This window comes from Cetorhinus maximus, chromosome 13 (genome assembly GCF_964194155.1).
Source record: "Cetorhinus maximus chromosome 13, sCetMax3.hap1.1, whole genome shotgun sequence".
Lineage (NCBI taxonomy): Eukaryota > Metazoa > Chordata > Chondrichthyes > Lamniformes > Cetorhinidae > Cetorhinus > Cetorhinus maximus.
In genome coordinates this window covers 18,896,570-19,040,748 of record NC_135891.1, presented here as the reverse complement: position 1 = coordinate 19,040,748, position 144,179 = coordinate 18,896,570, and the positions used below count along the sequence as shown (strand labels likewise).

General features: G+C 43.7%; 2 long non-coding RNA genes across 3 annotated transcripts; one reads left to right on the top strand and one right to left on the bottom strand.

Annotated features, from left to right (window-relative positions):
* Positions 1-51,607: 51,607 nt before the first annotated feature.
* Positions 51,608-66,376, bottom strand: LOC144688468 (uncharacterized). 2 transcript variants are annotated; one of them, XR_013578421.1, is made up of 3 exons: positions 66,242-66,376; positions 64,526-64,901; positions 51,608-52,415 (listed from the first exon to the last, which is right to left on the bottom strand). It is a non-coding gene; the product is annotated as an uncharacterized LOC144688468 (long non-coding RNA). The 2 variants fall into 2 exon arrangements; XR_013578422.1 differs by lacking the exon at positions 64,526-64,901.
* A 664-nt stretch (positions 66,377-67,040) lies between these two features.
* LOC144688470 (uncharacterized) lies at positions 67,041-92,895 on the top strand. The gene is made up of 3 exons (XR_013578423.1): positions 67,041-67,130; positions 68,424-68,521; positions 91,626-92,895. It is a non-coding gene; the product is annotated as an uncharacterized LOC144688470 (long non-coding RNA).
* The last annotated feature ends 51,284 nt before the right edge of the window (positions 92,896-144,179 follow it).

The window sequence follows — 144,179 nt, the reverse complement described above, 5'->3', positions numbered from 1 at the left end:
ACCCCATGGCCCCAATTATGGCAGGGGCGGATTACGTAAAATGGGGAGGAGGAGTTTTGGTTGGGCACTATGTGTTGTGGAGTCTTTTCTTTTCAATAGGTTCCCCACCCGGAAGCTAGCCTTGTCGACCGGCTTGACTCCCTGTCAGGTGGGGAAATACTATGGTGGAGGCCACAGCTGGAACAGCTGCAGGAGCAGATAAGGAACCTGCTGCTGCATTAATGAGAGCATGGGGGAAGGGCAGATGCGGTAGGGAAGGGAGTCTGGATTTGATGTGTCCAATCCCCAATCCTAGAGTGGGGAAGGGGCCAATCCAGGTCATGGAGGGGCTGGAGCCCCAATCCAGGGCAGGATCTTTAGATTATGTACAGGGTGTCCAATCGCGAGGAAGAAAGTAACTTGGCGTTCTGGGAGAAAGAACTGCTGCTCCTCCTGGCCCACAAGCCCTGTGGTATGGGCAATTGTCTTTTCCGCAAAGCAGTTCTCACCCCCCCTTGAGCTGCTGGGTTTCAAGAAGCCTAAGGAACCCAGACAGCCGCCAGCGTTAAACCTATAAAACAGGTTAAATATGATGCAATGACCCTCATTATAATATTCAAATAGCCAAACAGCCTTTTGCAAGTGATTTGGCAGCCGGCCTCTGTTAAAGTTGGAAGTGTGTGGGTTGGAGGTGGGTTTGAGATTTCAAAACTGTTTACATCTCACCTGACCCCAACCCACTTGTCTTTGAGGGTTGAAATTACCTCACATCCCCATCACAGAACTGCATAAAGAGGGATGAATTGGTACCAGGCAGAGAGTGAAAGCACATTATTTTTTTATTTTTTTTGTAAAAATATACTTTATTCATAAAATATCTTCAATCACATTCCAAACCATTTCGAAAACAACATTACAAGGGTACAATCCAGGTTAAACTTTTACAAAATGTATCACCAGGTGCATCAGTACAAACAATATTACAATCATTTACAGCCTTTCATTTTGATCTGTACAGCCCGAGGGGCTCTAAACAGTTCCCAGTCTCTCGGTGCGCTGTGGTAGAAAGGTCTTAGACAGCGACCCTTCCCCATTGCGCCTTTGCGGCAGCTGCCCCAAGCTTTAGTGCGTCCCTCAGCACGTAGTCCTGGACTTTGGATTGTGCCAGTCCGCAACAATCGGTCGGGGACAACTCTTTGTGCTGGAAGACCAACAAGTTTCGGGCAGACCAAAGCGCGTCTTTCACCGAGTTGATGATCCTCCAGCTGCAGTTGATGTTTGTCTCGGTGTGTGTCCCTGGGAACAGCCCGTAGAGCACAGAGTCCTGTGTCACAGAACTGCTCGGGATGAACCTCGACAGCAACCACTGCATCTCTCTCCAGACTTTCTTTGCAAAGGCACAATCCACAAGGAGGTGAACAACGGTCTCTTCCCCACCACAGCCACCTCGAGGGCAACGTGCAGAGGGGGTGAGCCTCCTGGCGTGTAGGAAGGATCTGACGGGGAGGGCCTTTCTCACCACCAGCCAAGCTACGTCTTGGTGCTTGTTGGAAAGTTCTGGCGATGAGGCATTCTGCCAAATGACTTTGACAGTCTGCTCGGGGAACCATCCCACAGGGTCCACCCTCTCCTTTTCCCTCAGGGCCTCTAGGACGTTACGTGCTGACCACTGCCTGATGGACTTGTGGTCAAAGGTGTTTTTCTGCATAAATTTTTCCACCAGGGACAGGTGGTACGGCACGGTCCAACTACTTGGAGCGTTCCGCGGCAGCGTGGCCAGACCCATCCTTCGCAACACCGGGGACAGGTAGAACCTCAGCACGTAGTGACACTTGGTGTTTGCGTACTGAGGGTCTACGCACCGCTTGATGCAGCCGCACACAAAGGTGGCCATCAGTATGAGGGCGATGTTGGGCACGTTTTTTCCCCCTTTATCTAGAGGCTTGTACATCACGTCCCTGCGGACACGATCCATTTTCGACCTCCAGATAAAGCGGAAGATGGCTCGAGTGATCGCCATCGCGCAGGAGTCTGGAATGGGCCAGACCTGCGCCACGTACAGCAACAGCGAGAGTACCTCACACCTGATGACCAGGTTCTTACCCGCAATGGAGAGGGAGCGTCGCTCCCACATGCCCAGTTTCCTTTTCACCATAGCCACTCGCTCCTTCCAGTTTCTAACGCATGCCCCGGTCCCTCCGAACCATATCCCCAGCACCCTCAGGCCGTCAGCCCTGACAGTGAAGGGGACAAAGGATCGGTCAGCCCAGTTCCCAAAGAACATGGCCTCGCTCTTCCCACGATTTACCTTGGCTCCCGAGGCCAGTTCGAACTGGTCGCAGATGTGCATCAGTCTGCGCACCGACAGCGGATCCGAGCAGAAGACGGCGACGTCGTCCATGTACAGGGAGGCTTTTACCTGAGTGCCTCCATTGCCTGGGATCGTCACTCCTCTTATGCCCGGATCCTTCCTGATGGACTCGGCAAAGGGTTCTATGCAGCACACGAAAAGGACAGGCGAGAGAGGACAGCCCTGCCTGACTCCAGATTTAATCGGAAAGCTATCTGTTTCCCACCCATTGATTGAGACTGCGCTACTGATGTTAGTGTAGAGCAGTTGGATCCAATTTCGAATTCCCTCCCCAAACCCCATTTTGGAGAGCACATCCACCATGTAGGTGTGCGATATTCTGTCAAAGGCCTTCTCCTGATCCAAGCTGATGAGGCAGGTATCCACACCCCTGTCCTGTACATAGGCAATCGTATCCCTGAGCAGCGCCAGGCTGTCAGAGATCTTCCTGCCTGGCACAGAGCAGGTCTGGTCAGGGTGAATCACCAATTCCAGAGCGGATTTGACCCGGTTGGCGATGACCTTGGACAGAATCTTATAGTCCACATTCAACAGTGAAGTGAAAGCACATTATTACCTCTCAGGTGCAAAGAACAGAGATTCAACCTTGCTTTGCAGAGCAGTCTTTGTGCACCCGCATGAGACTACCTAATCACCTTTATGGTTGTCCTGACCCTGAATCATGTAAGGCCACCTCTGCACGTTAATGCTGTTGGTGTATCCTGTTAATACGGTGTTAAGAAAATGATTTACAATTTCACTACCATGCAAACTAAAGTATTATTATCCCCTTTAAAGTATTTTCGATGATTTGTGCTGGTATCTCGACTGCTAATTGATAAATGTTAATCCGTTTTTCTTTTAGGACTTAAAGTGATTACCAAGCTGAAGTAAAATGTTTATCTTCATGAATAAATGTTTAAAGCAAAAAAGGTCCAATCTCTTTCATTCATTGCAGAGGGATGACTATCAGCTAGTTTTTAACATTCAGAACTGCAAGTAATGAATATAAGTGGTAAAGACAACAAATAATTAAATAAATGTAAATGGAGTTCACAGCACAAACCTATCACAAATTTAGTATTAATGGGCTCTAAATTGGTTAATCAGAGACCAAAGGACGGTTGTAAGAAGGCAAGGCTCTTACTTGTATAGCCCTTATGATCTCCCAGGAACACCTAACAGTCATCTTAAAGTGCTCATGTACAATGCATTACACTGAAGTGCCATGACTCTTGTTTTATAGGCAAAGGTGGCACTACTTGTGCACAGCAAGATCCCATCATTGGCAATGTGATGGGTATAGTTAACCTGTATTTGGTGATGAAGGTAGATGGAAGCATGTTGCCTAGGATACCAAACAAACTCCTGTTATACTCTAATTAGTACTATGGAATCATTGCTTTTTAATTGAACTATTCCCAACAGGCAGATGAAGTCTCATTTTAACCAACTTATCCTTTGGATGAAGTTGGTGTGGTAACTAGAAGAATGTCACATTGTTGGATTTTGAGATATTCTTCTGAAGTTGGAACTGTGGCATGTTATTGGGCCAGGTTAAAGGGAGCTTGGCTCTTTGTACCTAATCCAACTGCAGCAGGCATGGGAGTATATGAAACAAAAACAGGATTACCTGGAAAAACTCAGCAGGTCTGGCAGCATTGGTGGAGAAGAAAAGAGTCGACGTTTCGAGTCCTCATGACCCTTCAACAGAACTGATGCTGTTATAGTGAAGGAGACATTTATGCCCATTATGTCCATTTATTGTGCAAACTATCAGTGTTAGGAGCACCAATTTACAGGCACAATCTTGCATGCCCTATCTGCCCTGCAAAAAAGCAGCCAGAAGCTTTCAAGTGCGTGTCTCCCACTTGATCAGCCCAAAACTCACACCATATGCCGGTGACTCTCCACACTGAGTTCTGAATCTCATCATGGCAACATCACCCTGTTTCCTCTCTATGAGGAAGGAAGAGAAAATGAGAGGGAGAGTCATTCTTATGCACTGTTTCATTGTTGCTTTTAGAGCTCCATAGAAATGAAGGGCCTCTTTACCTGAGATGGGATATGGAACAAAGGTACTCAAGCTAGGGGAAAGAGAAAAAAGAAATATTAAAATGTATCTCACTCTTAAAATGCAACACAAATACAGTAATTTTTCTGCACCCTTTGAAATCTACTTTCAATTATCATCATCTAATTGTGCAATTAAAGGGCACTGCTAGTCAATTCCAGGAAGATTATCAAAATTGCTACGGAAACAATGGGCCTATTGCAGTGAGCATGTTGTCCCCTTTGTTTTTCTTGGTATATATGTATGGTATACCTCAGAAAAGCCACGCTGACCTTTGCACACTTTAAATATTATTTGTGCCGAGTTAAGAACATACAAAATGTAATTTTAACAATATCCAATGTTTGTGTTGGTTAATTGAAGGGGGCAATTGAATACAAAGCCCTAGTTGTGCCTTTCTTGCCAATGAATGAAATAGGTCTGGATGCGGAGCATCTTCTTCTCATGCAACACTCAAAGCCAAAAGCTCAGTGTAAATGAACTCATTGACAGCGATGTTATCTTCTGTCAAAAAAAGGAAGAAGTCATTTGCTGGCAGAGTAGAGATTTTTTAACTGCTCACTTTAGGAAAAATTACAACAGAAAGGAAATATGACAAAAAGAGTTAGAGAGAGCAAGTGATAAAATAGAGATGTAAGAGAAAACCTAGTATTGAACTGTCATTGCTTCAATTTGTTTTATTTTCAGCCTATCCTCAGATCAATGCAGAATTTCTGCGTTTGGAATGGTTAGGTGATGTGGCTATTTACCTGCGATGTTTTAAAACCCACATCATAGAAAATGGTTATGTGAATAATTTGCAAAATAATTAGGACTCCAAATAGTGATAAAATTAAACATGACTAGTAATATGTTTTTTATTTTTAAAGGAAAGGGTTAAATAAATTTACTGTAAGGTATAAGCATTACATGGTACACTCTAGATGTAATTTGTGTGCCAAGGGACTGGCTGTATGAAAATTTCAATAGCCTGATACTACACAGTTAAAAATGCATAGAAGAAGGTGTTGTCAGGATGTTGGATGAAAGGACATCCAAGGACTGGGGGAGGGGAGGAATGGCTAATGCACTGCTTCTGCACAGCACTACATATAGAATAGTGAGTGATATGAACCTAGCCCAAGCCCGTTTTGCACTGACATTCACAAGAGTGGCTGAAAACCAAAATATATGAAAAGTTCCCATGCTGCAGTCTAAATCGCAACAATTCACCATTTGACTAAGACTGTATGCTAACTGCATATCCACTTTCTAATTAAAAAGCTGTGGGCACCATATTACGAGGAATTGATCTTGGGTGGATGGTGATCAAATGGATGTTTAATACGGGAGCGGTGAAGCCAGGAAACAATGATAGTGCAAAGGAATAATTAGAGGACATAGCTTACAAATCTTATTGGAATAAAATAGGCTCGGGTTCCCAAATTGCAGCCTGTGGGACACCCACCCTTGGCAATACCTCCGTGGAGTCTGGACAGTTCCATTTTATCTGGAAATGTACATCTTGTTCACTGGATTTGCATTACACGGGCCTGATGTTTTTGCATGAACTGTTCACAATACCTTTTACCTGCTGGTGAATAAATCCTAAACCTGAACACTAATGGGTGTCCATTATTGTCAGCTTTAGATATATGAAAATTCATGAGGACATTGATTTGAATTTTGTAAGTGGTACGTAGGGTTATGTGTTATGTGCTTGAATGGGCCATCAAGATAAATGCTTGGATTCTGCTGATAGAGGGATTTCATAGAAAATGAAATGGAGTGATCAGTCTAAATAACATGTTAAAAAGGTATCATGGCCATTAATTAACTCAGTAATGAGCTCAAACCAAAGCAATATACTACAAAGCAATCACCCAGCCTGCATTTAATCTTTAATGTAGAGGAGACCACATCATGAGTAGTGAATACAATATATCTCATTGGAAGAAGTACTGGTAAATCCTTATTTCACCTGGAAGGGCTGTATGGGGTCCTGGATTGTGAATGAGGACGCTTGCATGGGAAGGTGCTGGGGTATGGGGAGTAGGTGTTGGTTGTGATAGAATGGACCATGGTGTTTGTGGAGGAAGCATTCTCTTTAGAATACACCAAAAGGGGAAGGGAAGCAATCTTCTAGTTTGAATGAAAGGTCATCCATCTGAAATATTAACTCTTTTTTTTAACATATGGTGCCTGACCTGTTGAGTGTTTTCCAGCATCTTGTGTTTTTATTTCAGAAATTAGCTCAAATCTCATTACTTTTAATATTTTATCAAACTGGCCTCAAAGTGTACTACTGACAGGATATAGCAACTAACCAAAGCATCTTTGACAGCATCTCTCAAACCCATGATCTAGATTAGAAGGACGGGAACAGCAGTATATGGGAACACCGTGACCTCTAAGTATCCCTCCAAGTCATGCACCATTCTGACATGGATGGAAATCATCATTCATTCATTGTCTCTGGGTCAAAATCCTGGAACTTCCTGCCTACATGCACTGTGGGAGTACTTACGCCATATGTTCTGGAGCATTTAAAGAAGAAGGCCTAGCACCACCTTCTCAACGGCACATAGGGATGGGCATTAAATACTAGCCTTGCTAACAATGCTCGTATCCTGAGACTGAATGAAGAAAAAATGTGGGTAAATTTTCTGCTGTGTAGTTCCAAACGAGGAAAATGGCCACTGACTGCACATATTGGAACATCAAAGGATACCCATTCATTACTTGCCAATGCACTCCAGGCAGACATGGCCTCATGCTGGGAACCTAGAAGGAAAAGTTTGACACTGTACTGCATGCACTGGGGGGTCAGTTAGCTCAGTTGGCTAGATAGCTGGCATGTGGTTCAGATTAATGCACGAGGTTAGACTCCTGTTCCAGTTGAGGTAGACTCAGGGCTGTCTCCTTGTCCTAGCTATAGTAAAAATCACAGCACTAAGCCATAGTTCAGCGAATAATCACCAAGGACCTGCCGTCGTGCAGGAAACTCAAGGAGAAGGTGTGTATGCATTATGAAGCAGAGCACTTACTCAGCTTTAGCTTTACTTTTGGCCTGTTGATGGTCATTGGTACAGACATCAACCACTAGAACGTCTCATAGCACTTATGTATAATGATATTCATACTGAAGCATTGATGAATGTAGCATCATTAGTTTATTGAGAAACAATTTACGGGCTGGATAACCTGTATGATTCATCTAAAACTCTGCTGCCGCATCTTAACTCGCACAGAGTCCATCTCACCCATCACCCCTGTGCATGCTGTTCCTCATTTTCTCCTGGTCTAGCAATGCTTCATCAACAATTATAGAAAAGGGGGGTTCCCTGGTCTTCAAGCAACCAATAATACAGTTCTCTGGCTGAATAATTCTGGGTCATCTTTCTGATGGTTTAGTAACCAAATGGTATCAATCTCTCCGCCTCCTTCTGTCACCAAACAGCTATGCCAAAGCTATTGACATGTGGCTGCAGGTTGTATATTTATGGAAATGCTAACTGGAAAGATTTTGTTTGCTGGTATTCATGAGCTGGAACAGATGCAGTTGATTCTGAAAACATGTTTTAGAATTATCATCCTTTCTTTTTAAAATCCCTCCACCATGGCTTCACTCTTCCTACTTCTCTAACCTCCTCCCACCCCTACAAGCCTCCGATATCTCTGTTCACCTCCAAATCTGGCCTCTTGCTCATCACAAATTTTCATTGCTCCACCATTGGCAGCCATGCCTCCAGCTGCCTGTGCCCTAAGTTGCTATATTTTATTGTTCTTCACTGAATAACGGGTTCCTGGGAGTGCATTATATCCTTAAACACATCCCACTCACTCTTCTCAGATTAACACATTTCTATTGTATTTCAATATTAGCGTCTTACTGTACCACGTCAATTTCTTCCTTCAACTGTTAACTTCCATTTATCACTAGCAGGTCTGAGCAGGTCTGGAGGCTCTGCATCCTGTGGTCAGCTGGGGAAATACCAGGTTATGATGCTAATTTAGGGTTGTAATTGCACCATCACAGTAAAACAGAGTGATTTACTGAAGAATAATAAGAAAGTAAGAACATAAGGAATAGGAGCAGGAGTAGGCCATTTGGCCCCTCAAGCCTGCCCCGCCATTCAATAAGGTCATGGCTGATCTGCCCCAGGCCTCAACTCCTCTTTCGTGCCAGCTCCTCATAGCCCTCAACTCCCCAATATTTCAAAAATCTATCTACCTCCTCCTTAAATACGTTCAGTGATCTAGCCTCCACAACTCTCTGAGGCAGAGAATTCCAGACATTCACCACCCTCCGAGAGAAGAAACTCCTTCGCATCTCCGTTTTAAATGAGTGTCCCCTTATTCTGTAACTATGTTCCTTAATTCGAGATTCCCCCACTAGTGGAAACATCTTCTCACCATCTACCCTGTCAAGCCCCCTCAGAATCTTGTACGTTTCAATCAGATCGCCCCTCATTCTTCTAAACTCTAACGAATAAAGGCCTAACCTGTTTAGCCGTTCTTGATAACTCAACCCCTTCATCCCAGGAACAAAAACAGAAAATGTTGGAAAAACTCAGCAGGTCTAGATCTGAAGATGCTGTTAGACCTGCTGAGTTTTTCCAGCATTTCCTGTTTTTCTTTCAGATTTCCAGCATCCGCAGTATTTTGCTTTTACCTTCATCCCAGGAATCAGCCTAGTAAATCTCTTTTGAACTGCCCCCAATGCCAGTTTTTCCTTTCTTAAATATGGGGACCAAAACTGTCCACAGTACTCCAGGTGCAGCCTCACCAACACCCTGTACAGTTGTAACAAGACTTCCCTATTTTTAAACTCCAACTCTCTAGCAATACAGGCCAAAATTCCATTTGCTTTCTTAATTACTTGCTGCACCTGCTTGCTAACTTTTTGTGCTTCATGTACAAGAACGCCCAGACCTGCACTTCATTGGAGTCTCTCTCCATTTAAATAATAGTCTGCCTTTTGATTTTTCCTACCAAAGTGCATGACCTCACACTTTCCTACATTAAACTCCATCTGTCAAGTTTTTGCCCACTCACTCAACCTGTCTATATCCCCTTGCAGATTCCTTATGTCCTCATCACAACATGCCCTCTCACCTATTTTTGTATCGTCAGCAAATTTGGATACATTACACTCTGCCCCCTCCTCCAAGTCATTAATATAGATAGTAACTAATTGAGGCTCTAGGACTAATCCTTGTGGCACTACAATAGTTACGTCTTTCAAACCTGAGAAGGATCCATTAATCCTGACTCTCTGTCTTCTGTGTGTTAACCAATCCTCAATCCATGCTAATACATTAACCCCTCCCCAATACCATGAGCTCTTATCTTATGCAATAACCTTTTATGTGGCACCTTATTGAATGCCTTCTGGAAATCCAAATACACTACATCTACTGGTTCCCCTTCATCAACTCTGCTTGCTATATCCTCAAAGAACTCAAAGAACAAAAAATTTGCCAAACATGATTTCCCTTTCACAAAACCACGTTGACTCTGTTTGATTGTGTTATGCTTTTCTAAATGGCCTGCTGTTTCTTCCTTAATCATGGACTCTAGCATTTTCCCAATGACAAATGTTAGGCTGACTGGCCTATAGTTTCCTGCTTTTTGTCTCCTTCCCTTCTTTAACAGGGGTGTCACATTAGCTGTTTTCCAATCTGCTGGGATCCTCCCAGAATCCAGCAAATTCTGGAATATTTTGACCAATGCCTGCACTATCTTTGCAGCCACTTCCTTTAAAACCCTTGGATGCAGGCCATCAGGTCCCGGGGACTTGTCTGTCTTTAGTCCCATTAGTTTCTCAAATACTTTGTCCCTCATGATAGAGACTGTTACAAGATCTTTCTCCCATTAGCTCCTTGCTTATCTGATATCTTTGGAATGTTTATAGTGTCTCCACCGTGAAGACCGATGCAAAATATTGATTTAAATTATCTGCCATTTCCCTGTTCCCCCTGATCAATTCTCCAGTCACATCCTCCAAGGGCCCCATACTCACTTTAGCTACCCTTTTTTCTTTTTATATACCCATAGAAGCTCTTGCTGTTTGATTTTATATTTCTTGCCAATTTACTTTCATAATCAATTTTCTTCCTCTTTATTAGCTTTTTAGTCATTCGCTGCTGGTTCCTAAAAAATTCCCAAATCCCTGGCTTACCACTAGTTTTCACTGCTTTGTATGCCTTAGTTTTTGAATGGATACTCTGCTTGACCACCTTTGTTAACCATGGGCAGTTCATCCTTCCCATCGAGTCCTTCTTTTTGACCGGGATAAAGTTTTGCTGAGCTTTATGAAGTTTCTGCTTAAATGTCTGCCATTGCTAATTCACTGACCTTCCCCTTCATAGGCGGGATTCAACCTCCTTCCCCGAGACCCCGGGTTGATCTGGCTTTCGCATGGGGCAGCTGCCCTCTTAACTACGGCTCAGACCAGGTCTCAGGTCAGGACAAATAATCAGGACGTCCGTTGTTTGGATTCTCGAACAAGACGGTTTATTCAAGCTTGTATAAGCAAATGCAAGGAGAGCAGCCTCTTAGTCCACCAAGGGGCTGTCTGCCATAATTACAAAGTCTTGTAACTTTTATACTTTTCCTTATCACAATACATTTGAGTACATTTGAATATATCCACTCGTTAACCGACACACAGGTGCCATGTTGAAACTATCCTATTGAGTACATAAACATGCGATTCTGCTAACCAATTATTCTAAAGGGTGTATACATAATTATATTATCCAATCAAAATTAAAACACGTACGCAAGACCTCATCGTCCAAGAGCCCAAACACTCCTTTCAAGTGAAGCAGCATTTCACTTGCACTTCCCTCAATTTAGTCTACTGCATTCGCTGCTCCTAATGTGGTTTCCTCTACATCGGGAGACCAAACACAGACTGGGTGACTGCTTTGCGGAACACCTTCGGTCTGTACGCAAGCATGACCCAGACCTCCCTGTCGCTTGCCATTTCAACACTCCACCCTGCTCTCATGCCCACATGTCCGTCCTTGGCCTGCTGCATTGTTCCAGTGAAGCTCAACGCAAACTGGAGGAACAGCACCTCATCTTCCGACTAAGCACTTTACAGCCTTTGGGACTGAATATTGAGTTCAACAATTTTATATCATGAACTCTCTCCTCCATCCCCACCCCCTTTCTGATCCCCATTTTTTCCAATAATTTATATAGATTTTTCTTTTCCCATCGATTTCTATTATTTTTAAATGTATTTCCATCCATTGTTTTATCTCTACCTTTTAGCCTATTTTGATCCCTTCCCCCCACCCCACCCCCCACTAGGGGCTATCTGTACCTTGCTCGTCCTGCTTTCTACCCTTAATGTCACCTATTATCACATTCCTTAGATAATATCACCACCTTCAACACCTCTTTGTCTTTTTGTCTTTGACATCTTTTGGTTATCTCCACCTATCACTGGCCCTCTATCCAGCTCTAACTGTCCCACCTCTCCCCCCTTAAACCAGCTTATACTTCACCTCTTTTCCACTTTCCTTAGTTCTGTTGAAGAATCATATGGGCTCGAAACGTTAACTGTGTTCCTCTCCGCAGATGCTGTCAGACCTGCTGAGTTGTTCCAGGGTAAGTTCTGCAAAGTATTGCTCTAAGAAACAATCCCTGATGTACTCTACAAATTCGTCTTCCATGTTACCCCTGCCAATCTGATTTGTCCAGTCAATATGCAGATTAAAATCACCCGTGACAATTATAGCGCCCTTCTTACATGCCTCCATTACTTTCCAATTTATACTTTGTCCTACAGTGAGGCAACTCTTCGGGGGCCTATAAATGACTCCCACCTGTGACTTCTTCCCCTTGCTGTTCCTTATTTCCACCCGAACTGATTCCACATCATGATCTATTGCACCTATATCACTACTCACCACCGCACTGATACCTTCCTTTAATAACAAAGTTACCCCACCTCCTTTTCCTTTCCGCCTATTTTTCCAGAATGTTGAATATCCTTGAATATTGAGTTCCCAGTCTTGGTCACACTGCAACCATGTCTCTGTAATAGCTATCAAGTCTATCCATTTATTTCTATTTGTGCCATCAACTCATCTATTTTGTTACAAACACTGTGTGCATTCAGATAAAGAGCATTAAGCTTTGACTTTTACCATTATTACTCATTCTGGTTCTAATTTCTGCTGCCCTCTTCTGCTTATATTCTCTGCCCCTTCCTGTCACACTTTGATTATCGTTCACCTCTTCACTACCCTGTACCGCTGCTCTCTCAATTATTTTTGATTTTCTAAACTTCCCTTCAATTGAACCCTCCCCCCCCCATCCACTAATTAGTTTAAAGCCCTATCTACAGCCCTAGTTATATGATTCACCAGGACACTGGTCCCAGCATGGTTCAAATGAAGCCCATCCCAATGGAGCAGCTCTCTCCTTCTGGTGCCAGTGCCTCATGAATTGGAACCCATTTCTCCTGCACAAATCTTTGAGCCACACATTTACCTCTCTAATCTTATTTACCCTATGCCAATTTACACGTGACTCAGGTAGTAGTCCAGACATTATTACCTTTGTGGTTCTGCTTTTTAATTTAGCATTGAGCTGCTCGTAGTCCCTCAGCAAGATCTCTTTCCTAGTCCTACATATGTCGTTGGTACCTACGTGGACCACGACAACTGGATCCTTCCCCTCCCACTCCAAGTTCCTCTCCAGCCCAGAAGACATGTCCTTAACTTTGGCACCAGGTAGGCAACATAGCTTTCGGGACTCGCTGTCTTTGGTGCATAGAACAGTATCTATTCTCCTAACTATGCTATCCCCTATTACTACTACATTTCTCTTTTCTCCCCGCATTTGAATGGCGCTCTGTACTATGGCACTGTGGTCAGCTCGCTCATCCTCCCTGCAGTCTGTGTCTTCATCCACATCGGGAACAAGAACCTCGCACCTATTGGACAAGGGCACTGGCTGAGGCTCCTCCAAAACTAAATGCTGGATCCCCATACAGGAGGGTGTCACCCGCAGTGACACCCTCCTGTCCCTGACCATGGACCAAATTTGATGTAATTAATCTAAGGGGCGTGACTGCCTCCTGAAACACAGTGTCCAGGTAACTCTCCCCCTCCTTGATGTGTTGCTGTGTCCTCAGCTTGGACTCCAGCTCATCAACTCAGGGCCGAAGTTCCTTGAGCAGCCAACACTTGCTGCAGATGTGGTCACCGTGGATCACACCGGAGCCCACCAGCTCCCACATACTACAGCTGCAACACATCGCCTGCCCAGCCATCTCTATTCTATTTAATTAATTAACTTAGATGTTAAATATTTTAAAAGTGAAATTCTTAACTGTACTCTTCAGCTGTAATCACATCTCCTGATTTAAACCACTTAGCCAATCAAAAGAGACAAGGAAGAGTTACCCACCAATCACCCACCTGTTTTCCTGTGACTTCATACTTTGGCCCTTACAAGTAGAAACAGGTTGAAGGGTCTCTCTGCCGTGAGTTTGTATCTTGTGCCACTGCTGCCCTTCTCACACAGTCCACTCTTTGTGTGCTCCCGGCTCTCCTCTCGCTGTTTTAAACTGTGAAACTTCCGGCTGTCTCTCACTGTATTAAACTGTAAAAATCCCGCTCTCCTCTCACTGTTTTAAACTGTACAACTGCTCTTTTATTGCATGCTACTGATAATGAACAGTCTGGAGTAAATGGCAGACACATATGTGATCAGAACTTGGTCTGTGGCTGCCTCATGCATCAGCAGTGCCATTCTAAGCAAAGTTTCATAGCCAAAAGTAAAGACAGCTCATAGATACTTTTAATTGATCCTGACTGTATTGCTTGCTCAATTGCCTAAAGCAAGCACCCCATGTCCATGAGCTTACTGCAAGTCAACAGGCCAATGTTGATGAGGAAAATTTGCAAGAAGTGTCATAGGCATAACAGAACAATGGTTGTCCAGGGTCAATGGTAAAATAATAACAGGATTACGATTTTCACTTTGCTATAAAGGGTGTGTTCTGTTTATTGTACTACAGTGCTCCGAAAATACATGACATTCAGGTATCATGTGTACTTTGGATGGAAATCCCTCCTTGAACAAAAGATGGGATAATGACTGCTTTTCTCTATAATTAAGAATCCAGTTATTAAATCACAGAAACTTGCTGCTTTGAAATGTGCAATGTCAGAAAATGTGGTTTAATTAATCAGTTATTAACTATGGAGCCAGTCATTCGTTGTGCTTTTCTTTCTTAAGGAAGAATTTTACCCCTTGTTTTCAACTGCTATGGGAAACATACCACATTGGTTACATACACTAATCTCACTGTACAACACATCACTTTGCCATGGTCTCTGATATACGGCAGTCTCTATGTTAGTGTTTTGACTGACCATAGTCGGTGTATTGTGATCAGCAATAAAAGGCAGTTGTAGCATACATTAATCATAATAGCGCAAATTTCAGCACAGAAGAAGCCAATTTCACCCCTTATGTTCATGCTCTCTCCACATATCCTTACATATTTTCTATTTTTTAAATGACAATAAATATCTTTTATAAAGCATTCTATATCCTAATAGACTTTAATATATTTTTAAAAATCCCCACAGCTTCCCTTTATGATTCCGGTACAAATACTTAACTGATATCTCTCCGAGGTTAGTCATGAAATGAATAGTTGTTTCCGGACTCATAGGGCAGGATTTTCTGGCGGGCCAAGATGGGGATCCCAAACCCATCCATGTCCTCAGTACGCGGCCGGCATAACCTTCCAGCAGATGGCCTCCTAATTGGTTGCCTCTGCACTTGCCATTACGTGCTCCCGATGTTGCCTCTGCAACATTCAAAAGGCCTGCAGCGATGTCAGACCAGCAGCCCCAATGGGAGAAGTGGCTGTTGCCAAGGCAGGCAGATGAGTGCAAGGACATCTCAATGCGGTGGGGGGGGGGCGCCCTCCACTGCCTGCATTGAAGTGATCAAATAAAAAGACCCAATGCCAGTAGCACCACCAGGCTGGAGGGAAAACTCCTCTGCAGGACTGTAAATGGACCTTTCAGCCCTGTGGCCCCATTACCAAGGCAAGGAGCCTCCAGCTCCGATGGCCGTCTGGCTTGCCTCTGGGAGGCTGCCCCGATTGACCATCGAGCATATGGGAGGCTGCTCCTAGAACAGTAATATGGCCCCTAAGTGGGCCTTTAATCGCATTAATTGGCTGCCTGCCACTGTGAAACTGACAGCAAACCCAATTCCCAGCTCACCCTTTGGAAAGTTCCCCCAGAGGCAGAAATATGTCAGGGAGTCCTCCTGATGTGGCCACCCCCTCTTTTCCTGACCCCCCCACCCCTCCACAACTGCCTACAACCCTGTCTCAACAGGGCTGGGAAATCCAACCCATAATTTTACTCCCTAACAGCCAACAAATAATTAATCAATGGTTTTCTCTCAAATCAATACTAATTACAGGCGCTTAGCTTCACGTGTTGTTCAAATTAGTCTGTATAACTGCCACTGCAAAGTTTACTGTGTAATCAGCTTAATTAACTATATTTAATGGGCTAATGGGCTGGGGTACTTAACCATATTATGCTGTTACACTGATAACAGTTTTACCATGCACTCAGTAAAAAAGTTTGCAAGTTTCTCTGAAAAGCAGTTATCGAATATTTGATTTACTGCAATTTATTGCTTTCTAGTTTATCCTAAACTCCTATAATATTTTATTTAAAATTTATTGTGGGAATAACATTTCAGACATGAACATGGATTATAGCCCTTCTGCTGAACTCTTCTAATCAGATCTGATGAAATGTTAACCGATCTTTCTTTATAAAGAAAAACTGCAAACCTGTGAATCAAGTAGCAACAGAAATCTGTTAGAAATTCACAACAGGTCACTTATCATGTGAAAGAAAGGTTAATATTTTGAGTGGGACCCAAACCTGATACAGACTTTTTGTACCTTTATCTCAGAGACAAAGCTACGACAAAATCATAAGATAGATACAGCTGACGAAAGCACCGTCCATCTAGACCATTCTACAATTCCCTCTAACCTTCCCATTATTCAGCTGCTTGTTCATTTATACAATGTTCGTCTCTCTTTTTCTGAGGATGATCGTCCTGGACATAATCTATTATGATTTGAATTTGTGTCTTCCTATGAGTCTTTTTTCATTGCAGGTTTGCTTTTCTTATGCTATATTAAATATTCCTTCTCAACTTCAAGGCTTAGAAGACCAAGGTTTTCCATCCTTTCCACATAAATCTGACATAAGAGTCTCATGATTCTTCTCAGCACTGTCTCCAATGCCTGATTTTCCTTATGTCTTAGTGTTAGAACTGGTGATCTTACACTAGGCATAGTCTGGTCAAAACACTGCTATTTTTCTTCCAGCCTGTATTCTACTGCTTTCACCAGAAATATTATGCCTGATGTTAGTTGATCATTGCTTGATGAATGGTCAGACTAAAAACATTATATTATTTTTCTCTTTCTACATGGGGATAGATTTAAGAACCAAAGAACATAAGGAAGAGGTGCATACAGCCCATCGAACCTGCTCCTTCATTCAGTGTGCTCACGACTGATCTTTGGCTTCAACTCCACTTTCTTGCCTGCTCTCCATATCCCTTGATTCCCTGAGAGACCAAAAATCTGTATATCTCAACCCTGAATACATTCAATGATAGAGCATCCACAACCCTCTGGGGTAGGGAGTTTTAAAGATTCATAAAGTAAAGAATCGTCTCCTCATCTCAGTCAATTTCTCCTCATCTCAACAACTCACCAAAGCTCCTTCGACAGCACCTATCAAATCCGCAACCTCTCCCACCCAGAAGGACAAGGGTAGCAGGTCCATAGGAACACCACCACCCGCAGGTTCCCCTCCAAATCACACATCATTCTGACCTGGAAATATATCACTGATCCTTCACTGTTGCCGGGTCAAAACCCTAGAACTCCCTCCCTAACAGCACAGTGGAAGTACCTACACCACATGGACTGCAGCGATTCAAGAATGCGGCTCACCACCACCTTCTCAAGGGCAATTAGGGATGGGCAGCAAATGCTGGCCTAGCCAGCGACCCCCACATCCAGTGATCAGCCCTTATCCTGAGACTGTGCCCATGTGTTCTAGATTCCCCAGCCAGGGGAAACAACCTCTTAGTGTCTACTCTGTCAAGCTCTCTCTGAATCTCCTTATTGTTCATTTCCTCCATTGAATGAAGGAGCAGGTATGACGGGCTGTATGCACCTCTTCCTTATGTTCTTTAGTTCTTAAATCTATCTGCATGTAGAAAGAAAAAAATAATATTATGTTTTTAGTTTGACCATTCATCATTTTTCATTTGACCATTAAAATGAACATTTTAATGAAAGCAAGCATCAACAATAGCAATAACTTTCATTTATATAGCACCTTATAAAACATTCCAAGGAACTTCACAGGAGTGGAGGTTTGGCATTGAGGTACATAAAGCGATATTAGGACATGTGACCAAAAGCTTGGTTAAAGAGGTAGGTTTTAAGGAGTGTCTTAAAAGTGAAAAGATGTTGTTGGGGGCCCGGATTCTTTTCTCTATTGTCTGTTTCTTAAACCGTCTTCTTAAACCCCTCTTTCCTATGTCTTCCACCCTCACCTCCAATAATAAGTGCAAGAAATTAGTGGACTTTTTGTCACTAAGATCAAGACCATCCAGTTAGCTGCCTCTGCCTGTGTTCCTCCCTTCCAGTAGCCCAGCAGGCCAAATTTCCTCTAATGTTCCCTCCTGCCCTAACCCTGAATTCACATTTTTCTCCAGTTTCTCTCTGACCTTCCCATATGTCTTTTCCGAGCCCATCATGACAATGAAACCCACCTCCTGTTTCCTTGACCCTATTCCCACCAAACTGCTGACCACCCAACTTCCCCTCCCATGTTAGCTGATATCATAAATGGTTTTTTCAGGTGTTGTCCCTCTCCCTTTTAAATCTGCTGTCATCACCCCTCTTCTCAAATAAAACACCCTTGACCCCACCGTCTTTGCAAACTGCCACCCCATCTCCGACCCCTTTCACTCTAAAGTCCTTGAATGTGTTGTCACCTCCCAAATCCAGATCAGAGCCATTTCAGTACTTTGGCAGGGGTGGAAACCTGATTGGAGTGTTTGAAACCTGGAGTTCCAGGATGATTTTGGTCATCTGACTTACTATCTCCTTAAGTAGTTTGGTGTCAGATTTTGTTTTATAATGCTCTTGTGAAGTGCCTTGGGCTGTTTTATAATGTTAAAGGTGCTGTACAAATAGAAGTTATCATTGTTATAACCTTTGCTGTATCCAATATGCTCAGTTGTTTCTTGATGTTATGTACAGCAAATCGAATTTGTTGAGGAGTGATTTCCATAGTGCTGAAGACTTGAGCTGTAGAACCAGCACAGCTGGTAGCAAAGCTGTTCCAGTACAGCTACACCGCTACACAAATCAAATATTATCTAGGTATACCCTGTCCACAGAAAGCAGGACTAACCTAATCTGATCAATTATCGCCCCCATCAGTCTATTCTCAATCATCAATAAAGTACTGGAAGGTGATGTCAACTGTGATATCAAACAGCACTTACTCAGCAACAACTGCTCACCAATACTTAATTTACATTTGGCGAGGGCCACTCAGCTCCAGGCTTCATTACAGCTTTGGTCCAAACATAAACAAGGAGCTCAATTCTCAAGGTAAGCTGGGAACGATTACCCTCGCCATCAAGGCAGCATCTGCCTGATTGTGACACCAAGAAGCCCTTGTAAAATTGAAATGAATGGAAATCAAGGAAAAAGTATCCACTGGCGGGAGGCTTACCTAGCACAAAGAAAGATGGTTGTGGTTGTTGGAATCCAATCATTGCAGCCTCAGGATGCCGCAGCAGGAGGTTCCTCAGGGCAGTGTCCTAGGTGCAACCATCTTCAGCCACTTCAGCAATGACCTTCTCTCCCTCAATTGGGAAATTTGTTAATTATTGCAGCAAGTTCAGTTCCATTTGCAATTCTTCAGATACTGCTGTCCCTGCCTGGACAGCATTCAGGCTTGGGCTGATAGGTGGCAAGTAACATTTGCACCATGCAAGTGCCAGGCAATGACCATCTCCAAGAAGAGAGAGTCTCACTGCTTCTCCTTGAAATTCAAAGGCATTATAAACATTGTATCTCCTATTAATATCCTGCAGGTAACCATTGAAAAGAAACTTAACTGGACTAGGCATATAAACATTGTAGCTACAAGGGCAGATCAGAGGCTGGGTTTTTTGCAGTGGTTGACTCACCTCCACACACCAAATCCTTTCCACTACCCATAAGGCACATGTTAGGAGTCTGATGGATACTTTCCATTTGCTGCAGGAGAGCAGCTCCAGCATCACTCAAGAAGCTTGATACCATCCAGGACAAAGCATCCCACTAGATTGGCACCCCATTCACCACCTTAATCATTTGCTCCCTCCACCACTGGTGCATGCAGTGGTAGCAGTGCATACCAGCTACAAGATGCTCTATAAACAGCAGCTCACCAAGGCTTCTACAACAACATCTAACAAGCACATGACCTCTATTACCTAGAAGGACAAGGGCAGCAGGCACAAGGGAACACCACCACCTGCAGGTTCCCATTCAAGTCACTCACCATCCTGATTTGAAAATATGTTTCTGTTCCTTCATCGATACTGGGGACAAAATCCTGGAACTCCCTAACTAACGTGGACTGCAGCGGTTTAAGAAGGTGGCTCACCTTCTCAAAGACAATTAGGGATGGGCAATTACCAGCGACTGTTAGGTCTCATGAATGAGTAGAAAAAAGGAGAGTGTGTTGGGGAAGCAGAGAGGTACAGGGCGGGAATTCCAGAGCTTAGGGCCTAGGCAGCTAAAGGAACAGTAGCCAATGTTGGAGTGATTAAAATCAGTGATATGAATAAGGCCAGAATTGGAGCAGTGCTAAGATTTCGAAGGATAACCGGTTACGGAGGTAGGGAGGGTCAAGACCATGGACGGACTTGAAAACAAGCATGAGAATTTTAAAATCGAGGTATTGCCTGACAAGGGGTCAGCGAGCAGAGGGGTGATGAGTGAACAGGATATTGTGTGAGATAGGATACGGGCAGTAGGGTTTGAATGAACTCAAATTTATGGAGGGTGCAAGGTGGGACTGGCCTGGAGAGCATCAGAGTAATTTAGTCCGGAGGCAGCAAAGGCATTTCATAAAAGTTCCATTTTACTGGTCCATTGAATTACTAATTAAAGACTTCACTGCACGGATGAAGTGAATGAATAAAAAAATTAAACTTCAGGTGATGATGCATTTTCAATTTCCACAGTATAATGCTACAGCCTTTGGAATATTTGTCTTATAGTTCCCCTGATTACTTTTGCATCAAGAAGTTGCTTAAGATAAGGCCCCTTTGTCAACAACGTTCCAGTCAGAACTTGGCTGGGTAATGATCGATTAGTGCCAGGCATGTGTGGAATTTGTTTCTGGAATAAAGATCAGTGTCAGATTTGAGGAGCTAATTTGCCCCATTGGTTAATTATGCTCAGAAATCGATTAGAAAGTAGTCCAAGGTCAGATAAAAGAATTCTTCCTTTCAGTGTTGTCTGAGCACAAATGCTTCTGCAGAGAAAACAAACAGCATCATTCCTGCTTTTAAATTCAGTTTCATTGATTTTGTTGCATGTGGATTGACAGAAGCAGACGCTGGACTAGCTGAAACTAGACTAATACTAGCAATTTCCAATTTATAGCAGTATGTGGCTATAACTGACCTCTAAATGTTGATTATATGTAGGTACTATACTAACTTCTTTCATATAAGTGAAAAGCCACGCTATGGAACTCTAATTCAATTTATATAATTTGTGTGACACATTTCCTGTTCATGTGTGACATACAAATTATTCAGTAAAAAAAATTCTAATTATTCTAATCCAAGGTGATTAAATATAGCCTCTGAGAAAGCCTGTGCTGCAGACAGTAGCTGCTGGAAAGTACAGAATATTTTATGAGTTATTTTAATGTTTAATACCCTCTGCCGAAACTGTCTGTTTTATTCAATATGACATCCATCATTGGTGAATAAAGGGCCATCAGTGACCTCAGCATGTCAATTAATTTTACTGGGCAGTAGTATCAATTTTAAACATTGGATGGAGCCAGGCTATTGGTAAAAGGTGGAAAACACATTGCCCCTGGTCTCCCAAGGAACGGCAATCATTATTAGGTTGCCGCTCCACTCAAACTTTTCCCCAACTTGACACTGCTCCGCATTTCTTGCCTGGTCTTCCAAATCCGGTTTTACCAGAAAAGTGGAGAGCAGCTTCCCTCGGGGAACTCTGTCAAAGCGCAGCAGAGTCAGGGGAAAACAGGACACGCCACCTTTTAACAGCACTAGCTGCTGTATGGTAAGTTTAAAGGTCTAGTTTGAACGTTAATGAATGGGTGAATGTTAGTGAATGGGTGAGTGGATGAATGAGTGAATGGGTAAGGTGGTTGGGTGGGCAAGCACTTGAGGTAAGTGGGTAGGATGGGTGAGGTGGTAAGGTGGGTGAGGTGGTAGGTAGGTGAGGTGGTATGTGGATAGGGTGGCAGGTGGGTACGATGCTGGGTGAGTGAGGTGGCAGGTGGGTGAGGTGGTAGGTGGGTGAGGTGGTAGGTGGGTGAGGTGGTGGGTGGGTGATGTGGTAGGTGGGTGAGGTGGAAGGTGGGTGAGGTGGTAGGTGGGTGAGGTGGCTAGTGTGTGACATGACAGGTATGTGAAGTGACAGGTGTGTGAGGTGGTAGTTGTGTGAGGTGGTAGGTCAGAACGGGGGGTAGTCAGATGGTCAGGGATGTAGTCAGGTTGGGCTGGGTTGGGAGTTTATTGGGGATTCATGGGGTAGTTCGGGGGTTAGGGAGGATAGTCAGGGGTCACTGGGACAGGAGGAATAGCTGGGGGATCATGGGTTACTCTGGGGGTCAGGGGGTAGTCAGTGTGTTGGGGGAGTAATTAGGAAATCAGCATGAGTGATTAGGGGGTCAGTTCTGGAGTCACCCAGGAGCTAGGGGGCAGGATTTTTCAGTCAGCGTGCGGGGGAGGGCCTGACACACCGACACATAAAATGACGTGTGATGATGTTGGGCGTGTATCCCAATGTCATCGCGCTGTCTCGCAATGTTTTGTTTGGCGGGCGCGCGCCGGAGTCAGCTGCGCACCCGCCGATATGTAAACGGCCTATTAAGGCCATTAAGGGAGTAATTGATGTAATTGTTAACGTTGCCCGTCCAACCTTAAGGTTGGCGGTCGGGCAAAAAGGCCAAGCAGCCTTTACGTTTTTTAGGATATCTCACCCACAAGCTTTTATTAAATAAATAAAATTTTTCTCCAAGATCTAAAAACATGTCCCATCTCATATGACACAGTCACATGAGGGGACATGTTTCATTAAATTTTTTCGCCATTTATTAAATTATTTCAACATCGATTCAATCTATCTGAGACAGCTCCGTGCCTCAGGGAGATTGAAGTACTCTATCGCGCGCATGCACAAAAGAGCGCTGGCCGTGATTCTCCCTCCTCCCCTCACCCGCACAGGTACCACTCACGTCTTATGCTGGGCGGGCCTTAATTGGCCTGTGGAAAATGGCGGCGTGGAGCCGATCACGGGCGGCGGTCGGCTCCAAGACCTGCCAAGCCCGCCCGCCGCCTGAAAAATTCGGGCCTAGTGTTTTCTTCTGTCTAACATTTCCTGGGTATCTATTCAGGTAAGTATGTTGGAACTGTCCAAAGTCTCTAACTCTAGCTCAGAGTTGGAGACTTGCAGAAGATCCTGGGGACCAGGGGAATTTCCCATCGTAAGTTGAAACTTCCGGGAAATTCACATGTAGGTCAGCACATCAGGACTTCCACAGGGTCCCGACATGCATCTCTAGTCGTATGTCCCGGTCCCGACAGTCCAGAAACTGGAAGATTTGGGTTGTTGAAGTAATATTAGGATTGCTAACACCTGTGATTCTAGCAAGAATATGTTGATTTTGTACTATTAGTCTGCCAGGTGCAATGCACTGAGGTAAAGAGGAGGGCAATACATAGGGCAGGATTTTGCCGTCGGTGAGCAGGGGGCAGGTCCCTCTCACCGACGCGTAAATGATGCGGGATGACGTTGGGCGGAACCCCCGACATCATCCCGCCCCATTTAAATTTTCAGGAAGGCGGGGGCACAGCAAAATCAGCTGTGCACCCACCAACCTGTCAATGGCCCATTGAGGCCATTGACAGGATCATTGAAACAATTAAAGGACCGGCCCGTCCAACCTTAAGGTTGGCGAGCAGGCCAGGAGCCCTGGCGGGATCTAGAAAAAACATGAAACCACATCCAGCGGTGGGATGAGGTTTCATGTAGGGTTTTAAAAAGTTTAATAAACTTATTATGTAAATTATGAACATGTCCCATCTCATGTGACATTGTCTGATTAACGCCAGCCCACGTAAAATGGCGGTGCTGCTCGCTTCTCCAGCGGGGATCGGCTCCCCGCCCGCCGGAGATTGGGTCAGGCCTGCCCGCTCAGCAGGCAGAAAATTGTGCCCATAGTTCCTGGAGAGAGAGGACAGAGAAGATTTACAAGGATGATATCAGAAATGTGTGGGTATATATATCAGGAAAGAATTGATAGGCTGGGTCCCTTTCCTTTTGGAAAAAAAGATGGCTGAGACTAGTAGAAGTCTTTAAGATCACGAAGGGCTTGAACTTCCTCGGAGTGGCAATCCGTGTCGGACTGCCAATCCGTGCCCAGTTTCTTACCTGATTTTTTTTCCCAGCCTACCTCGCCTGACCTTCCAATTCCAGCTGGGCAAGATCCAGACAGTGAGCACGTTCCTGGTGGCCAGAGTTGAAGTGCAGCTGAATCAAAGGGAAGGAAGCCACGCCCCCCCTTTCTTTTACAAGTTCAAACTTCCTCTGGGCAATTGCCCTGCACTTGAAGCCATCCAAAAATGCAATTTAAATCATTAACTTTGGATGGTTCTGACTGGGTTACACCAATGGTTACCGAGAAATTGTTAGAAGGATTAAAACCACTTCCAACTTCTGGGTAACTATTGTACAGGCCCAGACTGACCCCCCCCATAGGATTCCCCCAGCCCCTCGACCCCCCCAGGGGTCTCCTCCCACCCCTTGACTACCACCCCATGGGATTCCCTCACCTCCCCCAAACCCCAGGGGGCTCCCCCCACTCCCCCCTCCCAGAAGACGACCCCCACCCCCTGACTACTCCCCCACACTGGACGCCCCCGCCCCTTGAGCTCCCAGGACTCCCCCCTCACCTTCCGACTACCCCACCATGGGATTCCCCCCAACTGCATGAGACTCACACCCTCCCCCCACTCCTGCAACTCTCACGTAGAACCTGCATCCCTAAGCCGGACTCAACCCAACTGGCCTGAAGCTCAAATTGCCACCCCCAAGGCTCCACACCCTCCAACCCCCAAGACCCGAAACCCACCTCGAGGCCCTCCCCCGCCTCGCCCCCCCGAAGCCCAACAACCTCCCCCCAAGGCCCGACATCTGCTGTAAACCATGTAAGTTTAAAGGTCTATTGAAATTTAAGGGTCCTTGACTGGCTAGGGAGAAAGTAAGTGTGTAAGGTAAGTGGATAGGATTTGAGGGGTGGGCGGAATCGGAGGTCAGGGAGGGTTAATTGAAGGTTGGGCGAGTTGCGGGGAGGTCATAGAGTCACACAGTCATAGTCATAGAGGTCTACAGCACAGAAGAAGGCCCTTCGGTCCATCGAGTCTGTACCGGTCAAACAAGTACCTAACTATTCCAATCCCATTTTCCAGCCCCAGGCCCATAGCCTTGTATGCCATGGCAATGCAAGTGCACATCCAAATACGTTGTAAATGTTATGAGGGTTACTGCCTCTACCACCCTTTCAGGCAGTGAGTTCCAGATTCCCACCACCCTCTGGGTGAAAAAATTCTTCCTCACATCCCTTCTAAACCTCCTGTCCCTTACCTTAGATCTATGCCCCCTGGTTATTGATCCCTCCACCAAGGGGAAAAGTTCCTTCTTGTCTACCCTATCTATGCCCTTCTTAATTTTATACACCTCAATCATGTCCCCAATCTCTTCTGCTCCAGGGAAAATAACCCCATTCTATCCAATCTTTCCTCATAACTAAAACTCTCCAGCCCAAGCAACATCCTGGTAAATCTCCTCTGCACTCTCTCTAGTGCAATCACATCCTTCCTATAATGCGGATTCCAGAACTGCAAGCAATACTCTAGCTGTGGCCTAACCAGCGTTTTATACAGTTCCAGCATAACCTCCCTGCTCTTATATTCTATGTCTCAGTTAATTAAGGCAAGTATCCCATTTGCCTTCTTAACCACCTTATCTACCTGTCCCGCTACATTAAAGGACCGGTGGGTTAAAACTAACTTGGCAGGGGGAATGGAATCCTGAGAGGAGTTTCAGCAGGGGGAGATGCACAGCCAAAATTAGAAGAGAGAGCAAGTGAGCCTGAAAGGCATAGAAATTATAGGCCAGTTAAGGCACAAGGGAGTTTGGCAAGGCTGGATGGCATTTATTTTAATGCAAGGAGTCTGATGAATAAGGCAGATGAGTTGAGGGCACAAATTAACACATGGAAGTATGATGTCATTGCTGTCACAGAGACATGGTTGAGAGAGGGGCAGGATTGGCAGCTCAATATTCCAGGATATAGGGTCTTCAGGCAAGACAGGGAAGGAAGTAAAAGAGAAGGGGGTATCGCAGTATTGATCAAGGAATCAATTACAGCAGCAAGGAGGGATGACATCTTAGAAGGCTCCTCAAATGAAGCCATATGGGTAGAACTGAAAAACAAAAAAGGAGCAATCACATTGCTGTGAGTGTACTATAGGCCTCCAAACAGTCAGAGAGAAATAGAAGAGCAGATATGTAGGCAAACTTCAGAGAAGTATAAAAATAATAGGATAGTAACAGTGGGGGATTTCAACTTCCCCAACATTAACTGGGTTAGTCATAGTGTGATAGGTTTAGAGGGAGCGGAATTCTTAAAATGCATCCAGGAGAGCTTTTTAAGCCAGGACGTAGAAGGCCCTACAAGAGAGGGGGCGGTCCTGGACTTAATTTTAAGGAATGAAGCCGGGCAAGTGGTAGAGGTATCAGTGGGGAGCATTTTGCAGATAGTGATCATAACTCTGTTAGATTCAAGGTTGTTATGGAAAAGGACAAGGATTGGCCAGAAATCAGAGTTCTAAATTGGGGGAAGGCTGATTTTAAATAAATCAGATATGACTTCACCGGAGTGGACTGGGAACAGTCACTTTTAAGTAAATCTGTGTCAGAGCAGTGGGATTCATTCAAGAAGGAAATAGAGAGTACAGGCCAACATATTCCAGTAAAGACAAAGGGTGGGACCAACAAATCCAGGGAACCCTGGATGTCGAGGGATATACAGGATTGGATAAAGAGAAAAAGGGAGGCTTATGGCAGATACCGAGGGCTCAAAACAGTGGAAGCCCTAGAGGAGTATAGAATGTGTAGTGGGGAACTTTAAAAAGGAAATTAGGAGAGCAAAAAGAGGGCATGAAAAAACATTGGCAGGTAAAATAAAGGAAAATCCAAAGTTATTTTACAAGTACATTAAGAGTAAGAGGATAACTAGGGAAAGAGAAGGGCCCATTAAGGACCATAGTGGTAATTTGTGTGTGGGGCCGGAAGACGTAGGCAGGGTTCTAAATGAATACTTTGTGTCAGTGTTCACAAGTGAGAGGGATGATGTGGGTATGGAAATCAGGCAGAAGGATTGTGATATAATTAAAGAAATTAGCATAGAAAGGGAGGTGGTTCTAAGTGGTCTGGCAGGCTTAAAAGTAGATAAATCTCCAGGCCCAGATATATCCCAAGCTGTTGAGTGAGGCAAGGGAGGAGATAACAAGGGTGCTGGCAATAATTTTCAATACCTTTCTGGTCACAGGAGAGGTGCCAGAGGACTGGACGACAGCCAATGTGGAACCGTTATTCAAGTGAACTACAGGCCAGTCAGTCTAACCTCAGTGGTGGGGAAACTATTGGAAGCAATTCTGAGGGACAGAATTAATCTACACTTGGAGAGGCAGGGATTAATCAAGGACAGTCAGCACGGTTTTGTTAAGAGGAGGTCATGTCTGATCAATTTGATTGACTTTTTTGAAGAGGTGACCAGGTGTGTAGATGAGGGCAATGCATTTGATGTAGTCTACTTGGACTTCAGCAAGGCTTTTGATAAGGTCCTCTATGGGAGACTGATAACGAAGGTAAGAGCCCATGGGATCCAAGGCAATTTGGCAAATTGGATCCAGAATTAGCTGAATGGCAGCAAGCAGAGGGTGACGATCGAGGGGTGTTTTGTGACTGGATGTCTGTGTCCATTGGGGTTCCACAGGGAGTGGTGTTGGGTTCCTTGCTGTTTGTGGTATATATAAACGATTTAGACTTGAATGTAGTGGGGTTGATCAGTAAGTTCGCGGATGACACGAAAATTGGTGGGGTGAAAAATAGTGAGGAGGATAGCCTTAGATTACAGGAGGATTTAGACGGGCTGGTCAGATGGGCTGATCAGTGGCAAATGGAATTTAATCCAGATAAGTATGAGGTGATGCACTTGGGCAGGACAAACAAGATACAGAAATACATGATGAATGGCAGGACCCTGGGAAGTATCAAGGAGCAGAGGGGCACTGGTGTGCATGTCGGGGAGGCTGGGGAGGTTAGGGAGTTCGTGCCTTGGGGCGTGGGGGGCTGGGTCTCTGGTGGGGGGCGTGGGTTGGTCCTCGGGGTGGGGGAGAATTGGGCCCTGGGGTTGTGGAGGATCAGGCCTCATGGGGTGGAGAATCAGGCCTCTTTTGGGCAAGGTGTCAAGCCTTAGGAGGAGGGTGTCGTGCCTTGGGGGTGTTGTTGGGCTTCAGGGGGCGAGGGGGGAGGGCCTCGATGGGTGTTTCGGGTCTCGGGTGTTGGAGGGTGTTGACCGTTGGAGGTGGCAATTCGAGCCTCAGAGGGGAGTCAAGCTTTAGGCCGGTTGGGTTGGGTCCAGCCTGGGGGTTCTATGTGAGAATTGCAGGAGTGGGAGGGGGGGTCGTGTGAGTCCCATGCAGTTGGGGGAATCCCATGCGGGGCGGTAGTTGTGGGGGGGTGCAGGAAGACTCCTGAGAGCTTGGGGGGTGGGGGCGTCCAGTGGGGGGAGTAGTCAGGGGGTGGGGGTTGTCCCCTGGGAGGGGGGGATGGGGGGAGTGGGGGGAGTCCCCTAGGGTTTGAGGGAGGTGGGGGAGTCCCATGGGGTGGTAGTCAAGGGGTGGGAGGAGACCCCTGGGGGGTTGAGGGGGGGTGAGGGAGTCCTATGGAGGGTTGGTCTGGACCTGTACAATAGTTACCCAGAAGTTGGAAGTGGTTTTAATCCTTCTAATAATTTCGGGGTAACTATTGGTGTAACCCAGTCATAACCATCCGAAGTTAATGATTTAAATTGCATTTTCGGATGGCTCCCAGTGCAGGGTAATTGCCCAGAGGAAGTTTGCACTTCTGGCAATTGCCGTGCAAATATGGGAACTGCCGAAGAGAATTGGGTACCCCTCAAATCCGACACTGGGGAGCTTGGAAGTTAAGGCTGGAGATGTTTTGATAAAATTGATACAGAGAGAATGTTTCCTCTTGTGTGGAAGAGCATAACCAATGGTCAACGTAATAAGCTAGTCACTAAGGAATCCAATAGGGAATTCAGAAGAAACTTTTTTTCCCAAGGAGTGACGAGAAATCGAACTCTTTAGCACATGGAGTGGTTGAAGTACATAGCATAGATGTATTTAAAGGGAAGCTAGATAAGCATTTGAGGGAGAAAAGAATAGATGGTTACGATGATAAATTTGGATGAGGAAAGATGGGAAAAGGCTAGCATGAAGCATAAACAGAAGCATGGACTGGTTGGGCCAAATGGCCTGTTTCTGCGCCTAAGTAATCCTCTTTCCTTTCCTCCTAGCCCGTTTTTCAGGACAGCAGATCGAGCAGATAAGCTAACCTTACGGAATGCACTACTGATGGAATGCAACGTTGTCAGTCGTGCTGTCTTCCAGTTGAGATGTTAAACCAAGGCATGGTAAAGTGGATGTAAAAGATCCCATGGCCCTATCTGAAGAATAGGCATTTTTCATTGTGGCCTAGGTAGCATTTCTCCATGAGCCAACATCAACAAAAATAGGTTAACTGGCCAATTATTACACTTGCTGTTTGCTGGACCTTGCCTATAGGGCTGACATTCTTGCCTATATAAAAATAGTGACAACACTTCAGAAAGTAATCTAATGTGAGGTGCTTAAGGACATCCTGAGATATGATAATAATGATAAGGTTATAAATAATGTGGTGTGGAGGGTGAAATGTTGACCAGGACCCTGAGATACTCCTTGGGTCTTCTTTCTTTCTTTATTCTCCATGAATCACATACATTAACACAATAGTGCAAGATCAATAAATTAACGGAATTGTGTGTGTTATCAAAGCTTTAGTGTTAAAATGTCAGAAATATATTCACAGAAGTTTCTGTGCAAATTAAAGAAAGCACTTTATACTTTATAATGTCATCCATTTTCATAATTAATGATCCTTAACTCTCTCTTAAATATCAATTAAACATGCCTACATAATTTATGTGTGACACATGCAATAACAGTTCCCAAATTTAAGGTTTCTTTGATATATTTTCATAGAGACAAAAATGTCAGAATGATTGCTTTTACTTCAGATTTCCAACATTTGCTATTTTTTTCTCTTCAAATCAGTCTTGCTTTTGTTCTACTTAACATAGCTTACAGTAAATGGACTTGCAACATTTTTGGTCTAAAGCAGTTAACAATGGCACAGTGACAGACCATGTTGGCATTTTGGCATAGTACATCACAGGAGCGTTCCAGACTCTGATCCTAATCTTGATCATGTGATTAAGTGACAAAGCTGAGGCCAGGCACTTCTCCACAGGGAGACAGAAAGACAGAGAAATAATATAAAGGGACCCAGTGGGTTCCCTATTACTAAAGGTTTTGACTGTTAAATATAATTAGCATTGCATACACTTCAGGCAAATTGATTGTGAAATTGTGCTTCATAGCATGCTGTACAAATCCGTATAAAATTGAAAATTTGTGCGTGATGTGTTGGGAAGTCACCATGGCTGACATATGACAACTTAAAATGTCTTAGTTGATCTCCTGCAACTTTGCTTATAGACAAAAGTGAAATTTGTGTTTCATTGTCTTTATTTAACTGCCTGCTCTTTGTCTCTTACACTCCAATTCTTCAATCTTTATACCCAAACTTTATCAAGCTCATTTTGTCTCTCTCTTATGGGTCTGAGTCACCTTCTCCTCATGTTGTCCCAGTATCTGATGCCTTCAGATGTTTTCTACACTTTGTGCCTGCCCCTTTTCTGTAGGTGTCCATTCTACCTCCTGTAAACTTGAGGTCATCCAAAACTCTGCTGCCCGTGTTGTAATTTGCACAAAATTTCATCAACCCATCACCCTGTGCTGGTTAAGCATTGTCTCAGTTTTAAAATTTCCATCCTTGTTTGCAAATTCCTTCAAAGCCTGGCCCCTTCCTCTTTGTAAACTCCACCAGCCTCACAATTCTCCAAGATATTTTTGCATGGTTCAGCACTAGCAGTTTTTTTTTTCTATTCTTTCATGGGATGTGGGTGTCGCTGGCAAGGTCAGCATGTGTTGCCCATCCCTAATTGCCCTTGAGAAGGTGTGAGAAGTTCCAGGAAGCCATAAGCGAGCAAACAAAGAAGGGAAATTGAGGTCAAAGGAGGATTCTCTGGGGGAAAAGCAGAGGTGAGAGGAACTTTGTTTCCAAAAATTGTAACTCACTGAGATTACACCAGTAAGTGGTAGTAATACTGGTAATACTCAGAGCCAATAATAATACCATAACTCACTAATAGTCTATATGCTATTGTTAGTAGAAGGTATAAAACACTAATATCTTGCTAGTAATAATCCTATTACTCGCTGATAGCCATGTTATAACTGCAGTCAGAATTCTCCTACTACACATGGTGTAGTCAGGCTCCCCAGTCAATGCCATGTCCCATCTACTTGGCATCTGGTTTGGACTAAGGTTCTATATGAAGCTGACAACTGTGAACTGGGAGCCTCAGCCAGAGCCAGTCAGTACTTGGCCTTCACACATCAGAAGTGACTGGCACAATCTGACCTGAACCAAACTGAGGGATCCCACAAAGGGCAGCATGCTTCCTGTTTGGGCTCTTCTCTGGCTACATTGTCCTAAACTCAGCTCAGTACCAACATTTTTGAAACACTCCCTGGGCTTAGAGTCAATGATAGGAGGAAGCCATTTTGCCCTTGGTGCTTGTGCCATTGCTGTCTGTAACTGCATTCCGCCAAGATCTTATTGTTTTATTTTCAAATACTTCTCCCATTTCCTTTTAAATGTTGTCCTAATTTTTCCCTCAATAACTGCTTGTGGTAAACATCCCATCATTCAATAGTCCGAAGTTCATGAACCTTCCTTCTCCCTTCTTCCTTGGTTTTCCTGTGAGAATTCCAAGCCTCTATCCCATTATTCTTTCACCAGTGGACTCAGCTTTTAACTATTTACCCACAGTAAAAGTCCCAGGTTTCCCTTGTCCTTTTACTGGCTGCTCTGTGTTCAGTTCCCACTCACCATGTTATTGCTGTCCCCAGTGGTGTAAAAAATCCTTCGATCCACATCCATGTCAGTCCCCAATCCCCCTCTCTCCGCGCCTACATGAACCCCAATCACCCAGTCCTCATTCACCAGTCTCCTGCTCTCCCTCCTGTCCGAGTCACAGTCCCCACTCGGCAGTCTCCCTCTCTCTTCATTTCACCTGATCCCTCTACGCCCATGCCAGTCACCAGTCCCCCTCTGTCCACCCCTTCATGAACCCCAATCACCCAGTCCTCATTCACCAGTCTCCTGCTCTCCCTCCTGTCCGAGTCACAGTCCCCAATCGGCAGTCTCCCTCTCTCTTCATTTCACCTGATCCTTCTACGCCCATGCCAGTCACCAGTCCCCCTCTGTCCACCCCTTCATGAACCCCAATCACCCAGTCCTCATTCACCAGTCTCCTGCTCTCCCTCCTGTCCGAGACACCGTCCCCACTCGGCAGTCTCCCTCTCTCTTCATCTCACCTAGTCCCTTCACTCTAATTGACCCTAAACCAATTTGAACACAATGCTAAATAATTGCAGGTGATTAAAAATATATAATTTCTCAAAGGAAACAAGAACCTCAAAAGAAAGCACATTTGACTTTGGTGGAGCAGCCTGTGTAAAAATCTATAAATAAGAGAAAAGCAAAAAAACTGCGGATGTTGGAAATCCAAAACAAACACAAAAATACCTGGAAAAACTCAGCAGGTCTGACAGCATCAGTGTTTCCAGGTATTTTTGTTTTTGTCTATAAATAAGAGAGGTGTTTCTGTCAGATGCCTAGCCTCTTTTCCTTTTAATGGCACACAAATGAAGACTTGCACACAAAAAGAAACTACATGCGGATGAGTAAAGGGGTGATTAAGGTTTATGATGTTCTTCTGAGTATGGAGTACTTTGAATGGTGTAAATATCAGAACCCTGATAATGCTGCTCATCTAAAGCAAGGAGGAATGTTCAATATTCCACTGGGAAAAGCTGCTCGGGGAAAGCTGAGAACAGATCACTTCTGTGATCAGCCCAATTATTGCAGTCAATGACAAATGTTCCCCTGTGTGCTATATCTCACAACTGAAGAAAGCCTCTGGCTTTCCCTGTAATTTTTTCAGCATTTATTTCAAAGAACTCATATGGCTCTTTAAGGAATGAGAGCATTAGGGGGGCTGTTAAAGAAGGCCAGTGGTCTGCGATTTTGGAAGTGGTGGATTGCGCTTCAAGGAAGGTTGCAGTAGGGCAATAACCTTTACTAGTTAATTTGTTGGGATGAGATATATTATGGCAACTTGTCAAGGACAGCATGCCATGATTAGTTGTATATTAAATGCTTCATATGGCAGCTTGTTATTTAGTAAGTTGTCATCACAATTCCATGTGATTGTGTAATAAACAGGTACCATGGGGATAATACAGATGCAAAAAGCTGCCTCAGAGTGTTCCCCGTTTGCGAAAGTGCCAACTCAATGATCAAATTACTATGCTCGTTGACCCAAGTTGTGCATCAGAACTTGGGACATCTACTTGTAAAATTTTCGTTCACTTCTTTTTGCAAGGCAAAAACCTCTCTGAGTAACTGCATACTTTGTACAATTCATTACTGTTTAATTAATTTTGCTGCAATTGTGGTTGCATTCCATTCTATGGGTTACATTTTTACTGAAACCCAATTGCGGGGGTGGGATTTTATGGAGCCTGCAAGAGCAGGAAATGTGGCGTGCAGGGTGACTGAATTAAGCAGGAGTCGATTTCGATTTCGTGACAGCAGAGATAAAATTAGTGGCATGTCGGGCCTTGCACCTCCCATGGCCTGATCCCCACTTGTAATACATTTGCATGCCATGAATACTCATTAACGTAAAACTTTTTCTTATTATGTCTTACCTTCTAGATAAAGTCAGTGATGCACGAGAATCTCATGGGCCCTGTTTCACGTCCGTTTAAAGAGGGGAGCAGAGAAAGAGGCTCCAAGCAGAAAAAGGGCTACAGTTGGCAAACTTTGAGTGGTGATGAAAGAGGGCTCAGGAGAAGCCTAGGTGATCAAAGAGGGCAGCAGAAGTTTGGTGACTCTGTGCTGCGGGACGTTGGGGTGAAGGTAACCCTTTGGAGCTTCTTTCTCTAATCCTCCTTTTTAACTGGGACCTCTCCCTGTCCCCTCTCCCTATCTCCTGCCTGGGACTCTTCTCTGAATATGGTGCCCCGCTCCTGGTCACATGACTGGGGTTTTCAAGCTGTTTCTTTTTTTTCCTCTCTTCACGCATCTGCCCTGAGAACTCCAAAATGCTGGGCTGCGCATACATAGCCCGCTCCCACTCTGTACATGCATGGATACTCCTGAGGCATGCTGGGAGTTGTAGTTCCCAGCCTCCCGACAATGAGGTTAGTCTGAATCTCACAGCAACAGTCAGTCAAGGTAAGAAAATAAGGGGCCTAAAGGGCAATGCCAGCACTGTCCACATGTTGGTCCATCTCAGAGTGTTGGCTCTCAGAATCCTTACAGGGCTCTGAGTTCACCTACAACATTATCCCCACTGAGACTGATCTCGGACAATGTTCCTTACAATGCATAGGAGGGAGGGCCACCTGAGCCTGTGGTTCAGCTATGGACACTAACACTAACATTCAATAAACAGTGAACAAAAAAACACATCATCGTCTCTTCCACAATAAAGGAAATGTCTCTAACTCCCCTGTAAGCATTGATGTGTGCAAACCATGAGGTGCGCCAGTACATTTAGCTCTCTAACTGACTTAGTCTCAACAAATAATGATGATGCACAGATGAATAAAGTGAAACCAATGTAACGTGAAATATTTACAAGTGAAGTTTAATTTTGGAAAACACCCCGCCATCTTTGTGCTCGCAAGTCTTATGTTAATGGCAATGCAGTTGGGCAGGAAAGCTGTGGGTGTGATGAAGAGCCTCCCTCTTTGACCAGGAGGCTCTTTTATAGCTTGCCTATACATGCTGCATTGTCAGCTGATGGCAGGTTTCACCACAGAAAAGCTTCCCCCGCCGCTGAGTTGGACCAGTCTCCCGTGCACACTGTTGGCACTTTAAATTTTAATCATCATGTAGGAACCAGCAAAATCCAAGAGCAGATGTGGTGCCCACTTTCCGTTCAGCCACAAATCAGGCACTTAACTGGGCAATGGTGGGCATACCCTGTGAGCAACACCCTGCCGAGGGGAGGGGGGGGAATATCCTGCTCCGCCCCTTCCCCCCGAGAGCTGCTGGCCAATCAGAGGCTGGTGTCTGTGCATTGCTTGCAGTGCCACTGGGAGGGTGGTGGCTGCTCTCAGTAATGCATCCATCAGAGGCTCAATTTCACTGAGGGATGCAGGCCATTGGGGAGTGACGGTGGGAGGGGGATTGCAGGGTTGGTGTTGAGGGGATAGGTGGGATGGGGGTCAGCAGCAAAGATAGGGGGTTGGCTTCCAGCGGGCCCCCACCTCACTTCCTGATGCTGGGTCCCTCGATCAGAACTAGGTGCCTAACAATGAGGAGCCCCACCACCACCCCCAGAAGCCTGCAAGCAACCCAAGCACTGCTTGCTTTTTGGGCTCCCTGCATGGTGATGCCCCCACCCGCTGCTGGGTGAATACCAGCAGCTGTGGGTTGAGGCTCTTAGTGGGCATTAATTGGCCATGGGGCATCAATTGATGGTGGGGTGGAAGGCCGTCCACAAGTGCTCTTACCTTGGATTGAATCAGGGCCAAGACAGGAAGGTGGCAGAGTTAATTAAATGCCCACCTACCTCTACCTCACCATGGAGAGCGGTATTAAATTCTGCCCCTTGTTTTCAATTGTAAATTCCTTTGTTGTTTCCCACACCGTTCCCTTATCACAGTCTGACTCTGTAATCTCCACCACTGTAACTACCATTTTCTGTGCTGTTTCTAGCTGGCGCAGTGGGAAAATAGGTTAATGAAACCGAAAGTGAGACAGAAAGTTAGTTCTCAGATTACCATTAAACATGGCTGTGAAGGCCACATAAATGGGGAGAGAGTGAGGGATTCATGCAACAAAGGACTGTTTTCACCTTCATTTCCAGTTGCACTCTCACATTCTTTTGGAAAAATGACATAGTGGGTTGGAAATGCTACTGATCCATTCCATTTTAAATCAACACAACCGTCTCCCAAACTCCACTGGTAGTTTCTTATCAAGATTGCTAGAGAGAACAGGTAAACTGGAAGTCTGCTGGTAACTTGATCTTACCTATTCAGTCACTCTCTATCCCTACTACCACCATCAGATCTATTACATACCACTTTATATCATAAATTGGGGGCAGACTTGTTTTTATTCCTCCAGTCTAAGGTTCATGCTCAGCCCAGTTGTTATGAGGTAACAAACTTTGAACTTTCATGCGTTAAGATTAGTCAGGAATTGAACTACCAATCTGAAACCTGCTGGGAGGCACAAAGCATTTTCCCACAACTATGTAAAAAAATGACATTGATGGGCATGGATACATGTTGCCTGCCTTTCCTCTGGGCTGGCACTGGTACAGTGCATAAGAAGAAAATGCAAAGACAGAGAAAGGACAGAAATTTCTGGTACATTCAGCTGGTAATTTATCATTACTTGTTTCATGCACTGGATAAGCACAAAGCAGACTGGAAAATGTATTATGAATATATAGGTTTGGACTGCCCACCCCAACCCCCATCGCAACCCACGCCAAGCGCCATTGTAACCCACCCCACCCCCACCCATGTTTGTGTAAAATATGTCACAATGACGTCAGGTCATCAATCCAAAGTCATCCCACCAGTGTCCGATAATACAAAAAAAGTCAAACTAGAAGCCCACCAGCTCTTTTGAAAAAAAAAAACAATCAACAAGCTATTGAGCTTGTTAAAAAGCCAATTGACTGCAATTTTTCATTGCCCGTTCCATTTTTCCGCAGTTGAAAGTGAGTTATGCCAGCACAAGGATCGATGGCCTGCAAACAGGACCATGGCTGTGTGTAGCTGCTGAAGGTGGCAGCATTTGGCTGTTGATAGACTTTACTTGTTCACTTTTTATACGCTGACTTAACAATTAGGGAGAGAGTGAGAGGGAAGATCTTTTAAATTGCTGGTCGGAACAGACTTCTGTGACTTCCGGTCCATGGCTTCTCCCACTGGATGTCCCATCCTAGACGGTCCACAGATGCGTGATTCAACATGCTGAAACAATGGGCGAGCGAGTGGACCACACGCTTCCCATTCCACCTCCCTTAACCTGCTGGAAACCATAAAACCCAGCCCATAGAGTTAGTCATAAAAATCTGAAAGCAACTTAGCTTTGTGTGAATTAAAAGCACCATCAGAATGCTTGACTTTCAAGACTAAGCAAGGAATTGTCATAAGTCATGAAACAGTTTGGAAAGTTTAATGTACAATCTTTGGGCCTACAGGTCTCAGGATCTGAAGCTGCAGTCAGTAAAATCCTATTTTTGATGATTTGGCAGAGTGTAATCCAAAGTTAGATAGTTAGAAAAACAGTGTTTGGCAGATTCCATTAAGGTAAGAGAAACAAAGTGGAAAGCACATCTTTAATTATAAATGCAATGCATGTTGTATCATGTATATATTGCAACTGAAACTGATCATATTTAATCAGCTTGTTGTAACTGCGACTTAAATTAAGATGGCATGGTACTTGCACTAACCATTTATGGAGATAATAAGATTATAGTCATTCTCATTAACTCATTAGTATCACATCAATGCTCATTACAGTTGAATTAGGATTATGTTTCACTTTTCTACCCAAAGACATATGGAGATACTTTCCTCATGTTGAGCATGCCTCTCACGAGCCCAACAGGCAAGCATCAACTCAGCAGTTCATGGACTGAAGCCTCTTTCACTGTTAGCAATGCTTCTTTTAATATAAATTGTTGCTAGCAAAATAAATTAGATTGATTACAAGATCACTTGAGCTTCATTCAAGGCACATTACCCAGGACATTCAGAAAATAGACTCTGTTCTCAAAGATTATACTGAGTGTTCTGCAGTCCTTGATTAAAACATCGCGTGAATAGGTTGAAAGCTGCCATAGAACTTGGATGCATACTGTGTAAGTGTCTACATTTCAAGCATCTCTTAGACAGTTGAGAGTAGCTTTGTTCGTGTGCCAAACTACATGCTGATACAAACATATTTAACAAGGAAAAATGCTGTTCCTGATTGATGAATTATGAAATAAACCTTTACTACATGAACTTTCATGTTTTTATTTGGCACAACTCAAACTCTAAAATTGTGATTTGTTTTTGTCTGAACCATCCAACTGCTGTCAATTTTTGTGTCGGTGCCAATTGTTTATATTTACCCTGTTGCCTCAATGTGCAAAGAGACCACTGGAGGAAGATTAAAAATTCTGTTTTTGAGCCCTTGCCAAACTTATAGACGACGTAATGGACGGATCAGTTAATGGTCCTAAAACTGATCTTTAATCAATGTATTGCCCCCGGAATTGAACTGAAAGGAAAATGGGCTGGCTAAAAATTTTGTAATGATATTGAAACATTTTGAAATGGCCAGAATAAATTTGTATCTTTGGAAGATTCTTCCACCCCAAAAGCACTGTATAAAATAAAATTTGTTGCTGCTGTCATTGCCATTTATGATATTTGCTAATAATTTCCCTCTATTTTTCCTCCTACTACTTCAACTCATATTTATATAAAGTTTTAACATAATGAAACATCCCAACGCACTTCAAAGGAGCATTGTAAGACAAAATATGATACTGAACGACATAAGGTGATAATACAAGGTGATTTAGCTCTGAAGAAGAGTCACATGGGCTCGAAACGTTAACTTTGTTTCTCTCTCCACAAATGCTGCCCAACCTGCTGAGCTTTTCCAGCACTTTCTGTTTTAATTTCAGATTTCCAGCATCTGAAATATTTTGCTTTTAAGTAAGGTGATATTAGGGCAGATGACCAAAATTTTGGTGAAGGAGATAGGTTTTAAGAAGTATCTTAAAGGAAGAGAAGGAGGTATAGAGATAGAGAGGTGTAGTGGCGGGCGAGGGGGGTGTGGTTTGTGGGCTGGGGGAGTTCCAGAGCTTAGGGCCTAGACAACTGAAGGCACAGCCACCAATGGTGGAGCAATTAAAATTGCGGATTCTCAAGAAGCCAGAATTAGATTAATGCAAATATTTCAGAAGGTGGTGGGGCTCAAGGAGCTAACAAAGATAGGGAGGGCTGAGACCATGGAGGTTTTGAAATTAAGGATCAGGATTTTGAAATCCAGATGTTGCTTGACCGGGAGCCAACATAGGACAGCGGGCACCAGGGTAATGGTTGAATGGGACCTGATGTGAGTTAAGACTTGGGCAACAAAGTTTTAGATGATCTCAAGTTTACAAAGGGTAGCATGTGGGGGACCAGCCAGGAGTGCTTTGGAATAGTCAAATCTAAAGGTAACAAAGGGATGAATGAGGGCTTCAGCAACATCTCAGCTGAAGCAGGGGTGAAGTTAGGACATTTTAGAGGTGTAATGCAGAGAAGATAGGGGGTCTAGTGATGGCATGAATATGTGGCTGGAAGCTTAACTCAGAGTCAAATTTGATACCAAGGTTGCAAACAGTCTGATTTAGCCTCAGGCAGTTGTCAGAGAGAGGGATGGAGTGGATAGCTAAGGAATGGAATTTGGAACAGCGTACCAAAAACAGTGGTTTCAGTCTCCCTAGTGTTTAATTAGAGGAAATTTCTGCTCAGTGCAGGATATCGGATAAGCAGTCTGATAATTTGGCAACAATGGAGGAGCCGAGAGAGGTGATGGTAAGTCTGTTAATAAGAACATAAGAAATAGGAACAGGAGTAGACCGTTCGGCCCCTTGAGCCTGCTCTGCCATTCAATAAGAGCATGGTTGATCTTCTTGTGTTTCGATCTCCACATTCCCATCTAACGCTGATAACTTTCCATTCCCTTGCCTAACAAGAATCTATTTACCTCTGCCTTAAAAATATTCAATGATCCACCGCCTTCTGAGGCAGAGAATTCCAAAGTCGCACAACTCTCTGAGAGAAAGAAATTCTCTTCATCTCTGTCCTTAATGGACAACCCCTAATTTTAAAACAGTGCCCCTTCATTCTGGACTGACCCACAAGAGGAAACATCCTTTCGACGTCCACCTTGTCAAGGCCGTTCAGGATCTTGTATACTTCAATCAAATCACCCCCTCACTCTTCTAAACTCCAGTGGAAACCAGCCCAGTCTGTCCAACCTTTCCTCATAAGACAACCCACTCATTCCAATTATCATGGTTTTATCTCAGGATAGATTAGCTTCTTACTCTAGAAGAGATCTTGCTGGAGGCAATGATACTTTGGTGAAAACACATTTATTTACATATTAACTATTTGCAAAGGTTAAGTAAGACCAGGATCTAGCTGGAGCTACTCTCTTAAGATGCTTCTCAGCCATATTCTCTCAGTGAGTGACACGGCACCTTATGCACATACTTAATAACTATCATTAGAGTTAACCCTTTATGCTTCAGTAAAGTAGAACTGAGTGTTGTCAACATACAACTGAAAACTAATGCTAAAAGCAAAAAACTGCGAATGCTGGAAATCCAAAACAAAAATAAAAATACCTGGAAAAACTCAGCAGGTCTGACAGCATCTGCGGAGAGGAACACAGTTAACGTTTCGAGTCTGTATGTTCTGTTGAAGAGTCATACGGACTCGAAACGTTAACTGTGTTCCTCTCCGCAGATGCTGTCAGACCTGCTGAGTTTTTCCAGGTATTTTTATTTTTGTTTTGAAAACTAATGCTGTCCTTCAGATGATATCACTGAGGGACATGTACATAAGAAATTGGAGGGGAGCAAGAAAAGATCCTTGTGAGACACCAGAATTATTGCAAGTAGGAGGAAAGGATGGGCTAGCTAGCTGCCATCCCTGTGAAATAGGTTCCTACTGCACCTTAGTTAACTACCTGGAAGGAAATGTGCTCAGAGTTTCATGCTTAAACCTGTTTAGATGTTCTCAGGTAAAATTGATGAACAGGAGTGAATTTAAGACCCTGAATTTCTAGCCAAAGTCCAAGGGTTAGAGTTTATAGGTCACTTAAAGGTTCTGCCATTTCTAATTCATTGTTTATAATAGACACCAAAAAGATAAAAAGTCACACCTGGGTGGTATATATGTGCAGAATGGCCTCTTTAGGAGTGTTATGTCTTCTGGTTCCCACAAGGTAGAAGTAATCACACTTTAGACTTAAAATGCTAGAACTTCCCTCGAATGTATTTCCTTCAGCTCTCCATGTGGCTAGTGAACTGATAGACTGATACATTGTTGCTCAGCACATGACTCCAGTGCAACCATAAAATGTGGCATCCTTGATGTACATTCTCATAACAATTAGTTCCTATTTCTTCACGAATAATATGTCATTAGTTCATAACTTCTAATCTCTGGGGCGTTGTACCTGGTGGGCACCTCAAAGATGTGCTGGGGGACACCGCCCGGAAGTCCTCATGTAAGGATTGCACGACAGTTGCCTTGGAAGTTCAAACTTCCATTGGACAATTACCCTGCACTGGGAACCATCCGATTTAAATCGCAGACTTCAGATGGTTCCAACTGTCTTACAGGAATAGTTACGCAGAAAAAGCTAGAAGAATTAAAGCCACTTCTAACTCCTGGATAACTGAAGTATTGACCCCGCCTCTGCGCCCCGACTACCAAAGGTTCCTCGACAACCATCCCTTCTCCACTGGAACTCACCCCCAACACCCGACTACCCCCCGAACTCCCAACTACCCCAGTCCGCCCCCAGATTACTTTCCTAAATGTCCTCCCGACAACCTGATTACTGCCTAGCTCCCCTGACTAGCCCCCCACCCACCCCGGACTTCCCTCATTGACTGCACACCACCCCCCACTGATCACCCCCTCTCTGCTCACCAGCAGACAACACTCTCACCACCCAACGCCCCACCTGACCACCCAACCCCCCCCCATGATCACCTGATCTCCTGAATGACCACCCGACCACCCGACTCATCCGACCCCCCGACACCCACCCCCACAACCTGCCCACCCACCCACCCCAATCCTATCCATTTATCATCCACACTTACCTTCTCCCTGGCTCTTGAACGTTGCTGGACCTTTAAACTTGCCTGCTTTATGGCGGCTACTGCTGTCAAAAAGGGAGCGTGTCTTCCTTCCGTCCAGCTCTCCTGCACAGCTGAGAGGATCCCTGGACACCTGCGCTGCACTTTTCTCACCCGGCCCAAGTCAGAAGGTTGAGTGAGAAAAGTGTGGCTGCGTTTTAGCCTAAGTGAATTGGAGCAGGGTGACAATCCGACTGTGATTTCCACTCCGTGGATGTTATGGCCAAATATAACACCCCCCTTTCTTTAAAATGTATATATAATGCCTCAATATCAATATAATTGTTCCAATCATTAACTTTTTTTTCTAAATTAAAGAAGTTAACAACTGACTTTTTATTAAAAACAACTGAATGCCTTTAGAGTCTTTGACACTTTGTTTTCTTTTCTACAAGTATTATTCATGGTATTGCTTCACTGGTAGGAAGCTGTGTCTCCTCTTTGATTTGGCAATGTTCACTCTCAGAGTTGGCACACTGCATAGGCGATGTGTGTGTTGCTTCTACTGTTGTATGAGTCGTGCTTAATGTCACTAATGTTGTGTCACTTGATGGTGATGTTGTTTATGTTTCACTGCTTGCTATTGATGTTGTCTCTCTCCGGTTAGTGATGTTGCTGGTGTTTTTGATCATCTTTTCTGCTTTTTCAGCTCAGGACTTTATTCCTTCCTACATTGCATATAGACCCCATTCTTTAGATGTCTTTATAGTTGCAGTACACAGCTGACCTGGCTCTCAGCTTACACTTTTCCATTCCCATGTGGTCTTCTTCCATCTTCTAGAGAAGTCATTTTGGTATTGTTTTGGACATGATTATTCTGGATCTGGCTAGCAGAACACCACCTTCCAATGAGATGCCATCTCTGATAGACCAATACTACCGTATTGCTGGCTGCATTTTCTATATCTTATCAGGCCATAGACCATATGCTGAGGGAGCATCTGTAACTCATCATCTTTGCTGACCTCATCTCTAATTTAACTCAGTTTCAGTGGTGATGGATCTTTAGGTGTAGATTTTTTATGCTGTGTTTCTCCCATGGTGACAACCAAGATAGGGTAACTGCTAGAAACCTTTCTCTTCCTGGCTTGTATTTCAGAGTGGAATGGTAACTCTAAAGCCTCAAGAGTAACCTCTGCTGTCTTTCTGTAGCTCCACGTTAGATTTTTCTTGTAGATCTGCTCCAGTGGCCGATGATCACTCTACACTCTGATCTTTCCCACATAGAGATTTGTATGGAACTTTTCACATCCATACATGACTGACAAAAGCTTTCTTTCAATGTTGGCATATCTGTCTCAGCTGGTGTTAGAGCTTTGGTTGTGAATGCTATTGATCTTCCCTCTTGGACTAGGGCTGCTCTCAGTCATTGTGTAGAAGCACCTATGTGCAGACTGACAGGTTTCTTTCTGTTGTAGTGCGGTAGACTTGTTTCTTTGCAAACTACTTTGAGTATGTTGAAGCTCCTCTCGTGTGAGCTCTTCTTTCATCAGCTCTTGAAGGTTTGCTGTGCGTTGCGGCGTGTGAGATATGAAAGAACTGATTTACCGGATCAGGCCGAGGAAACTTCTCAACTCTTCCTTGTCTCTTGGAGTTTCCATCTCAGTGATGGCTCTGATTTTGCAGACCTTGGCTTGACTCGCTCAGGTGTGTGCACCATTCTGAAGAACTGACATTCTGCCACCTTCACATCTGCATTTAGTTTGATCCCAGGTTTCCTGATTCTGTCTATGGCTTCATGCAGATCGTGGTCATGATCTTTTTCATCTACAATACACTGTGGCAGGATTTTCCATTCATTGGGCGGGCTTGGCGGGAATGGGCGGGGCCGGCCGCAGAGCCGACTGCTGCCTGCGATCGGCTCCGCACCGCGATTTCACACGGGCCAATTAAGGCCCGCCCTGCGTGGATCGCGAGTGGCAGCATTGAGCACTGCCTGTGCAGGCAGGGGGAGGAGGGAGAGCCGGGCCTAGCGCGTGGTTCGCGCATGCACGAGAAAGAGCGCTTCAAGCTCCCTGAGGCACGGAGCTGCCTCAGAGACTCAAGCACTTTATGAAAAATTAATAAAGAGCAGAAAAATTCAATGAAACATGTCTCCTCATGTGACTGTGTCACATGAGCTGGGACATGTTTTTAAGTTCAAATGTAACTTTTTATTTAATTTGTAACAGCTTCAGGAAACCTCATTCCGCTCATGGATGAGGTTTCCTAATAAACGTAAAGGCCGCTTGACCTTTTCGTCCGCCTGCCAACCGTTAGGTTGAACGAAATATCGCGCAGCTTCACGATGACGACAGGATGCACACCCGACGTCATCGCGTGTCATTTTACGTTGTGGCGTGTTGACTCGCACCCGATCGCCTAATGTAAAATTCTGCCCCGTGGCCTAGATTTTGGCCGAGTCAGACTGACTTGTGAGCCTTTTAAAAATGGCAGGTCGAGGCCCCATTCTGGGACTCCTGACCCCATTCCCGGGCTGTCCGATTTTCAGGAGTGCTTTTTAAAGCTGCAGACTGGTTCAGGTCGCGAGCCCCCACCCAGCGCTCCCAACCTGGCCAGCTCCATTGCGAAGATAGGCGTGCCCTATTCCTCTGCAACCTTCATGGAGTCAGGGCAAGTTTTTAAAGAGTCATGGTTCACAGTGCCTCAGAGGTGTCATGAACCATAGTTTGCATTGGGGGACCTTTCAAAAGGCTCTCCTCATGCCACCCCCGTGCCAAGGCATCCTCCTCCACCCAACCCCATGGCCCCACATGCCCCCTATGCTAAGCTATACCCTTCCATTCACCGCTATGGCCCCCCAAACCCCCTAAGCCAACTTGCATAACCATTTACCCGCTATACAATATATCGAGCCAATGAGACCTATAGGGCAGAATCTTCTGGCTGGTGCGCGGGTGGCGGAGCCCGCACGCCAGCACTTAAAATGTTGTGTGAACAACAGTGTCGACGTCAGCATCGCGATATTTTGGTTGGCGAGCGCGCTATGCAGCGGGACGCGCGCCCGCCATTAATTAAAGGCCTCATTAAGACCCTTAACTTGCCAACCGTCGACGATTTTGAGGGGCCCGTGCAAACTTCGGCTCGGCGCATGGGCCCAACGGGCAGGCAGGTAGGTGATTTTTTTTACAAACCTCATCCAGTGGTGGGATGAGGTTTGATAGCGGTTTTAAAAACGTTTAATAAAGTTTCTGTTTATTTCATGAACATGTCCCATCTCATGTGACATTTTCACATGAGGGGGACATGTTAATTAATTTTTTATTGTTCTATTTTTTCATATTTGCCAGCCTTTCAGCGATCTCCCTGAGGCAGCACTTAGCCTCAGGGAGATGTGCGCTCTTTCACGCACATGCACTAAAGAGCACACTCTGACAGTTTGGGAATCCTCCCCCCTCAACCCGCCCCGCCGCACAGGAAGCACATAGTGCTTCCTGTCGGGCAACCTGCTGGGCGGGCCTTAATTGGCCTGTCCACTTAAAATGGTGGCGGGGCCTGTTTCAGTGGCAGCGATCGGCTGCCCACCCACCACCAAGCCGGTAGGGCCCGCCCACCCTTCAAGGGCAAAATTCTGCCCATAGTGACAATAGAATGTGTAAAAAAAAAGTTTTTAAAAAGTCAATTCATTACTTTCCACAATGTTAATAAAGCTCCTTTTTACTACAGGCCAATAAAAGTGTCAATATCCAGACCCTGTGATATATCAATAACAGAAACTGCAAGCTCTTGAAACCTCTTAACCTTGCAGCAGTTGTGCAATTGACAGCAGAAATCAGAGAGCCAGAGTTGTCAATCAAGCAATGATTTCTCTGGGGCTCAGGTGTTTCAACAGCATAATGGATGTCTTGGCTCTCAGCCAAGAATACATGAGGTCTGCTTCTGCTGACTTAACTGAAAGCTAGTCATCTGGGTAGTTAGCATTTTCATCTGTCTATTCATGGCTTTACATGCTGTGGCAATGCCTACAGCCTGCAATATTGTGAGCTTATCCCTCCTTTTTGTAAGTCAGGGTGTGCAGAGCCCCATATGAGCTGATCCAGCAGCCTTTCATCCACGTCCTTAAATTTACATTTTATGGCTGCATGTTGCAGTCTTGTTAAAAAATTGTCACCAGGCTCACCTGTTTCTTACCTCTGACCTTTGAAATCCATATTGGTAAATCTGATGATTTGTTTTTGACTAGAAATGTGTGCTGAATTTTATAAAAAATTTGCCTGGATTTCTGCTGTCTGCTTCACTCAGTGCCCACTTATTAAACAAACTTAACCCTTTCACTCCTGCCCACAACAGATGTAGCTGACTCTTTCTGCTTCAATAGTACCTTTTAGAAAGATACTGAATGTTAGCCTACATTTTTGTTTAAGCTTCTCAGATGCCACCTTGACACCGTCAGCCTCCCAATTCATCAGGGGCTGGAGGTGTGTGTTCCTTTCACAGTGGCAGCCACATCACCTTCATGCCATTCACTCCGTTTTTCTCCCTCCCTCTGGCAAAATTTGAGTTGATTTTCAACCTAATTCAGCATTAGACTTGTTTAAAATGTTGGGGTTTTTATTCACCCCACTGCCACCATGTTATGTCTTCTGGTTCCCATAAGTTAGAAATAATTACATTTTAGTTTTAAAATGCTGGATCTTCATCAAATGCATTTCTTTCAACTCTCCATGTGGCTGGTGAACTAATAGAGTAATACATAGTTGCTCAGCCCATGACTCCAATGCAGCAGTAACATGTGGCACCCTAGATGCATGTTCTCATAACAATTAGTTCCTATTTCTTTACAAATAATACAACAGTATAACAGGAACTGGTTATTTGCCTAATCTCAGTGTACTAGACATATGGAAAATAGTGCTATTTCACTTTAGCTTCATTTTGTTATTAGTATCTACTGGGAGAGAAAGAGACATGGCATCAGCTTTTCAACTCAATTTCCAATTTAGATTTTGCAACGTTACTTAGTACATTAGCAATATTGCTTTTAAAAGCTCCTGCCCATGCAATGTCACATAGAAGGTTGTTGGAAAAATAAGAGAGTACAGGCTGGAAGGATGCCTGTATTGCAATTTTGAGAGTTACCAAAACCTTGGACAGAATTTAGCCCTCGATGGGCAGGTGGGCAGCCGAACTCCGCTGCCGAAATGGGCTCCGCCGCCATTTTGAGTGGGCGGGCCAATTAAGGCCCGCCCAGCGGGCTGCCGAACAGGAAGCGCTATGTGCTTCCTGTGCAGGGGAGGGAGGGATTCCCCAACTGTCAAGGTGCTGTCTCAGGGAGAGCGCTGAAAGTTTAATAAACCTAAAAAATAGCAAAATAAAAAAATTATTAACACGTCCCTCTCATGTGACAATGTCACACGAGATGGGACATGTTAATAAATATTACATAAACTTTATTAAAGTTTTTAAAAACAGACATGAAACCTCATCCCGCCAGTGGATGAGGTTTCATGCTTTTTCAGAAGCCCGCTGGGGCTCCTGGCCTGCCCGCCAGCCTTAAAGTCCTTTAATTGGGTTAATTATCCTGTCAATGGCCTCAATTGGCCATTGACAGGTTGACGGGCGGACAGCTGATTTCGCTGTCCGCCCACCTTCCTGAATATTTAAATGGGGCGGGATGACGTCGGGGGTTCCTCCCGACATCATCCCGCATCATTTATGCGTCGGCGAGCGGGCCCCGCCCCCTTCTCACCAACGGAAAAATTCTGGCCCTTGTGTTCAATTATCATTAAATCACACAAGAAAAATCCAAATTATATAATATTATGCTACACTTTAAATGTAGAATGCTATGTATGCATGCAGCGTGACTTATCTTTGCATGGAAATGGAAGTCTAATTGATCTCAAAACACTACCTAATTTACAGTTTTCACCTCCCTAGTCATATACTGTTGACATATTCTACATAATTTATTCTGAAGATGAATTGCAATTAAGCTAATTTGCTTAAAAGCAACCTCCTCAGACTTATCTGTAAACCAATTGACTTATGTGTCTCAACTGAAAATGTGAGCCTCCCACCTGTACTGCAGGAGTTAGGAACACTAACGTTACCTTATTTAGTGTGGGAGTTTTGTTTACATTCTGCAGATTAAACTATTCAAAATTGCAAACGATGGAGCTTCATGCATTTCGCTGTTGTGGAAACAAATCTTTCTCATCTGTATTAATAACCAAATCCAATTCTGGCCTCTTGTGCATTCTCAAACTTAATGGCTGCACCATTGGAGGCTATGCGTTCAGTTGCCTGCACCTAGAGTTCATTCACTAAACCTCTCCGACTCTTTACCTCTCTTTCTCCTCCTTTAAGATGCTCCGTAACCCTACTTCTTTGACCAAGCTTTGGGTCATAATATCTCCTTATGCAGCTTGGCATCAAATTTTGTTTCATAATGCTCCTGTGAAGCATCTTGGGCTTTTTGTTATAATATGTTATATAAATTGTTGTACATCACAGGTCAAATTCATAGCTGAGGTGCCCATAATCAGCACTGAAGTTTTTTTTGTATAAAGTGACCAAGTGAAGCACAATTGATTTTATTGCTGTCAGCTGAATTATTTCCATTATAGGTCAAGTACTGATCGCCACAACTGCTACTTGTCAAATTGTAGCAGCAAAAGACTTTCATTGTTTATCTGGGTATGTCGTGTGTTATTGTAATAACATTGTAATTCTCATTTTGTACCTTCTGAATAACTTGGATGACATACAGTCTTTGGTTTGTACCACTTAATTACTTTAACAAAATACTTAATTGATGAAATAAAAGACACCCTACAATGACCATTTTCTGTTTCATCTGCTCAATCTTTTGCTAATTTATTTTGAGAATTCTACACTCATTTGTTCATGAGAAGCTAGATTTCTAAAGTAAATTAAAATTTTATGGCAACTTATACGATAAAAGCATTTTAGCGGAATAATAGATTAATAACTAAGAAATTGGCAGAACATGTATTTTTGCATAGATGTTGTCTGTTGCTGAGGGCCCTCCCATGGCATTTCTGATAGGTAGTTTGATTCTTGGAGCAAGTTAAATTAACTAACTGGGCCTGTCCCTGTAAGGTCATTGTCCAAGTACACTCCCATGGGAAGAGATCCAAGTAGATTAAGCCAAGTCATTGTAACCTCTCTTATACTTAGGAGACCAGTAAGAGGGCAATTGTAATTGATTGTAAATTTCAGGCTCCAAGTTAACAATTGGCTTTTATTCACTTTTATGTTAGATTCTTTTGCATCTGCAGAATGTGAGACTGATGGCACTATGCTAGGTGCAAGATTTTATTGGGTAGAATTTTGTCTTCATCACCCGGATGAGAATGTGGCAGATTGGAATGAAATGAACATTGGATAGTTTCTATAAATGTCAGGAGATCTGCCATGCCATACTGCCCAAGGCTGTGAAGGAAAAAGATTATATAGTCTACATATTCAGATAAAATTAATGGTTCTTATGCTTGACAAGCCTTAATGCAGATGCTTTACAGGTGAGATGATAGAATCAGTTTAAGCAGGTAAAGGTGCAGCTTTAGAACCTTGATCCCAGTACCGAGAATCCAAATTGTCAGAGACATAGAAAACACACATTTATTATAATTTGTGGTTGCACCCAAAGAACTAGAAATTAATTTGCTCTAGTCACAATTGTTTCTTTTCAACACATTCTTTGGCTTATTTTGACACATCATGAATCATGTTCAGTTCTGTTGCTCTCATAATTTGAAATATTGCTAGAAAGTTTGTTGCATTGCAAATTGAACCTATCTTTCTATCAAGCTTTAACAGTGAACTAAATCTGAACTGAAGTTAATTTTGAGAGTTGGAAGTGTTCTTCAAGCCTTTGAAATGAGCTGAATGAATGAATATTTTGTCTTTCAAGAATGAGCTGGAACAGTTTGTAATGCAACTCAACAGCAGCATTTCTGGGCATTCTGAAAGAAGCTTGTTCTAACCTGAGAGGACTTTAAGGTTTTCCATTATAGAAGAACTGCAGTCAGCACAAGTGTGGATCTCCCACCATTGTTGGTACCTGAAAAAAATAGGTTAAATACACTGATCCAGTACTCCCAACAGGGAGCAATGTTCAAAAAGAGCATTTATTACAGGTAGGCCCGACAGCATCTGTGGAGAGAGAAACAGAGTTAACGTTTTGAGTCCGTATGACTAAGAGTTAACTCTGTTTCTCTTTCCACAAACGCTGTCAGATCTGCTGAACTTTTCCAGCATTTTCAATTTTTTTTCTGATTTCCAGCATCTGCAGCATTTTGCTTTTAACTTATTACAGGTAGTGTTGATTCTCCAACATACGTTTCCTTCACACATGTCACCCTGCTGTGAGAATGAGATAGGTGAATGTACCTTTGCAAGAGTGCCAATTTACTTTATTTTGACAGGAACAGAGGCCTACATTTTTGAGGAGCTTTGTAAATTCTTACTGGATTCACTTGATCTGCTTTTGCCTGGTGTCTAATGTGCCACATGTAAATGTAAACAAGGGGGTTGGCTGATATGGCATTCCTCTCTGAGAAATGAAACCGCAAGGTAACACTTCTTTTAGGTAGGTAAAGGTGCAGCTTTAGTACCTTGATCCTAGTACCGAGAATCCAAATTGTCAGAGAGATAGAAAACACACATTTATTATAATTTGTGGATGCACCCAAAGAACTAGAAATTAATTTGCTCTAGTCATAATTGTTTCTTTTCAACACATTAAGTGACTTTTCAGAAATTTATAACATGGAATGAATCCTTCAACAACTCATGTTACACATTTGTTTTGTTTTTTGATTATATAATATCCTAAAGTAGGTCAAAACTGAGAAAAGATGGAACCCTCTGTTAGCATGGTTCAACTGGCTAGTTGGGCTGAAGATGGACTGAGTGATGCAATGGATTAGACATTGCCTTTTTAGCTCTGAGACCTAGGTTTGGGTTAGAATGAATGTAGTGTAGATTTTTGGGACATAAACCCCCCTCTTATCTGTTGACTATAAGGGTACAAAATTAAATAGGTTTGAGCAATTAGATTCCTAAGAGCATGAATCCCTATTACAAAACTAACCCTAATTCAGCACTAATTACCTCTATACTAGTAATCTCACCCAGCAAATTCAATGTGGCTGGTGCAAGAAATGCAAAACTATCCAGTTTGAGGTGATCTTATGAGGTGGATGTTGGGAAAGAGCAAGGGAACTTTACTCTGCATCGAATGTTACATCCGTCCTGGAGGTGCTTGATGCAGATACTGGATGGCTTAAGCGTTATGTTCCAACATCCCTCACTTTAATGAGTATGAGGGAAAAAAAGATTTGACTGTTGTAATAATGGAGGAAAATTATTGTAGTAACTCCAGTGAACCAGATAAAAGAGATTAAACCATTTATTTATATAATCAACACACAACTTGTACAAGTATTGATTAACTAATATTACAAGCCGGCTACATAAGAAAGATATTGCTTTTATGCATCACGATTTCATGTTAGGGGAAAAAGTATAACACTTTGAAAGGAATAAAGATTTCTCTTTCCATATGCTCTTAGATTTCTACAGGCCTACTTGATTAGGGTTCAGCCTACCAGTTTACGTGCACATGATATATTTGTAGATGTCAAGCATCATAATTTCCCTATTGACAATGTCTTCATAGCTGTTTATCTTCAGCCTTCATTGACAGTTTCAGCTCAGGCACGTTCTCTGTCTCCAGCTCATGCTGTGGCGATCAATGCACAGCTACAGCTGGTTGAAGGGGACCAAATCCATAGAAGAGTTGATTTGGTTCCATTTTACCAGCTTTAGCAAAGCATTTGACTCAAGAAAGGGCAGTTGTTTATCTGAAATATTGATTTATCAATTAAAAAAACATTCACATTTTCTGTAAGAATGGAATCGATTATCATTTCTTAATCAGCATACAGCCACTTTGCAAATCCACTGCCACGTAGAATAATATTGTACTTACCAACTGCACTGGTAAAATTTCAGCCACATCAACTTCTTATTGGTATTTTAGCCTATCACTGTTCGTTTACTGTATGTAGTTCTCTAAGTATTCGACTATTCTACATCTTATCTATTGGCAGATAAGCATTTCTCATGTGAAAGTTTAAGAACAGACATTAATGTCTCCTAGAAAATTGCAGACAGGCACTTTTGTCCTCTTCAGAGTTTCCTAGTTATGAGCAGAAAAAAAAGGAATAACATTAAAAGCAAAGGTGGTTATTGTTTTCTGCAGATCAATTTGTGATCTCTAACACAGCACCATTCTGTAACCGGCACCACCTCTTAAATTGTACGTCTCTGATGAATGTAAGACCCGCATTCTATCATAACTACAAATCAGCATTGAAGCACTTATAAATCAAGAAGTAGCAAAATATATATTCAGTTAGCATTAACTTCCTTGTGCTAGATAGGGATATTCTCTCCTCTCCCGACTCAAGCAATTAACAGGAATTTGTAAGAAATATGCATAAGTTAGGAAAGGCATAGTGGAATAAAATGAATAGCTAAAAGGAGGCAATAAATTGCAATTTCAACATAGTGCAGGAAAAATTAACACCCAGAAGCTGACAGGTTGAAAAATATACCCAGATGGCAATTAATCAGGAAATATATATTGGTAATTCTTATATGGTCTCTGCAATTAACAAAACAAAACATATGATGCAGTGTTACTGATTCCCATTCTAAGCTGCTATTGAACTAAAACTATCTCCTTATAGCATAATACCTTTTGCTGTCATGATGCCCCAGAATAAACATGCAAAGCTCAGAAGTAAGTTCAAGTAAACACATTCTATGATTATCCTAGGGCAATGGAAAAATAAGTGCTGGATTAACTTGGATCCCCAGAATGATCCTGGAGAAGAGAATGGTTTGATAGAGGATAATGAGCAGGATTTGATCCCGTCAAGTCTGGTGATGGGCACTACGTCAACTATGTATCAGGAAAGCTCCAGTCTGTATCCCTTTAACTGAAGGAGCAAAAGATGAAGGGCTTGGGTTTTCATCCTCAAGATGGGTAGCGGGAGCTGGGAAAATTCCCAGCTCGGGAGAAAGTGCCCGCAAGGATGGGATTTCCATTGTTTAGTATGGGGAGGTAGTGGGTGCAGGCTGGAGTCTGGCCAGACAAACTGGGAAAGAGTTCTGAGGCAGCCATAGGGGCTGCCAAGTTCAGAGGCGGACTGCTAAAAGGGCTGCCTCGTTGGTGTGGGGTATCATCTCAGTTAGAATAGAAATAGAAAGGCCCTCACCCCTCACAGCCTCTCGCATCCACACACTCCCCATGCCCCATCCATGCCACCTCATATCTCCCACCCAGCCCCTAAACAGGCTTATGCATTTCTGGGCTCTCAGCATGCCTTATTATATATTCCTGGCTGAGAGCCCAGACATCCATTAGAATACTGAAGCTAAATGAGCTCCAGAGAAAACATTGATTAACAGCTCTGGCTCTCTGAGCTCTTCTGTCAATTTCTGTCAGGTTTAGCATGCTTACAGGTGTTGATACTTCAAAGGGTTTGGAGAATTGACATTTTTATTGGGCTAGTAAAAAGGAGCTTTTTTTAAAGAAAGTGGAAAGTTATCAATTAATGCCTTTTTAAAAAAAACTTTGTATTTACACATCTTACTGTCACTATTGGATCTATTGGTTCTATACAGTGTACAAGTGAATGAATGCCATAGAAGAGTGATAGTTTGGCATGGGGTGTCATGGGGAGCCATAGAGATTGTTGTGGGGGGGGCAGGGGGTGCATGCCATGGCATGTGGAGCATGAGGAGGACCTCTGAATTTACTTTTTAAAAGGTCCCCTTGGTTCATGACACTTCTGAGGTACTGTGAACCATGACTCATGAAAAATCTGGCCCAACTTCATGAAAATTGCAGAGGACACGCCTTTTCCCACAACTGAGCCAGCCAGGTCAGGAGTACAGGGTCCACGCTCGTGACCTGAACCAGCCCACACCCTTAAAAGGCACTCCCAAACATCAGAAATCCCAGGAATGGGGTTGGGAATCTAGAAATTGGGACCCGCCTTCTTTAATTCATTTACTAGGCCAGCATTTATTGCCCATTTCTAATTTCCCTTGAGAAGGTGGTGGTGAGCTGCCTTCTTGAACCACTGCAGTCCCTGTGGTGTAGGGAGGGAGTTCCAGGATTTTGACCCAGTGAGAGTGAAGGAACGGCGATACATTTCCAAGTCAGGATGGTGAGTGGCTTGGAGGAGAACTTCCAGGTGGTGGTGTTCCATGTATCTGCTGCCTTTGTTCTTCTAGATGGTCATGGTCGTGGCTTTGGAAGGTGCTGCCTAAGGAGCCTAAGCAGTGCATCTTGTAGATGGTACACTCTGCTGCCACTGTACGTCAGTGGTGGAGGGAGTGAATGTTTTTGGAAGGGGTGCCAATCAAGCGGGCTGCTTTGTCCTGGATGGTTTCAAGCTTCTTGAGTGTTGTTGGAGCTGCACTCATTCAGGCGAGCAGAGAATATTCCATCAGATTCCTGACTTGTGTCTCGTAGATGGTGGACAGGCCTTAGGGAGTCAAGGGGTGAGTTATTTGCTGCAGGATTTCTCACCTTTGACCTGTTCTTGTAGCCACAGCATTTACATAGCTAGTCCAGTTCAGTTCCTGGTCAATGGTAGCCCCCAGGATGTTGATAGTGAGGGATTCAGTGATGGTAATGTCATTGAATGCCAAGGGATGATGGTTACATTCTATCTTGTTGGAGATGGTCATTGCCTGGCACTTGTGTGATGTGAATATTACTTGCCACTTGCTAGATCAAGCCTAAATATTGTCCAGGCCTTGCTGCATTTGGACATGGACTGCTTCAGTATCTGAGGAATTGGGAATGGTGCTGAACATTGTGCAGTCATCAGTGAACATCCCCACTTCTGACCTTATGATGGAAGGAAGGTCATTGATGAAGCAGCTGAGGATGGTTGGGCCTAGGATATTACCCCGAGGAACTCCTGCAGCGATGTCCTGGAACTGAGATGATTGACCTCCGATAACCTCAACCATCTTCCTTTGTGCTAGGTATGACTCCAACCAGTGGAGAGTTTTTCCCCTGATTCCCATTGAATCCAGTTTTGCTAGGGCTCCTTGATGCCACACTTGGTGCCTGATGTCAAGGGCAGTCACTCTCACCTCACCTCTGGAGTTCAGCTCTTTAGTCCCTGCTTGAACCAAGGCTGTAGTGAGGTCAGGAGCTGAGTGACCCTGGCAGAACCCAAACTGAGCGTCAGTGGGCAGGTTATTGCTAAGCAGGTGGCACTTGACAGCACTGTTGATGACCCCTTCCTTCCCGACTCGGTGAAAATCCAGGCCTAGGACTGTAAAATGAGAAATAATCAAGAAGAAAGAGAGTGAAGGTTTTGCTGGGGATAAGGCCATTAAACCAGAGATGGATCAGAAAGTGGATGAGCAAATCAACAACTGCAGGTGCATCATGCTGAATCAAAGGCCAAAGGCTAAGCAATTAGGAGTTTGAAAGTGCAGTCATGAGTAACCAGAGAGTTTTCTATGGCTACAGAAGGAAGTTAAGTTGGAAGAGGCTGGAGGGGGGTGGATGGATGGTGACTCACCATTGGTGAGGGCTTCTTGCTTACAGGAGTTTTCTCAATTGTTTATTTAATGAATTGATTAATTTAATGAGTGAATGCAATGACATTTTTATTTTCATAGGTCACTAACCTCAATAACTTTGCTGTGCTGGATTTAAGCATCATTCTAAATAAACTATATCCGAATTTCAAATAGATAAGTTTCAGAAAAAATACCATGATGTATGGCATGGTATTTTTTAGGAACTGTTCCCTTTATCTGTTCATGTGATTAACTGGAACATTGACAAGAATGATTAAAATCTATTTGTGACAAACGTGCAAACTGAAAAATAGCATTTCACTGAACTTGAATAATCAAGGGGTATTTTTTCAGTAATGTTCCACTGACTTAACAGAATTTAACACATTTGAACAATTTGGAGATCTCCATATCAGAAGATGCTCTTTACAAATGCTGCAACATTGCTGAGACATAAAATGCCTGATTTTCAGATATATATTTGCTTAAGTTAAGGCAAATATATGAAATATGGATAGGTAACTATATGATTACTGTAAATAAGGTAAAAAAAAGTTCCAATACATGACAATGAATTAACAGCTTTGAGCCAAAAATATAACAAAGGTTCCTATTTAAGTACAGATCAACAGTGCACACTGGATTATCCAATAATAGTCATCTAAATTGTCTATTTAATTACGTGTTTCAAAACTTAGTCTCCATCTTTACAGGTACTGTCATTTTGTGATGTTTTAAATTGAGGCAATTCTCTATAAGCTCAGGAACCACGGATAATGGTCATCCCTATCATTTCAGGCAATAGTGTCCCACTGTTCCAGTTGCTAGTTCCCCTTCTCGTTTGTTAAAGGATAACTTACGAGGCAAATTGGAGTGGCAATATTCTCTGTAAGGAGGAGAGCAAGATGCAGGATGCCAAAATTTCTGAAAACTATTAATCAAGCAGTGCTGTTCATGAATCGAGAATATCAAATATACAGTTGGTGGGCTCATACTGAATTATCTTCCTGGTTTTCTGAGCCACATCTACTTATATATTTTGGCACTTACTGTTATTTATAAAAAATACTTAACAAAGGATAACATTACTTCGTATAGCTCAGTGTGTGTAGTTTGAAACTTGTATTAAGAATATTTGTGCAATTTATTTCTGCACGATGGGTAAATCATTACTTGGGTTATGTATCACAGTTAAGCCAAAATTAATAATCTAGGTTATTGATCATCTTTAGGTTTATTTAAGAATATTTTTGCAACACTGAGAATACTATTAGAAACATGAATAAAGAACATGTGAATATTTGTGACCATTACCAGAATAGTACCAGAGATGAGGGACTTGTAGAGACCAGAGAAGCTGGGACTGTTCTCCTTCGAGCAGGGAACATTAAGGGGAGATTTAATAGAGGTGTTCAAAATTATTAGGGGTTTTGGTATGGTGAAAAAGGAGAAATTATTTCCACTGACAGGTGGGGCAAAAGCAAAAGGACACAGCTTTAAAACAATTGACAAAAGAACCAGGGGAATGATGAGGAGAAAGCTTTTTTTGTGAGTTATGATCTCAGATGCATGTCTGTAAGGATGGCGGAAGTAAATTAAATAGTAACTTTCAAAGAGGAATTGGATGTACACTTGAAAAAGAGCTATGGGAAACAACTGGAGGTCGGACTAACTGGATAGTTCCATTAAAGAGCCAATAGGCTCAATGGGGCAAGCGACCTCCTTCTGTGCTGTAAGACTGGTCAACTTTCAAAAGTTTCTTGGTAGATTTTACAACCGTAGAGCTGTCAAAAAAATTCAATAAAGTAGAAATATCCATACTTAAAATTTGACAGATGAATTGTTCCTAAATAAAATTTCTCTGTCATAATTTAGTTCCTTTCAATTTTGCATCTTTTTGCATGTGATTGTTGCACCGAATGTTTGCTAATTTGTGATTTATTAACTAGTAATTTAATCAGTGCAACCGTCGTAAGGAATCCCCTTCCTGATTTGATTTGTGTGGCTTCTAAAATGCAACAAATCCTTATGTGTTTTATACTTTTTCTTGATGAAAAAAATTGATTCCTTCCTTGTGAGAAATGGATTTAAAAATAGTTTTAAAAACTTGGCAGTGTTATGATGATTTTTAGTGGCTAAACTATGCCTATGTAGACACTGTCATTAAGGCACAGATTTCTAGTTATTCAATTTAAATGTTTTTTTTATTGTGATAATAACTATTTTATAATTCTGTTAAAATTCCTCTTGAATTGTAGCCTTTTTATTTGTAGTATATTCACCAAATACAAGATAAGGTTCACTTTTGACTAAAGAACTATGAAGATGGAGGCGCTGGGTAGTGGAGTGGCATGGTACTTTTTGACCTATCTTTATTGTAACCCAGGAGTGGTGAGATGCAAGTTTAAATTCCCCATGCTGTTCCACTCCAAATTGGAGGAATGTGCTGAATAAAAGCAAAGGAAGTGGCAATTACAGAATGGATCATACCTCTGGACAGTCAAAAGAGTGGAATTGTCAGAGGCTGGGAGGTAGCTACTTGACTTCACAGCTACAGAATGGTTGAGAACTTGAGTTGATCTTTCACCGTTCTATTTTCCTGAACAAGAGCAGGTCTCTGTTTTTATATTGATTAAAGTATTCATGCTTCCCATAATCGTTTTTGTTAATGAGAGATAGAGTCAGACTTTGTTTCAGAAACGGATTTTGGTGACATTACTGAGTCTCATCGTTACTTCATAAAGGCTGTTTTCATTAGTTGCTAAAACTAATCTCAGTGTTTGAAATATTAACCCATCTTTCTCCTTCAACTGCTGACTGCCCTGCTGTGTATTTCCAACATTTGGCGTTGTAGTTTCAGTTTCCCAGCATTCATTTTATTCACCTCACTGATGTATATATATTTTAGATTATGTTGGTGAACTTGTTAATCTAGTATAAATTTTTTTTTAATTGTTTTAACAGGAGACAATGCCTCCATAATAGATTGCAACCAAAGAGAAAACACTGTAAATTTGGGTATTTTCATTGAGATTGTGATTAAGATTCAGACCTCAACAGTGACAGTAACTAGGCTCGTAATAAAGCATATTATCTCTTATTGGCAACCTTAAAACCTAGCAACTCTTCCCAATCTGCTCTAAATAATTTGGAACCCATAGTATTAAAAGAGTGCAGAAACATGTGGTGCATTGAACTTTTTTCCTCAAGAGATGCACCACATAACTATTGTTAAAGGAAGCATTTGAAGTATGAAAACCATTCAAATTGTTTCCACCATTAATGAACGTGATGACTCTAAAGTGTCATTTTGTGTTAGGTGTTATTGAAAATGCTTTTGTAAATGTTTGCATGTGTTGTATGATAGAAACCACACGTTGTTTCAAAAGCTGCAGTGGTTTGAAGCTTCAGGGTTCAGGGTGAAACATGAACAATTTAGACACAAGAAGAACTTCATTTGAAGGATTTTAACTTCCTTGTCATTTTTTTTACTGAATTTAGCTAAGAGAGCCCACCACAAAATGTTTACTGCAAAATCCATTTTGTGCTACTGAAATGGACATTCTTTGTTAGTTTGGTTTTTAAATCAGAATTATTTTATCAGCCGTGAACAATAATGGTCATTATCAGTGCAAATCAAAGCACAAAAATGTGAAATGAGTTCCCACAGCTATTACTTTGAACAGTTATTGAGCTATTTTGTTTAGTTGAAGAAATAATTTTAACCTAATTGCAGCACAAATAAGTGTGAATTCTCCTCTTAAAGTAAGTAATTGTATCAATTAACTGTATTACAATCCAAGGTAACCTCTGCGGAATATTCAACGTTTCAGCTCTACATGCTGACTTCGATGTTTTTTAAAGACAAATATAAAACATTGCCATTTTGAGCTCCTTCTTAATAAATACTATTACCACGCCTCTGCCAACATTTTGTTACATTAAATTTTAATGCTTAAAAAGTATCTAATTACTTTATGAATATGGGAAAGAACTTCACAACTGAGACAGTGGATCTTTTAACTTTAAATCAGCAACAGCATTTGCTTTATTAATGTGATATGTGCTGAAAAAAAATTAATAAGACCCGGAAACTTTTCACATGACAAATTTAATTATTTAATGAGGAAGCTGCTCTGATAAAATATTAATTATTCACTTAAAATCTCATTTAGGCAAAAATGCTCACAACATTGAACCAAATCAATGAGAAAGAACATTGACTTCAGATGGTTTAAATGAGCATTTAGGACAGAAACGAGTGAGTACGTCTATTTCCTGTTGCTCTTCATACAACATTGAATAGATTCAGAGTTTCTCCTGCCAACTGGCCTGAATTTGACTATCAGGGAACATTGTTTAGCAGAACGAATGAAAAATAGCTACTTTAATAAACTGAAATAGGCCCACGGAATGAAAACTTAGAGGCTCAGTGTCACATCTAGTGTGCTCAATTGACCGTGCGGGTGACTTTAATCATATAACCATGAACCCGATGTGCTCCCCAGCATCTAATTCCAACATATTAAAAAATGACCCATGAAAAAGAAAGTTGTAAAAGTTTTTCCAAACACCCTTATAAAGATTACATTGAATAAATCTCAAAGCTTTCCAGTACAAAGTAAGCATTAAATAGGATTTGTTACTGCTATGTATGGTATACCAATTTTGTTAGACAAATTGTAATCACGCAGAATTTCATTTGGAAGATGTAATTCTATGTAATACCCATTTGTTTGATATAAATAGGTTAACAATGACCACAGGTAATATGGAAGTTTTTTTATAGTTGTTAATGCATGCTATTTTTTTCAATGTGTACAGTCCTTTAAGATTGGATAGTTCACAAGCTTTAGGATAAAGAAAATTGTCAATATTTCAAATATTGTTGACTTAGGTGTGATAATTGATAGGTAATGCGTGTATAAATATTATAAAATTAGTTTTGACAGCTTTAAATTTAAGCCATGATGGCTGACAACAGGAATAGTTCAGATTTATCTTGCCCAGCTGTTCAGCTACCAATCACTGTACACTACTGCATTTGGTTACCATGAAAAGCATCTCGCTGTTCCATTACAGGGGCTGGTTAAGTAGGATTTCGGCACAGAGGGCAGCTGAGAATGAGGACTATTTATATCAGCTGTCATGGCGTTCTTGGACACTTTAGGCTGATGGGGTGCTTATTTAGACAACAGATCACTTCCATGTGCTGCCCATATCAGGGCATGGTGAGCTACTTGCTCAGACAGCAGAGCGTTTCATAAAAAAACTGCATCTGTTCAGAACGTCAATCAAGCTTCCTGAAAAAAATCCTTCAGCTACAATGGTGTCAGCAAATGTTCAGACCTCTCCACCTTTTGGGAGGGTAGAGTAAATAGAGAAGAGGATGGGCAGGGGAGAGGGAAAGTTAATCACACTGATAGATAGGGCCCTTCTCAGCAGAGAGCATGAATGATGCAACTACACCAGTGTGGTGAAATGTCTTTGTGCGTCTATATGGCCTTTTCTCTACTTTTATCTGAATATAACTGTGGAAATAGGGCAAGATTAAATTGCCAGGCCGGTGTCAGACGCATAAAGAGATACTGCAGTGCAGTGCTAATCTTTCTGCAATAGGACGTGCACAGCCCAAACTCTGACTCAGCAGATTTTTTTTTTTTGATTTGTTGATCCAGGTACCATACTCTCAATTTATGCTAAAACGGCAGCTGCCGCTTCCCTTCTTTAACCTTTAACCACACATAAAACGCACATTCTGGCAACCCTGTGCATTTTACATAAAACTCGTTCCATTCTTAAATGCTGAACACGTGCTTCTGATTTCACTTGCGCCCTTTTTTAAAAACAAAAATGTCTTTCAGTTCTCCATCCTGATGTGAGAAAACTGATCGACCTCTAATGCAGCAGCTGAAATATCTGTCCTTTGGGTCAATCTAATCATGCTTAATAGTGGTTTCCTTCTCAACACAACATTTTTCACTTCGGGACGACAGCTTAAAATGAGATTGCTTATGCGCTGTTCACTAATGCTTACGCTGGGACCAAATCTAGGATTTTAAACACTAGCACAATAAAATGGTGACTGGCTTTGATAGTTGAGCTATTAAATTTGGAATGTAAGCTGTCTTATTGTTTGTAGACACTAGAATTTACTAGATAGCAAGTTTACCAACTAACATTAATTGAAAGATCCCATTGGCATTTCTTGGTCATGTAATAAATGAATAATAAATTGACTTCATAAAGGGCATCTTTGGTTCACTTCCAATATGCTTTTCACCACTAAATATCTAATGAGTTACAACTTTGGATGTTTGCTTTTAGTTGGAAAGAAAATCTGAAACTTAAAAAAGCAGTGTAAAGGGTTGGGCAGTTGTTACAATTATTTTGATATGAGATCCTACATTTTGGAATTTAAAATCAGAATTGATTGGTAAATAGTAGGTTGTGATACAGTCAAGAAAAGTCTCTCAAAAGCAGTGGTCTGTACCTTCCTATTAATAAATCATAAATTCCCTGAAGTGCTGGCATTGAGTGGTAAATAAAATGCATTAACCAAACAGCCCAACATGGTCATGAAATGCTATTCAAATCCGCAATGGCCAAATGGGCCGAGACCTTAGCAGAGAATGCAGACTTATTCTGTGTGACTGTGCCTGTCAAGTTGGATTGAATACAACCCACAATGCCTTTCTGTCACCCTCGTCAAAGGTCATCCATTTATACTGCAGAATGTTCTCAACCTAGTCTGTTTCCCACCTGTTGCTGCCGCAATTCCTTTGCAGGGCTTAACATCAGTGAGATTCTCCTGAAGAACATGTATCGCATGACGACTGACTAATCAACAACACTTACACCCTCTGACCTTTATCAAAAGTTGCCAAGATTAAAGCGTGATTGCCTTTCCATAACAGTACATCAGAAAACCAATTATTTTTCTTTTGCTGGGTTTTAAAATCTTACAATCCTGTTTCAGAAATTACAAGTGGTTTTTATTTGTAGTCTGTTCCTAACTAATGAGTTAAAATCATATGACATGACCTACAATTTATTCCCTTGTATAAATTCTAAAATGCACCGTGCAGCCATGCCTGACAGAAGAAAAATATGGTAAAGAAACATGCTACATGTAAAGCATCAACAAAACAACATCTCATTCACAAATACAGCTCTCTCCAGAAAAAAATGTGTAGGATTTCAATTTCTGTTTTTTTCAGTAGTGACTTAGTTTCATGTGGACATCTGTTTATGGTAAATCTGCCAGTTAAATTGAGCATAACACAAAATTTTAAATAAAAAGATTTGTGACAACAAGTAGGTTTGCAATTTTACTCTATGCCCTTTGCATTCTCAAAAACAAAACAAAAAAAAAACCGGTGACGGTTCACATAATTAGTTAAATCTGGAAAGTCTGCTGTAACTTTGCGGCAAAACTTTTTTCGATGCGCAAGTTGGCTTCGAACTTGGCGCAGACTTTCCAAAAGGTTCAGCCTTCAATAATGGGGGGAGGGTGGGGTGGGCGGTGGTGGTGGGGCAACTCTCTTGCTGATTTATGTTTTGGGAAATACGTTGAAAAAAATGTCTTTGAGGTACAGTGACATTTGGATACACTGTAAAATATTTGACTTAAAATTTGCTGGAAATTCTTAAATTGTTAATTTTGACAATAATAATGGCAAAATACAAATGTCACCATCTCAAGCTGAAAAAAAAAAATCAGATTTAAATACATTCCCCCTGTTCCCGAAAGAATTAAGCCTGCTGCTATATGCTGCTAGACTGATCTGGTGATAAGGGTACTCCTGCAATTTGAAGTACAATGTGGTGACTGCATGACTAAACAAAAATTGTCACCATTTACTTGACATTATTCCCCTTTCAAAATAAATAAAATGAATGCTATTTTGATTCTGGTTTGTTAAAACAAATGTGGACAGGGAGCTTTTCTCTAGCCTTGTATTTCAAAGCACTGCTGCAGTCAGCATATTGAATATTTAATGTCCTGATGAGCAATTCCACCTGCTGACACAGGAAAAGTGACAGAACAATACATGCACTACAACAAGCTCATCAATTGACTCCACATTCAGGCTGCCCTGTCAGGCAATTTTTTTTTTCTGGAATGGTCACTCTTCTCCGATGAACCTTTCCTACCAGAAATACATACTTCTTTACATTCCATAGCTTGCAAGGTTCATATGGGCATATAAAGAAGTATGTGCTCCAAGTAGGCAATGGCTGGATGCGCATCCTTCATGTAAAAAAAAAATGCTGATTCAGAATCCATGCTCCCCACGGTCTGGGTTACATGCAATGAATTTAAAGGAGTTAGAAGGGTTTCTTTACCCCCTACCCCACCCCCAACCGCACCCCTCCTTTTCAAACTATTGTTAAGAACTACAAAATGGAAATGCATATTTTCCATGGATTAGTATATAGTAGAGTTTGCGGGGGGCGGGGTGGGGGGGGGCTGTGGTGGGGGTGGAGGGGTGTGGTGGGGGTGGGGGGTGGTGGGGGGGAGACACTGGGGAACACTACATTTCACAATGCTTTAAGTCAAAGACATTCTCACAGCCAAGACATGTTGCATATTTTATTTCATGCTAAGATCAAAAAAAGAAGACTTTTTATTATCCAAACTGGTTGTTTGTCACACAGTTTAGAAAAGGAAAAAAAAATTTTGCTTACCTAGGTTCAAATGACAAATTCCATTAATTATGGGGGTCTCCTAAACCAGAATTTTGACTGGTGGGCGTGTAATTTCTCCCGGGATTACTTCTCGATTTTAGGGCGCATGCACATTTAGACTCGGTGCAGCTGGAAGCACACATCTGTTGCCATCACTGACAGTTCACTTGTAAGTCGCTGTTAAGACAGCAAGGCTTTCCCCACAACAGAGATTTCATAAGGCCGGACGCGGCACCGGTTCGGCCCCTCGTGATTTCCAGTCCCATCCTGTGCTTTTCAGTCGCTCTTTCTCAGTCTGTGTCTTTCTCTGTCTGCTTCACAGTCATTCCGGGCTGAGCTTTAAACCTCCCCTAACAATGTGGGCAGAGTAGCGACGCTGAAAATGATGATCAGACTGAATAAAAGGCTATTATGGGCAGGATTTAGACACTAAAGCAAAAGCAAGAGGTCACACAGGGCACTTAATGCTCATTCAGCATTGCTGTAATGGTATGCTCTGCTCGTCCACTCACCTGCTTTGTTGACTGCTACTCCGTCCAAGCCTTGCAGATCAATACCAATTTGCAGGCAAATGCGGAGCAAATGTCTCAGTGTTAATGAGTTTTACAATTTCGCACGTCCCTCTGATCAAAACTACCAGGGAGGCTTTAAACAAACTTCAGCGGTGGACGTTTGAAGCTGGGAGGAACATTAATTTTCCAGAAGAAAAATTTCAGTGAGGCCCTGCTGGTTCTTTTTTTTTCCCCCCTCTTTTGCTGCTACTTTTCATTTTAGTAGTTAATTTAAAAGAGAAAAGTATCTTTCAGACAAGTTATAATCACAAGCCTGCTAACTTTCCTCAGATGTCAGGGATAGTTCAGCTACACTGCATTCTCTCTCAAACGCTGGTTGGCACCTTTAAAATTTCGCATGATAATAGCAGCACAAGGAAAGCGAAGATAAATGTGTGACACATTCCTCTGCCATTTGACAAATGAGGAGGATAGACACTGAGAAACAAATGAAATCAGAAGCTGGCTACAGATGATCTCACTAAGGAAGCATACATGCAATGAACACGAGGACAGCAGGAAATTGACACCACCCCCACCCCCCACCCCCCCTCCCCCACCCCCCCATACCATGCCACCCCCTTAGAATATCATTCTTTGCATCAATATTAATTTATGAGAATTCCCCATACAGGACATGGGATGAAAGTTTTTATTAAGCTATGATTAAAGGGACACGGGCTTTTACTAACTCTAGTCACATTGTAGGATATGCTGCTATTAAGTAATTACTATTATTCTTGTTATTTATCACTGTGTTTTATTTACTACATCACTTTGGTCAGCATCCATCAAGCAGCCTGTCTCAGCATTAAGCATAAAAGGCTTTTTAACCTTTCAAAGTGATCGCATGTCAGAGGTCTCACATTTCTGTTTAGATCATTCCAGCCCATTGCTTAGCTCTGCAGGTTTTTTTTTTAAATACGAAGAATTATACCCTTGCAACCTCCTGCATTCATACACATACACACACACACACATACACACACACAGCCTCCCATCATCACACTAAAATATATGGACAGACACAGACACACAGACCAACTGACACGCGCACAGATATATCTGGGAGCATGTTGCATGGACAAGGGCTTCCTGAGCCCCACTGTCAGATACAAATGCAGTCAGAGCAGTTAGAAGAGAAGGAAAGAAGAGAAAGACATACCAGATCAGAGATTCTGTTGCAGCAGTTGTGTCACCAGAGCACTAGCTGAAAGCTGAATCAGCTTTGGAGAGTTAGGGATGCATAGAGGAGGGTCACAGTATCACGAGGTAATAATGCACTTCATGCAGCAGCCGTCAGCCTTCTCTCATAACCAATCTCCTATGCAGAAAACGGGCCCTGTGATGGTATTAGTCCTCAGATGTAGAAATTCTTCTGAATTTAGCAGCCCCAACTCCTTCTATCCTGCTGCAGCACAGGCTTGCCACATTGATGGGTGTTAGAAGGTATAGCAAACAAGCGACAAGCAGTAGCTGAAAGGCACAGAGAGAGGGAGAGAGAGAGAGCAATCGAGAGAGACAGAGACAGAGAGAAGAGAGGCAGACCACGCTGAAGGACAAAACCAGGAGTTTAGGAGAGGCAACCTTCACTTGAATGGATGCTGCAGCACAGCACACCTTGATACATATGAGCTGTGCTGAACAGAACTGCGAGAAGCTACCTTCTCCCTTCCAGAGGTCAGTAGAGGTCAGGACTCACGCACGCAGGAGGGGGCTGCTGAGAATACTTTCTAATCAGAAAGTGGGACCACATTTCTAGTACTTATATACCCAGCTAAGCATCTGAAACATGCACTACCGACAACCAGTCTCTTCAGTGTTGCTGCCTCCCTGACCATATTTAGTCAACCATGGCAAAAAATAGCCTGTCAGCTGCAGATTGCCGAGCCGGGAGTATTTGGAGTTCAATCGCTCGCTCAGCCCATTGACTACTTGTCCTGCAGTGTCCTGACTCTGCCATTTGACTGCTATTTTTAGCCAGGCCAAATAAAGAGGTATCTCATCTTACCACTAACGTGTCCTGGTGATTCTGTAGGTCCCTACTATGTATGGTAAGCATCGATATAATAATAGATCTTGACAGAAACTGTGCTGTATCTGTTGAACTTTTTTTTTGCCGAAGAAAACAATGGAAATGTCTTGAAACGGCGGAACTTGAAAGGGTATCGATTTTCATCTGCTTCTCTCTCCCTTCATCTGCTCCTGCGATTAAATGCAAAATACTTGGGAATGATTATATTAAAGATACAAACCAACTGGGGATGGCCACCCCTCTGTGAATTGGGCTCCTTTCATTAGTTTGTAAAGATGTTTTTCAATATCATTAGGAAAGCACTTGTTATCCATGTGGTCGATTTCCCTACAGTGGCAGGAAGATCAGTTTAGATAGCATGCTGTGAAAGCTCCCCTTGGGTCCTCCTGAACTGCTCTGGTGAGCACTAATCTACTGTAGGACTTCCTATCGGAGCTGAATAGTGCAAATCTCAAGAGATAGCAGTTTAGGTCACCAGTGATAACTGACCAAGAGAGGGTCTCCAGACTCCAGAACCAGGAATTCAGTTCCAAAGATAACTGCCCACGAATAAGACCAGAGGGAATGTGGTGTTTAATGACGGATTCTTTATACAGAGTTGGGGGTAATGAGAACGTTGATTTATTTGTTTGCAGCAACCAGCTGTTCAGTACTATAAAAAAAGCATGCGAGCAGGGTTTAAAATGTAAGCGCACAGCTGTAAAACTAACCAAGTTTCACCTTTCCCCCGTGAGCCATAATCTATACAATATATTTATAACATGTTACAGAAGCAGGAAGATTTCTGATCTTCATTATTGGTCCCAGGCTTCTTGTTCTTGTGACCGATCTTACACCAGACACAACTGCACCATACAACAGACACAGTATCGCAAACTGTAGATTATATTTTATCTGTTAGCTATGGATTTTGCTCTTTTCTTGAAAACTGGAAAGTGTAGCTGCTTGAGCTGCTTTCAATGCATTCCTTCGCATTTTCCTTACCATTTATGTCAATCTTTATACATCAGAAATAAATATAGACCCATGTCCGAAAACCACACATACACACAACCACCTATCTGTACATGCTGTAATTTCCGCACAACTGTATGCAGCATCGCTGAGAAAGGTGGGCCAGCTGGAAAAACCTATGGATATTTTGAAACCATGGTGTACTGCAGGAATATATTTAGCACAAACAATGCAGCTAGTTTGGTTGGCATTGCACACAGCTACTGGTGAGATAAATCATACATTTAAGACAATTGAGGTGCATTAGACTATTAGTGATGAAAGATCTTATTAATTTCCTACCTTTCCCTTTCTCAAGGATATGCACTGCAGAGAAATCTTACTGACTTGGATGGAATGATCTATATATTATCCCCTAATGATTCCAGGTTAAGGTGGCAAGAAGGTAAAACGCAGGTAATAATTTTAATGCCTTATTGCTGGAGTGCCTGTAGTTTAGAAATACAAAGCAAGATTTATAGTAAGGCCGGGAATATGTCAGATATTATTTATCCTCTGTGTAATAAATTACAATTTTAACCCTTAAGAGAGTGCAAAGAACAAAAATTGAACTGCTGGAATATGCTCTTAGATAGTTCCATTAAAATTTGCTGTGTCCCATGACTGTGAAAACATGGCCACTAATTTTTTTCCATCCATCATTTATATGGATAATTCATTACCTTTTTCACAGGAGAATTGATATCACACAGTGAAGGAGAAATGTTTATTTCTGTATGTTTTCCCTGTTCATTAGACAGTAAACATTCATAAGCAGCAGTGTATTTTGTTTCTGAGATTCTTTCCATAGATTTTTCTTCAATTCAGTTTTCATATTAAATCTTGTATCTTTTCCCGGAGAGGGAAACAAAGGAAAATTGTATGCATAATTTGTCCGCCTAAAACATTAATATACAATGTGTATGAACATCAACATTTATTTCAGTATCACGATTGTGCAGGGCGGAGTGGGAATGATACTTTAATGGCATTAAAAGGCTTGTTTTATTTGGGATATTGATTCACTTGCAGCTATTCATTGAATAGTGTCTTTACTGAATGAAGGCACGAGGAAATTAAAATCGAAGAAAAATAAATTGGTGGAGAAAAGGCAGAAAGGAGATTATAAATATTGTTATAATTTATTTCTGTAAATAGGCACTGAGGGATTGTTAAAAGATCCATTTTCATTCTTGCCATGGCCTATCATAATTTTAGTTTGAATTCATTTAATAATACAGGTTTCACTAATTTTCTGTCTTTCCCCCCTTTAACTACACCTAACTGATTCAACCAAAAGTAAGGTCTCAGTATGCTTATTTGTTTCCTTGAGAATGTAGCTGAAACTCAAGAAAGTACATTATGAAGGACCTTGAAAGAAAGACAACAGTGTCTGTCATTCATTCAACTTAATTTATGTCCTGAACTTTGTGGTAAATCTGAAATTGATAACACAGAATTGATTTTATAGCAATAAACAGTTACATTAAGTCCATTAATACTTGTACCCTCCGTGACACCAGTACGAGAGACTTCAGGTGCCACTGAGATAAGATGTAAGGTCAGGCCGATGGTAATGCAATGATGTCATACCATGTCACCACACTGGCATCCTTTATTGTCTAGGGATAAGCAGTACAGCTGCAATGTGGACTCTAATATCACACTGAAACTACATTTCCATTGTGTTAAAACTGATGTGATAATCCCACAGCCAAGAGGGCTAGATTTTTGAGTTAGCGGGCTCATTTTCTCCTTGGATGATGGCGTGGATAGTGTGGCAATATCACATCAGCAGCCATTATACATCTCGATATGAAAATTGGGAGAGTATATAACAGCTGCCTAATGGATGTCACCCATCTTATACTGTCACCCAAAGCCCAAATTACCCACATTGTGCTGAGTAGAGTTTTCAAAAATTCTTCCCCAAGAATTGAATCTGGCATCCTCTCTAGAACAACACACATTTTAAATGAAACATTGCTCCCCAGTGTCCCAGTGAGCTTATCAGTGAGTTGTTGAACCATACGGACTAAATTTAATTTCTGAGCAGTGCTGAATAGATTAATCTCAACTGACGAGATAACAGAGGTTCTATAATTGGCTTCTTAGTGTACATAGGGAGAGAAGATGAGACTGGTCTAGGTTCCCAAGCATTATTCCCACTTCCTTCCTCCCATGACTGAATGGCCTGCTGAAATTCACCATCAAGGCTCAGATCTGAAGATCTGGGCAAAAGTACCAGAGAGTACCAGGTACTAATGGGATCATTACACAGCAAAGAAACATCTTAGGAACTTAAAATTTATGAGAAAAAAAACTGATGGCACTATACGTGTACCTAAAGTTCAATGGTTATATGTACCATCTGGTGTGTCAGTGAAAGTCCCAGGTCTGTATAGCTTAGTTGGGCACTGAAGGTTGGCACGAACACAGCTACAATTAGTCTTAGTATCCTCAGCCTAAGATGGGGGTGCGGGAAGGAGATGGAAATCAACCAGGGTTCACAATCCTAAATTCTTTCCAGCAACCCTCTGGTGGAAAATACAGGTGAATATCAAGTGAGGATAGAGTCGGGCTCAATTATGACCCTTCTCTGTTGACGCTCAGGCCTGAATTTTTGCAGAGTCATTGAACTCTGCAGACCTTTACACCTCACGGGCACACCCATCCTGATTGGGCGTAAAATAGTGTGAGAAGATGTCGACTGAGTGTTCTGACGTCACCCTGCATGTGCGTAATCTTCAGGTCAGTGGGCGCGCACGAGTGTCAGAGCCGCGCCCGCCATCAATTAAAAAGGCCACTTAAGGCCATTGAAAACCCAATTGAACCTGATTTAACATTGTCCTTGTCACATGGGCAAAACGGGCAGGCTGGCAGCCCACATTTTGCAAAACCTCATCCAAGGGCAGGATAAAAAGGGTCAGCAGCTTTGCCAGTGTGAGTAGTGAGGAGTATAGGGGCTGAATTTTCCCCCCGTCGGGGGCGAATTTGAAGGACGGGTGTGCACAGGCGCGCTTCTGATCAGTGCCCCCAATCGGGGGCGTGGCGCCATTTTACGTGGGTGGGCCAATTAAGGCCTGCCCGGCGTGATGTCCACATGGAAGCGCTTTGCGCTTCCTGTGCAGGCGGGGGGAATCCCAAAATCGTGAGTGCACTCTTTCACGCATGCACACGAAAGAGCGCACTCATCTCCCTGAGGCTAAGTGCAGCTGTAAATGTAAAAAAGCTCAAAATAAAAAAATAATATTTTCCTAACATGTCCCCTCATGTGACACTGTCACATGAGTCGGGACATGTCCATAAGTTTTACAAGAACTTTATTAAAATTTTTTAAAACCTACATGAAACCTCATCCCGCTCGTGGTTGAGGTTTCTTGATTTTTCTAATTCACGCCGGGGCTCTTGGCCGACCCGCCAACCTTAAGGCTGGACGGGCAGGTCCTTTAATTACTTAATTGACTCTGTCAATAGCCTCAATTGGCCATTGACAGGTCCGTGGGTGGGCAGCTGATTTTGTTGCGCCCCCGCCTACCTGAAAATTTAAATGGGGCGCGGTGACGTCGGGAGTTCCGCCCGAAGTCACTGCGCGTCATTTTACGTGTCGGCCTGCTCGCCAACAGGAATATACTGCCATCGGAGATAGTTTGCTGTTGGTTGCTTATTCGAATTTGACAGCCTCATCTGCATTATGAGCTTGATTCTAAGCATTTCTAGGCTTCATTTCAGGGCTCATTGGTGCCTCCAAGGCCCTGGAGGATTTTGACCATGTGGATCCTTCCAGGTATCAGACAGCCTTCTGTCACCCTGGTAATGGGGATTGTGATCTCCACTGGTGGTGCTGCCTCTGAAGAGGAAGAGAGGGGCAGAAGGGAGAGGAAGCCAGGTGCCCCAGTGCAGCTTCTAAAATAATGACCTGAGGGAGGAGAGGCGCAGGCATAAGGGATGCAGGGCCAGCCAGTCTGGGAATGGTGTATAAGGTTTGTAAAAATGTCAAGCTGTGAAGTTATTTAAATATCCAGCCATTTAAAAATGAAAAAACAACCTGCCTGTATCAGTGAGGGAAAAAAACTGAAGCTGTGAAATTATTTAAGTCCCCAGCCCTTTAAAAATTTTAAAACTATGCTGCCTGTGTCAGTGAGACTTGAAAAAAAAATTGTTCCAGCAGGTATAATATAGCTGTTTGTTGACATTACCCCAAGGGCTATCATTATGTCATTATTAATGCTTGGCTGCTTTCCAACCTACAGCCTACAATTATCTCAGTAGGGCAACCTCAGTTTGCAGTTTGATTGACAGCTCAAAGAGGCAATTAAAGGGTTAGCTGTCTTTGATGTGGGTTCATGTTTGTTTGTTTGTTTTTATAAGCAATTAAATACTTGAAGGGACTTAAATGTTTTAGTGGTCATTCATGAATGGGAGCATTTTTTTTACCTATAGTAAAGACTGTAATAGATATTTAGACCTTTATTTTATTTTATCACAAAATGTCTCCTGCCCATGGTAAGATAGTGGGTGAGTTGGCATGGAGGATGTAAGGGCAAAGGGTGATGGGTTAAGGGGATATAGGTTGCCATGAGTTGCTATTAAGTTGGCATGGGGCCTATAAAGGGCCATGGAGTGGACAGGGACATGAAGATGTCACGAGGAGTAGATGGGGTTGATAAGCTATGAGGGGTGAGAGCCAGATGGCCTAAAATGTAATGAAACAACAGGGGCGAAGTCTCACAGAAAAGGTGGCCCTTTTCAAATAGCCCATCTCAGCACTTGGCAGCCCCTGTGGCTGCCTCCAATCTTCAGCCGGGGAATGGCTGGCCTGCCCCCCTTCTATATCCACCCCCTCAGAACGAAGATGGTGCCATTTGGGTGGGGGTTCTTCCGAGGTGGGTGTGGCGAGCCTGGGGATCTCCCAACTCACACTACTGCCTCAGGAGCGAAAATCTGGGCTCAACATATCTGGGCCTCAATGCCTACGCTCAGGCATAAAGAATGATCACGTGGGCAAGGTACGGGAGAATTACTGGTTCCATAAAATTGTGCCCCAGTAATGCCTTTGGGAGAAACAGGCAGTGAAAAAATTAGGAATAAGACAATAAATGAGACATTGAGTTGATGTCCAGACTATAGCAATCTCTATCCACTATACAAAACTTCCAATGTTGCTGAAAGCAAACCAGGTATAGTAGGAAATAAAGAATACAATTAGATTGGGTAGAAATTATTACTTGGGTTCTTTTAATTCCTAATCAGGCTGTAATATATTCCATAGTAGGGCAAAATGGATAATTTATTTTAGTTGTTCAGCACCTTGAGACGTTTCATTTCTTTGAGGGCACTACATAAATATATGTTGTTGTTTTTAGTATATAACCTAAAGATCAATGTTTCTGAAATAAAAACAAAATGATAAAAAAATTAAGTGCAGGTTATATGGCCACTTGCTAACCAGTCAAATTAAATACTTACATTTATTAATCTATTTGTTGATATTTAATGAGGTGTGAACCAGGTTGTGATTGCTCCTTTTAAATACCTATTGCAAATGAAAAATTGGATGAAAACACTTATTGTACTTTTCCCAATTACAAACCTTTCTTGGACAAGATATTCAAGTGGCGGTCAGAACTATAACTGATAAAGCTTTCATTTATTAAAAGAGAATCTAATAATGTTGAGGCAAAATTGGAAATGAAGCAGCAGGAACAAACTATTTCTGTGGTAGTATGTTTTTTGTGCAATGAGTTCTTTTTTATTATTATGGAGTTATTGGTCTCCCCATATTAGTCATAAATGAGCACTTGAGGCACTTCATCATCTGAAGAAGGAACCGCTGAGATTTCAAAAGCTCACTTGTGCTATAAAATATGTCAGTGTTACAAGAGGATTCATGGTTATACTATCAGTATTTTTATTATCAGACTAGCATCAGTGCTTACTGGTCTTAGCAGAAGTTCTTGCAGATATTTGAAACAATCCATTTAAATGCATCTCATATGCACGTATTATTGGGAACATATACAATACCAAAGCATCAGCTGATTGTGTCCTAAAACAGTGCTGCCTTGTTGGATGTTTTATGGATTAAGTAGCTTGCTGGCAGTATGAGCTGATGCATTAATATCAGTACTGTAATGAATGACCAAGGATTTCTTGTGCTGTCAATTCTGCAGCTTTGGAGATTGATAATTAAATTGTCAACTTATCCAATTATGTATATGGCTCCTACTTATCAGTGCTATTTAAGTTATTTAAAATAATGTTTGATTTCAGAGAAACTGATTGATAATTTCAATAATCAATAACTGACTAGGTATTACGAATGGCAGGGTTGATAAATGCAAAATAATAGGCATATGGAAATGAGTTACAAAGTTATAATTCAATTCAGGAGGTGTAGGTAACACCATACAGAGATTGGAGTGTAACATTTTAACTCACTCCAAGGGATTTATTACTCTATGTATTATCTGCTAATAGGGTAAATTTAGTGATCCCACACTCTCAGCAGGCAGCTTTACTCAAAGGGAACATGATCAGAGACTTGGCTCAGTTGTATTGTAGCCTTATCTCTGACATGCAAGCCCCTCAAGTGAGGGTTCTTCACTTGCAGCATAGGAGCATTGGGCTTGCCCTATACTTTTACTTTCTTTTACTGAGTTGACGATTGTATGGCTGAGAAGTAAAGTGCAGAATCTAGGAGATTGCCGATTGGAGATTTGTTGTTATGTTTCAGAGCCTGTAGCATTAAAACACTTTGCAGCAACACTTTGCTGGTCATTAAGCTAAACATTGCATATATTACAGAAATCTGTAATAATCATCTGACACGAGCTTTTTTTCAAATTAGGAGATTTATCAATGTTCAACCTTTTACGACAATTGGTTCCAAAAATGCTCACAGCCACTCGGTTAGTGTTATCGAACAAGTCAGGCAATGAACCATGCTCTGCTGTTACTTCAAAAAAATGTACTGCTTCTTTCTTTGGGATAAAGTGAATAAAGGATAATTTGACTAATTGCAATTATTAAAAAAACATGCATTTATATAACTCTTTTTACAACTTCAAGATGTTCCAAATTGCTAAACTGTCAATACTTTTGAATTCTAGTTACTATTGTACGGTAGGAAATGTTCCAGTCAACTTCTACATAGTGTGTCTCACAGAAAGCATTGTGATAATGACCAGATAATCTGTTTTTTATTGATGTTAATTGAGGGATAAGTGTTAGCCAGGACACCAGGAAGGACTCCCCTGCTTTTTTTTTTCAAAATAGTGCCATAGATCCTCTAAGCACACCTTAACATTACTTCCAAGTGCCTCTGACATTGCAGAACTCCCTCAATACTGCACTAGAGTGTCAGCCTAGGTTTTGTGCACAAGGGGCGAACTTTTAGGTCGGCGAGTGGGGGCGGGGCCCGCTCACCGTTGCATTAAATGACGGGGGGGGCGACGTCGGGCGTGCGTCCCGATGTCACCCTGCGTCATTTACATTTTCAGGTCGGCGGGCGGGGAGCCCAGGGCTGACCTGTCAACGGCCACTTAAGACCCTTAAAGAAGTAATTGAAGTAATCAACGGACCTGCCCGTCCAACCTTAAGGTTGGCAGGTAGGCCGAGAGCCCAGGCAGGCTTCCGAAAAAAACACAAAACCTCATCCGCGGGAGGGATGGGGTTTCATAAGGGATTTAAAATGTCCCAGAAATTTTTAAATAAAAGTAATGGACATGTTCCAGCTCATATGACAGTGTCACATGAGGGGACATGTCAATAATTTTTTTTTCTCATCTTTATTCAATGTTTGAAACCTGAGCCGATCTCCCTGAGGCAGCACCTTGTCTCAGGGAGATCTGTGCGCTGCACTCCCAGCTCAGGGAATCACCACACCCCGACCCTCCCCGCCCGCACAGGGAGCACGTGGTTCCTGGTGCACGTCACGCTGGGCGGGCCTTAATTGGCCCGCCCACGTAAAATGGCGGCACACCCCTGACTGGGAACCAATCGGGAACCCGCCCACTCGCGCCCGCTCCCGCACAACCCTCCCACTGCTCCCCCCTCCGACGGGAGGAAAATCCTGCCCCAAGTCTCTGGAGTGTGACTTGAAAAGCTAAAACCTTCTGACTCAGAGGTGAGAGTGCAAGTGAGCTGAGACTAAAATTTGGGCTGACATTTAAGTGAAACTGCACATGGATTACCACAGTGATACAAACTGGCCCAGTCAATAATTGCAGGTTATCTGTTCTACTTATTGAGCCTCTGTTGGGACACTGGGCAGTGCACAAGCAAACAATTCACCCTCTAAAGCAATTCTGAGCTGCTCCTTTGGAGTAGCAAGTGAAATTCTTTCTTCAGTACACCAGCCGCTTAAACCCAACTGTTACTGAATTTATTCCTCTTGATGTGCCCAATGCATGTGGGTGCTAACCAAAGTATAAGGCACACATAAGAAGAGCAGTCAGTCTATTGTCAAGTGTCTAGGTTACCCAGCAATTTTAAGGTTCTGATGTAACCTTTCATGTCTAGGTGGAATGTTGCAGGTATTTGACACCCTATCCAAGTAGAATCTGCAGACACGTGCTTTGGCATACCTGCAAACAATGAATTTTTGTCTAAATGTACTCTATGGATGTCAGCAAAAATAACCATAAACCTTTCAATTTCACTAAACATCAAAACTCCTCCGAGTAAGTGTTCAATATGCTATAGGCAATAACAGCTGCAAGTGGAAATTTAAACTGGAAGTATAAATGTCATCACACACAGCATTGTCATTGGAGAATGTAGAACACAGATGTAGAGGATAAGTCATGGCCAGCAGCATTGTATGATAAATATCTTCACAAGCGAGCTTGACTGGTTATGGTGAACCTCACAGGGAGAGAAATTTGTCACATCATACTAATAGCTATAATATCTAATGTATTTTCAGATAAAATATTTAAAATTATTAAGGGATATTAGTGTGCTGGGGACAGGAACATATTTTCATTAAATTAACCAATAATACATGCTCAGATCATAGATTGCATAGTTAGATGCAGTGTAAAATGCATAATACATAATAATATTCAGCAGACATCAATTTCCCACTTCAGTCATTCTGTGATCTCTCAAGTAAGATTGTTGATTAATCCTGAATTAGGGGTAACTTTATTATATGGAACGGCACTCACTAGTAACCAGGTCCAACTCTCATGTCATCTGCCATATTGGACTCCCAGAAGGGAAAAATTGTGAAACTTGGACATGACTGATATTGGTCTGAACTGGAGTTCCATTGTAAGGCATGAGACCAGTTCAGACCTGTTCCAGTCATTTTCAAGTTTTACTGGTTTTATGCCTGAAAAATAGGTGTGGCACAATCAGATTTGTAGGTCAAACTGCTGATACATGGCCAACAGTGCCTCTGCCTTCAGTGAAACTGCACTGCACACACTGACATTTCTGACTGGGAGATGGTTTAATCCATTTGTTGATGAGTCACTGCTGCTGCTTTTGGTATGGCAAATATTTTAGAACATAGGCGACTGCAAATTGAGAGAAAGCCATTGGCATATTAAGGTCACTCTGTTACTTTGTATTGCAGTGTTCTATGTTAATATCTGATGTGAAAGTTATTCAAACATCTGAGTTAATGATAAAAACAAAAAGCTGAGTTAATGAGGTTGACAAGGCATTTGGTTCCAAACTCAATTTAGGTTTCTGTCAGTGAAAGGCCTAAAACAAAGGGAAAACGCTGAGATGTAGGATTTTTTGAAATGTTGAGGAAGCCATTCACATAGAACTTTTCTCAGACTTGACTCTTTCCTAGTCTTCACATTGAGGAGACCTTCCATCATGTTGTGTAGCACACATATGGTGCAAAATGGGATAGACTCAGAACAGATCTAGCAGCTCAAACCTAGGTATCCATGGGGCACTGTGGGTCATCAGCAGCAGCATAATTGTATTCCGCCACATTCTGTAATCTCATGGCCCAGCATATCCCTCACTCTTACCATCAAGCTAGGGACCAATTTTGGTTCAATGAGAAAATAGAAAAGCTTGCCAGAAGCAGCAACTATCTTCCCATCAGTCTCCTGTCAATCATCAGCATAGTGATGGAAGGGATCAGCGGCAGTGTTATCAAACAGCACTTACTCACCAACTCAGAGAGAAAGTGGCAAAAAGAACACACCATGACCTGAACTGATAACGCATGACCAGACATCCCACATGACAACAAATACCCTACGTCTGCAGATCCCGAATCAGCCTCATCGGCCATCTTTGGACTCATGGAAGACAATCATCCTCATTAGTGAGGGATAGCCAATAAATATTAAAAACTCACCAATAACCTGCTCACCAATGCTCAGTTTGGTTTGCATCAGGGCCACTCGGCCTCAGACCTCACTATTGCCTTGGTGCAAACATGGATAAAAAAGCTGAATTCCAACATCAAGACAGCATTTGATCAAGTGTGGTATCAAAGAACCCTTAAAAATTTGAAGTCAATGGGAATCAAGCGATAGCTCTCCACTAGCTGGAGTCATAGATAGAACAAAAGAAGATGGTTGTAGTTGTTGAAGATCAGTTATCTCAACCTGAAGATATTGCTGCTGGAGTTCCTCAGGGCAGTGTCCTAGGTCCAATCATCTTCAGTTGCTTCACTAATGAAGTTCTTGCCATCAGAAGTAGGGATGTTTGCCAATGTTCAGTAGCATTCACAACTCCTTAGATAATAAAGCAGTCTCTGCTTGCATGCAGCAAGACCAGAACACCATTCAGGCTTGGGCTGATAAGTGGCAAGTAACATTCATGGCACATAAGTGCCAGGCAATGACCCTCTTCAATTAGAGAGTTTAATCGCCTCCCCTTGACATTCAATGGCATTACTTCAATGGCATTACCATTGCCAAATCCCCCGCCATCAACATCCTGGTGACCTATAATTAACCAGACACTTAACTGGACCAGCCACAGAAATACTTTGTCTACAGAGGGCACATAGTCTGTGGCGAATGAGCAACTTCCTAACTCTCCAAAGCCTTTCTACTATTTACAAGGGACAACTTAAGACTGATGGAATACTCTCCACTTGTCAGGGTGAGTGTGGCTCCAACACTCAAGAAACTCAGCACCAACAAGGACAAAGCAACCCACTTGACTGGCACCTTAAGCATTCACTCCCCACCACTGGCACACTGAGGCAGCAGTGTGTGCCATCTTCAAAATTCACAGCAGCAACTTGTCCAGGCTTCTTTGGCAGCCTCACAAACCCGCAACCTCTACCACCTAGACGGACAAGGGCAGCAGGCACATGGGAGCACTACCACCTGCAAGTTCCCCTCCAAGTTACACACAATCATGACTTGGATATATATTGCCATTGCTTAATTGTTGCTGGGTCAAAATTCTGGAACTCATAATTAAGAACAACATGGACTGCAACAGTTTAAGAAGACAGCTGAGCGCCACCTTCTGAAGTACAATATGGCATGGGCACTAAATGTTGGCCTTGCCAGCAATTGCCACATCACATGAATAATTAGAAAATAAAGCCACCTTTCTGCAATAGAACTAAAGTGGGTGCATCCTTATAATTCTGTAACCTGAATGCAATAAGCATTTTAGTAACCTTTTTGGTTTTTTTTACATCAGCATTACATATCCCTTATTAATGTCATATGTACCAGGTGGCTTGTGCTTAAACTATTTCTCTTCCCTGGGCACTTCTGGCGTTTGATGAATCATCTATAAAAGCAGTGTCACTGAATTGATTTCACAATTCTTCTCAACAATGTAGTATCAATTGGAACATATGTTTACTTAATCTTTAAATTAGTGCCCAGATTTATTGACATTACCAGTCACGATAGGTTTATGGGAAAGTCCAGAAAAATTCCAGCTTTCTGGGCCATCCCTCTCCACCCTTCCCCATGCCAAAGTTTCTCCTCTCAACTCCAGGAAGCATATACTTGTTGAATAGGCAATCAACCTTTCAGCTTCAGAGGTCTTCATATGTGAGCCCAGGAAGGAAGAGTTGGCAAATTCTCTGACAAGGCGGGTGGAGGGTGGGGGGAGTTTAACTGATTCAGATCGTATCTTTATCTGAGGCCCACACATTCTCAATTTCCAGCACAATTCACCGAAGTGAAACTGGGAGTGGGAACTGTAGCTGAGCAGCTTCAACATTCCCGTTCACTCTGATGCTGAAACAAACACCTGTGACAGCCATGTCCTGCCTGTAAAGCTAATTGGGAGATGAACAGTTTACATTTAAAAAGGAAGCCACATGAAAAAATGGACACTGAACCTTCAAAATGGATTCCAGAGAGTCAAATGGCTCCCTTTGTGGTTTCTGGACAGACAGAGCCAATGGGCTGAATTTTCACTGAGTTGGCATGACTTGGGAGCCCTTTAAAAATGGCAGGCAGTCCTGATTCCGGGGTTCCTGATCCTATTCCTGAGCTGCTTGATTTTTGGAAATGCCTTTAAAGGATACGGGCAGGATCCTATCAAAAGCTCGTACCTGGCACTTCCAACCTGGACAGCTCCATTGCGGAGACGGGCATCTCCTACTCCTGTGCAATTTTCAAGGAATCGGGCCATGCTTTTAAAGAGTCATGGTTCATGACCCCTAAAGGAGTTGTGAAACTAGTCTGCATGACTTTTAAAAAGTGAGTGCCCCCTATGCCAAGGTACTGCATACATAATTAGGCTTGGCTGAGAGCCCAGTCATTCATTACTCTTGTTGAAACAGCTACACCCCAGAGAAAACGTTGCCTGATTGAGAGCTCTGGTACCCTGGTCTCTGCTATTAATTTCACAATCTCTATTTACACAAAGTTAAGTGGTTTTAAGGGTTTGCAGTTTCTGTGATTGATACTTTAAAGGGTCTGGATGATTGGCACTTGTATTACCTTGTAGTGATATGACGTTTTTTAACATAGTAGAAAGTAACGAATGAGCTTTTTCTTACACATCATACTGTCACTTTAGGGTTAATTGGTTTTATACAGTATATGTGGATCAATGGGGATGGAAGTGCCACAGCTTGGCATAGGGGCATGAGGTGCCATGGGGGAGGGGGTTGAGTGTCATAGCTTGCCATAGGGGTCATGAGATTGGGTGGAGTGCCATAGCTTGGCATAGGGGGTATTAGCGACCATAGGGGGTGTTTGGAGGGCATAGCTTGGCATAGATCATATTAGGCGCCATTGGGGGTGGGGCTTCTGGGAAAGCCAGAAACTTTTAACCTCCATTTTCCCTCAAAGAAACAGTAGAGGACCCTGCACTGTTTTCAATCTCCATCGTAAAGACTGGTTAAACAAGTCACTTGTTTCTTACTACTCTGTTAGTAATCTAAGTGTGTGTTTCATCTCTGGAAATCACCTTTTCTTGTGTGTATGTGTGTCTGCATGTTTGGAGAGTGGGTGTTTGTTACGTTTACATTTTGGATGTTGTGGAAATAAACGTTTCTCCTTTCTTTTGATTTAAACTTAAAAGAAAACATGCTTGTGCCTGATCTTCAACGTCACTGCACGGGTCAAAACACTCCTTCTCAAAAATACATCCTGTCGTGGTCTGCCAAGAGCCGAGAAAAGGGGAAAAGTTATCCCACTACCTCTCCCCATATATAACACACTATTTTAAAGGTATTAAAGCTACTTATACATTATGAATCATTTTATCACTGTTATATTACCTTACATTTGTACTAGAACTTTACTTTAACTGGACAGATATCAAATTTAGCCAGTTCTATTTCTTTGCTTAAGAAACTAAGGAAGAATGTGTAGGGCTACAGGGAGAAGGCTAGGGAGTGACACTAGGTAAATTGCCCCTTCAGAGAACCAGCACTGACATGATGGGCTGAATGGCCTCCTTCTGTGCTGTAACCATTCTGTAACATTAAAATATTTTGCTTTGCTTCTTTCTTAGCCCCCTGTTTGCATCTTAAATACAGGAGCAACATTGAGCCAATCAAGGTCTAGATGTGTGACAAATGACCTGACATGATTCTCTTGTATTGAACAGGCTGAATAGTGTTGGATGAGTTTATCTTGTCCATAGTGCTGTTATTGCTATTCAAACATAACAACCACATCTCCCAAATGCATTGCACCATACTGATACACTTCCTCCCTCTTGCAGGACTTGCTGGAGGCTGATGGGGTTATAGGAGAATAGAGGGTAATATTGTGGGATCTATTGGGTCATATTTTTAGGCCTCACTGGGGCCAGGAATGGAGCTGGACGGTGCTAAAAGTAACACCACCAGTCAGCATGCTGGTTTCCCGGCTCCATTCCATTTTCCTGAAAGCGGGTTTGTTGGTGTGACAGGACTACCCGCCTACAAGTGGTGGGTGGTTAATTGAACTAATTAAAGGCCTATTGAGGCCTACTGTCAGATGCTGACTGGGACATTCCAATAAGCCCTGGGTGGTGGGGAATGCTGCACTTCTGTCAGGTTTCGAGGTTGAATAGCAGCAGCTGGATAAAGCCCTTAAGTGAGCATCAATTGCCCACTTAAGTGGCTCAATTAGTGTCTGGGTGGGAAGAACTTAATTGGGCAGAGTCACGAATGCGATGGGGACCTCGCCCCAAACCCTCCAAATCAATTAAATTCCCCCTGCCTCCAAACTCACAGCCTTGAGGGAGGAGCATTAATTCTGCCACAGTGTGGACCTCTAAGCCCCCTTTGAAGCTGATGATGGGGTCCTGAAATCTGCAGGAAAACCCTGCCCATTGTGTTTATACTTTCCTTCTTCCGCTCTTTCACGCTGGATTTATTTTTAGATGATCTTGCTTCCTTTGACAGAAACAATTTCTTAAAGTTCATTTTTTCAACTTTCTTATCTTGCCCCTGTTGCTCTTCTCCATATGTGTTATCAAATCCTTCACACTTGCACTGTACCAATTATAATCTTTCACCCATTATAATCAATTACTGCTACATTTTCTTTCATGTTTCAGGCATTCTTCTTTATTATCCATCTTTTCTTTGATATCCTTTTCATCTTATATGCCTTGACTCATATAAAATGCTTTCATTAAAATATACTTGATTTGTGGGCTGAATAACATTTTTCATTTTATGCTGTCTGATGCTATTATGCTTTAGCTATTCGCTGCAAATCGGCTCCCATTAAGATTTATCTTGGTCAGTAATATGTCATTTGGCTTATAAAAGGGCACTTCATTTGGTGGAATGCATATTTAAGTCTGGTGCCAGTGTTCCTATTCCTCAGATGTTTTTACTGAGCTGGTAGATGGGGGAAACCATAGTCAGTGCCTCCTGTCCACACATAACAGCCTTAAGAGTTTTTTTTAATTATTCATGCGATGAGACCATGATATTGTGGATCAAATGTCTACACATAGATCTGTGCTCTGGAGACAAATCTTTTTTTAGGCAAGCAAAATTCCCAGTTTAGGGATACAGTCATTGAATTCATTGTCTAAAATTGCCGTGGGCTCTCCAGTATGAGTTCAACGTAATTCCCAGGGATATGAGGTAAAGCTTAAAAAATGTTTGTTTATGCCATTTCTTTGGAGTTTCTACTCTAGCAGATGATTGGGAGAACCCCATGGAAATTCAGGATGGAGGCTGTTTCTATCTGTTCAGGTGGATGTTAAAGATCCCACAGCATGCTTCCCGTGTTTGGGCCGACAGTTTTCCCCTCAAAAAGAGGTTTAATGATAATTCATCCTCTACTTGTGTGATGTACTTGTGGTACAGGTTGGCTGTTGTGTTCCCTGCCCAAGAGTCAAAGTACTTCAGTGTGTATGAGACACCTGATGCATTTTAATGCAAAAAATTCATTATTGAAATAGATATTAACATTAAGAATTCATGTGGTATGCTTTAGTGGGTTCTGGCTGCTTACAGATGCCACACTCAAGTACTCATTGCACATATTAATGTCCTGTTGCTATACCTTCCCTCGCCATTATTCCATGCAGGTTCTGGAAACCTGGGTGGTAGGAAGTTGGGTATAGCAGTTGAGAAGGATTCGCAGCCGACTCAAAGCCCGACAGGGATGTGACGTGAATGCTTCTCCTGTGGCCCCCTGCATGTGCTTATACTGTGAGTGTCATTGGGGATATTTGATACTGGAGGCCATTATATCAGAACCCTCTTTTGATGTCCACACACGCGCATATGTCAACATTGGACACTTAACAACAATTTCCAGTCCAACAGTACTGAGACCAATTGTTCTGCTCCATCTGATAACTTGGCTGAGGTTAACTAATTCAAGACAGAACAGGGTGAAACTTTCAGGTCTATATGGCTCAGTACCCACACAGAATGGTGCATATCAGAATAAAAGGACACCAAGATAATACCACAAAATATTGATTTAGATCACTTTGGTTGAAATGTGCTGAACAAACTGTACCACTTGGTTGGAGAGTGATAAAGTGTAATTTGATACCATTCATCTCATAAATTATGGTAAGTACCAGAAGATCAAATTCTGTTTAGATCTTGTGAGTTAAACGAGATCCTAATCTAAACGATCTAAATAAGTACTGAAACAGATGAATAGCTATTTATCATGTAATTGTAATTAACTACTGTTTAGTTAGTTAATAGGAAATGATGCATGACTTGTTTTATTTGGAATATCCAGCAGTTTTTGTGTAGTCAGACTTCCATTTTGAATGAAAAACACCTAGGGCAGAATTTCATGGCCCCTCTCGAAGGTGGGATTTTCCGGTCCTGCTGAAGCCATAGGAATTTTGAATGGCTCGTCGCATTTTGCGACCCCATCCCCGCCATGTGGGGGCCATAAAATTTTGCCCCTAAAAAGTGCATTACATTACAGGTCTCTTAGCACAACACCAATCCTCAGTACCTACATGAATAAAGTTTAGAATCGTTCAAATCATTTTACGGAATATGGGCGTCACTGACTGGACCAGCATTTATTGCCCATCCCTAATTGCCCTTGAGAAGGTGGTGGTGAGCTGCCTTCTTGAACTGCTGCAGTTCCTGTGGTGTAGGTACACCCACAGTGCTGTTAGGGAGGGAGTTCCAGGATCCAGCAACAGTGAAGGAACTGCGATATATTTCCAAGTCAGGATGCTGAGTGGCTTGGAGGGGAAATTCCAGGTGGTGGTGTTCTCATGTTTTTGCTGTCCTTGTCCTTCTAGATGGTAGTGGTCATGGGTTTGGAAGGTGCTGCCTAAGGAGCCTTGGTGAGTTTCTGCAGTGCATCTTGTAGGTGGTACACACTGCTGCTACTGTGCATCGGTGATGGAGGGAGTGAATGTTTGTGGATAGGGTGCCAATCAAGCAGGCTGCTTTGTCCTGGATGGTGTCAAGCTTCTGACTGTTTTTGGAGCTGCACTCATCCAGGCAAGTGGAGAGTATTCCATCACACTCCTGACTTGTGCCTTGTGGATGATGGACAGGTTTTGGGGAGTCAGGAGGTGAGTTACTCACTACAGGATTCTTAGCCCCTGACCTGCTCTTGTAGATTAGATTAGTCCCATTCATTCATTCATTCATTCATTCATTCATTCATTCATTCATTTTCAGAGTCACAGAAACTTCCATTTTTAAATTGAGGCTGAGAATTATTTTGGGTCAATGGTGAAAATTGGGTATTCCCTCAATGTTTTTCTTAAATGGATGGTAGTGCAGACGTAATTAGTAACACTTATTTGTTTGGATGGCAGATGCTGTTAGTCCATCCTTCTCCAAACTAATTGTACCCACCTTCAGATTGAGATGCTTGATAGGCCATCTGGACTGAGATGGAAGCCACCTGTCTTGTGTCCAGTTGCCTTGGTCGTGAGTTCCTCTAGTAATCTGATGTGTAATATACCTTAAAGACAAAAATGTTGTAATGTAAGATCACATGATCTTGATACCTAATAGCAGAGTAGCACGGGCTACCTCTGTAGTCAGTAGTCTTGAGTTAGAGCCTGAAGAGTAAAGACAGAGCTTTGGGCTGCAAGTGCACAAGTGTAGCTGCTGAGTTCCTTTGTAAATAAACAGAATGTGTTTGTTCAAAGAGCGGTCTACTGATCTTCTCTGTCTTGGTACCAACTCGGTCACCCTGAAACAAGCGTGCAACCCGGGTCCTTTAGCCCAACAAACCAGGGCACTAGGCTCAACAGTTCCCCAACCCTACCTGTATTAATTGAAAGTTGAAGTTGAAACCCTGCAGAGAAAAATGGTGAGCTCTTTGGAAAAATACCTCCCATAAAAGGTATGCTAAGGGATGCTATCCCAGATTCTGTATTGCCAGGAGCATTGATGAATAATTGTTTAGGTTTATTTGTTTCTGCATCTGAGAACGAGCAGACATGATCTGTAAATTATGGTGCTTTTTGTATATTGCTACTACTTATCTGTTACCTTAATAAACCAGTTCCATAGTTTATAGTCACAGACACAGTCCAACAAAATGTTTATTCTGCTGCTTTTCAATAGATGTGCCTGCCTCCTCAAGATTCTGCAGGAGACAGGGTGACGGTGGATCTGGCTGCCCGACTGGCTGTGCCAATTAAGCCCCTTGAGGGCTAATTAAGGGTACTCTCTCAATTGCCTGGGTTTTTCAGCCGGTGTACTGGCTACCTGTCGAGTCAAGAAGATGTCCGTGAAACAGGCGACCTCCCAGCGACAGGCCAGAGGGACCAGGGATGCCTCATGAAGGTCCTCACTGAGCCAGGTACCCACCCCTGCAGCCCTCCATAATGATACCGCGGCGGCTGTGGCTGCCTCTTCAACCTCACACATTCAAAAGTATTCAGAAGGCACCTCCATCATCTCGGTCCCCCATCTAGATCAGCAGCACCCACCTCTCCCAGCTGGGCTGCCAATCCTCCAGAGCTAGGCAGCCTGCAACTGGCCCTCCAGTCTCCAGAGCCCGCCTGCCATCCTTAATTTGATAGGGCTCCCTATATATGTGTGGCTGCCTCCTCCACAATCTCCCTCGGGGTCCTGCGGCCAAGATTTGGGGGCTCCTGACCAACATTTCACCCTGACAGCGAGATCAAGACCCGGGGAACAAAAGCTCAGCACCATAAGATAACTTGAAACACATTCAGTAAGCTAAATACACTAACAAAGGTTTCTGTTCAATCCAGGACATGCTATTTTATAAATTATTGGATGTAAATAAGAATTCTTTGAATTGTCTAGAGTAACTGCTTGCTCACAGGAGTGATCAACATTGGAATATGAGCAAAAGAATGTAAAAAGTAGTAGATCATTTCAGAATTGCTGGGTGCCAAAGAGACTAACATTGAGAATGGCAGTGATAGATTTGTTGAAGCTGCAAACACTGATCTGGATTTGGAGCCCGAAGCAGATCTTTGTCCTCCCTTATAATCGGTTCAAGCACTCGTGTAATATTTATTGGATCTGTCACAACCATTCCATTGCAAGTCTGAGTTACAGAGTCCTGTCCTTTTGGGTATAACATGAAAACCTTTTGCAGAGTTAGCAATTACTTGGGTTGTGATCCAAAAACAGGCACTGGAGATAGAGATCCTGCCTATCCATCATTGAAAATGGACTTCTGTCGTTCTTGTAGTGTTTAAAGCCTTTGACGGGAGTTGATGCAGCTATTTTGTTAGCTTAGAAAGTGGCCATTTCACACTCGAACATTTCAACACTTTCAACATTTTCTCACTTTTATTCTGTTGCTGTGAAAAGGATGGTTTATAATATTCATAGGAAACGCACTTAAGCAGGGCCAGAAGTTTGAGGTACTTTGAACATTGCTGATTAATTAGAATGTAAGTGCGGGCCAGGGTATTGGGCCCACGGCCTGCCTTTCATAGTCAATGGAAACAGCGAAACCATGCACTGACAAGCACACCTATGACATTGGCATGGTCGAGTATGTGAATCAATCGGTAGAGGGCTTGATCCTCCAGAATCGTAAAAGGACAGTTTGATCATCATATTAGCTTTTAGTTTAGATTACAGTTAAAATGGCCTCACTATCTAAACTCAGGTAATTCCTTTTTACTAATTTTATGTAATTCCACTCGAATAAGTTTCCAGCAAGTGCAGTTATTGAATATTTCACAGAATCACACAGTGTAGGAGAGGCCCTTCGGCCCATCGAGTCTGCACCAACACGTGAGAAACACCTGACCTACCTACCTAATCCCATTGACCAGCACAATGCTATCAATCAGCACTTACACTGCAATAACCTGCTCACTGATGCTCAGTTTAGGGATTAGGGATGGGATCTGCACATGACGACAAGACACCTCTTCAGAACTGCCCCTTCACTCGATGGCTTGGCAAAAAAGTTCACCTCTTGGCATTTTAAGAATCTGTGCTCTCTATATATTTTACACCGATTTTTGGTAAGGTAATTAGCCCATGAGGGACCATAGGCATATCTGACTATTTGAGAAAGACAAGTGATTATATAGTTTGAGGGCACCACTCCACATCAAGCATGGGGCAAGGCCTCCATGAGCTATCACAGCCAATATGGGGATTGAACCTGTGCCATTGACAGTATTCTACACCACAGCCTAACCATCTAACCCACTATGCTACCTGATCCCCACAAGTGGATTTTATCCTAGTGGGCCCACAGCCTTGAATGTTATGACGTGCCAAATGCTCATCCAAGTACTTTTTAAAGAATGTGAGGCAACCCGCCTCCACACCCTCCCAGGCAGTGCATTTCAGACCATCACCACCCTCTGGGTAAAAAAGTTTTTCCTCACATCTCCCCGCTAAACCTCCTGCCCCTCACCTTGAACTTGTGTCCCCTTGTGACTGACACTTCAACTAAGGGGAACAGCTGCTCCCTATCCACCCTGTCCATGCCCTTCATAATCCTGTACACTTCGATCAGGTCGCCCCTCAGTATTCTCTGCTTCAACGAATACATCCCAAGTCTATTCAACCCCTTTTCATAACTTAAATGTTTCATCCCAGGCAACATCCTGGTGAATCTCCTCTGCACCCCCTCCAGTGCAATCACATCCTTCCTATAATGTGGCGACCAGAACTGCACATTGTACTCCAGCTGTGGCCTCACCAAGGTTCTATACAACTCCAAAATGACCTCCCTACTTTCGTAATCTATGCCTCAATTGATAAAGGCAAGTGTCCCATATGCCTTTTTCACCACCCCACTAACATGCCCCTCTGCCTTCAGAGATCTATGGACACACACACCAAGGTCCCTTTGTTCCTCAGAACTTCCTAGTGTCATGCCGTTCATTGAATACTTCCTTGTCAAATTATTCCTTCCAAAGTGTATCACCTCATACTTTTCAGGGTTAAATTCCATCTGCCACTTATCTGCCCATTTGACCATCACGTCTATATCTTCCTGTAGCCCAAGACACTTAACCTCACTGTTAACCACCCGACCAATCTTTGTGTCATCCACAACTTACTAATTCTACCCCCCACATAGTCATCTATGTTGTTTATATAAATGACAAATAATAGGGGACTGAGCACAGATCCCTGTGGTACACCAGTGGACACTGGCTTCCAGTCACTAAAGCATCCTTCTGTCATTGCCCTCTGTCTCCTACAATTAAGCCAATTTTGAATCCACCTTATCAAATTACCCTGTATCCCATGTGCATTTGCCTTCTTTATAAGTCTCCCATGTGGGACCTTGTCAAAGGCTTTGCTGAAATCCATATAAACTTCATCAACTACACTACCCTCATCTACACACCTGGTCACCTCCTCAAAAAATTCAATCAAATTTGTTAGGCATGACCTCCCTCTGACAAAGCTATGCTGACTACCCCTGATCAAACCTTGCCTCTCCAAGTGGAGATAGATTCTCTCCTTCAGAATTTCCTCCAATAGTTTCCCTAGCACTGACGTGAGACTCACTGGCCTGTAGTTCCCTGGCTTATCTCTACAACACTTCTTAAATAGTGGAACCACATTAGCCGTTCTCCAGTCCTCTGGCACCTCCCCCATGGCCAGAGAGGAACTAAAAATTTGGGTCAGGGCCCACGCGATCTCCTCCCTTGCCTCCCTCAGCAGTCTGGGACACAAATCGTCCAGACCTGGAGATTTGTCCACTTTTAAGCCTGCCAACACCTCCAATACCTTGTCACTCCCTATATCAATTTGTTTCAGAACCTCGCAATCTCTCTCCCCGAGTTTGATACCTTTGTCCTCATTCTCTTGGATGAAGACGGATGTGAAGTATTCATTCAACACTCTACCGATGTCCTCTGGCTCCACCCACAGATTGCCCCCTTGGTCCCTTATGGGCCCTACTCTTTCCCTAGTTATCCTCTTCCCATTGATATACTTATAGAATATCTTGGGATTTTCCCTACTTTTACCAGCCAGAGCTTTCTCACATCCCTTCTTTGCTCTCCTAATTGCTTTCTTAAGATCAACCCTGCACTTTCCGTACTCCACTAATGTCTCCACTGATTTGCTTCCCTTGTACTTGCTAAAAGCCTCTTTTTCCCTTCTCATCGTAACCTGAATATTTCTGGTCATCCATGGTTCTTTGGGCTTGTTACTCCTTCCTATCACCCTAGAGGGAACATATTGAACCTGTGCCCTCCCCATTTCTTTTTTGAACGCCCCCCACTGCTCCTCTGTAGATTTCCCCACAAGTAACTGTTCCCAGTCTACCTTGGCCAGATCATGCCTTATTTTACTAAAATTCACTCTCCCCCAATCCAAAACATTTTTTTGCAACTTGTCTATTTCTTTGTCCATAACATACTTAAATTGTACCAGGTTGTGGTCGCTATCACTAAAATGCTCCCCCACCACCACCTCAGCCACCTGTCCAGCTTCATTCCCCAGAATTAGTCCAGCACTGCGCCGTCCCTTGTTGGACACTCTGCATATTGACCTAAAAAGTTCTCCTGTACACATTTCAAGAAATCCACTCCATCCAAGCCCTTAACACTATGTCTATCCCAATTAATGTTGGGAAAGTTGAAATCACCTAATATAATTTCCCTATTGTTATTGTTTTTACACACCTCCGCAAATTGTGCACATATTTGCTCCTCAATTTCCCGCTAACTACCTGGGGGTCGATAATAAACACCTAGCAACGTGGCTGCCCCTTTTTTGTTCCTAAACTCTACCCACAAAGCTTCATTCGATGCCCCCTCCAAGATATCATCTCTCCTTACTGCAATAACTGCAAGCATTGCAGCTGCAAGCATTCCGGCCTTGGTACGAGCTTATCCTTTCAAAGTAATCAAGCATTAAGAAGTGAGTTCCGTGAGTTCTTGAGAGGGGCTAACATAACTACATAGAGTTACGTGGCCATGAAGGGGTGTATCATCCAATCACTGTGATCTCCTGGAGTTTGTTTTGAGAGTGAGAGAAGAACCTCCTTAAATTGCCATAACGTTTTATTGCTTTTCCCAGGAGATTGCAATGCTGTGTGGGTGGGGAGTGAATGCTGTGCAGAAGTTGCATCATACAAGGATGGAACAAGAAGAACCAACTAGTTTTACCTGTTCTTCTATATTTTATGTTCGTACATTTATAAGAATACTAACTCTTTCAATTCCATTCTGTCTTTAGATTGAACTACTTCACGCAGTTGGTGATGAACATATACAACGGACAGCTATGGCAAGCTGGATAGGTATCAGGTGAAATGCCTGTACAGGAGGTATTGTGAAATACAATACTCCCTAGGCATTGAGACTAGTCTAAAGGGCCTTAATAGTCTTTCCCAGTGTTGTACGTTCCTATATTCTCCTATTAATTCTAATTATAGACAAATTTGAAAAAGTTACTGATATATAGATTAATAAGGGGTAGTGATGGAGAGAAGTTTCAGGGGGACTGAGGGTGATGAAGGGGTGCAACAACAAATGAATCAGAGAACTAAATGAAAGGAGGTGGACGTGAAAGTTGTGACCTTGATGCAGACCTCCCCTATTTGTCCAGGATGCTCTTCTATAGCCCACCCGGACCTGCTGAATTGTCACCTGATGGCAGGATCTACCAATGAATGCCCGTCCCCATGCATAATCACACTTGTCTCACATGCCCGCTATCGGCCTTTTAAATTTAAATTTTAAATGCATTGGCACTGACTCCTGACACACAAGTAGAAGTGGCGCCCACTTCGGTTGCGCTGTCGGGACCCTTGTGCCTCTTATTAAATTCCGCCCACAGTTTTTACTTATGGTGGTTCTCTTTTCTTCACTGGAAGCCAGCTCTGTCAGGTGCTTGACTTTATTTGTTCTGCTGGTAGCAGATTCTACACAGACAATTTAGTTCCATTCAAGTGTTTTGTCAAAGCGCAAAGTTTTACAATCAACATGTTTAAGTTTATCATGACTCCTGTGCGCTCAATAAAGTTACCAGGGTTCCTATTACACACCATATGTACAGCTCTGCATTCCTTACTGAAATAGATGAAGGATTGTCTATGTGCCCTTTGCCAGATTCACGGAGATGAAAGTAACAGTTGTTCGGAACTTGCTAATAGCTCTGCCTTCTGATTTTTCATTGCCTTTCCTTATACCAATATACAGTCCAACATCACCATTGCTTCAACAGAAAGAATAGAATTGCTACCTGTTACATTGCTGAATAAACTCTAAAGAACTGAATTTGCCAAAGATATGCTATCATTCTCAAAACTAAATGTTACTGTTACGCTAAGTTGAATTCAACTTGTTATTATACTGTAATTCAGAACTTAGGTTCTGTATTTTAAGTTGAACCCAGTGATGCTGTAGATTCGAAACCAACTTATTGTTCCATTTTAAGACTACATTCATAATATTATTGTTTGTGCAGATGTAGTGAAATAATATAGTTGTGAGTTAGACATCAATTTATGTCCTGTTGTATTTCGTATGAATAAAATGGTCTGTCAATCAATACTTTACTGCATTTATTTTAAAGGCAAAATATTTGCATTAGTTTATTTAGGATTATCCAAGAGCCAATTTAAGTATTAGAACAAATCCATATACAAAAGTAAATCCCAAACTATGTATCCTACAAATCTTCCATGCATATTTACTTCATCACTAACATTCAGTCATCAAGATTCATAACAATGCTTTACAAAGCACCTCGTATCATTACAATTATAAGGTTTATAAGGGTATTATGTTTTAGGACTATATCTTTAATCTAATTTAATAAGACAGGGTCTATAAATGATAGGGGTCATGTGACCTGTTCTGAAGTCTGCCTGACAACAGATGTGGATGATGGGTCTGTTAAAAATTAAAGGAAGGCCTAGATTGTTTTACTGGAAAGAAGGTGTAAGGTAGTTATACTTGCAGATAATGGTGAAGGCAACTGATGTGCTGGTGGGCAGACTGTGGGATTCCAAGTTCTAGGGGATTGTTAACAATGTCAGGTTGTAAAAGGGTATTCTTTGAACTGTCCATCTGATTCCAGGATAGGAAAGATTTGAGGCCTAAAGAATAGCCAACCAGCATTTCTACCTGGATACAGGGCCCATGTGATTCACATTGTCATGGGGAAGTGTGCAGAGGAAGATCAGGTTACTGGCTTTCCTAAAATATCACTCAAAATCACAGACAGGTGGGTTAGTGTGCAGGATCTAGAAGCGGGAGAGCAGTTATGGGCAGCAAGCTGCTGTGGTTCGCTATGTAGGAATATGGGTGGGACCTCATGCTTGGACTGGAGAGACCAAATTGGTGTGGAGTTAAAAAAGACTGGAAGATTTTCCTAGCTTAAGTTGGAGGGAGAATTTTCCAGGAAAATTCATGCCATGAAAGACAGTTCTGGAGTTCTAGGCTGGGAAAGAAAAGGATTGGAGTAAACCGTGGGAGCTAAGAATCATTTTGGACTGATTCTAGAAGAATTGAATATCTACTCAAAGGCCAGTATAATGTATACCTAATAATGGGGTTTTTTTTGGCTGTGCTAGAAGCTCTGTCCTGTAGCTTAAAGTATAAATTGGCTACAAAAATAGTGTTCAGTCAATAGTGCTTTTAGCCTGTTTGTTACAGTAAACATCTAAACATAAAATCTTGTTGTGCCATCTGTTCAGCTATTAACTGAAAGTTCAAGCTTCTTTTTAAAAGCTATCGGTCCCAACTGGGTTCATAACAGTAAGTCATATTATTCTGGAGTTCAACTGTTTCATTCTACTCTAGTGTGTGTTTCCAATAGGTTACAAGAGGTGAACCCTAAAGATATCACCTCTGCATGGCAAACAAGCACACTGAAGAGGTGATTTTACTAGCTGTTGGTCCTGCCAACTTACTGAACTCTCACTGGTTCCTCCCAGTGCCATATCCTGTGACCTTGCCTCAGCCTTGAGAGAGTAGTGATGGAGAAATGAATTGGTGAATCCCAGACTTCTAACCGAAACTCAAACCCTTTGTAGCCGCTGAGTTGATTGATGGGAATTGGTAGTAGTAGTAGCAGTTCAGAGTAACAAAAGACATGTCTACAACATTTGTAGCATTCTTCAAAATTTAGTTTTGATCACATGTTATCACAACGACCTTTAGAGCAATTTAGATTTTCAGGAATCCATCCCTTATGTATCAATCTTTATGACTGTTTCCCCTTCTATATTGGTAAAAGATTGCTTGAATGTCATTACAGTTTTTTTTCTAATTTATGTAGGCTGTCATTAGTATAACTGCATAGAAAATATGAAAAATTGCCCTCTTTTTGTCTACTTTGATAACTCATAATACCAAATGCTCTTTACTGCTTTGGGAAGATGGGATTTCTGAACATTTGAAAAGATACTTGGTCCCACATGCTTGCACGCATGCACGGATTGGATACAGATAAAGATAGTGCATTTTTACAGATTAGTTAATTCACTGTCTGATTTTATGATTTCTGGTCTCCCCCATAGCCGGCCTGTCATTTCTTGAATGGATTTGAGGATTTTAAGTTGAATTGAGGAACTTGTAAAACGAAGTGTTCAGAGCAGGCTGTGAGGTTTCTTGTAGTCAAATATCTAGGAGGTTGCTTCTCAGGTGAACTTTGAAACTGGAACCGATTAACCTAGTAGTCATGTGATTCTGCACAATTGGTCAATCCAGCTGCCATCTGGTTTGTTAACCTCTGAAAGATTCCTGGGGCATTTTTGAGGCCGAAGGGTATGGACTTTGCCATCTGGGGTTACAAAGGCTGAGATTTCTCTCACTTTAGGTGTCGTGGGGACTTGCCAGTACCCTTTCAAAAGGTCAATTTTACTGAGGTAGACAGAGTGACTCACCTTATCTATACAATCCTCGATGCAAGGGATTGGATATGAATCAGTTCGGGTCACTGCATTTACCTTCCAATAGTCATTGCAGAGCCATTTGATCCATCTAGTTTTGGGACTACTACAATGGGGGAACTCCAGCTGCACTGGGAGGGCTCAGATATATCATTGTCTAGCATGTATTATTTCTTATCTGACCTGAGCCAGCTTGACAGGCTCAGTCAGTAGGGACTTTGCTTTATTGGTGGGGTATCCCCTATGTCAACATCATGGCTTGCCAGCGTTATGTCCCAGTTGGTCCCTAGAAATATCTTTAAATTCCCTGAGCAGGATGGTTATATCCTTCTGCTGCTCTTCTGTTAGGTAGGTTAATAGGGCATTTAGATTTTCCAGAATTTCTATGTCCTCCAGCCTGACAGTCAGGGGTTTGACCTGGGAGCCCTCCAGCCCCTCCTCCTTGTCTGACTCTCCCTGGCTGTCCTCTGCTATCTCCACCCTTTGGCAAACATTTACTGGTTGACTAGGCTCTCATCTGTGATATCTCTTTAACATATTAACGTGGCATAACAAATGTTTGTTTCTCTGGTCAGGGGTGTGGATCAAATCATTTACTTCACTGATCCACCTGGTCGCCAACATGGACCACTGAATTTGTCCTGGAAGGATCATTTGGCAGTGGCAGCAGCACTAGGGCCTGTTCTCCTGGCTGGAGAGTTTGGGTCTCAGCGTGCCTGCCTTTCTATGACTTGCTGGGAGGCTTTTAAACGTTCTTTGGCCATAGTACAGGCATTAGAGAATTGTTCCTGAAATGTGGATACTTACAGCAGCAGTGAGGTGTCCTCCCTGGGCTCCAGAAATGTTTTGTTAAGTAGGTTCAGGGGGCTTTGCACTTCATGACTGTAAATTAATTCAAATGGACTAAAGTCTATGGACTCATTAGGTGAGTCCATTGTGGCAAAGAGCAGGAAGCTGAAGCCCTGGGCAATAGGTCTGAATCATAGTTTTCAGGGTCTGGTGATACCTCTCTAACGCCCCTTGGGTTTGAGGGTGATAGGCTGGTGACTTCAGCTGGATTATTCCCAGGCTGCGGACACCCTCCTGAAACACACAGCACATGAAACTTGTCCTCTGATCCAAATGGATCTCTTTGGCAGGCTGTACCGAGTAAATAATTGGGTCAGTCCCTCAATCACGGTTTTGGCTGTGATCTTTTTGAGGGGAATGGCCTTGGGGAATTGGGTGGTCAGGTCCATTATGGTAGGGGTGTACTGATAGCCCGTCCTGTTTTTGGGTTGTGGTCCTACGCAGTCTATCACGGTTTGGTCAAAGGGTTCACCATGGGTCTGGGTTTGAGAGGGGCTGGTTCAATTGTGGCCTGGGGTTTTCCTACAACCCTACAGGTGTTTCAGGTTTTGCAGTATGTGGCCATATCGGACCAGACCGGACATGAGGTCAAAAGCTTATGAGGCCTAAAGTTTCGTGGGTAGCCCCTACACCATCTGGTGGAATTTAAATTCAATTAATAAATCTGGAATTATAAAGCTTGTCTCAGTAATGGTGACTATGAAACTATCATTGATTGTTGTAAAATCCCATTTGGTTCCCCAATGTCCTTTAGGGAAGGAAATCTGCTATTCTTAACTGGTCTGGCCTACATGTGACTCTAGACCCACAGCAGTGTGGTTGACTTTTAAATGACCTCTGAAATGGCCTCGTAAGCCACTCAGTTCAAGGGATAATTAGGAATGGGCTTCAAATGCTGGCCTTACCAGCGATACCCACATCTCCTGAAAGAATAAACATGTCCAACCATGGGAATAGCCTGGGAAATTCATAAGATTTCCTTATGATATTATGGGGCACTATAATCTGATGGAGCACTATCCACTCCTCATCTTCAGGCCTCCACTTACTCATTACCAACCCATCTTGTAAGTAATAGCACTCAGGGTCCTGGGCAGCTTCTACCTCACAGAAGGCAGTCTGCACCATGTGCTTGAATTCAAGACTGTCCGTTCTGTCTTGATGAAGGAGGCTTGGCTGAGGGCTTCCTCTCTTTCAGACAGGTTTCCAAAGGTGGTCTCAGCTAGCCAGACCTCCGGCTTATCCAGCTGGAGTGCTGGCTCTTTCTCATTTAAATTTTCCTGCCTGCCTTTGAACCAGGTCCCTATGCAATCAGAGAAAATCACTGGAACTTCTTCCTTTGACTGCTCGGTTTCCCTTTTCTTGCTTGCCTAGCCTAGGATTATGTGGCATGCTCCCACTTTACTGTCAGCCAAATCATTCCCAAGCAAGAAATCTATCCTTGCCACTGGCAGCTCAGGGGTGATATCTACAGTGATTTGATCCAAGACTAGGTTACTCTGTAGGTTGACCCAATGGAGGGGAACGGACATATATTGTCTCCAATTCCCTTGATTTGCACCTGAGCCTTCATGAAGGTTTCTGGGGGAAAGGCCAGGTCTCTGAGTGGTCCCTGCAGCAGTACAATGTCCCTGAGCAGTACCATGGACTTGCTTGTTTCCTTCGAGGGGTATGTGGACACCATTCCTTGAAGGACAAATCTCTGGTAGCTCTCAGGAATTTTGACAGGTTCCGCCATACTAGGACTACTGTGGGGCTAATTCCTGTATCTAGGGCCATTGCCCGATCTGCTTCACCACTTACAGGGGCATCCTCCTTGGGGCTAATCTTGTGGATTTCTATAAGACCCATAGGCTTCCCTTTGAGTTTCCAGCAGGCAAGTTTGGTATGTCTTATTTTATTGCAGGTAGGACACACAGACCTCTTTGTGTCATTTTGGCTGTTGGTGTCTTCTCTTCAGGCTTGGGCGGTTGCCTCCCACACCCTCAGTTTTACTTTCTTTTTCACGGCTATCCCACCTTCTATCGTACTGCCCCTTATCTTTCCCAAATTTCTCGGGGTTATTATGGAAGGGTCTGCCTGAGTTCCCAGGCCTATGGTTGAGGTCATAGTCCTTAGCAAGGGTGGCAGCATTCCTGGCTGTTAAAAGCCTGTCCCTCTGAGGCTGGGTGGAAGCAGTTTTTAAACTCCTCCAACAAAATTAATTCCCTTAATCCATCATAGCTACGGTCTATTTATAGGGCTCACACTCACTGGTCAAATGCTAAGTGCTCAATTCTCTCAAATTTAAGAAAGGTTTGAGTGTGCTTTTTATGAGAATTCTGGAATTATTGGTAATACATCTCTTTTACGATCTTTATAGACACTTAGGATAGCAACCGTTGTCTGTTCATAATTTGCAGAGCTGTCTGCAAGCAGCATAGAGTAGATATAGCGGGCTTTATCCACTAGCTGACCCTGCATTAGGCGAGTTCAATGGTTAGGGATGCTAATTTAGTCCAAGATAAGTCCTAAGTTGCATGAATGCCTTTACATCAAAGTCAGCCATGTTACTTTCTATTGTTGGTATTTACAAAGCTAACTGCTGAAATCCCTTCTGTTTTTGTTGCAATAATTATGGCTATGCCACTTTTCCCTTCTACTTCCAATTTTCCTCTAAAGTCAGATTTAGCTAATTTACTTCAGGGAAATTAACTCCCAAATGCAGTCCCGCCATGGACAGGATGTATGTGCTTTCTTAATGCCCATAATCAATATAGTTTGCATGGAAAACGGCGTTGCCTTTTCCTACCCTTGGAGTGTGTATGCCATTTAAATACTTCAACAGTAAGCTTTCGTGAACTTTAAATAAAGAAGGTTATTTATTCTCATAAACTTACCACAAGTTAACGCAACATCACACTCTGGGCCCCATGCACTCGCACACACAGAGTGAGAGATTGGATACAGATGCACTTCTATAGATTGTAGCTTCCATAGGCCATATAACATAGGAGCAGAAGTAGGCCATTCAGTCCATCGAGTCTGCTCCGCCATTCAATGGGATCATGGTTGATCTGATAATCCTCAACTCCACTTTCCTGTCTTTTCCCCATAGCCCTTGATTTCCTTACTGATTAAAAATCTACCTATCTCAGTCTTGAATATACTTAACGACCCAGCTTCTACTGCCTTCTGCAGTAGAGAATTCCACAGATTCACAACCCTCAGAGAAGAAGTTCCTCCTCATCTCTGCAAGGTGCCCCCTTACTCTGAGATTATGCCCTCTGGTCCTAGACTCTCCCACAACGAGAAACAACCTCTCAGCATCGACCCTGTCAAGCCCCCTTATATATGTTTCAATAAGTTCATCTCTCATTCTTCTAAACTCTAATGAGTACAGGCCCTACCTGCTCAACCTCTCCTCATAAGAAAATCCCTCCATACCCAGGATCAACCCAGTGAACCTTCTCTGGGCTGCCTCCAATGCCAGTATATCTTTACTTAGATAAAGGAACCAAAACTGTTCACAGTATTCTAGTTGTGGTCTAACTAATGCCTTGTATAATTTTAGCAAGACTTCTCTATTTTTATACTCCATCCCCTTTGAAATAAAGGCCAACATTCCATTTGCCTTCCCTATTACCTGCTGACCTTGTATGTTAGCTTTTTGGGATTCATGCACGAGGACTTCCAATCCCACTGTGCTGTAGATTTCTGCAGTCTTTCTCCATTTAAATAATATTCTGCTCCTCTATCCTTCCTGCCGAAGTGCATAATCTCACATTTTCCCACATTATATTCTATCTGCCAAGTTTCTGCCGACTCACCTAACCTGTCTATATCCGTCTGTAGACTGTCATCCTCACCACTTGCCTTCCCACCTATTTTACTGTCATCCACAAACTTGGCGATAGTACATTCATTTCCCTCATCTAAGTCATTAATATATATTGTAAATAATTGTGGCCCCAACACTGATCCCTTAGGTACTCCACTAGTTACAGGTTGCCATCCTGAAAATGCCCCCCTTATCCCAACTCTGTCTTCTATTAGTTAGCCAATCATCTATCCATGCTAATATACTACCCCCAAAACCATGCGCTCTTATTTTTTTAAATAGCCTTATGTGCGGCATCTTATCGAACGCCTTTTGGAAATCCAAATATATACATCTACTGGTATATACATCTCCCTCTTTATCTATCCTGCTTGTTACCTCCTCAAAGAGTTCTGATAAATTTGTCAGGCATGATTTCCCCTTCATGAAGCCATGTTGACGCTGCTTAATTAAATTATGCATTTCTAAATGCTCTGCTATGACATCCTTTATAATAGACTCCAACATTTTCCCAACGACAGATGTTAAACTAACTGGCCCATAGTTACCTGTTTTTTTGACTCCCTCCCTTTTTGAATCATGGCGTTACATTGGCAGTTTTCCAATCTTCTGGGACTTTTCCGGGATTTAAGGATTCTTGGAAGATTACTACTAGTGCATCCAATACTTGTGTAGCTACTTCCTTTAATATCCTAGAATGAAACCCATCAGATCCAGGGGATTTATCAGCCCTTAACCCGATTACTTTCCCTAGTACTTTTTCTCTAGTGATAGTTATTGTATTTGTGTCCTCCTCCCACCCCTTTTGCCCCTTGGTTATTTAGTATTTTTGGTATGCTGTTAGTGCCTTCTGCCATGAAGACCGAAGCAAAGTATTTATTCAACTCCTCTGCCATTTCCTGGTTCCCCATTATTATTTCCCCAGTCTCATTCTGTAAGGGCCCTATGTTCACTTTGGCCTCTCTCTCTTCCTTTTCATATATTCAAAGAAGCTTTTACTGTCCATTTGTATGTTACTTGTGAGTTTACCCTTAAAGTTTATTTTCTCCCTCTTTTATTTTTTTGGTCACCTTTTGTTGGTTTTTAAAACTTTCCCAAGCCTCTGGGTTACCACTAATCTTTGCCACATTGTATGTATTTTCTTTCAATTTGACACTATCCTTAACATCCTTGGTTAACCATGGTTGGATTATCCCCTTCTTAGAATCCTTCTTTCACACTGGGATATATCTTTGTTGTGAGTCATGAACTATTTTCTTAAACATCTGCCATTGTTCATCAACCGTCTTTTCTGCTAAACTGCTTTCACAGCCCACTCAGCCAACTCTGCCCTCATTCCTTTATAATTACCCTTATTGAAGTTTAGCTCAGTTGTTTCCGACCCAAGTTTCTCACTCTCAAACTGAATGCTAAATTTTACCATATTATGGTCACTGTTTCCTAGGGGATCTTTTACTCTGAGATCATTTATTAAACCTGTCTCACTACACATTACCAGATCCAAAATAGCCAAATCCCTGGTTGGATCCACAACATATTGTTCTAGGAAACTGTTACGAATACATTATGAATTCTTGCTCCTGGCTACCTCTGCCAATTTGATTTTCCCAATCTACATGAAGATTAAAGTCACCCATGATTAATGTACTGCTTTTTTTTTACATGCCCTCATTATCTCCTGATTTATTCTATGTCCTACAGTAAAGCTATTGTTAGGGGACCTGTAGACTACCCCCACCAATGTCTTCTTTCCCCTGTTATTTATTACCTCCACCCATATGGATTCTACATCTTCCAATCCAAGATCATTTCTTGCTTTTGTACTTATTCCATCTCATACTAACAAAGCTACCCCACCACCCTTTCCTTCCTGCCTGTCCTTTTGAAAAGTCACATGTCTCTGAATATTTAGTTCCCAGCTTTGATCTCCTTGTAACCATGTTTTCATAATGGTTATAAGATCATACCCATTAACCTCTATTTGTGTTGTTAATTCATTTATTTTGTTCCAAATACTACGTGCATTTAAGTAAAGAGCCATTAATTTTGCCTTTTAACCGTTTTTCCACTTTTGACCCTATTTGCTGCCATTTTTTTTATGCTTGTACACTCTGTTCCTTCCTGTCACACTCTGGATATCAATACCTAGATAGCTGCCCTGCAATGCTGCCATATCCTTTTGCTTTGTTAGCCTACGTAGCCCATCTCCAGAGCCCTCTACCCACCCCGCCCCCCCATTTGGTTGAAAGCCCTTTCTCCATCCCTAATTATTCGATTCACCAGGATGGTTCCCAGCATGGTTCAAGTGAAGCCTGTCCCACCGGAACAGTTCCCTTCTACCCCAGTACTGGTGCCAGTGCTCCATGAACTGAAACCCATTCCTCCCACACCAACCTTTGAGCCATGCATTTAACTCCTTGGCTTTATTTACCCTATGCCAATTTGCACTTGGCTCAGGTAGTAATCCCGAGATGACTACCTCGGAGGTTCTGCTTTTTAATTTAGCTCCTAACTGTTCAAATTCTTTCAGCTTTCTAGTCCTATCAATGTTGTTGGTACCAACATGGACGACGACATCTGGATCCCTCCCCTCCCACTCCAAGTCCCTCTCCAGCCCTGAGGAGATGTCCTTAACCCTGGCACCGGGCAGGGAACACAGCCTTCGGGACTCACGCTTGTGGATGCAGAGAACAGTATCTATCCCCCTAATTATACTGTCCCCTACTATTATTATGTTCCTAGTTCCTCCCCCCACTTGAATGGCTCCCTGTACCATGGTGGCTTGGTCAGTTCGCTCATCCCCACTGCGGTTCCCACTCTCGTTCATACAACTTGCAAGAACCTGACAGTTGCAGGGTCCGAGGATCATCAAACACTACCTCCTGGGTCCCCACACCTGCTTCACCTGCAGTCACAGCCTCCTGTCGCTGATCAAATTTGAATTACCTAATCTGAGGGGTGTAGCCGCCTCCTGGAGCAAAGTGTCCAGGTAACGTCCCCCTCCCTGATGTGGCGCAATGTCTACAGCTCAGACTCCAGCTCCTTAACTCAGATCCGAAGTTCCTCGAACTGCAAACACTTACTACAGCTGTGTTCACTTTGGATCACCTTGGTGTCCGGCAGCTCCCTCATGCTGCAGCAGCAACACATTACCCGTCCTGCCATTGCTATCTTATTTTAGTTAATTACTTAATTAATTACTGTAGTATCCCTACTCTTTAAACTTGAAGAATCCCCTGCTCTTTCCACTTTATTGTAATTTTTTAAACACCAATATCAATCTTGTACTTAACAAGCTATTTTTAAGAAAAGAGAAAAAAAGAAAAAAAATAGAGACCTAAGCACAAACTTAAGATTTTACTTTCACATTAAAGACTAGAAATATTCAATCAGCTGCTCTCCACGCTGTTTAATGGTCTCTCACTCTTCTTGCACTCTCTTTCTGTTAAAGGCCATGCTGCTCCACTCGCTCTCTCACTGTGATTGGCCCCACTGCTCCTCTCGCTCTCTCACTGTGATTGGCCCCGCTGCTCCTCTCGCTCTCTCACTGTGATTGGCCCCACTGCTCCTCTCACTGTTAAAGGCCATGCTGCTCCTCTCGCTCTCTCACTGTGATTGGCCCCGCTGCTCCTCTCGCTGTTAAAGGCCATGCTGCTCCTCTCGCTCTCTCACTGTGATTGGCCCCGCTGCTCCTCTCGCGCTCTCACTGTGATTGGCCCCGCTGCTCCTCTCGCTGTTAAAGGCCATGCTGCTCCTCTCGCTCTCTCACTGTGAATGACCCCGCTGCTCCTCTCACTATTAAAGGCCATGCTGCTCCTCTCACTCTCTCACTGTGATTGGCCCCGCTGCTCCTCTCGCGCTCTCACTGTGATTGGCCCCGCTGCTCCTCTCGCTGTTAAAGGCCATGCTGCTCCTCTCGCGCTCTCACTGTGATTGGCCCCGCTGCTCCTCTCGCTGTTAAAGGCCATGCTGCTCCTCTCGCTCTCTCACTGTGATTGGCCCCGCTGCTCCTCTCGCTGTTAAAGGCCATGCTGCTCCTCTCACTCTCTCACTGTGATTGGCCCCACTGCTCCTCTCGCTCTCTCACTGTGATTGGCCCCGCTGCTCCTCTCGCTGTTAAAGGCCATGCTGCTCCTCTCACTCTCTCACTGTAATTGGCCCCGCTGCTCCTCTCGCGCTCTCACTGTGATTGGCCCCGCTGCTCCTCTCGCTGTTAAAGGGCATGCTGCTCCTCTCGCTCTCTCACTGTGATTGGCCCCACTGCTCCTCTCGCTCTCTCACTGTGATTGGCCCCACTGCTCCTCTCGCTCTCTCACTGTGATTGGCCCCACTGCTCCTCTCGCTGTTAAAGGCCATGCTGCTCCTCTCGCTCTCTCACTGTGATTGGCCCCACTGCTCCTCTCGCTCTCTCACTGTGATTGGCCCCACTGCTCCTCTCGCTCTCTCACTGTGATTGGCCCCGCTGCTCCTCTCACTGTTAAAGGCCATGCTGCTCCTCTCGGTCTCTCACTGTTAAAGGCCCCGCTGCTCCTCTCGCTGTTAAAGGCTATGCTGCTCCTCTCACTCTCTCACTGTTAGCCTGTTGTGAACCAGCTAAGTCAATCGCTGATTTACGATCCCTGGTCTCCATCTAGTAGGCCTGTGGCTACTTGGATGGATTCAATGATTTAAATTTGAAGTTGAGGAGCTTGTACTTTGAAAGTTCACAACAGGTTGCAAGGTTTCTTGCAGTCAAATGTCTAGGAGGTTGGTTCTCAGGTGAACTTTGAAACTGGTGCAGATTAAACACTGGCTGCTTGATGACTTGCAGCTAGTTTCAGAGTCTGGTTCTCTGACTCGCTGATGGTTCTGGTGTATTTGCTGGGTCCTGAGGTAATAAGTATGTGGTCCCTGAAACCAGTTTTAATCATATGACCAATGGGTCAACACTGCTGAGACCCATCCAGCCTAGTTTAGATGTGGGCGACCATCATGATACAATGGGAAGTTGATAGCAGCCATTGAATTTTGACCTTCCCCTTTGTACATATGAAACATGGAGTCTGGAAACTCTATATTCTTTAGGTGTAGGCCCACCCTTATACAATGAGATATGTGAATTCCACAAATGGCTGTGAGGTACCCTTACCTATGTCCACATTTAATCATGTATTTGCCGGAGACTTGATTCTGTCTGTAGTAAAATGCCAAAACTCTCATGATTTTCAGCAGCCATTTTAACAGCTTGTTTGTGTCCAATTTTTAAAAGTATTGACTGCAAGTTCATAATATGACAGGCCTGCACTGGGCATGAAATGAGCTAAAGTATAACTTATTGAACAATGACAAAATAGTTGACAAATGAATGGTCCCTTTAGAATAAAACCAAAGTCTGCAATGCCTTAAGTTTGCGAACAGTCTGGTTCAACTTAGAGTTTAATTTTATCCTGAGCTGAGCTTCAACCCCATACCCCCTTCACCAGTGAGATTGCCTACTTCCACCCTCTGTAATATCATCGATCTCTCTCTTCAACTGTATAAAACCCATCACATTTCTCCCTCTCTTCAGCTCTAAGGAAGAATCATGCGGACTGGAAACGTTAACTCTGTTTCTCTCTCCACAGATGCTGCCAAATCTGCAGTTTTTCCAGCATTTTATGCTTTTATTTCAGATTTTCAGCATCCAGGATATTTTGAAATAAACAGTATTTTGCTTTTGTTTGAGTGTCTAATTCACTGCCACTCCTCTTCCAGGAATGCCTACTTTGAAGAAGTTCTGCTCTTCTCTCTGACAGGATTTCCATTTGTCTCTTTCACCCTGTTCACCTTCATTGCTTTCCATTTCCCTCCTGGTGTTTGATGTTTACCAAAACTCGCTTTCACAACCATATTTCCTTCCTCAGCGACTGTCTCTATCTCCCACTTACCCCACATGAATTCCAACTGAACTTCCACCCCTCGTTTCAAATTGACCCAGGATAACAGGTACCTCCAGAACATACAACGTTTCTTGAACTGCTGTTCTTGTCACATCCTGAGATCCACACTCAGTGCCATTCACCGCCGTATGTACACACACAACCTCTCTCTCTAGCAGCACCGACTCATCTTACCTCAAAGCTGTCCTTGTCCTCAGTTCCATTTCATTCTTCATCTCATCCGATGCCTTAACAAGAAACTTTTTATCTTCCTTTTTAGGTGTTAAGGAACATAAGCTCGAACAATTTATCAGTACCAACGCCCATCTGGGTCCTTCCAACCCTTCTAATCCCAGCTCTTGCTGAATATTCACTATACCTTCTGATCTTCCCCTCTCTGATGCTGAATGCTCCGTGCTCAGCAAAGGATTCAGTTTCATTGCCTTACACTCTCACCTCAGTAAATTTCGGGCTCGGCATGACTTTGAACTCTACTTCCTTTGCCTTTGTGTCCGTGCTCACTTCTTTGGGCAAGTGTCCTCCCCCCATTCAACAGGTCCTTTCATGTGTCTCCAGTATTCTCCCTCCACCTAGACCCCTCACTCTGGCCTCTTACCTGCTCTTGATCTTTTCATTGAGAGCTGTCGGTGTTATATTGACCGTCTTAATTTCTCTACAACTCTCACCCACTCCAACCTGCCTCCTTCTGAACTTGCTGCACTCTGTTTTCTCAACTCCAACCCTGACTTTGTTGTCAAACCTGCTGACAAGAGTGGTGCACGTTGTCTGATGTACTGACCTCTACCTCGCAGAGGCTGAGTGCTAACTCTGAGACATTTCTTCCTACCTCCCCCTGGACCATGACCCCACCACTGAATATCAAGCCATTGTTTCCAAGATTGTCGCTGACCTCATCTCCTCTGGAGATCTTCCCTTCACAGCTTCCAACCTCTTAGTCCCCCGACCCCGTACATCCCGCTTCTATTTCTTTCCCAAAATCCACAAACAGGACTGTCCTAGTAGACATATCATTTCAGCCTGTTCCTGCCCCCATTTCAGCCTGTTCCTGCCTCTCTGAACTCATTTCATCATATCTTGACTCTATTCTCTCTCCCCTTGTCCAGTCTCTTCCCACCTACATTCTGATGCCCTACATAATTTTAACAATTTCAAGTTTACTGGCCCTAACCGCCTCCTCTTAACTATGGACATCCAATCCCTCTACACCTCCATTCCCCCACCAGGATGGTCTGAGGTCTCTCCACTTCTTCTTTGAACAGAGGCCCAAACCAAACAATCTCCATCCAACACTACTTTCCTCCACTTGGCTGAACTTGTTCCCTCACTGAACAGTTTTCTCTTTCAACTTGTCTCGCTTTCTTCAAGTAAAAGGTGTGACTATGGGTACTCACGTGGGCCCCAGTTAAGCTTGCCTTTTTGTGGAGCATGTGGAACATTCCTTGTTCCAGTCCGACTCAGGCCCCCTCCCACTCATTTTTCAGTATATCGATGACTGTATTGGTGCCACTTCTCTATCTTGTCTGGACTTGGAAAAATTTACCAATTTTGCTTCCAATATCCTCCCCTCTCTCACCTTCACATGGTCTGTCTCTGACACTTCCTTTCCCTTCCTTGATTTCCCTGCCTCCATTTCGACTGTCTACCAATATTCATCACAAGCCCTCCGGCTCCCACTGCTACCTTAACTACACCTCCTCACATTCTGCTTCCTATAAGGACTCCATCCCATTCTCCTAGTTTCTCAATCTCGGTTGCATCTGTTCCACTGATGCTACCTTCCAAAAGGACGCTTCTGACATCTTCCTTTTTCCTGAGCCGAGGTTTCCCCCCACAGGCCCTCAACTGTGTCCAAACTATCTCCCACAACACTGCCCTCACCCCTTCCCCTCCCTTCCAGACCATGATAGGGTTCCCCTTGTCCTCAATTTTCACCCACCACCCTCCGTATTCAAAGGATCGTCCTCCACTATTTCTACCAACTCCAGCATTATGCCACCACCAAACACATCTTCTCCTCACCTCCCTGTGAGCATTCCATAGGGACTGTTTCCTCCGTGACACCCTGGTCCACTCCTCTATCACCCCCAAAACCTCACCTCTTTCCCATGCAACTGCAGGAGGTGTAACATCTGCCCCTTTACCTCTTCCCTCCTCATCGTCCATGGCTTCAAACATTCCTTCCAGGTGAAGCAGCGATTCACTTCCGCTTCTTTCAATTTAGTCTACTGCATTCGCTGTTCACAGTGTAGCCTCTGTTACACTGGGGAGACTAAATGCAGAGGGGTTGACCTCTTCACGGAACACCTTCACTCAGTCCGCAAGCATGACCTTGACCTTCTCGCTTGTCATTTCAATTCACTATCAAGCTCACATTTCTGTCCTTGGTCTGCTACAATGTTCTAGTGAAGCCCAATTCAAACTGAAGGAACAAAACCTCAACTTCCAATTCGGCACTTCTACAGCCTTCTGGACTTAACATTGAGTTCAATAACTTTGGACCATGAACTCTGTCCTTCATTTTGATATAATTTTTTCCCCAAATCTCTCCCCCCACAGGCCAGTCGAGAACTTGTTCTTATGTTTTGTTTTCAGACAGCGCTGACCCTTGTTCTGCCATTACTACTTTCTGCTATCTGACCTTTCTGCCACTATTAGCACCTGCCTTAGTCTTTAACACTATCATTACCACTCCCTTTCTCATGTGTGCATGACATCTTTGTCAAATCTCTCCTGAGCTCCTCACCTAACCCTGGCCTTCTGTTTTGTTCCACCTGCTCCACCACCTCTCTTCAACAGTATGACACCCTTCACATTTCTACCTTTCTTCAGCTCTGAAGAAGAGTCATATGGGCTCGAAACACTAACTCTGTTTTTCTCTCCACAGATGTGCCAGACCTGCTGAGTTGTTCCAGAACTTTGATTTTAATTTCAGATTTCCAGCATCTGTAGTATTTTGCTTTGCTCATCTGTCTCCATCTCTGCTTCAGCTCATACGCTGCTGAAACCTTCACTCAAGCCTTTCTTACCTGTAGATTTAATGATTAGAAAGTTCTCCTGGCTATCCTCGCACCTTATACTCTCCATTAACTTGAGCTCATACAAAACTCTGCTGCCCCTGTGCTAGCTCACACCAAGGGCTAAGCCTTACCAGCCCTTTGGAGATGGACTAGGAGGCAGGAGTGGGGGTAAAATAACATAAGGAGAAAGCCTGCATGTTCCTGCCACTTGGCGATATTCCCAGCAGCAGGAACAGCAGTGGTTCACCCACTGACTAGAGGAGGGTGCCCAATTAAGGCAATTAATCAGCCTATTGATGGCCATTTTCTCAGGCCGCCAGGATTTTACATGCCCCAACCCCTGCAGTGAGGTGTGTCTGCCAGGTACATCGAGGTGGCCTCCCAGTGGCTTCCCGGAAGGAGGGGCTTTAATTTCCAGATACTGCATGGCTGAGGAGGAACCCCCTGGCAGCAATGGCTTCCCCCGAGGCTCCAATTTAGATGAGAAGTGGAAGGGGGCTTAAGTGGAACATAACACTGGCCATGAGCTGGTTAGGTGAATGGTTGCAGACTGAGTGAAGGCGTTCCATGAAGAGGTCAATCCCTCTGCATTTGGTCTCCCCAGTGTAGAGGAGGCTACATTGTGAACAGTGAATGCAGTAGGCTAAATTGAAAGAAGTGCAAATGAATTGCTATTTCTGTGCTGTATACCTGATGTAATCCAACACCGCTGCTCGAGGGTTCAACCTACTGATCGCCAGGGCCTTCCTGCTTGGCCCTAGCACATCAATTACTTTCTCACTGGCAAGGATTAAGGCACCCTCTCTTTCTCCTTGCAGTCTCAGCTGTGGCACCCTCGATTGGTGGCGCTGCTGGCCCTCTGATTGGACCTGCAGCTCAGACAGACAGGCTGCTATCCACCTGCACAGGCTTGGGGCCTGCACTTTTCCTCACCGAGGGGGAGCAGAGCATACCTTTAAAATCCACCTCAAGCCCAGTTCCCCTGACTTCCCTGTGCTTGCTGAGTTATGTCAGTCTCATTTTAAAAATTTTCATCCTTGTTTTCATATTTCCCCATGGCCTTATCCTTTTTATTTCTGTCATCTCCTTCAGCTCTCCGGCTTCAGCTGCACTCCTCCAATCATGGCCTCTTGCTCATCATTGCTTTTCATTGTTTCACCATTGGTGACCTTGCCTTCTGCTACCTGTGCCCTAAGCTCTGGAATTCCCTTCATAAACATCTCCGCCTCTCTACCTCCCTCCTCCTTTACAAAAACAACTTGTATTTATATAGCCCCTTTAACATAGTAAAGTATCTCAAGACACCCCATAGGGGCATAATATAACAAAACATGACACTGAGCTACATAAGAAGGTAAAAAGGCATCAGGGCACATAAGAACGTAGTAGAGCAGATGATCGAATGGTTTGTCAAAGATAGATTTTTAAGGAGTGCCTTAAAGACGGGAAGAGTGACAGAGAGGCAGAAAGGTTTAGGGAGGGAATTCCACACCTTTGGGTCTAGGCAACTGAGGGCATGGGTGCCACTGGCAGAGTGATTAAAATCAGGGCTGTACAAAAGGTCAGAGGTGGAAGAGGTTTGAGATCCTGGTGGGTTTTGGAGCTGGAGGAGGTTACAGAGATAGGGAAAGGTGAGGCCATGGACGGATTTGAAAATAAGGATGAGAACTTTTTAATTGAGGCATTGTTGGACCAGGAGCTCATATTGGTCACCGAGCACAGAGGTGATGGGGTGAATGGAACTTGTTGCAAATTAGGATATGGTCAGCAGAAAAGACATTCCTTGAAGCCACCCTTTTTAAGCAAGCTTTTGGTCACCTGTTCTAATATTTCCTAATGTGGCTCAGTGTCAATTTTTATTTCATAATGCCCCTGTGCAGCTTCTTAAGATGTTTTACAATGTTAAAGGCATTATGTAAAGTTAGTTGCTATTGTTGATTACCAAGATTGCTAATGCAGAGAACTACAGGTGAGGACTTCAAAATATACAGATTTGTGGCAGATATAGGACTGTAGAAATTATTCCATTTGTTAGAGATTTGATATATTGCATTGAATTTTTGGACTAGGAAAATAAAGTGATATTACTGATAAAAGAGGTGGTATCATTTTCATTCCTTTATCACTGATCCAAGTGCCTTGGGTGCTGCTGCATGTCCCTTGTGATAAGTTAATTTGCAACCAGTAGATTGAGAGTAAAGATGTTTACTAATCTGCAAAGATCTTTGCAAAGACAAACTGCCAATTTATACCAGAGCATAACTGACAACTGCAGAAGCAAATCTGCCAGGACCACCACTTAAAGAATAACTGTCACAATTTTACTAAACGTTATTTTAATTACAATCAATCATTTGAGAACAAAATATGCTTTAACCGCATTATTCATTGCTCGCTTTCTGATTCGTGTCTGTTTGCAATGGGCTCATAACAAATGCTGAATTACACTCTCATGGTGATTCAATTCATTCAGGATCAGAGCAGGGTGGCAATCAATCAGCCTATGATACATAACTCCCACAAGAACAGCTTTACCACTGTTCACTCAGTGATCAGCTGAGAGAGATAGAGGAGCTCCTGCCAACAACAGCTGGATTCTTCGGTTTCAATTAAAGAATGACAAATCAAGGTTTTGAAATAGAAAGTAATGGGATTCACTCAGCAAGTTAGGCACTATATCTTTAAACTTTGACACAGGAAACATTATTTTTGTTTTTTTTTCCCCAGTGCAGTGCAATGGGTACCAGTTGTATACTTCTGTGTTTATAAACTTTTCAACACATACCTTCTTTCTACCAGGACATTTTCACTTGTTGCCTCATGCAGTTTTTATTTAGCCATTGTTGCTCTTCCTGTTTCATTTAATCCTGGTTCCTATTATTACCCTGCCTCAAATTCTGCATTTAGCTTTTATGTGAGCATTCCATTAGCTAACACAGATTTAGAAATATATTGGTTATCAAATGCAGTTATCTTTGGCTGAAAGGTCAACTTTTTTCAGGTAATTTAAATTCTACTATGACTAACTTAAACCTTCTTATTTTAGAATAATAAGACATATATTTCTATATAAATTAATAGCCTCTTGATCTTCAATAACCTTTTGAATGCTTTATCTTTGAATTCATAACTTTCTCCAGTACCTGTTGAGATTTAGCAATCTGATCATACAACCTAGTTCCATAGTTTAATTTGTATTCCGCTCAAAATCTATACTCCCAAATTCACATCAACTGGCCCAAGTTAATTAGTTAAAAGTTCTAAAACATTTGCTACATCTTTTCTTTGCAGTAAACTGACTTAGCTTCTCTTTCAAAGTCTTGGTTGCATTTATTTAGCTTTTTCAAAAGCAACCAGTTTGCAACCACTCGAGCTAATTAAACATTTGTTCCTGACAGATGCAACTCTCAGCTGTTGAGGTAACTTTGATTCCATTTTTAGTGGCAGGTGATGTGGTTGTTGCTGAGATGAAACATACTAGGGTTTTATTAAAGTAATAATATCTTGTGTCAAATTTCAACTGAGCTTCTATTCCATTGCCTCCTTCAGTACTGTTGCTAGTGTCCATAATTACTGTACTTTCTGTTTTAGTTTAAACATGTCACCAAGTTTACCCTTTGGTCTCTCTGCATTGGGTTTATGCATGCTTTGTATATTAATGAGATGAGACTATTAATTCTCCTGTTTATGATTTCCAGGTGATCATTTCAAAGTAAAGTTTGGTCGTAAATCACTTCTACCCCTTGTCTCTGGCATCTGGCTTTTTATTTATCTGCTTGGGAATTATATTCATTAGGATGTCCTTGCTGGTGACGGGAACATTTTAATTCTGGATCCTGGTGTCTGCATCACTTTTTTTTTTATAGATAAGCTATAATATAATAGTGCTCATATGAAGTAAAAAACTCACCAATCCCAAAAAACATGCTTCAAAACAGGGATCCTTAGGTTTTCTGTCTTTTTTTGGTTGTGTAGGTGTGTATTATGGACCCTCCAGAGTTCTGTATAAAGTTTAACTGACTTTCATGTATCTCAAGATATCAATATTGACAAACCTTGGTGTTATTATCTAGAATATATCCATCAATGAGGCAACAGCATTAAATGAATGCTAACAAAGACTTCAAGGCCTTTACAAATCAAAGATGAGAAACTCAAATAAGAAGTATATGCACAAATAGGACTGGATTTGGAGGGTTCAACTGCCTGACCGCAGAAAACAGAAAACATAGAAAATAGGAGCAGGAGGTGGTCACTCGGCCCTTTGAGCCTGTTCCGCCATTCAATATGATCATGGCTGATCCTCTATCTCAACGCTGTACTTCCACTCTCTCCCTATACCCCCCTTGATGCCTTTAGAGCCCAGAAATCTATCTATTTCCTGCTTAAATATACTCAGTGACTTGGCCTCCACAGCCTTCTGTGGTAGAGAATTCCATAGGTTCACCACCCTCTGAGTGAAGAAATTTCTCCTTATCTCAGTCCTTAATGGTCTACCCCGTATCCTGAGACTGTGACCCCCTTGTTCTAGACCCTCACATCATCCCTGCAGCCAGTCTGTCCATTCCTGTCAGAATTTATACATTTCAATGAGATCCCCTCTCATTCTTCTAAACCCCAGTGAATACAGCCTAGTCGGCCCAGTCTCTCCTCATACAACAATCCTGCCATCCCAGGAATCAGTCTGGTGAGCCTTTGCTGCATTCTCTCTCTATGGCAAGTATATCCTTTCTTAGGTAAGGAGACCAAAAGTGCACCACTCCAGGTGTGGTCTCACCAAGGCCCTGTACAGCTGCATTAAGACTTTCTTGCTCCTGTACTCAAGTCTTCCCACAATGAAGGCCAACATACCATTTGCCTTCTTAGCTGCTTGCTGCACCTGCATGTTTGCTTTCAGTGATTGGTGTACAAGGACACCCAGGTCCCTTTGTACATCAACATTCCCCCATCTATCACCATTTAAATAATACTCTGCCATTCTGTTTTTCCTACAAAGTGAATAACTTCACATTTATCCACATTATACTGCACCTGCCATGCATTTGCCCACTCACTCAACCTGTCTAAATTGCCTTGAAGCCTCTTAACACCCTCCTCACTGTTCGCATTCCCACCAAGTTTTATGTTGTCAACAAACTTGGAAATATTACATTTGGTTCCCTCATCCAAATCATTGATATATATCATGAATAGCTGGGGCACAAGCACTGATCTCTGTGGTACCCCACTAATCACTGTGGTACTCCACTAGTCACCACTCCGAAAAAGGTTCATTTATTCCTACTCTGTTTCCTGACTGCTAACCAATTCTCAATCCATGTCCATATATTACCCCTAATCCCATGTGTTTTAATTTTACACACTAGCCTCTTATGTGGGACTTTATCAAAAGCTTTCTGAAAATCCAAATACACCACATCTTCTGATGGTTACATCCTCAAAAAGCTCCTGTAGGTTTGTCAAACATGATTTCCCTTTCATAAATCCATGTTGACTTTGTCTAATCTCATTTATATATTCTAAGTGCCCTGTTGTCACATGCTTCATAATAGACTCTATTATTTTCCCTACTACTGATGTTAGGCTAACCGGTCTGTAATTTACTGTTTTCTTTCTCCCTCCTTTTTTAAATAGTGGGGTTACATTTGCCACCCTCCAATCTGCTGGAGCTGTTCCAGAATCTATAGAATTTTGTAAGATGACATCCAACACATCCACTATTTCCATGGCCACCTCCTTTAGTACCCTGGGATGTAGATTATTGGGCCCTGGAGATTTTTTGGCTTTCAGTCCCATTAATTTCTCCGGCACTATTGTTTTAGTAATACTAATTTCCTTCAGTTCCTCCTTCTCACTAGACCCTTGATTCCCTAGTATTTCTGGGAAGTTATTTGTGTATTCCTCCATGAAGGTAGAACTAAAGTAGTTGTTTAATTGCTCTGACATTTCATTGTTCTCTGTTATAAATTTTCCCATTTCGGACTGTAAGGGTCGTACATTTGTCTTCACTAATCTTTTTCTTTTTACATACTTACAGAAGCTTTCACAGTCCACTTATGTACCTTGCAAGTTTACTCTCATACTCTATTTTTCCCCTCTTAATCAATCAATCAATCTCTTGGTCCTCCTTTGATGAATTCTAAACTGCTCCCAATCTTCAGGCTTGCTACTTTTTCTAGCAACTTTATGGGCCATATGGGACCTATGGAGTGCTGTTTGGAGGCCCTACCTTAAAGTATGGTTTCTAATTTTTGCATGATTGTGATCCTCAAACAATCAGCTCATTCAGATTGAAACCCTGAAACATTAATGAATAATACCAGTCCAATTAATGAGTAATACAGGTCCAACGTCAAAAATCTAGCACCGTTGGGACCAAAACTGTGCCAGATTTGGGATTTTCCTGGATTTTGGATTATCTGCTAGTATAACAAGCAGTTTTGTGTCTAGAGAATTAGGAAGACCAGGGTTGGAGGGGGGAAGTAGGGAGGCAGGTTATAAAGCGATGCAAGGGACTCAGGTCCTGTGTATGCACAACTCTCGCTGATTCTGTCCTCTGGGGTCAACCTGAGAATAGCCTCTTCTTTCCTATGCTTATCCTGTTCTGGGAGTGGCGCCCAGATTGCCCAAAAGAAAAAGATCCGATTTTTGGACATTTCCATTTTTTGGACAGCTGGATTTTGGACATCGGACCTGTATCGCCATATTAGTATTAAATTATGTGCAAAAGCTCACTTTATTTAGGGATGTGTAGGCATTAATTTTGTTCGTTTGAATGGAATCAAGAGATGATCCTCTCATTTACAAGAATTTAAACATTCTACCATCCAGCGTCACTTGCTAGATGTTACTTTGGGGATGTTTGTTTTCGAGGCCAATGCTATCTGCATTTTCTGATTTTTTTTTTCCCCAACAGTTTTATTTTCCAGACAGGCGCTTCTTTGGCTGAGCATTTCCTTTGAGTTGTAATCCTTTGTCACAATTGTCCCTTGCCCACTGACAGCCTACTCTATGCTTCATGTTGAAATTCTCTCTCTTGTCTTTGACTAACAGAATGGAAAGGATGTTAATCTTGCTTCTTTTATCGATTGTTCGTGAAGCCTAGAAGCTTTTGGCAGTCGATTCTGGTGACAACAAACTGTGTGAGAAAATGGCTGGCCCTCCGTCTCCTCAAGATGTTTACAATCAACTTTACTACTACTTCTTCATCTTAAATATAATGTCAGCAGAAAGATTTATTCTCCTGCTGAAATTGAATCAGCAGTCTTATAAATGATCTGTTGGTGATATGACTGCCTGCATCAATGAAAGAGTTTTCACTGTCACAAAGTAGCCTCTGTAAAAGGTAGTAACATCCCTTTTGCTGAATGAAATCAAGGGCACTGATAATAAACCCAGGTGGGTGAGAGGAAAAGTGAGTTTGAAACTCACTCACTGCTGTAGAAGTCAGGCCCAGGCTATACCTACTGATCCTCATTAACATGCTGCTCATTCCCTTCCTGCCCAGAACAGGTGAGAAGTGGGGCCTGGAAGTGGCTGCCGCTCTCCGGAAATTGGAGAGGCCCACAGCATCCAGCTGGCACTCAGGTAAGTGCAGGCAACATGGTTCGAGCAGAGTCTTAGCGGGAGGTTAGGCGCAGAGCTTGGGAGGAGACTCTGGTAGGGTAGGCCTAAACTTTCATTCTGGGGCTGAAAGAGTCAACCTTATTCCTCTTGAACCCGCAAAAGAAAGTATCAAATAAAACTTACCTGTTCAGCCTTCCTCAACTGCCCGGTGGGTTACGGCTTTCTTCAACCTGTTGGGAATGCCACAGCAGCTTCCCTATCCAGGCCTTTCTGGCCCCACTGGCGTCGGGCGTCATGGAGGGCGGGGAGAGACAATCTGGCAAGAAGGCTAAAAAATCGGTTTTACGCCGTTGTGAAACCGGTTTGCGATCGTCCACTCCACCCCGTCAATGGCGAGCTGCGTTTCCTGTCACTGCACATCAGGAAGATCATTTTGATACATTTGCATCTAATTATAAGCCCTGCACGCCGGAATCATCCCCCCCCCCCCCCAAATTTACCGCCCATGCTGGCGTGAATCCAGAACGGTGTGCTTCATGACTGCCTTTAAAAGGTGTGCACCTGGTGACCTGAACTTCGAGGGGAACTTGGAGGTGAGTTCACACAACCATGCGCAGCACTCATGAACATCGCCCCTAGGACAGCAAGCACCCACAGGGGCACAGGCAAGTCAATTTTCCTGGCTGGCTTTCAGTGCAGTGTCGGGACAAGGGCTCCTGTGCGGGTCAGGCCCGGGGGAAGGGGCGCAAGGCAGACAGACTGAAGGAAGCACTCAAGCACATACCAGGGAGTTGGGGTGAGGAGGGTGAGGGAAGCGGCCACGGACTTGGAAAAGTTTGTCAAAAGTGAATATTCTTTCATGGCTGAGACGTTTCAGCAGCAGCTCCATTGACATGCTTGGAGTTGGGCCTCTGAAGCTTTTCTGCCCATTCAAGCAACGTAAAAGCATGGAAGTGCAACCGAATGCTCCAGAACTCTTCACCCCTCGGGTGCAGACTGCAAATTAATGTGTGTTTTTGGGGGCAGTAAAGGAATTGGCCGACAGGGCAAGTTGTACAATCCCCTTGTGAAAGGTGGCCATGGTGCAGTCACTGGTGGAGGCACTCACATCCTTGGCAATGTCTTTATTAAGGTTTGGACCAGTATCCGTAATGGTTCAAGCTAACAGTGTAGCATTGCATTTGGGGTTAGGAGAATGCCTGTGCTTAAGCTGAGAGCACAGCATGTAGTCTAGTGGCCGAAGCTGCTGCCAATCGGTCAAGTGGAGTGGGGTGGAGGTGGATGGAGTTTCGGACAGCCAATGAATGCACTATGCACTGGCCATCTAACTGGTGGCCAGCAATATCCTGCATGCATGATGGGGTCTTTCAGACTTAACCAAGAGATGTTCTTAGGACACCTATGCTAACCCACATGTCTCTTTGATCCTGCAGGAGGAGAACATCAGGATCATGGAGCCTGGTGATTTGGTGGTCTGCCTCATGGCTTACAGAAAGCAGAGAAAAAGAGGAAGAGAACAGCGGAGGTGCCTGGCTCAACAAAGGGAGGAGCACCTCCCTCAAGATGCAGGGCCTGCTGTGCAGGCAGCTGAAGATCCACAGAGAGCCATCGCCTGTAGGTGCCTCGCTAGACCCAGGGTCTATAGGCGGCATCTGTCATTCCTGCAGATGACTGAGAACCAGTGTCGCCGTAGACTGCGCATGTCTAGGGAATTGGTCGGTCACATATGCCACCTGCTGCAGGACTTGGCGCCACGGGGACATGGAGGGCATCCACTGACAGTGGCAGTGAAAGTGTCCACGGCACTCTAATTTTATGCCAGTGACTCCTTCCAGGTGTCCACAGATGACCTGTGTGGGATCTTGCACGCCTCCACGCACAGTGTATCCAGAAAGTCACAGACATGATCTTCTCAAAGGCACAAAAGTTTGTGTGTTTCGCCCGGGATCAGGAAAGCCAGGAAGCAAGAGCACAGGGATTTGTGCCACAAGTGCAGGGTGCCATCGACTGCACTCACATTGTGCTTAGATCCCCATAGCAACAAGCAGTCCACTACGCCAACCGCAAGGGCTTTCACTCGCTGAATGTTCAGCTGGTGGGCGACTAGCACAAGCACATCCTGCAGGTCTGCGCAAAATTCCCAGGGACCATCCACGACTCCTACATCCTTTGCAGGTCTCAGATCCCTGACATCTTCGAGGGTCCAGAGAGGCTGCAGGGTTGGCTCCTCAAGGACAAGGGCAACTCGCAGAGGATGTGGCTGATGATGCCCGTGCGGCAGCCTCAGACTGCAGCAGAGCGATGGTACAACGAGGCTCATGCTGCAACCCAGACTTTGATGGAACAAACAATAGGCGTCTTGAAAATGAGCTTCTGGTGCCTCGACAGGTCTGGTGGAGCACTGCAATACAGTCCACAGAAGGTGTCGCACATCATCATCACTTGCTGCATGCTCCACAACCTGGCGCTGCAATGGGGGCAGGACTTAACTGAGGAGGAGATGGAGGAGCTGCACGTATCCTCGGATGAGGAGGACATTGAAGAGGATGACTATGTTGAAGTCCTTGAAGGTGAGATTGCTGGTGATGCAGCCATCGCACTAGCCAGATGAGGCAGGCGCGCTCGGGAGGCCCTCATAACTGCAAGATTTGTGGAGGATGATGACGAGCTGCATCGATGACAGTCCTGACATTCTCACTTTACACCTGTGAATGTTTGATTCCTGTGTGGCTGATGGCAGCGCACATACCCTCAGTGCTCAGGCTCATGTTGTGGAGGCCCCAATAGTCACTAGATTCTAGGAGGATGATAATGACATGTAGTGAGGGCACTCCATAGATCTTCACATAGTCTCTGTGAACATCTGACTCCTGTCTGGCAGAGGGCAACTTGCTTGCATTCTGTGATCAGGGTCAAATCATGGAGGTGCAGCCGTGAAACTTTAAATGCACCTGATCTTTTGTCCGCCTTCAGCACCTGTCCCCTTCAGGAGCACAGCGCCACCGTTCACAGAGGCTGAAGAGACAGGGCCAGCCCCACCTCAAAGGCACTGAGAGCACACAGAGAAAACGACCGAACTCTGTGACACCTGCCCATGACATTCTGGCAGCATTGACAAGCACCGTCGCGGTGCAGACATCAGTAATGTGTCCATTGAGTGTGAAACTGGACCATCACTTTGGTCTGAAGGTCACACACTGCACAGGGAAGAGGCCCTGGACTGAGACACCTGCCTTTATCTTGTGCAGAAAGGTTTCACATCTGAGTGACACGAACACCGCTCATCATAACAAGGAGCCATAGTTAGGGAGACATTCTTGAGAGTTTATTTACAATAGTGAACATTAAGGATAAGTGACTAACACCAATGCCCAGCCTGTGCAACTACATCTTCTTAACCTCCCTAGCCCTGCTGCCATATCTTGGTGCTCCCCCAACTTCCATAGCAGTGGTGGAGGCAGCCTGCTGACTGCTACGCCCTGTCTGTGATGACCTTAACAGGCATCCTCTGGAGGGCTGAGACCTGGAGGGCACTGGCCTGCTTTTGGGGTCCTGCTGTGTGGCAGTGGCACCCTCCTTTGCCTGTGCAGCTAAACCTGCTGAGGTCACAGGAAGAGGGGATTCATATGGGCTGGGCAGTCCCGGAGTCACCTGGGTGGATGGCCCAGGTGTGCACATGCTGATCCTCCTCCCCATGGGTGCCCGAGGGCACCTCGCTGACTCCTTGAGGAGAAGGGGAAGCTGGAGTGAGATCGAGCTGCCCCACACCCCTCTCATATTGAAACTGGAGAACAACTATGGCATCAGCGATGGACTTCAGCGCACACAGCAGTGCAGGACCAATGCCCTGGACCAAAGTCTCCGTGGAGGCCGTCATCCTACCAGTATTGACCTCCGTGCATTGGCATGCCGGCGCTACCACCGTAGACTGAAGGCGGACGGACTCCTCCATCGTGCCTTGCAATCTGAGGAGTGCAGCAGACATCCCTTCCCGATGTCCCCGATCTTACCTTTGCAGCTCCAGCAACGGGGGTGACCGAGTCCAGAGGCTCATCATCTGACTTGGACTCAACAGATTTCTTATCTCCAGCGGTCCTCCGAGTGTCAGAAACCTGGGAAATCCCTGCCACCACCTGCTGTGGATCAGAAGGCAATTTGCTCACCAGATTGTGACCCCCGAGGCTACTCTAAAACTAAGTGTCACCGAGGTGGGTGTCTCTGCGCTGGTGGAGGGTGTGGGTGAGCGCTGTGATGGGACTTCAATTAGGGTGTCATCAGAATCTCTTTCCTAGGTGTCTTTGGGGCTTCAGCCCAGCTCCTGACTTGTGGACCCCCGCAGCTGCTTCCAACATTTGCCTGCGAAAACAAGGAGAGATAACTAGTGCATGGCAGGGGTCTGCGGAACAGGGGAACTGACTCACAGCGTGGTTGTCCGATGGATGTTGCACTGCTGGATCCTCACTTGGTTGAGCACTACTGACCTCACTGTCAGCACAGGACCGGTCCAGATCCTCGCCAACCAGCTGGATGACTCTATTTTCAAAGTCTGTGAGGACCTTGATGTCATTCGTCCACCAGTCTCCGGCCTCTCCCTTTTGTTGTGTGCCAGCTTGTCCTGCATGAATACAGATGGAGACAGCGCAAGCAGAACGCCTGTCCAGCCAGATGAGCAGGATGCCTGGCATGTGTGGGTGGTGAGTGGTGTCATGGATGGGATGTGGACACGAACCACAGGGCAGATGAAGGTGTGTGTGAGAAAGTGAATGGTGATGTCCCTTGAACAGGCAGTGAGTGAGATCCCTGTGGATATGTGATGGGTTTGAGAGTGTGTGAGTTGAGAGTGATGAGAAGAGTGACTTACCCTGGCGGAACAGAGGAGATCATTCATCCTCTTTCAGCACTGGGTGGCTGTCCTCTTTTGCAGGATGTTGGCACTGACCACCGCTGCCACCGCCTCCCATGCTGGGTTGGTGACCTTGCTTGCTGGTCTTCGCCCAGGGTGGGGGTAGAGGACTTCACGGCAGGCCTCCACTGCATCCAGTAGGTGCCCGGGGGGGGGCATCAACAAATTTGGGGGCAGCATGTTTCCTCCCTTTGGCGGCCATGACTTTGCAGCAGCTTCCGATGCTTTAGAGGGAGCTAGCTCTGTGCAGGGGCGCCCTTTAAACATGGCGCCCGGATTACTGAAGGCCTGAGGTGACAGCTGGGTGGGCGAATCAGAGGCTGCCCTGCCAGCGATCTGGCATGTTTCCCAAGAATGCATGATTAATGAGGCAGCACGTGCCAGCAATGGGACAACGCAGAGTGAAAACCCACCACTGTGACAGGCGGGTAAAACATCTTTTTCCTGCTTGCTACCGCACTTTGTGTAAATTTGGGACGATTCCGCCCTCAATCACAGAACAGACAGAAACCGTGAATGCACAAGTGGAAATCTACCAGCTACAGCAAACTTTGTTTAGTTTATCAAATGACTGAAATATTTTACATACACCTTCCTCCTATGCTGACACAATTGTGCAAGAGGTAAAAATATAGTAAATTACTTTGGACGAGTCAAAATGATAAATAGTGCACCTGCTGTGAGGTTAAAATACTGAGGGAAAAAATAGCTGCAGCTTCAAAAACTGTGAAGTTCACCTAAATCCTGCACTCCAACGTCACTGTCTGGTCTAACATGCATGTTTCATCAATCAATTTTGTACTACCAGTTGATAAATAAAACTTAGTTGATAAATATAAGTATTTTTCATATACATGATGGTAACAGAGTTGGGAGGAACACTTCAGTAACTTTCTCAACACAACCATCTAGGAGGTTAGAATCTGCAACTCCATCATGATAGTCAACATAGGAAGGTGGAATGGGCCAAGTTTGACAGAAAAGAGTGACCAAAAATCATGACCACAGGATATAATATCTGCAGGCAGGAAGTACTATTTACAGCCTTATATTCTTCCCTTGGTAGATAGTTGAGACACTGAAACTTTTCCATGATTGACAAATAATAGATATTTTATCAGGAAAAAAGACCTGAATTTCTGCAGAGCCTTTCATGGCCTCAGGATGTCGCGATGTACTCTATGGCCAATTCAATACTTTTGGCATGTAATCTCTCATAATGTGGGAAGCATGGCAGATAATTTGTGCACAGTAAGCTCTCCGAAACACCAATTTGAAAATGGCCAGAAAATGTGTTTTTTTAATGATGTTGATTGAATGGTAACTATTGGCCAGGGCACTGGGAATAGCTCTCCTGCTGTTCTTCAGAATGATACCATGGGATCTTTCCACCTGAGAAAGCAGGTGGCCTCGACTGAACACCACATCTGAAAGTTATGTCTTGTGACAGTGCAGCACTCCCTCAGTACTGCACTGGAGTGTCAGCCTATATTTTTGACCTTAAGACTTTGGACTGGGACTGAACCCACATCCGTCTGACTGAAATGCATGAGTTCTACCAACTGAGGCACAAATGGTATGCTAGGATTTTAGTTAGGACCTTCTCAATTCCCATTCTCCGTTCTGCCTTCACCATTTCCCCATCATTTCAGGATCTTAACGAAGAATTGATAAAACTCTCCAAAATGAGTTTGACTAATGGACAAACATTGGAATTCAAGTCACCAACTTTTGGTTAGAAGTTAAGTGCTTGAATGTTGAGCTCCTGGGTCATCCATTATCTAAATCATTTAGGAGGCGATATTTGGCAGATTTCTCCCTGTTCTCATTGGATATACGTCATCTAGCTTGAACAAACCACTTCAAGTAAAGGAAAACAGCTGACAGGCAAATTTTGTGACAACCGCATTCTTACTGAATTAATGACCTAGAAATCGAACAATACCCTTCCATTTAATCATACGCCATGACAAACCTTCCACCAACTGCTGTTACTTTACAGATGAGACTTAACCTTCAATAGTAAAAGCTATAGAATTGATTTTTTTTTCTGTTTGATGTATTGCAATGATATTACTGCTGGTGTTAATCAATGTCCTTGAAGAATAGTTTTCATGGAAACAGTCACATATTTTCATATTCCATTGAAATAAATCTCCAAAAGTGCCTCAGTATAACATGTACTTTGAGAAGACACCATTAAAGATCTAAAGCTGAAACAAACTTTCAGAGTGATATTCTGACTTGTGAGCATTGGAACTCTTTCAACAGTTGTGTGTTAGTAAATCCCTTTACTTACTTTCCAAGTAAGAATACCACAATTATCAAAGTAGCAACTTAATTTAGCAATGGAGTTCTGACAGCATTTCAAATTATTTAACAAACCTTAACAAGTTGAAACGGGGCACTTAAAAATAGCAGCGTGTCCTGGAGGCATTGGAAGTCTGAATCCCAAAGTGCACCTGCATCGATGCACCCATGGCGATAGAAAATCCTGACCCGGAATATTGGGGTGACATCCAGCCGAGAAGTCTCATCCAATAAAAACAGAGCGAGGCCTCACCACCCCCATCATTGCTGCAGTGAACAGGAGGCCAGAGCTCCGGCCTCTGAATATTGAACTGATGTTAAGTGGGCTATTCATGCTAATTGATGACCCCCCCCACCTCCCCAACCAATGGTTGCAGCCTGTCCCCGCTGCTTAGGTTAATGACCTGTTCACATAACAAAGGGTCCTCATTACAGGAATAACCTAGAGTATATTCTGGTGAATGTAAAAGCAGTGAAAGAAATGCATTGCCTCTTGCTGTTTAGCCTGGCAGGGCAGAAGATAGATGACATGGGATATTAGTATTTAGAGCAGTTTTAGTATGCAGCAGAAAAGTTATACATATTCAAGAAAACCTTAGGGAACAGCTATGTTATGATAAGTATAAAAGCACCAATTCAGCTCAAGGCAGGTGATAGGCAGGGATGATTGGCAAAGCGGGCTGCATCAATCAGGCCCAGATTATTTTAGCTCCTCCACCTTATTAACATGTCGCTGGTCCACCTTCAACTCTCAGTTCATAGCACCCTCGCCTTTGAATCAGAGGGTTGTGGGTTCATGTCCCACTCCCGGAAACCAAGAACTGTGATTGTACTCGAAAAGAGTTGCAATCTGTGACTGTTGATAACTCGAAAGAGTATCATTGAGCAAGAGGTGCCTGCTGGCCTCTTGGAAACTGGACAACACACAAGTACGCGCGGTGAAGGGAGTTCTGCAGGAATTGCATGGGCCCCCAAAGGAAAAATAAGTTGAAACTGGTTGAAGACTGCAATTGTACCAAACCAACCTCCACAATAACCAGCATTCACTGGGACCAAACGAAACAACTGGGAAATCCAACTGGAAACTGGTTGGCACCAGGCTTGTCAGCTGATTTTGGCTGTGGTCAGTTATGGTTTACCGGAACCCGTAATGTGGAAAACTGGAAAAACTTGTGAACTGGGAACTGACTGAAGTCTGCAGGCACTGTTCCCCATCCTTGTGTGTCAGTTATCAGATTGGACAAAGTTTGTACACCCTTACCCATGTCTTGGTTACTGGGTGTTTTCAGGTATAGTTATGCGTTATCAGTTATGGACAGGAGAGGCCTAAATTTTCTTTCCAAGCAAGGACTCCTGTTCCTCCTGACCTAAAAAGGAAAATTTAAAAATCACCTGTTCAGAGTTCTTCAGCTCCCCAGCATGTCCTGACTCTTTTCAGCTGGCTGGGAAAGCCACACTAATGTCTCTCCTTGGCTAAAATTGCTGTCAGGGTTCAATGATGTCATTAGACCTGATTTGTATGTTGAAAGAAAGACCCCACTGGCCTCGATGGGGTGGCCTAACTCTCTGTCCAAAAGTTTGTGTAAAAATAACTGTGGTCAGAAGGATCCAGTTGATTCAATGATCGATAAGTAGCCTGGGTAGTTATGATTGCCTACAGGCTAAGTTTCTGCCAGCTGAGTTGAATTAAATCATCCTAAAGTATTGGTGAAATTATCTACACAAACTTGAAATTTATAATTTGGGATAAGTAAGGGCGAACCCTCCAAGTTTTAAAAAGTTCTTCAGATGTTATCATCGCTTAAGGCCTGCATTTATTGCCCATCCCTAATTGCCCCTGAGAAGATGGTGGTTGAGCCAGTGTGGCCCATGTGGGATTTATACAACCATAATGCCACATGATACAAATAACTTGTTGCACCATTTCAGAGGGATATTAAGAGCTAGCCACATTGCTGTGGCCCTGGAGTCACATATAAGCCAGGTCAGATAGGGACAACAGGGTTCATCCCCTCAAGTCATTAGGAAACCAGATGGTTTTTTTTTTTGACAGTCTGGTAGTTTTGTGAACATCATTAAGAGACCAACATTTTATTCCAGATTTTATTAATTAATTTAATTGAAATTCCCCCTATTGCTATGGTAGGATTTGAACTCATCACTCTGGAGCATTAGTCCAGGCTGCTAGGTTACAAGTCCAGTACCACTGCCATTTTGCTACCATGCTCACAGAGTGCTACTTAGAGAATAGCTGCTTTATTATGTTCAGTGTAATGTATTGATGAAATGAGCTAAACAACTTATAAAAATTACAAACCAGCTGGGATGTTAAATAGGGAACCTTCCTCTACATTTTGCAGTATAGCAGTGCACTCACTCTATTTAGTAGATTTCATCAAGCCATCTGTTAGCTCATAGTGAGCAATTATTGCAAAAAATAGTTAACTATTGTAACCTTATTCTGCTAGTGTGACTGACGATCTTTGTTCTCCAAGTATCTAGAAGAGAAAGCAGTAAGTATTGCACTTACTGCTGTAGCTATAGCTTTGCAGAGACTCAATTATAAAATCTTATTAATGAGAGGGAGCTGAAAGTTAATTTCTTGCAGACATATGCTGGCTGCATAATGGTAGACAAAATAAATAAATACTTGCTATGTTGGTTGCATGCTTCGCAAAGTAAAAATTTATGAATGGGATGATTTTTCTAACAAGTGCACACTGTGCCTACTTTCATACAAACATTTTAAGAAGTACATGCATGTATTTGCAATGTATTTTCACATGTCACGGACAGAGCGTACCTGTTGCCTTACTGCCCGTGATCAGTATGTTCTGTATGGAAAGAGATGTGTCTTTTCTTACCCTTAATTCAGCCACAAGCTTTCATGGCTTTAAAATAAAGAAGGTTATTTATTCTAACACACTGAACCCGAATTAACACAATATCACACACTCGATCTCTCACATGCACATGTGTGTGTACACACAAACACATACATACACACAAACACAAAGATTGAATATAGATAAAGATCACAGACTTTTACAAATTACAGTTAATGCAGTCTCTGATTTACAATTTCTGGTCTCCTACGTGACTGACCTGCGCTTTCTTGAATAGATTAGATAATTTGAAGCTTAAGTGAGTGTCTTGTAAAGTGAAGGGTACCTAGCAGGTTGTGAGGTTTTGTGTAGTAGAATATCTAGGAGGTTGGTTCTCAGGTGAACTTTAAAACTGGAACATGTTAAGTTCTTTGGCTGCTCAATGACGCTCAGCTGGTTTCAGATTCTGGTTCTCAGACTGGCTGATGACTAATGGTTCTGATGGCTCTGCGGAGTCCTGGAGTAATAAAGGTGCAGTCCCTGAAACTGGCTTCAATCACATGATCAATGTGTTACCACTTCTGAGGCCCAGGTTTGGTTCAGGGAGGCCATCATGATACAATGGGGATTTGATAGTGGCCACTGAGTTTCAATCTTCCCTTTGGTCCAGTATGAAACAGGCAGTCTGGAAACTCTATATTCTTTAGGTGTTGGCCCATCCCTAAACAATGAGATATGTGAATTCCACAGCTGGCTGTGAGGTATCCTCACCTATGTGCATATTTAATTAGGTATTTGCCGGAGACTTGATACTGTGCCTGGTCTAACTGTCAAAAGTCACATGATTTGCAGCAGCCATCTGAACAGCTTGTGTGTGTCCAATTTTAAAAAGTATTGGCTGCAAATTCATAGTATGACATGGCCATACTGGGCATGGCACACATAAGCGTTTCATGTCAGATTGATATAAACAGCATTCATTTCTGGCTAAATTATAGAATGCCATAATGGGAAAAGTCATCAGAATGATTGATGTGAGGGCAAAGTACTATCAGCATATAAAGCAGAGCAGCTTGATCTGTTAGTCAAATGTCGATCCATTCTGTTACAATCCTGATAGAAATCATTTATGGTTAACGAAGAAATCCAAATAACCAGCCATTAATTGACAGAACTACACCACAAGATTTCATATTTTTAAACAAAAGAAACTTTATTGTATATCAAAAAGAATTAAACAAAGTAAGCATTATTAATGCTACAGCTTATAAAGAATTATGCTATAAACTCAATTCTACATCCCATTCCCCCCCACCCCACCCTCCACCAAGAGGTCTGTTATCGTATGAAGTCTTTAAGGTTCATTCACTTTTCCTGGGACAAACGGAAAGGTATATCACCACTCTCTGAATTCACTCTGATTTTTCTTCAGTGTTTCAGTTATTCACAAAGGCTCAAGATTTTGTGGGGGCCCTTCCATTAGCTTTTGGCTAAGCAACCCTCCAATTTCTTTACTGACCTCATAAATCTGGATTCCCCAGCTCCAGCAGGGACTTCCCTGTGACTCCTGTTCAGTTGCTTAAAACATCAGAAATCACCCTTCGTTTCCAATAGCCTGTTGCTATGGTTCCAAACTGCAACCAAGTTGATTACTTATAGGATTCCAACTGCAACAAGTTTAGTTACCTTTTACTGAGGATTACTGTAGATTTCTACACTTAGCTTCCAGCTAAACAAACCTTCCAGCTGTTTTCCCCTTTCCAACTTTGACTTATACAGAATACCAGTTCCCAATTGCAGGCTGCATCATGGATGATGGATCTAGCATTTACTTTACTTCAGATATAGTCTAGCTTTATCTCCTGACTTTCAAGGAGCTACAAGTTACATAAGAGCCAAAGCTGACATGGCCTCTTAGCTGCTTTTTCAAATTTAAACCAGTCTTGCCTGCTGTTTATGCCCTAACTGAATTGACAAAGCTAAATTCAAATCAAAGAATCCCACTACACTCTATCCATCTCCATGGCAATGTGACCCAGACAGCCTGTTCACAGGTAAAATGGAAATTAGCCACATTTTAATTCTGGGAAAACACATGAATAACTTAAATTCTTTACTGGGATAACTGAAGATGTCGTATGTCCAGTTCTTTAGCGAAGTAAGTCTAAGTTTTATGACTCTCAACCTTTTACTCTGACTTTATCCAATAAACACTAGTTACCTTTTGAATTGTAATTATTTTAACTCTGTGTGATTGGGCAGTCTCTAAATGTTCACAAGGGGTTTTCCCACCAAACTTACATTTAAATCTCAATTTCTCAAACTAAAAATCTATACCTCTAAAACATATGAATTATGACATTAAGCATAAGTGACAATATGTTTTCAGCATATATTTCACCAGCAGAATTGAATTATAAGACCTCCTGGTTTGGAGAATTGTATGACCTACTGCATTCGTTGCTCCCAATGCGGTCTCCTCTACATTGGAGAGACCAAACGCAAACTGGGCGACCGTTTTGCGGAACACCTGCGGTCTGTCCGCAAGAAAGACCCAAACCTCCCTGTCGCTTGCCATTTTAACACTCCACCCTGTTCTCTTGCCCACATGTCTGTCCTTGGCTTGCTGCATTGTTCCAGTGAAGCCTAACGCAAACTGGAGGAACAGCACCTCATCTTCCGACTAGGCACTTTACAGCCTTCCGGGCTGAATATTGAATTCAACAACTTTAGATCTTAAACTCCCCCTCCCCCCCATCCCCACCCCGTTTCTTCCCCCCCACCCCCCCTCCTTTTTTTTCAATAATTTATATAGATTCTTCTTTCTCTACCTATTTCCATTATTTTTAAATCTAAACTAAAACCTTGTTAGTCTTTCCACCCCACCCCCACTAGAGCTGTACTTTGAATATCCTGTCTTCAATTCTTAATTAGCACTTTTCTCAGACAAATGTCACCACCTTCGACACCTCTTTGACCCTTTTGTCTGTGACATCTTTTGATTATCTGCTCATCTCCACAATCACCACACCCTCAATGTCTCTCTATCCCCACCCCCCCCACCCACCTTAAACCAATTTATATTTCTCCCTTCTTCTAACTATGCTTCAGTTCTGCCGAAGGGCCGTGAAGGCTCGAAACGTTAACTGATTTCTTCTCCGCCGATGCTGCCAGACCTGCTGAGTTTTTCCAGGTAATTCTGTTTTTGTTTTGGATTTCCAGCATCCGCAGTAGCTTTTAGCTTTTTGTTTTTATAATTGTATGACCTCTCTTGCCCTGCCAGCATTCATAAAATATATTCTGATAGAAAGAGAATATAGTTTGTGACTAAGAAAATTCAAATGCTATGACTAAGCATGGCAAATAATTGTTAATTGATTACAGTGGCTGATATTTTAGAGCTACTTCATCCCTTTTCCCCTGATGTACTCGCCAATTGCAAGTCAATTTCTTAGGCTCAAAATCAGTAAACCAATGATCTCTGAGCTGGCAGGGAGTTAATGACTAGATTACTGCAATAATATTTACATACCTCTTACAAGAGAAATGAGAGGGAAGAAATTACTGCAGAAAATCAAATGGATAATAGTGCCTTTCATCACATTATAGATTTCAATACAGATGCGTCAGAAAAAAAGGCCCAGGAACTGGTGTAGTGGGGCCCTGCAATTCAGAGACAACATTTCCCAGTCCTATTTAAAGTGAGAAAACTACTTGGAGGCTGGGGGAACCACTGAGAATGCACTATCTGGCATTAAGTACACATTGTAGCTGCTCCACAACATTGACATTAGTAAAACAGTTATTGTAGGTAGGCTGAAAATTAATAAGCCCCCTGGTGTAGATGAACGATACCCTTGGTACTGAGATGAAGGAGAAGAATTAGGAAGTATTTGAAGTATTTTTGAGGGAATTAGTGAATATTGAATGAGTTTTGAATGGCAGGAAATTTAACTCTATATTCAAGAAGGATGACACAACAATAATTTGCAACTGTATTAAATGATTTCAGTCATTAAAAAATAAACGGAATCAAGAACCTTGTCCACTCAATGAAAGCCAAGCATGCGAATAGCAGAATTCCACCAGATGATTTACCTGCCAATGTCTCACCTGAATTGCTATTGGCAATTTTTACCCACACATCTAGACAGACAGATAAAAGCAAAATACTATGGATGCTGAAAATCTGAAACAAAAACAAAAAAATGCTGGAAAAACTCAGCAGGTCTGACAGCATCTGTGGAGAGAAAGTCAGAGTTAACGTTTCGAGTCCGCATTACTCTTCTCCAGAGCTACAGACAGATAACCTGCCACTCAAAGCTGGTGGTATGTTTTAGATATTCCGGTGATATTCTTTAGATATGCAGATCGGCGGCTGATGACGTTTTCAGGGCTGACTACAAATTTAACTCAGGCCTGTGCAGGGAAGGAAAGCATCAGAAGCAGGAGAGACCATTCACCATTTTTCTGCTTCCCTTTGTGGAGTCAGAGGAGCAGGAGAACTTCTCCAAGCCCAACAAGGGAAGTCTAGGCTTCTGTGTGCCACAACTCCCATCTCCCTTCGCTTGAGAGTCCCCTGAATCAATGGGCTGAATTTTATGGCTGACATGCAGGTGGCATTGCCCGCACGTCAGCGCTTAAAATGTTGTGCGCTAACTTCGTGGAAGCATCCCGACGTCAGCGCGTGGCATCGCGATATTTAGCTGGGCGGGCACACTATGAAGCGCGACGCGCGCGCGCCATTAATTAAAGGCCTTGTTAAGGCCCTTAACTCGGCAATTGAAGCCGATTTTGAGGAGTCTGTGCGAACGGGCCCAACAGGCAGGCGGGTAACTGATTTTTTAACAAACCTCATCTGCGGGCGGGATATGTGGGCTCAGAGGGGTTGTTCATGTTTTTTCTGAAGTATTTAAACTTGCCTGTGTGATTGTTACCAGTTCAGATCGATTTCCAACAGCTTTCTCTGTACTTTGAAGCTTCAGCTCAGCAGTCTGCAGACAGTTATCTTTATCGGACCTACAGCTTTCCGGAGGCCTCCATTTAGCCTGGGGGTATGGGTTCTGATATCTCCACTGGAGGCAGCTCCTCTGAGGAGGAAGGGAGGGATAGAATAAGGAGGAGGCCAGGAGTGGACAATCAGCCTCCAGGGGAGCCACCTTTGGGAGGCCAGGTGCAGGCACAAGGGGCGCAGGGCCAAGAGGTTGTCCAAGGTGGAAGGGGTCGCAGAAGACGCCACTATCCTGCTGCCAGGGTATACAGGCGGCAAAGCAACTAACTCCATATGACTGAGGTGCAGTGTCGAAGGAGGCTCCGTCTGTCAAGGGAGACAGTCAACTACATCTGTCAGATGATTGGCCCTGAGATCTCCCCTAACTGTGTGGGTGGACACCCCATGCCAGTAGCTCTGAAGGTCACAGTTGCCCTCCACTTTTATGCCTCTGGCTCCTTCCAGGGCTCGGTGGGTGAGCTTTGCGCCGTCCCCCAATCAGCTGTCCACACTTGTGTCAAGCAGGTTACAGACGCTCTGTTCAGGTGGGTATTGACCTTCATCCACTTCCACTGCGACCAGGCAAGTCAGACACAGCGAGCCAGAGGCTTCGCGGCTATTGCTGGCTTCCCCCGTGTCCAGGGTGCTATAGACTGTACACATGTGGCCATCAAGGCGCCAGCAGGTGAGCCCGGTGCCTTCGTCAACAGGAAGAGCTTCAACTCCATGAACGTGCAGATAGTGTGTGACCACAGGATGCTGATTCTACAAGTCTGTGCAAGGTACCCAGGCAGCTCCCACGACGCCTACATCCTCAGACACTCCCAGGTGCCGGGGCTCTTCAGTGCTCCGGCTCGGCTGGATGGATGGCTGGTGGGTGACGAGGGCTATCCTCTCAGAAGGTGGCTCATGACGCTTCTCCGCTATCCAAGAACAGAAGCTGAGCAGTGGCACAATAGGAGCCAGGGCACCACAAGGGCTGTGGTGCAGAGAACCATCAGTCTTCTCAAGATGCGCTTCCGTTGCCTGGACTGCACAGGGGGCGCACTCCAGTACCCCCCAGATCATGTCTCTCTGATAGTGGTAGCATGCTGCGCTCTGCACAATCTTGCACTGGAAAGGGGGGATGCAGTTGACGATGAAGACCTTGATGCAGTGGATGAGGCTGCACATGATGAATCCAGCAGTGGCTCAGAGGATGAGGAAGCACAGGGCAATGATGAGGGGCAGCACACTGACCCACTACTACACCAAGGAGGCAGGGACACCCGGGACACTTTAATCCAACGAACCTTCAGCTAGCTCCACACACATGGATCTGCAGGACCAGCATTGCCTGGCGCTTCCACACGTGGCACTTAGGTGCTACAACTTCCACCTCATCAGCTGCAACTAAGGGCTTAGTACAGAAACATCAATGTCCACTCAAACACTCATGTTATGCCTGTGAAACATACAAACGCAGCACAAAGGAGACACCCTCAGCCATGGTCAGAAAAGTGAACTTTATTCTATCCAAAATAAAACACAAACATCGCTCAGACGTACTTAAGTATTTTTTCCCTAATCTAGGGCCTACACAAAATCACCAGTGACATACCCGTGGAGTGCCTAACGTGCCTTATGCTTTTGTTTGTGGGTGCTACGTCTAGGTGCTGCCCCATCATTCGGAGTGGCTTGTGAGCCAGCCTGCTGACTCTGCCGTCCTGTTGGCCTCGATGACCTTGGCAGGCAACCTCTGGCCCGTGGAGCCTGTGATGGCCCCGCCTGGGAGGGAGTGGCCAGTTCCTGAACTGGCATCTCCCCAGTTGTCGCAGCCTCAACTGATGCAACGTTGACTGGCAGAGGGGCGGAGGAGCTGCTGCCCTCATCCGGAGCGCCCTGAGAGGAGCTCGCAGCGACGACAGGCAGCTGCTGCACCAACATGAGGTCCCATTGGACCTCCCTGCTCACCGCAGATGCATGGGCACCGAGCGGCGACACATGGTGCCCAGACCATCTCCCACATTGTGAAAGACCACCTGTGGCCATTACCGCTGTGAGGGCTTGCAGGTCAGAGCGTAACCCAATCCGAAGAGTCTCAATCCGATTGAAGCCCCTCTCCATGAGAGCCGCCAATCTCTCAGTGGAGGAAGCCTGAAGCTCTGTCCTGAGGTTCATGCCTTCACTGACACTCTGCCTGGACTCCTCCATCACAGAGACCAACTGAAGCAAACCCTCATGCAACCCTGCCAGATGCTCCCGCGCACCCTGCCGCTTGTCCTGCAGCTGCTGCATGGCGGACATCTCCAGAGGCACGTCATCACTGCCGGACTCAGTATGTGCCTGGTCCCCTGCAGTCCTTCGGCTGCTGGCGCCATCAGCACTGTCTGTCCGTGCCATCTCCTCCAGCGATTGTGAAGTGCCCTCTCCACTGTGACCCGGGACACTAGCTAACGTTACATTCCCCACCGAAGTGTTTGTGTCTGCGCTGGTGCCTGGCTGGCTGAAATGATGTGCCGCAAGTTGCACGTCTTGGCCCTCAGGTGTGGAGGGGGGGCTCCGGTCATGTTGGGCGCGGCCATGTGGTGGTGATGCTGAAATTAACAACAAGGACAGTGCATCAGTTAGCGTTCAGTCAGTAACATCTTTCATCCTTTTCCCCCCCAGCCTCATAAGTCGCTCACCCTTCAAGAACCTAAGGGGACGAACATTGGTGGGGTGGTAAATAGTCAAGAGGAGGCCCAAACATTACATGCGCATACAGACAGGCTGGTCAGATGGCCTAAGGAATGCCACATAGAATGTTATGTGGATAAGTGTTCGGTTAAGCACTTGGACAAGACAAGCAAGGTACGGGAATACATGAGTAATGGTAGGACCGTGGAAAGTAAGGACGATTACAGGGACCTTGCTGGGCAGACCCGTTAAAGTAGCAGAACAGGAACATAAGGTGTTTAACAAGTTCAAAGCCAGATATGACTTCGTTAGCCGAGGAATAGAATGTAGGAAAAGGGAGGCCATGTTGTAAGTGCAGAAAACGCTGTCGAGGCCACATCTACACTTCTGCGTGCAGTTGTGACCTGCGCTTCATGGGAGGGATGGCATTGGAGTGGAGAGAGTGCAGAGGTTCCTGACCTGGATGCATGCTGGCCTGGAGAGTTGGAGTTATGAGGAAACATTGCATACACTTGCGACATTGGGACTAGAATATAAAAGCAGGGATGTGCTGCTGAGGCTTTATAAGGCTCTGGTCAGACCACATTTAGAATATTGTGAGCAATTTTGGGCCCCGTATCTCAGGAAGGATGTGCTGGCCCTGGAGAGGGTCCAGAGGAGGTTCACAAGAATGATCCCAGGAATGAAAGGCTTAACATATGAGGAACGTTTGAGGACTCTGGGTCTATACTCGATGGAGTTTAGAAGGATGAGGGGGGATCTGATTGAAACTTACAGAATACTGAAAGGCCTGGATAGAGTGGACGTGGGGAAGATGTTTCCATTAGTAGGAGAGACTGGGACCCGAGGGCACAGCCTCAGAGTAAAGGGAAGGTGCTTTTTTAGAACAGAGATGAGGAGAAACTTCTTTAGCCAGAGAGTGGTGAATCTATGGAATTCATTGCCTGGAGGCCAGGTCATTGAGTGTATTTAAGACCGAGATAGATAGGTTCTTGATTGGTAAGGGGATCAAAGGTTATGGGGAGAAGGCGGGAGAATGAGGTTGAGAAACTTATCAGTCATGATTGAATGGCAGAGCAGACTCGATGGGCTGAATGGCCTAATTTCTGCTCCTATGTCTTATGGTCTTATGGACATTTGCCGTGGAGCACAGGAGATTGACAGGCCACATTATTGACCTTCAGACCATTATGAGGGGCATAGAACGGGTGGACAGAAGGCAACATTTCCCCTTGGCGCAGGGATGACTAACATGGTGGCATTTACTTAAGTTGAGTGCCATGAGGTTGACAGGTGAGGTGCTGAGGACCTTTTGGACAGAGTAATGTGGGACGCACTAGCTGAAAGGCTGGTGGAAGTACAAACCCTCCTAAGATGCAATAAGTATTTGGATGTGCAGCAGCGATGCCATGGCATGTTAGGCCATGGGGATAGTGATCACAAATGGGATAAGGTGACTTTGGAAGGTGCTGGAGATGCACATCCTTAAGGGGCTGAGGGACCTTTGTGTATGACCCACACGTCTGACTGTATCAGTCTGTGAATGAGCAGTGTTGCAGCATTAATGATTGCAGCAACCATCAGTGCTTTGGATGGGGGGCAGACAGAGTGGATGGGACTGTAGCCCTCAAATACCTGGCCGCTGCACCCCAGCCTCGCCGACACCTGCCAACCTGGCCACCTGCCTCCTCCCCAGCTCCATGGCCTGCTCCTCGTAGGTGGTGAGGTGCTGCAGCAGGGCGTGCCCACCACCAGTCCTCTGACACTCCCTCAGATTGTTCTCTGTTTTGCTCCTGCAGAACAGAGAAGACCATTTATTGGGGCTGATCGCTCATGTACTCTGCATGCGCACACCGCACTCCAACCACAGTAGCCCATCTGAGGCCTCCAGCGGCTCCTGTCCACATGACTGGTGATCAGTCCCCAGAAGATAGTATGGCTGGTCCCAACCCCCTCCCCCAACGGACACCTTGGACACATTCGGCGTCCATCACTTTGAATAACTCACGGGTCTTAGCGCCAATGGCAAGGAGGCGCAACTAGGTGCAGCGCCGAGGCCAGCAGATGGCCCTTGGCCACGACACCTTGAGGCTCCACTTCCACCATCTCATCACCGTCAATAAGACATGTGTTGGAGTTCTGGGTATGTGTCAGGCTGCCTCCCCTGCAGGTTTCCCCCAGGCTACTCAAATGCGACAAACACCAACATATGCTGCAGGGAGACCCCATCTTCTTCTCAGCCACTAAGGCTGATGTAAGCATGGTCACTATCAGTTTGCCCACCCAGCGTGCGCCAAATGCCCAATGCAGTAACGACACTAAGACGTGGGGGGGCGGGGGGCGGGGGGTGCTCAAAGGCTAAGGCTACCTGCTGGGTCAAATGGCCAAGGCCGACATGGTACTCACCCTTCCAGAGCGCAACAAATCATTGAAGCGCTTGCGGCACTGCATTCCGGTGCGCCGCACATCGTCATGGGAGCTAACATCCTCCGCCACCTCCTGCCACGCCTGCCTGGTGACATGGGGGGCCTTCCTCCTCCCATCCTCTGGATACAAAATATCCTGATGGTTGGACACCTCTTAGAGGAGGACAGCAAGGCAGGCATCTGAGAACCGGGGGGCACAGTGGCCCCCCTGCTGGCCTCTCCTGTAGCCTGCCCCCCTCCTCCTCCTCTGCCCTCAAATCATGCCCTTCCCTATGAGTGGCCATGGTGCACTGCCTAAAGGAGGCTGCCTGGCCGCTCTTTATACAGACTGCAGGTTCCCCATTGGAACCGGGGGTCTGAACATGCCCGCCGCCGATTCGAATTTCCCATTGTACACGGGAGTCGCAAACCCGCTGGACAGGCCTTAATTGGCCCGCCTGCGCAAAATGGCAGCGCGGCCCATTTCGGCGGCGGCGATTGGCTGCCTGCCCGCCGCTGAGTCAGTCGGGCCCGCCCATCTGTCAAGGGCAAAATTCAGCCCAATGCTTTTGTGGACAGCTAAGGGTCTGATGATTTGGCAGATACTTTCTGCTGGGTGAGTGAGAAATTAGCCTGCATTTTCCCACTTTTAGAGTTGAAACTGAGCCGATGCCTGTCGAAGAGATATATCTTGCCTACGTTTGTAGACCATTTTAGAGGAGATGGCATCTCAACTCGATTGGGTATAGAAGGAGTTTATTATTGAATTCCTGGCATCCACAGATAAATAGATATTTGAAAGACTCATTTACGAACTGAGGTTAGTGAGTTTTAGAAGGAGGCATGGTGGTGGCTTCACTTGACTAGTAATCCAGAGGTTTATGCTAATGCTCTGAGTACATATGTTCAAATCCCACCACAGCAGCTGGTGGAATTCAAGTTTATGATAAAATCTGGGAGTGAAAGCTGGCGTCAGTAATGATGACCATGAAACTATCATCGACTGTTGTTAAAAACCCATCTAGTTTACTGATGAAATCCGCTGCCCTTACCTGGCCTTGTCTACATGTAACTCCAGACAGACAGCATTGTGGTTGACTCTGAAATGGCCTAGCAAGCCGCCCAGCCCATATCCTGCAATTATAAGGATGGACAATAAATGCTGGCCTTGCCAACATGCTCACGTTCCATGAAAGAATGCAGTGAATTAAAAACGCCCTCGGATCTATCCTCGACACCCTCCTGTTTCTCAACTACATGCACCTCCTCAATAACACCATCCGAGAGCACAGAATAGAAAAGCTGTTGTCTTTGGTTCCAGTATGCACTCCGCTCCCTAGCTCTCCTAGCAGCTATCTGTGGCTGAACCAGAATGTTCACAGCCTTGGTGTCACTTTGACCCTGAGATGAGCTTCTAACCAGATACCCGCACCATCATCTGTCTCAGCTCCAGCCTCAGCTTATCTGCTGGTGAAACCCTTTGTTACCTCTAGATTTGTCTATTCCAAAGTACTTCTGCCTGGCCTCCCATGTTCTACCCTTTGTAGACTTGAGATCATCCATAATTCTGCTGCCCACATCCTAATTCACACCAGGCCTCATTCAGTCATCACCCATCCTTACCTCTGTAACTGCCCCCAGTCTTACAATCTTCCAGAATACCTGCACTTCTCCAATTCTGGCCTCTTCAGCATCCCTGAATTTAAATGCCCCACAAAAGGTAGCGATGCCTTCGGTTGCCAAGGTCTTTAACTCTGGAATTCCCTCTCTAAACCTCATTGCCTCTCTAACTCTCTATCCTCTTTAAGAAGCTCCTTCAAACTAACCTCGTTTGCTCTAATATCTCTTTGTGTGGCTTGGTGTTAAATTTTGTTTGATAGTACACCTGTAAAGTGCCTTGGGGTATTTTCCAAATAAGAAAGGCTATATAAATGCAAGTTGTTGTTATTTTTGTCATTCATTTGCGTCCCATGCACCAGTTCCCTCAAAGTCACTGTCAAAATCCTACAGGGTGGATATTGCTAAGTGCTTGGCAGGGTTAGACTAAGTGATGGTAAATCTTGATCATAAGTAGAGTGCTGGAAGGGGTCATCAACAATACTTTCAAGCAGCACTTGCTCAGCGATAATCTGCTCAGTTTTGGTTCTGCCAGGGCCACTTAGGTCAGAATTTTGATGTCAGCGTGCGGGGGTAGGCCCGACAAGCCAACATGGTAAAATGACGCTCAGCGATGTCAGGCATGCGTCCCAATGTCAGCGTGCGTCATTTAGATATTACGTTCTGCAGGCGCGCGCTGGAGGCGGCTGTGCCCCTGCCGAACTGTCAATGGCCCATTAATGCCATTGAAAACCCAATTAAAATAGTTACCAACGCTGCCTGTCCAACCTTAAGGTCAGCGGGCAGGCCAAGAGCCGAGGCGGCCTTCGCATTTTTCTGGAAACCTCATCCACGGGCAGGATGAGGTTTTCTGAAGCTTTTATTAAATAAATAAATAAATTTTCATTATTATAAAAAAACATGTCCCAACTCATGTAACACAGTCACATGAGGGGACATGTTTAAATAAATTTTTAAATCATTTATTCCATTATTGTAACATCCATTCAATCTCCCTGGATATGAAAGACAGGAGCAGGGTCTGTTTTTGTGTCAGGAACCTGTATCCAGTGGCAAACTGATTAAAGTTTAGATTTTCACGGGGGTGAGGACTTATGGATTCCTGTCCACTTAGAGCCAGTAGACATGGAAATGGAGGGAGTTCAGATGAATTGTGGGACTCATTTAGAGAACTCACATCTGCCATTACTGAAGCTGCTGGTTGTCCTAAAGGAGAGGGCTGCAGATTGTGCCAAAGCCTTCCACTTCACCAGAGGGAAGCCTGGTGTCATAGGCCTGACACCCAGGGCGGACCTGATGATGGATCTAATGTTGGACGTTGTGAGGGGAAACAGAGAGGTCCTCTTCCCTGAGGGTGGCAGGAGGAGGCTGCCACATGATGGCGGAAGCTTTTGGTGTGGTCACAGGCCAGTTGGAGCTGAGGGAAGCGCAAGTCCTTCCTATTGATGGATCTCATTGATTGGAGGCTAGGCGCCTCAATGGTCACATTGGTGTAACTGATGATGCCCTGCTCCTGCAGGATTCCAGTGATGGAGGCAACACCCAATGCCCTCTATCCGTGGGAGGCTGTGGCCATCATCAAATGAATGCCAGGGCTGGACAGCTCAAAGAGGGATACAGTGATTAGCGAGATGCCATGGTGTGCTGTGTTTGCCATTAAGGTCCACAGCATCACCTTAGATGGAGGCAGAAACAAAGGGGTTCAAGGGCACTGTCACTTTGATGGCCACTGGCAGGATGTGGATACCAGTGCTGTGTGGTGCGAGTTCCTGAACAACAAGGGCACAGATGTCTGTGACAATCCGCCTAGAGAATCACAGCCCCCTGTGGCAGCAGTTCTCCGTCATCTCCAGGTAGCTCCAGCTTCAGTGGTCAACCTTCTGTTGAGCATAAGGCCTCCATTACCTTTTTGCCCCTCTTTTCTCTCCTGTATCTTCCTGATGGCCAGGGTTTTTCCCTTCCTCTGAGGAATGTTGCCCCTCAACACCATGGTGCCCAAAACCTGACACTTGTGCCTCCTTTGCCAGCTGGAGCCCTCCTCCTGGGCCGGTGGCTGCCCCTTTGTCCTTGGCAGGGGGACTGGGTGCGGGGGAGAGGGGGATTCAGCCCCTTTATTTCTCTTTCAGTGCCTAATATGACATTGAAATCACCCATTTAATTCACCCTCCTCCTCAGTCCTTCAGCTGTTTCTTTCCCAAACCTTAAATCTCATTGGTTAAGGAGATGCTCAGTTGGTTGCCATGTTCTATCAGGTCCTAGATGGTCTGTTTCCTTCACTGGGCCAATATGAGCTCCCACTTTCAGCAACTTTGTGAAAAGAATGTCTTTGAGGTGAGGTGTGCAATGGAAAGTTTGTCCAACAGCTGATGCCATTAGATGCCCTGAAACAGCTAAATCAGGCCCACTATACCAATTATGCTGAACCCAGAAACCTAACTGGAAATAATAAAGCTTGCAGTCTTGAACCTTGACCTTGGTAGGCAAATGGAGGTGTAGTGATAATGTCCCTGGAGTAGCAATCCAGTAATGCCAGGCTATTGCTCTGGGGACATGGGTTCAAATCCCACCACGGCAGATGGTGGAAATAAAATTCAATAGAATAAAAAAAAAAATCTGGAATTGTAAACTAGTCTCAGTAATGGTGACCATGAAACCATTGTTGATTGCCATAAAAATTCATCTAGTTCTCTTAAGCCCTTGAGGGAAGGAAATCTGCCATCCTTGCCTGGTCCGGCCTACATGTGACTCCAGGCCCACAAGAATGTGATTGATTTTTAACAGCCCTCTGAACTGGTGTGGCAAGCAGCTTGGTTTAAGGTCAATTAGGGATGAGCACAATGCTGGCCTTGCCAGTGATGCCTACTTCCCATGAAAGAATAATTTTTTTAAAAACTTGCCAGTTCCAGTAACAGAGGCTATAATTGGTCTGACAAAATGTTAAAATAAATTAAGATTAAACCAATTAAATATTTCATCTGGCATGACATCATTGCAATTAAAACAGTTCCATTATTTCTTTGCTTCTCTAAACGAAAAGAAATTAGCCAGAGATTTATTTTCATGAGAATAGTTTTCTTTTAAAATAATGGTGCATTTCATACTTCCATGTATGCCTGTTAATTGGCCTGAAATGCATTATGTATTGGTCATCAAGAAAGCACAAACCTCCAGGTTGTTTTGTGCAAGTTAATGTCCTTTTAACACTTACAACGATACGTTTTACTGCATGCAATAATTCCTAGCTTCACATATTTTGGGCTTTAATAGATTAGTGCATGTTGATGATAAACACAATTCAAGACAATTGAGTTCTCATCTGAATGAGACATACTGATGCTCTGCATGTGTTGTGAGTACTATAGGTAAAACCCTGCCATTTGAAAAACTTCTGCAAAGCAAAGTATAATTCCTTCTGTGCAGGGTGATTTCCTTCTGAAATTTGGTCTGAGTGTCATTTGAGAGTACTTGCCATCAGCAGCAACTCAGCCGGATGCTCCATTAGCAAAGGTCAAATGGTTTATCTCAGTTTCTGGAAGGTAAGCGGTCACAATTTTAACTAATTGGATAAACGAACTTACTGCGGGCTGCAAATTACCATGTGGACGATCAGAAAGCACTCTTCTCAGATTGTATCTCTAAAAATGTGCTGCTTATTCACATTCACTGGTAAATAATGGTGGATGCAGGATAACAATGTACATTGATGGACTGAATGGCATAATGGTTTGCAACATTGGGGCAGGGGTCCATTGTTCACAACTTGTAGTAAAATTGTAAATGTGAATATAAAGAACAAGTTGATAGTTTTGCTAAAGTTTGTGTCTCTTGGCTGAAAAGGTCCTACATGAAATATGCTTGAATAGTTCTAGTTTAGCTCCTGTTTTTGTGGCTGGACAGCACCAAAGTACCTGCAATTCAGGACTTAAATTACACTCTCCCCAGAAAGGCTGCAAGTTTCTTGGAGGAGGAAGGGAATGAAAATGTTATGCTGGTGATCCACTTCTGAGATAGGCTGTTGCTCTAATGCATTTGAAGCTTTATGACACTTTGTTTAATCGAGCCATTCAAGAGGGCATTACATGATGATTTGAATAGAAACAATGTGCAGTGGTACGGGGAAAAGGCAGGAGAATGGCACTAAATCATAATGCTCATTTGGAGAGCCGGTGCGGATACAATGGGCCACATGGCCTCCTTCTGCACTGTAACAATCCTGTGATTCTGTGACATTCAACCCAAGCTACAATTGAAATGTGGTGCTTGATACTAACAGTATGCAGAATCCATCCCCTAGCACCAGCCCCACACTGCACCCCCCACACCACCCACTGCCCCACATCAAGCCCCTGTCCCGTTTCCCCCCTGCCCCCCATCTCCCATCCCCCACATCCCCCCACATCCTCCCACCCCAGCCCTGGATAAAAAGTAGACATATTTTGTTTCTCCACATGGAGGATTGCTCACTCTCTCACTTCCCCCAAAACACACACACACTGAAAGCTTTCAGGTTAATTTAGACTTATTTCATTGTATCTGATTTTATCTGTCTGCTCCTTCACCTAATTCATGCTCGTTTTCAAATTTGCACCTGTAAACCAAAGTGTAGAATTCTAGTTATTTTTGGTTAATGCCAATTGATCTTTAATTTCGGGACCTTTTCCAAAATATCATTGGAAATATGTAAATCTTTCATTGGCTTCACTCCCAGCTGTAAAATCTGGACAAGTATGCTTGCCGCTGACCTCAAAGAAAGCTGCCCACAAAGATCCAGTGGCATGGTTTTCCTCTTTCCTGACAGCAGTTTAAATCTGGCACCAAATCAAGGGGATGTCTTGGAAAACAGCAGCAGTGATGTCAGCAAACAATCACCTTGAGGTATTCGCACAGACAGCAAACCAGGAATTTAAAACCAATGAATCCCTTCTCCTTTAATTTTTCAGATAGTGTAAAAGCATGACAATGATTGAATTAAGATAGACGCTTAAATAAAGATAAATAAATCATTAAATGAGGAAAAGAAATCATGTTTTTAAAAATATGTGCAAGTTAGCATCAAAATGGAGAAACTTGACATTCCACAGATATAAAATTAGTTTTTTTCAGGACCAGTGAGCAATGATGAAATTAGTATACCATTAAAAATCCAGCTCTTTCAACAAGGTCGAGCATTTTCATTAATTTTTTACAGCGAGACCAACAGTGTTGAAGTGGCGATTTTCGTTAAAATGTGATTACAATGGACATTACAGTATTTGGGGAGCTGTACAACACATCTCATGGAGGAGCGTAGAGTCACTGATAGCAGCTTCTGGTTTTCTACATTGTTCTGTGCTGTGCAAACTCCTGATGTTGCTGTCAGCTTCTGTGGAGTAATGACAGTAAATGCCTACTGTTTAGCCATCATTACCACAACAAAATCCAGGACATTGTGGGCTGGATTTTGCCGTCGGTGAGCAGGGGGCAGGGCCTGGTCGCCGATGCGCAAAATGACGCGGGATGACATTGGGGGGAACCCCCGATGTAATCCCGCTCCATTTAAATTTTCAGGAAGGCTGGGGCACAGAGAAATCAGCTGTGCGCCTGCCAACCTGCCAATGACCATTGTCACATGAGGGAGACATGTTAAGGATTTTTTTATTTTTCTATTTTTAATGTTTGAACAAGTGTAATCAATTTCCCTGAGACTGCACTTAGCCTCAGGGAGATGTGAGCTCTTTCATGTGCATAGTGCTTCCCGCCGGGCGTCACGCTGGGTGGGCCTTAATTGGCCCGCCCACTTAAAATGGCGGCAGGGCCCGCTTCTCCGGCGGGGATCGGCTCTCCGCCTGCCGGAGATTGGGTCGGGCCCGCCCACCAGGCAGGTAGAAAATTCTGCCTTGTATGTTTGTTTGTAGAATTTGCTATGTGTAAATTGCCTATTTTGTTTGGCTATTCAACAGCCATAGGACTACAATGTAATTTAATTGTATGTTAATTGCTTTGAGATGTTTCTGAGGATGCATTAAGGATGTT